Raw genomic sequence first — 144,179 nt, 5'->3', positions numbered from 1 at the left:
TAGGTCGCGCCAGTTCGACCCGACAGGTGCCCAGGTGGGTCACCAACTTCGTAAGTTTGTTGGCTGGGTGTTTTACTAGTTGTCACGGGGTGCCACTTGTCACAATTTTACTGGTGGGCCAAATCTGCCCTCATCAGAACCCCATGGAGACTTCAAATGAAGGATCACCTACAAGGAAAGGTTGCTTAATGTCACACCTTTTGGGAAGCCAATCAAGAATGATTAGTGTATGGGGCTCTCTCATTGGATTCCTAACTATTGAATTTAACATCAATCCACGATCAGTATTCATTCCACCCTTATAGTGGAGCTAAGATTACCATGGGTGGACTAAATGGATAAAACACTTTTTTTTGGTAAATTTCTTAAATTATTCTTATGATTTAATTAATTAACTAACTATACCCCTAATTATTGTCTTACACTACCCCTATTCTTCCGTTACCATGGCCTTTAAATCTAACAGAAGAGAAGGAAATGTTTGTTTTGCCCTTAAGTCATTCTCTCTCCCTTTCTCTTCCTCTTCGCATCCGGTTGAAACGATAACCCTACTGAAGAATTGTTCATATTCTTCGACCCTTCGACACGACAGTTTCCCCCAAAACCATTGATGAAGAGATGACAAAAGCGTTGGTTGCTTATCTGCAAAACCAACAACTTCGAAAGTTGGATTTTCAGCTGATATTAGCTGGTTTGAAAACCTCACTCCTCCAACCATTGACATCTCTCTAAGATGGGCAAGCTTCGGTTACCAGCAAAATAGAGCCCCAAACCTTGAAATAAATAACTAGAATAGAGACAAAAAGATACGAGGAGGAGAAGAAGAAAGTCTTGAAAGTCATAAAAACTTTTTTCTGGAAGTGGCAGGAAGAAGCAGTGGACCAGGAAGGCAGAGACACTCGCGTCCTCCACCATTGAGAAGGCAAAGGGATGGATCCTAGTTCGATGATGGTAGCGATTCGAAGGATGATGACGATTTAGACAATGATGATCCATGCTACTTAGGTAGAAAGCCCTATGGATCTCAAGTTCCTCTCAACAAGTTGCAACCAGAGTTCATCATCTCAGAACGATAACGTTTTGTTGTGCACAAGATCTTTGGTTGAAACCTCATCCCCTTCGTATTACCACCGAAATGATATTTCCCCAAAGTTCCCGCCCAAAGAATCGGTTGTCCTCTCAGATCGACCATCTTTGTAACTAGATGATAGTAAGTTCGGCAATCTGGGAGAGGTATCAATGACCACAACGACGATGATATTTCCCCAAAGTTCCCGCCCAAAGAATTGGTTGTCCTCTCAGATCGACCATCTTTGTAACTAGATGATAGTAAGTTCGGCAATCTGGGAGAGGTATCAATGACCACAACGACGATTTTAGCTACGTCTCCGACGTGCCATCCACCTTACCCGTCGTACTCAAGAGCACGGCTTATTCGGGGAGCAGTAGCAGAAGCGCTGATGAGGCAATGTATCCTAAATTAGAGAAGCGACGGATTTGGTAACAGCCAAAGTTCTCTCTTTGTGTCATCTTTCTTTCCACCAATCTTTTGAATCAATGTCATAGCCATCATCACTAAACAACTTGTTAAGTTTTATTTTGAAAATGTGAAGAATAATAGAGGGTAGAGTTGACCAAAAGGATAATATTAGGTTTTCAAAAAAATTATATTCATAACACATGTCTACAGGTTTTAACGGAACGTTAACAAATGTTAATAACAAGGGTAAAACTAGTCAATTATAAAAAATAGTAAGAGTGACTTAAGAAAATAATTAAACAGTAAAAATGCAGTTTGTCAATTAGCGAAGCAGTAGGAATGGTTTAAAAAATTTACTTTTTTTTTTTTATCTTCTTTGCCCTTTTCTCTTTCTTTTATTTTTATATGTTGTTTTGCCGATTTGTGGGGTCGGGCTACCTCCGTCTGTAGCCCCTTGTGACCCCAATTGTAATGTTAATTAACATTGTAACCCCACATCCAACGATGGTTGTTTAATCGATGATCGTCGAGATAAACTCATAAAAGCCTGCAAAAGCTAAAGTTCTTTCCCCGCAACTGCTGCCTTAGAAAGGAACCCTATTTGCACTCTCGAGATCCCTATTTCGATAGAGAGAAAATGGCGGGACTTGAGTCCTCTAATACTCACCCATACATGCCCAGAGATCTAAATCTCCCGGATTTTGTGCCCGCTTTTCTCCCTCAATCTACCATTATCGGCGTTTATGGCATATCTTCGCTTCTCGTCATCTCTCTGATCTGGATTTTTTCAGGTATCTGTTTCTTCTTCTTCTTCGTCTTCTTCTTCATCAATTGTCGCTTGATGTGTTAATTCAGTTTTCAGCATAAGTTATAAGAATTACTTTTTCATTTTTTTTATTGGATGCACCTCCCCTTTGTTTTCTTAATTAGAAGTATTTTTGGAGGAGAGGCTTGTGTTGTTTAATGATGGACACATCGTGGCTTATTTGTTTGTTTGCTCTCTTCAGCTCCGTTTTGTTTCATCGCAAAATAGGCCAAGTTATCCATCTGTAAAAGTTTCAGTTATATTTTATCTCTTTTTACTCATATAACCTTGTGGCGCATTCAATGAATAAATGGTTCTTCAATGTTTACAGTCTTCTCTGCATCTTAGGATCTGCTTGTGATTTTCATAACATGTTGATGAAGGCCGTTTGATAACTTTTGCTTGTCTTTTATGGCTAACTTCGAGGTTTTAACTGGATAAGTACTCAACTTCTGCCACTCACAACTTCCTTAGTAACTTATTTATATGAGACAAAGCACTAAGTCATTCAGTTCAGCCATTTCAGCCGTTAACAAACTTTCCCAAGTATCACTTTCACCGTTTCACGCAATTCAATACAACATACTGATGGGATGAATATGTGCTTCCCTTTGATGGTTTTATAAGATCACCTACAGTAATCTCCATGGAATGCCCCAGTTTTCAACGCTGCTACTCTTATTCCTAAATTCCGAACCACTGATTACAAGTTGCACTGGTTGAACAATGAAATTTGAATTTTTACTATTACCATCTCTTGCTCAGTGACTTTCAAGTTGTGGCATTAACATTTATTGTTTGATCTAATAATTTTATTAATTTTTTTTCATTTGATTTAATGTGTAGAGTTTTATAAGTAAAAGGGGCAAATTTCTTAAATTACCCATACTGTTTAGTTAATTGACAAACTGTATTCTTACTGATTAACTATTGTTTTAAATCACCCCTACTGTTTCTGACAATTGACTTACTCTATCCCTGCACATGACATAACTGTTAGCGTCCGTTAATGTTCCGTGAAAATCCATATGCACATGACATAGGGTTGCCTGAAATAGGGTTGGTTGCATGACTTAGTGGTCCAAAACACGCCTGAAACCAATGCTTGTCTAAAATAGTGTTCCAACACTTGCCTGAAACTTGCCTAAAATCAGAGCTTGCCTGAAATAGGGTTGGCTGCATGCATCTCAACCAAAATAGAATTATTGTTCGCCAGTGGCGACTTTGACGACACAAACAAATCACACATTCTCTTCACAAAAGCATCTTGGATCGGGCATGGGTAGGGCTTCTTTGGGGAATCTCAAACAGAAGAAGCAGAGATGACGTCCATCCAAACCTTCTCTCTTTCCCCTTCTTCAACCCATAGCGCAGCTCCCCTCTTTTTCCTCCCCTACCATTATTGTTGCATCTACAACAAAACATCATAACCAGGGCTTGCATCATTGGGCAGGGGGGACAGTCGCTACATTTGCGTCATTGGGTGGGGCGACCACTGTAGTTGTGTCATTGGGTTGGGGGATAACAGTCGTCTGCTTGCATGCGAACCATGGGAACATCAGCTGGGTTGCTGATGACGGAAGCTAGTTTGGGCGATTTTAATCCCAACAGAAATGTAGGGGTAAGCAACACAAAAAAAAAAGAAAAGCCGAATCGACTGAAACCAAATAAAAAAATCGGTTAAACGAACTGGTCAGTTTGGTTTCGATTAACCATTTAAAAAAATCGACGATTAACCGAACCGACTGATATATATACAATAATACATATTTATATAATATTATATATATATTATATTATATTTTTTAATTTTCAAAAAAGATCAACAGTCTCAGAGACTTTCAGTTTCAGCCTTTCTCTTTGAACTAATTGAAAGTTTGGCAGCCTGCTAGAGTGCCAGGCTCTAAGACTCAGTCTCTTGACTCTCTTTGAAAATCGAAACATTTCACTTAGTAGAAGTTAGGAAGAAGAAAATCGGTCCTCCCTAGCCGACCCACTTGTATTTATTTCAAATAATAGAGTTACAAGAAAGACCATATTGTCCCTCATGAAAGATGGGACACATAACTTAAACATAAATAAAATAGACCTTTCACTCTCAAACAGATAAACCGGAATGACCAAAATACCCCTAATTCGTGTATTCTAACACTCCCCCTCAAGCTGGAGAGTATATGTCATATGGTCCCAGCTTGTCACAAATATAATCTACTTTGCCCTAAGACAATCCCTTTGTAAAGAGATCTGCCCACTGATTTCCTAAGCTCACATGAGATGTGGTTATCACTCCACTTATCACTTTCTCTCTTACGAAGTGACAATCAACCTCAATATGCTTATTTATCTCATTGAAGATTGGGTTGGAAGAGATGTGAACAGCGGCTTGGTTATCACAATATAGTTTCATGGGTTTATCAACTGAGAACCCCATCTCTTGTAGCAAGTTCTTCAACCATACTAGTTCACATGTGGTATGAGCCATAGCCCTATATTCAACTTCTGCACTACTCCTTGCCACCACTGTTTGTTTCTTGCGCTTCTAAGTTACAAGATTGCCACCAAGGAAGGTACAATACCCTGTAGTTGATCTCCTATCTGATATAGAACCAGCCCAATCAGCATCTGTGTACCCTACTATCTCAAGGGTTCCTCCACTCCAATATAGCAAACCATGACCTGGAGCACCTTTCAGGTACCTAACAATCCTTAGAACTGTTTTCCAATGAGGAATCCGAGGATGTTGCATAAACAGACTCACCATACTCACAACAAATGATATATCTGGTCGGGTAATGGTCAGGTAGTTCCCATGTGTGATTGTGTTGTAGAGTAGAGAGTTCCTCTTCCATGGCTTGTCGCCACTCTGGTGAGGTAAGGGCTTCCTGGACAGTATTGGGAATGGAAATAGATGACAACAATGATATAAAGTTGCGATGAGAAGCAGATAGGTGAGCAGTTGAAACATAGTGTGAAATAGGATGAGAAGTATAAGTGCATTTACCTTTCCGCATGGCAATAGGAAGATCAAGATCCGAGGGAGAAGAAGCAATGGCAGGATCTATCGACGAGGGCTGAATTGGAGGAGGAGCCAATGCTCTTCTGTGGGTATACACTTGTGTGATTGGAGGCCTCTCAGTAGCAACTGGCATGGAAGGGGAATCTGCAACAGGAATGGGAGCCACGGGAAGGGGATCCGCAACCGGGACGGGAAGAGGAACCACAGAGGAAGGAGAAGAAAGCACAACATCTGAGAAGAAGGGAACTGATTCAAAGAAAGAATGTGACATCAAAGCACACAAATGACTTATGGAATTTAGGGTTATAGCACTTATACCCTTTCTGAGTCCTTGAATAGCCAAGAAAGATACACTTAGTAGCTCGTGCATCTAATTTGTCCAAACCAGGCCCCAAGTGTTGAACAAAACAAACACATCCAAAGACTCTTGGGGTGAGAGGAAATGGAGACAATGTGGGAAACAACATCGAGAAGGGGGATTGACTTCCAAGGATGGACATGGGCATCCGATTAATCAGAAAACAGGATGTGAGGACGGCATCACTCCAAAAATGCTTTGGGACATTCATATTGAGCATCAAGGATCGAGCAGTTTCAAGGAGATGTCGATTTTTCCGTTCAGCTACACCGTTCTATTGTGGGGTGTAGGCACAAGAAGTTTGATGAATTATCCCATGGTGCTCTAAGTATTGCTGAAATGATGTTGACCAAAACTTTGTTTTGATGTTCTTCTTTGTTTTTTTCCCTTGTCTTTTGACGACTATCTTATTAAATGACCTTTAATCATATAAGGAAAACTAAAATCTTATAACTCCCCTTAGAAGGCATATAGGTGACCCTGACCCCAAGATATGATTACTTTGAGCCTTGGGTATGCTCCTCCATTAAGTTTCTAAAAGGCAAAGGGAAGGGCTAGGAAATACTGAGGATGTGAGTTTAGGTATTGTAAAATTATTTGACAATTCATTCTTTGACCTTAATGGGGCCCTAGATAGTAGATACTAGAATTGTGAAACTAGATTCTTCTATCCAGTGTGATAAGGCTGATGAGGAAACTGAATATATGTGAATATTGGCCTAGTTTTTTGATTATTGCTCACTTAGTATGGAGTTAGCAGAAAAGTTGGCTATATAAGTATATAATTGTTCTTTATTTTTAGGAGCGGGATGGGTTGTGATTGTCTCAAACAGTTTTGCCAATCATCATTTAGATTGGGTTGTTTTCTTAATTTTTGACACATTGTGGATTTCTGAAGCCTGATCAAATTGTTAATTGGTAATTTTTAGATTGTTACTTAAGGTTTATTTTTTAGGATGAAAATGCATAATTTGGTTTCATAAATCTGTAACTTATTTTGTATTTTCACAACATTTTACCATCCAATTTAATTAACTAGAGTTTTGATGATTAGTTGACAAGTAGAAAAGGTACTATAGTTTGTATGTCTTTTGATTTGTTAAGTTTTTGCTTATGCTAGGTTGGGCACCTAGAATCTCCAAGACTGATAGATTACTCATGTGCTGGTTTGCCTTTACTGGCTTGACACACATTATTCTTGAGGGTTATTTTGCTTTCTCTCCAGAATTCTTCAAAGAGAAGAGTGCCCATTACCTCGCAGAAGTTTGTAAGCTCTTTATCTGCTTTCACGGTTTCACCCGTCATGAGTACTGAGATTTGTCGACAGTCATGTTGCTTCTATTCTATGACCTCTATGATAGATAATGCTTGGAGGAACCCCTTACAGGGAAGGAGTACAGCAAAGGAGATTCAAGATACGCTGCAAGGGATGCTGATGTTGTTGCTGTTGAAGGGATAACTGCAGTTCTAGAGGGTCCAGCAAGTCTTCTAGCTGTGTATGCTTCATACCTAAGTATTAGCAATGATTCTCCAAATAATTTCTATTGCTATTTTTCTGTTAGTCAATTGTCCCGAGCAAGGTTTTAAAAACTGACCCGGAAACGAAACTGTTCAGGCCACCGGTTTTTGCGTCAGTGGTTTGACCGTCCGGGTCAAATGGCTAGAATGGTTTGAACATCTTACCCATTAGATTGGAATATTAGGGTAAGATGCATACTATATAAGAGAAAATAAGGGTTGAAACTTTGAATGAGAGAGATTTGAGACTCTAAGAGAACTGTCGGCTGAACTGAAAGAGTTTAGAAGAGAAGAAGAAGAAGAAAAAGAAGAGGACTTGCAGCGGTGACGACGACAGCAACTTACAGCGGCAACAGTGACGGTGATGGCGAACTACAGCGGCGGCAATGGTGGCAGATCTGAGATTTCTCAGTCTCAGATCTCACTCTCTCACTGTCTTGCGCAGATCTGTCTCACACATCTCAGATCTCTCTCACCTTCTCGCGCGAGAGATACAGATCTGAGATTTCTCAGTTTTTAAAACTTTACAGCAAACCGTTCTCTGGGTCCAACAGTTTAACAGTCAAACTGTCCAGATCAATGGTTTGTTGACTAATTCAACGGTTTTTGACCAAATGCCGGGTTTGGGGTAAAACGGAACCGGTTGCCTGAACAGTTTCCGGTCCGAATGGTCCAACCATCTGGATCAACGATGGTTCGAAAGCATTGGTCCCAAGGTTGCTGCGTGAGGGAAAACTTTGCACACTTTTAGTGTGGGCAGCTGCCTGATGCAGTACCATACCAACATTTTTTTTACCTTTTTTGTGTACTCCTATGATTCTATCTTTCCTTATTTCATTCTTTGTTCTGTTTGAACTACTTTTTCCCTGCTCAGCATTTATTTGGACCATTATATCTAAAGAAACCATATTCAGTCCTTTTTAAATAGTTTTTCCCTTCCACATCCAAGCTGATTCATTTGTTTCTATGACCTGGCAGGTATGCTATAGCAACCAGAAAGCCATATAGCTTTATACTTCAGTTTGCTATCTCTCTGGGGCAGCTGTATGGGACTGCATTGTATTTCTTTACTTCTTACTTGGAAGGAGACAACTTTGCTGCGAGCTCATACTATTACTATGCATACTACGTTGGAGCAAATGCCTCTTGGGTTGTTGTACCTTCCATTATTGTAATCAGGTGCTGGAAGAAGATTGCTGCGGCAACCCAAGTTCAATTCCAGACAAAGAGCAAAACTCTTTGAGGTACAACTTCATAATTTTACATCCCACTGCTTTCTGATTTATGATTTTTGTTGATCCATGTAGAATTAATGCACCTAAGGTGGTAGCATAGCTGCTAAATTTTATTAGTTTTTAATTCCTTCCACTGTTGATTACTTTAAATTAGTCTGATCTTCTAAGTTCCAACTTTGTGGATTATTTTGTTTTTTTTTTTAATTTTTAGCTTTCAAAGGATTTTGACATCAGCAAAAAATTAAAAAAAAAAAAGTGGGCATGTGAATTGCATTTAGCAATAGTGTTTCAAGTGCACTGATTCCTATTTATGAAATTGTTACATGCAATGCGTGTGCATGGAGTATGGATGCATTATTTAAAAATATTTTAATTATTTGTTCAACAATAATTAAACGCCTAAATCATAAACAACTTGGCTATTACTCTCCTGCTAACACAAAAACATGGCTGGCGCATGTCTGGTAATTCAACTTTCATAGTGTTAAAGAGTGATACCGTTTCTGGTATTCGGAGATCCAAAAAATGGCCAAAGTAAGTCAATCCATGGACAATCCGTTCATCAGCTTTTAGAAGCCATTCAAGAATAACAACAGTCAACAGATCCTACAGGCAGCCTCCATTAAATGGAGATTGATTCGATTACAATTTCGAGTCAAGTAAACAGTGTCTAGAGCCTCTGTTAATACTAAAAATTTGATTCGACAGTTTTGAATTCGATTTAGACTAGTTAATTTAGGTAAATACACTAATTCACAAAGATCAATTTCAAATCAAGAAAACAGAGAATAAGATCCTCTATTGTTTTTTTCCCCTCGCAAAGATCAACAATCAAGTGGATGGAACTACGGATATTGCAGTTGTCTAATGGTTGCCGAAGAAAACCGTTTCTATGCCGTTTGGAGCTCATATTCGTGAGAAATAATTTCCATTTAAAAGAAAGAACAAGATTTATTAAAATGATCAGTTTCTGGTATAATTTCTTGTTTGGACAATTGGAGCTCATAGATTTCCCCTCAAATATAAATTCTTTTTTGGACAATTAGATATTGTCCAACTAAGTAGGATTAGACTAGCAACGCTACCTGGCAGGCTGGCAGTCCACCAGAAGTAATTCTTGCATGTGGCAACATGCTTCAAGTATAGAGATCCTATGGGAAGACATGTTAAAAGACGAGATTCATGGGCTCTACGATGTTAACATCACCATTTCTGACCTTTTTTTTTAAACAAAAGACAAAATTCAGTCATAAATGCTCACATTTTATATCGAGAAAACACATACAGCAAGGAAAGTGATAAATATAGAATGGAGATTAATGAATGCCAAAAAGGACACTGACAGCCTACTTCCAATGGAGATCAATCTCAGCAAGCATGAATCCCACGAAGACTGATTCCTACAAAACAAACGGATCAGATTGATTTGGATCCAACAAATTGTTGTCTTTCAGACGTTGAAAATGGAAGAATTGGATAAAAAAAATGTAATCTTCTTTCTATTTTTCTTGATGTCAATGAATTTTATTTTATTTTTTCAGAACAAGATGTTTAGGATACGCTTATAAAAAAGAAAGAAATGTTTGGAAATGAAAAATTGTACCTCAAAAATGAAACAAATAAACATGAATAATTTTATCAATACATGATCCGTATCAGTAGGCAACTCCGTGTCGTCTGATTGCAATTCTGCCACATGCAGGACTCTCAGAATGAGTTTGGATTTAGTACTCACATACCCGCCCTTACATCGTCCTCACAGGCCTGTTTTTTTTATGGCAAGATATTCTTAATACACGGCTGCAAAGAAATGTAAGGAGGGTATTGTAAAAACAAAAAACCAAATCCGATTTTTCTGAAATTGGATGGATTCATAAAATACGCCATATGAAATTGGGATCTCTTCCTCAAACCGACCTCTCAGTTACATCTGATCAATTAGAAAAATCATGAAATGTTTTTGACGTGCGTCCAAGACACTGTGAGGAGCGTTATGTAAGCGCAAACTCACAAGATCTCTTGCCAATAAAATACGTTCAAACAAGTTTTCAACAAAATCTGACACCGTACATTTAGGCCTTCGCCTCACTGAGATTTGCTGTTATACATTTGTTGGAATTTGGAAGGACTTAACGGCTAAACAAATATGTTGGAAAAAGATTGCTGGAAGGAATGAATTTTATCTCAACATGAGACGTAGCTTAGACGGAGCTCCTCACATAGGGCGCCTCACACGCGCCTTACACGCACATTCTACTATGTATTGGGAACATTTTCAGTACTTATACATTATAAGAGATATTTCTAATGTACGGTGGATGTGTATGTGATGCGCCCAATTGTGAGTACAACACATGCTGCTATTGCCATTGCTTGTTTACTGGGAAGGTTAAGTCTCGAGTCAGAGTATGAGTTCTTGTTACTTCGAGTTTCGAGACTTCATTGACGTGACGTGATGAGATGACGATGACGTTCTCTTTTGATTTTGAAGGGGTCAATGGAAATTGTTGATGCGCACTACGCACACCGGGCACGCGTCTTCTTGTTAGTTGTTAAGACGCGGGTGGAAGTATGGAACGGCGTCCAAAGCAAAATTGGATGTTTCCTCCTCAGTCCTCATTTTTTTCCCTTTCATATCTCCGATTTCCAGACATTGAGGTCAGCCGCTAATGGAATCCTGTAACCTCCAACTCAAAGTGGTTTCCTGCAGACATCTGAAGGCCTTCAATTTCTTCCAGAAGCTTTCCGTCTACTCTGTCGTCTCGATCGTCAGCGATGAATCACAGCAAAATCAACCACTTCGGCCGCAGAAGCAGAGAACACCAATCGACAGAAATGGAGACGGAAACCCCGAATGGAATCACGAGATGGAATTCGATCTGAAACATATCTCCTTTCTTGATTGCGATCACGTCTTTATCGATTTTGATTTGCGCTGCGACGGTATCATCTTCGGAGATAAGAGCATCGGAGAGGTTCGTGTCCCGTTCAAACATCTGGTGGATGAGTTTGATGGATCCGTTAGGTTCGCCAGTTATCAGGTCCGGTCTGCCGATGGAAAACCAAATGGAGTTTTGAATTTCTCTTATAAACTGAATGATAAAGGGAAGAAGTATCCGGCAAGCGAGAACGAGAACGGTGGCTTTCCGGTGCCGTCAGTTGAGGCTCACTATCCATCGCCTCACATCAATAACCTCGCACCGGCAATTCATTATCCGTACCCGGACATACATTATGTACCACCGCCGGCAACCGGAATTTATTATCAGGCCCCAGCGGAGGTTTATTATCCGGTCCCAGCACCACCCCCACCACCTCCTCCGGTTGCGCAAGTGGCATATTATCCCCCTCCGCTGCTGACGTCGATGGTATATCCAACGCCACCGGAGTGGAACAGATTGGGATCAGGTTACGGTGGGTACCACTACCAGGTGGCTGTGGGAGGGCAGTCAGGGACGGCCTTTACTGACACGTGGGGAGAGTATTTACGAGACAATGGAGAAAACGCAAGGAAGTTTAGGAATGGTAGGTGAGGAGGTAATTACGCCTGAGCGCTGAGGGACTTGGTTATTGTTATTCCTTCGTAGTTCGTAGCTTTGCTTTGGTTTTATTTTTGTTATTATTATGATTATATACTTTTTTCTTTGTTTCTGATAGATACAGATTTTTTATATGTATGTTAAATTGTTAATGTAGCGATGTTGGGGTTGGAGTTTGGTATAGTTCGTCACAATTCATGTCTTTCATTTGTGTTTGTTGGTTTATTAATGAAATTAAATACACAAACACCTAGAAGGATGGTCAGGTCGAATGGATCGAAGGACAAATTCTTTAACTATATTTTTGGGTTTTAGCTAATTGATTAATTCTATTATTAATGATTATATATTATCTTAGGCTATTTTCAAGGTTTTTAGTAATTGATTAAATTCTCCTTTGTTCAAAGTTCTATAATGAAGGATGTGAAAAAGACTATTTTATCTATTATTCTTATAAAAGTTTTTAAAATTGTTGGGGTCATGGCTGATTTTGCCCAGAGAGACACATGGTCTCATGGTCGCTCAGTCATTGCTCGATTATGTGGGTTTAGGTCGACCATGTTGGCATAGCTCGGCCACATTAGCTCAGCATGGCCACGTCGGCTAAGCTCAGTCACATCAGCATAGTTCAATCAATATATGTTACTATCGTGGTCCCTCACCTTATCCCTACAACCACGCAATGCAGATAAGTTCGACTATGGATAAGGGTGGGAAGACAACTCCGTCGAGGAGTAGGATTTTACCCCAATAACCTCGGCGGAGAGCTCTATCCCAATTATCCCGGAACCCTAATTCGACTAGGAAACAGATCCCTCGACTATAAAAAGGTATTCCATGCTCAAGGTAAGGGATCCCAACTTCTAGCACCCATATTGTTACTTTGCTTGGACCAACACTCTCATTGCTCGGCTCGACCATTCACTGCCCTCTCACTGATTTGAGCGTCGGAGTGTCTACCCGGGGACAATTCCTCGGGCCACTGACTTCTTCTCTTGATCACAGGTTACATAGTGCGGTACCGTCCTTGCAAGCTCGACGCCGCCTAGTCAGCAAGGATTATCTGGTTGCTCTCCTCAATTTGTGCACTACCTCAGATTGAGCTGCATCAGATTGGTGCCGTCTGTGAGAACGCATAAAAAGCATTCCCGAAAACAAAAAAAAAATCCTTTGTCGCACAGCCTAAAAGCCAGTTCGAACAATTAGCAGGTCGTTCCCCAACTTGGGAGAACCAACACCACAACTCCTCTCATCAGAAAGTCCTGCAACCCTCAGTCGTAGTGGACCCAATGCAGTTCTGAGCTATTCTGCACCGCCCAACTAGGTCGTCCCCCCTCACGCCCCGGAAGGACGACCCTCGGACCAAGGACCCTAAAGTGTGTCAATCGGATGTGAGGGGAGTGAGGTCTGAGCGAGAGTGATAGGACACGACCCGAAGGCCCGCCTCTACTGCCCGCTCCTATTAGTAGGATCACCACAGCCAGAAACGCCAGTTAGCTCGGATCCCCACAAAAGAGAGGCTCGGCAAGAGGATGCCTCCCTTCGTGATCTCAGTTGTCGAGTCAAGCTTAGTAAAGGACCACCCTGTGTAACATAAGAAGGAGAAAGCCACCCACACTATGGCCCCAAACGACATAGACGCTGAGATCAAAGACCTCTGACAACGTTTAGAAGAATTGGAACGCACTCAGACCCACAAGAGCGTGATGCCCGTTGTGGACTAGCCGACACGGGCTACCGCGCATATCGCTAAGAAACTGCCCTTCATCTAGGACATCATGGACGAGATGCCCCTTGCTGGATGGCGAGCACCACAGTTTAACAAATACGATGGGAACACAGACCATTTCGACCATGTTGCAGCACTCAAATCTCAAATGATGTTGCACGACGCGTCGGAAGGACTGATGTGCAAAGCCCTTGTAACTACCCTGCAAGGTCCAACTTTGGCATGGTACTCCTCTTTGCCGCCGCACTCCATAATGTCATGAGACCAGCTGGAGACCCAGTTTCTAGCACAGTTTACCGCTAGCCAGAGGCATTGGAAAACTTCGGCTAAACTCATGCAAATCCAATAGAAGAAGGCAGAGTCCCTGAGAGATTACATGGCGAGGTTCAACAAGGAAGCACTCCAAGTCAGGGACTTGAACCAATCAATCGTAGTTATGGCCCTACAGCATGGGCTCCGCCCTTCCTCGTTCAACTTCTCCATCTCCAAAAATCTTCCTCAGATGCTAGTCATGCTAATGAGTCGTATGCAGAAGTATATCAACGCTAAAGAGGCTCAGACGCAGCTCAAAGGTGAAGATGAGAAGCCCGACAAGAAGAGGAGAGATACCGATAAGCGGAAGTCCGAGAGGTTGGAACTACAACGACCAATCGGATACAAGTCCGAGAGGTCAGAACTACAATGACCAATCGGATACAAATTAGATACCAATCAGAATTTCATGCCACTCAATATTCAGCAGTTTGAAATTCCGATACAAATCCGTGACCGTAACTACAATAGGTGGCTCAAGAAGATGAAGACACAAAATAACAAGAGGAATCAAGACAAATACTGTGAGTTCCACAAGGACCAAGACCATGACACGGAAAATTGTTTCAACCTGCGCATCCATATTGAAGATCTGATCAGGTGTGGTTACCTTAACGGCTTCATCGACAGAAGTGAGAAGGTTGACAACCACCACCCCGAGGCCCCCCAACCGGCGTTATCCACGTCATATCAGGAGGAACCGTTGTCGGAGGGGAGAACACCTCAGGTCGGACGAGATATGCTCGACTATGCGAGATCGACGACCGGGGTCACAGGAAGAAGCGCAACACATCTATCACCTTCATCGATGACGACATCCGAGGGGTCTAGACACCGCACGATGACACCTACGTCAGCACGGCCGAAGTAGCTAACTTCAAGTTGCGGCAGATCCTAGTCGACACAGGGAGCTCTGCTGACGTACTGTTCAAAGATTTATTCAAAAAGCTCGGCATCGACAGAATGTGGCTCACGCCGGTCAAATCCCTTGATGGGATTCTCGGGAGAGTCCCTCTTGCCCACTAGGAGAATAAGTCTTCCCTTCTTGATCGGAGACGGCGACATCACTACGGTGGCCATGGTAGACTTCATCGTGGTGCATTGCCCCTCCTCTTACAACGTGATCCTCGACAGGTTGACCCTCAATGCTCTGTATGCCGTAGTCTCGACATACCACATCGCCATGAAATTTCCAACCAAGTACGACATAGGGGTGGCACACAGAGACAAGAAAATACCGTGACACTGCTATCAGCTCTCCTGTCGAGGAACACATCTAACCGCCGGTCCAGTCCCCCATGGAAGACCTCATCCAGTCCCCCTCTCTGAAGAAGATCCCGAAAAGACAATCTAAGTCGGCTTCCTACTAGGCGACCACCTCCACGAAGGACTTGTGCAACTGTTGAGTAACAAGGCCGATGTATTCGCTTGGTTGGCAACGGACATGTCCAGGATCGACCCTAAAGTCATTATACATCGGCTAAACGGGGACCAGAGTTCGATTTATCAAATTACTTTATTCAATATGGGTTACATTATTTATTTCGTTAAGTACAACAAAGACAAATTTATCAAATCTGAGCTTGCATCGTCTCTCCGTGAGGACAATTTTTTTTTTCCAAACCAATAACAATCTGTCACATCATTTTAAAAAAATCACTTTAATTTTGAAAACAGGCTGGTGTGAGTTGTGTGAAATATTGTTATTGGTTTGCGGTAGAAAAATTTCTGTCCCTACTATGCGAACTTGACAAATCTAAATATTGGACAACAATGTTTATACACAGTCTAACAAGGTATAGGTCACAATCTCAACTTATGGAGGAGGTTTAAGTATTTGTCAAAATGAAAGAATAATAAAATATCAAAACGCACATGTTAGAGATTTAAGTAATTGGGCAATACTTGGTAGCCACCACGTTGGAGGACATAACCCCTATACCTTTTTTGTTTTTACATCTAAATGCTAAAATTTTAAATTCTATGACCTGTTCATTTTTTAGGAAGTAACTTATTGGGGTAATGCATTTATCCATTATATAAGACAATAGCAATTTTAGTTTTTTTAGTTATAAAAAGTCATTATTAAAAAGATTAATTTTGTCCCATTAAGTATTGTTAGGTGTAAAAATTATTCATAATAAAAATAAATTTTCTATAAAATTCACATAAATATAAAAAACTAACATGGATATCTTATGTATAAAAGTCAAAATCTCATTAATCAATGACTAACGTAGAGAGCTGTGATCTGCTCCTCACAAATGGGCGCCTCACAAGCACATCCACCATGCATTGGGAACATTTCCCATGAATAATAACTAATAAGTAAGAATTGTTTCCAATACATAGAAAGATGTGCATGTGAAACGCCAGGTGTGAGGAGCAGATCCAGTCTTGGTCTCTACAGTAGAATGTTTTGGGGTGTGGACCTTGTGGTCGGAGTCAAGTAATTTTAATTAATGATCATTCCTATATAATTTTAAGTTTCACCAACTATTCCATTCCGGTGGCGACATTGGTCCACGTCAATGTCATCATTCAGTGAGGAGTCATCCTTTTTATTAATTGTAGACATGTTTTATATATATATATATATATATATATATATATATATATATATATATATATATATATAAGGTAATGCGTAAACCTTTAGATCCATACCCATACGCATGGGCCATGGCGAGGGAAAAAGTATGGTTGTTGCTCCTCTTCTTTAGTGCTTATTGACAGTCTGGACTCTGGACCTCTCGCCCTTCCCATGCGTCAAATCCAGCCTGATTGATCCTTCTCTAACAAACAATTTTAGAACTAAACTATTATATCCTTCTTTGACAGATGTAGGTATAAGCCAGCTCTCAAGTCTCAACTCTATGATTTTATTCATCATATATCACTGTACGTTTCTTAAATTGTATGTGAAGCAACAGAGAGAAAATAAAATCTCCTTCCTCTCTCTCCCTCTCTAGACTGACTCTACGCCTATCCGCAATCCACACAATATATAAGAAATAAAATCGTAGAGAAGAATTAAAGATTGGGGAAGCCCTAGCTGGCTTAACTGGTTAATATTGTATTTCATTTACTGCTTGCTATACGTATACACGTACATCTCATTGCACCAAGAAACAACTAAAGTAATGGGAAATGGATGTGTGTGTGGGAAATGGGTGTGTTTACTGACTTTATTCTTTCTACCTGCAGCTAATAAATAACCATGGTGTTTTCGAATGGAAAAAGTGGGGAGAGGTAGGTGAAGGGGTTTGGACGTGGACCAGAAAAGCCTAAACCATTGCCAAAGCAAAAGTGGATGCAATAAAGTTTAAACAAATTAATAAACAAAAGGAGCGGATTATGACTGAGCATTATGCGGATTAATTAGCTTAATTTGACACCAAAACACTGTCACCCATTAATTTATATTTGCCATTCATTCATAGTTCTAATCAATTGACCACTGTTAAGAATTATGATCATCAGCATCACATGTATATATATATATATATATATATATATATATATATATATATATATATATATATAATACATAACTACAAACAAAATACTTAAATATTGGAAAGGAAAGGACAACTCAAAGTTCCAAACTCTATTTATTACATGTAACAAAAACAAAAGCATACTGCACACCTTAGCTCAGAAGCCTCATCATAGATCATGGTACTAATAATGTAGTTGGGAATCCATAAAAAAACACAAATGCAAGGAAATTAAGAAAGAAGAAGAAGAAGAAAAAAGAAACATATACGATTTGGAAGGAAACTAAGAACTGTTATACTTAGATACAAATATATAAATGAAACATCTTCCCATGTAAAACAATGGAAGATTTAATTTCTTAGATACTGCATCTGATAATAGTTTTTTGATTGATAACGCTGCTGCTGCGGGTGATGACAATTGTCGATCAATGGTCATAATTAATGTCGAGACGTCGACGACGAACATGGCATTAATTAACAGGGTATGGAACTATTGGGTAGTAGTTTCCCGGGCTCCGGTAAGCATCTCCTGATACTGTAACAATTGGGTACGATTTTGCATCCTCAGTTGTTCATAGAACCTTCTGATGAATTCCTCGGCTTCGTCGTCGACTTTCATGTTGCCGCCGTCACCCTCGTTTTCCGACGAGTAATTGGATATTCTAATAGAGAAGGGGGAGAGGAAAGGGCTGAGCTGCTCTCCCGGGGCAAGATCCGAGGATGTATCAAATCGAAAGCTGTAAGGGGATGAGTTGTAGTAGTCGGGGGAGTAGTCTTTCTTGGATAACACAACAACCGCCTTGGCCACCTCATTATTAGCTTCTTGTTGATCATCGTCGGGAACTCGGGGAGGAGTCGGAGGCGGAGGATTAATGCAGGGGAAGTGAGGGAAGAGATGGTTCCTGCGCTTATTGGACACGTGGAAAAAAACAGGATTGGGGCTGTTGCTGCAGGAGAACTCGTATTCGTGTAGACCAAAACCGAAGCCAGCACGCGTCCGCAGGAGATCTTTGGAGTGGTGATGATGGTGGAACTGGAACATGAGATTGAGATTCCCCAATAAGGATTTGCCAAGGAGTTTCCCCCTCTTCATCATTAGGTTCATGTCCATGATCAACTTCCTCTTTGATACAAAGCCCTTTCTCATCATAAAATAAGCGATCCTCAACAAGTTCCATAGCCTCTTGCCCATGGCCGAACTCCTCACATGAGAATGTACCTCCATTTATGTCTTCTCTTCTGCAAATCAAATTCAAATCCAAATATAATTGAACAGAAACTACGTACAACACCCGGCCTCAGACCACGAATTTCTTCTTCTTCTTTTTTTTTCTGATGGATATCCTGTATTCTACAAACAAAACAACATTAGCTGATTAATTAAGCAAAAGCGTGAGCAATATATATGTGTGTATAATGGAAGCAAGATTTAAGAAGCAAATGTGGGTTTTCTTGTTTCTGCGAGGTCATGGAAACCTCGCAGGAGAAAAGAAAACCCTATGAGAGGATGTGGTAGATGAATGGTGGGAAATTTATAGCGAGGAAGGAGACGAGGAGTGAGGTCTGAGGAGAAGAAATTAAAGAGAGAAAGTAAACAAAGTAAGGAAATTCAGATTTCAGCTGAAAGCGCGGAAATTGAAAATGACATGATGGAGAAAAAAAAAAGGAAGGGAAAGGCGGTGGAACCCTCCGACAAGCAGATAGGCGATGGCTCCCCTTTTCAATTTGCAAATGGACCCTACAACCGCTCCTCCGCGTTTCTCACTTTATTTGCCTCAATTGCTCTCGATGAAAAAGAAGTATTGTTTATTTTTTAAACCGTTACGGATCGGGATCAGCTCGTCACACTTGGGCGCTTAACATGTACATCCACCGTGAATTAGAAAATCTCCCATAAATAATAAATTAAAAATATGAGATATTCTCAATGCATGATAAGATATAACGCCCTTTTTGAGAAATAGATCTGGTGTCAACTGGGACCACTTACCAGACCAGAAGCAGGGAAAGTATAATTATTATTTCTTAAAACAGTTATATACATTGAATGAAATAGAACCTTGATCTCCTGCCCATACAAAGTCTGCCCATTTAATCGCAATCACACAGGAAGAATATCTCTTCCCCTACTAGTAGTATGTCGTGGGTAGACGGCTTCCTCCTGTGGGCAGGAGATCCGAGTATTGAAGTTTTGAACTCGAAAAGAGTCTCTTGAAACGTTGGAACAAGTCTCAACTTTCAAACAACTGAATATGGGGATTGGGTATGACATCATCCATAGTGGTAAATGACGCAAACATCATCCAACAGCAAAATATAACTGGTAGCCGATCACCATTTGATTTTTGGCCCTGTTCGTTTTCCGGTGCCGGGCAATTCATGGCAAATGTTGTTCACGTATTTTAAAGGGTAAAATACAATAACCTCTACAAGTTTCTGACAATTATAAAAATCTCTCGTATAGTTTAATTTTAACAAAATTTTCTTTTTCATTTTTAAAAAAATTTACAAAAACCTCCCTTCCGTTAATAATCCAAATGAAAAACGTTAAAAAAAACTTCGATTTGAGGCATAACAACCTTAGTGGAGAAATCCCTCAGACTGGAACTTTTGCAAATCAAGGCCCGACCGCATTCCTCAACAATCCCTCGTGTGGATTTCCTCGACAAATCAACACCATTACCGGTTTTCTGTTGCAACAACGTCAGCACTGGAGGCCGTGTTGGTCTTTGGAAGCCACCGGGAGTTCCATGATCGGATCTCTCGTCGTCAGAGACAACTCGATTCTAGTATTCTCCAACAGCAACTGTAGAATTATTGTAGACAGCTGATGAAATTGTTGTAGCAGTAATAGTCGTCAGAAGAGGAGGGGGAGACAACAAAGCAGCAAAGCCCTCATCTTGCTTCTGCATATTGATGGTCATTTGTGAGAAATGATCCTCTAATCCAACCTTCTAGTCTTGGAACGGAGCCCCACCATCCTCCACATAAACCCGAATTGGAGGCAAATTTAACACAGGAGGAGGAGGACATCGACCCAAAAGACGAATTTGTCTCTAACATCGGTGAATCAGGCATGGATTGAACATCTTGCCCAGGTTTAACCTGTTTGTTACCACCCAATGCTTCTATTTGAGCCTCCATATCAACAAAAGAATCGACATGAGCACCATCCAGACCGAGCAAGCAATTAACCGAAGTAGAATCGGATGAAAGTTCAATCGGAAGAATCCTATCACCATTGAGGGCTTTGATGAACCAGTTCTTTGAATTTGAGTCTATTGGAAAATGGGGTCACTGTAACTTTGGAGAAGAAGCTCTGAGGCACGTCTGAAGACACAGTCTTTAGAACGTTATTTGCCCTCACTCTGTTTCACTGAGTTTGCTGTTGGGTTATAGGCAAATCTGTTCCCAGGATACAATAGAGCCTTGCGCGAGAATATGCAACTAGCAAAGTAAAGAATTTCCGGAGAAACCTTCTATGAGACTGTAACAGACAGGACTGAGAGAGAGAGATAGTGGATTTCGAAAATGTGTGTTTTTGAAGTCTGATTCATGCTTCTTAAATAGTTTATAAAGAGGTATAAAGAAAATGTAGATGTTGTTTTAGAGAAGGCACCTTGAACAGTCATGCGGGTGCGAGTAAAGTACGCCTCTAAAGCACCTCATTGTACTACACACATATACGCGCACATTGTACGGTATCAAGCCCCCATACTCTCATCTACTATTTATAAGGAGTGTAAATCAGTTTCTATTAAAATAATGAAAACAAATCTTATAACTTTCCAATGTTAGACAAGTTCAAAAATGAGTTTTATAAGAGAAAAGTTAATTTTTCAATAAGTGTGTAGGTGCAATTTCTTATGTAATTGACCAATCAAACCAATTTGATTTAATCTCTTATGAAATTAAAATCCAACAGAATCATCGAGAAGGCTTCGTAGGGAAAAGAAACAATGCAGGCGAGAGAGCTTCATGGACGAAGCTGAAGTGTGATCGTACCCTTCGATCATATTCTCGACATTTCATCAGTAGTGATGGAAATGAAGGAGTCGAGATCCTCATTGGGGAGCTGGTACTTGAGGGTGAAGGAGCGGCCATTGAGGAGATTGCGAGGGAGGTGAGCAGAGAGGTCAGCGAGAGAAGAGTGGCGGTCCACGACGGCAATATGGGAATCTCCACCGAGGTAGCAAAGAGACTTGTCGATTTTTTTAAAAAATAGAAGGGGGGATTTTGCTAAGGTTAAACTATAGGAGAGAATTTTATTATTGTTAGGAACTTTAGGAGAGTTTTTTTTTTGTTTTACCCTATTTTAAAAGATAGGGTTCGTAGGGTGATAATTTACACAGGCAATGCATAAGGCTTAGGTTTATTGAGTTTTCGTGGGGGGGTGGTGAATAAGACCTAGTTTGGATAAATTTTTATTAAAGTATTTTTATATTTTTGAAAGTATAAAATTAGCGTAAAGTGTTTGGCTTTGTGGGCATTTATTAAAAAAATGCGAGTGCCATATAGGTGTTGGCGTTCACAATAGATGAAGCAAAATAAAACAACTATTTGGTTTCACTATTTATAAAATAAATGATAAGAAACTGAAATATTTTGATTTTTGTGCATGGAACATTTTGGGGAACGTCAAATTCAGGTTTTCCCCAACGCCTTAGTGTTTTTTGAAATCAAATGTTGATCTCATACACTTTAATGGGTATTAATTTGAAGTGGAAAAAAACATTTAAAGTAAAACTCAACCAAACAAGAAAAATAAAAAAAGTTTAAAGTGATAAATACAAATAAATGACATATCCATAAATGCCCAACCAACCAAACACATACATAGCCTTTGTATTATATACTTTATGTTTTGCTTTAATACTTTTTAAAAGTATAAAAATCCCCAAAAACACAAAGTTGGCTTTTTATACTTCATGCTTTTGGCCAAATAATACAAATGGGTGGTCACGTGTGACCACTTACCAATACAACTCTTGGCCATACCTCCGTTTGTCGCTACTAGAGTTACACCACCATCGCCGGTCTCCACCACCATAAACCGTCACTGGAAATATGGATAAACGTGTTTTAACAAAACTGGAAATAGTTACTCTGATCCAATATTTAATAAGATTCAACCTCATGCCCTTTAGTAAGCTTTTTCTTCCAACTATCAAGATGGCTAAGAAATATGATGACGTGCTTTTGGGTCTTGTTTTAAAAGTCTAGACTTTTTGGTAAGTATCTTAGTCTATCAGCTATTATATGAAAGATTTTAGAAGCAAAAAAAATAAAGAAACTTTATTATTTTTGGCCATTTTAGGTTTCCATGAACATTTTAAGGGTATAGATTTTTCTATTATATCTTTCATTTCCAAAAAAAAAAAAAACTAAATTTCAATCTTCCAAACTTTGAAAAACCCAAAAACCACATAAAAAGAATTGCCAAACACCTCTGAATAAAATTTGATTATTTATTCTCAATCAAAAGATGGTGGTGTTTGGCATTGATGTCGTTGCCTCAAAAAGTCGTTTCACGTCAGTGCTATGACGGGAAAAACAATGCACCAAGAAATACAAGTTTGTTTGGGACCATTGCTCCAGAAAACACAAAGAAAACGACCGTGCTTTAAAATTCAGGAATGCGTGGTCTGAAACAAGTCAAATTTGGTGTTTTCTCGTTTTTGGAACCATTGCTGCCAATAACCAATGTGACATGATTTGAAGCATTGGATAATATAGGCCAATGTTGAAAAACGAAGACGATAATACAGCACAAGTACCAAGTTATTTCCCCGAAAAAACATTGTATGTGGCAGCATGCAATGCAAAAAAAAATAACCGTTTTCCCAAAAAACGGTACGATAGACCCGTCCATACAATACTCAAAAAATGGCTAAAGTAATGGCATCGAAGCCAAAGGCTATGTTATTGTAAACATTCCAAAGACAACGCAGCTTACTATTGAAATTTTGATTAGCTCCGTTATGAAAATTATTCAGATCCAAATCCGACATAATGTTAGATGTACAGTAAAAATAGCACAGAATGGTGGTCAATGGTCATTAACAGGCGTTGTTAATGGAAGGAAAAATTGATGGGCTGGAATATCACCTCTCTTCATCAGTAATTCAATTTAGAGGAACAATCAAAGTGAAGCTATATATATATATATATATATATATATGGAATTTTAAGATTTCGACATCTTTCAATCGAAGCTACACCGACAATTCATGCCCAAACGCCCACAGACACTGCTGCCACGCTACCTAACTGCTGTATATCATATTCCTAGCTGTAACCATTGTTTTTAAAACCGGATTGGACGGGACAAAGACCATTGATTTTGGTCAGTAAATCATTGATCTGGGTGGTTAATTGTTCGAATTATTTAAATGGTTTTGACTGTTTTTTTGTCAGAATGAATTGACCGTTTGGATCAAATGATCAGACTGTTTGACCCAGTAATCGAATCCCTAATCAGTTCGATCTTCAGGTCAGTTTTAAAAACCATGGCTTTAATCACCACAAAACCAAGCCCTATATGAATCTGGATCTCCTGCAAACACAAACTCTGTCCACATTAGCCTATAATACATTGCAGTCACACATGGAGAATTCTTGTAAGTAAATGTGAACAGAATTCTCGTGAACAGGAGATCCAGAGTTGCCCCAAATCCCAATCTTGCCCATACAAACTCTGTTCACTTCTACCCACATTAATCTCCAATCACCTCATCTTTCTACATAATATTATACAGAGAAAGATATTAGCAATTCACGGGAATAGTGTGTTATAGGTAAATGTGGGCAAGAGATCCGGAGTCGCCCTATATATCTTAGCTACGATTAATAATAAAGTACATGTGCACAGCGCTACAAAATAAACCCCTACTCTAATACCTCTTTTCCATGATATACTTTTTTATAGGTTAAAAGTATACTGTCGATTATAATTCTGGAAGAGTAGCAAGTTAGCAATCAATGGACCACCAACCATTTCCTTTCTGGATTATTTGTGGAGCTTTACTTAACTATATTCTTACATTTCAACAAACAACGTACCATTAGCTCTTAATTAATGGCTAATGTGAACCTAAGGGGAGGATATCCGTTCTTTTCATTTTTTTTTTTTTTTGTCTCTCTCTCTATGCAACCCATTCACCGACATTACTAGAATACGTGATTAAGAGGTTAAGTAGGGAGGAAGCATACTCAAGTGTTTTTTTAATCCTAAATGGTCACCTGGAAATTAAGAGGCTGGGCATGTTAAGGTTTGAAATTTAATTAAGTGGTTTAATATTCAAATATGGATTTGACTATGATATCGGAGAAACTTGTAACTAATAAATCCGTATTGCTTTTGTATCATATATTTTTTGCAACATAAATTTACCCTGAAAATAATGAAAAGTAATTAAGCTATCTTCGGACACTTTTTTATCTTAATTTTATTCTCTTGTTATTTTAGTTTATAATTTTGTTATTTGTGGTATTTTTAAGGCAAATTTTGAAGGTGATTATGCTACTCTGATTAATTTCTTGTTGAAAGATTCTAGTTATCCTCTGTGGAGTGTTTTTACCCTCTTTTATAACTGTAAGAATATTTTGAATCACCATCCTGATTTCTCAATAGTGTTTTCATCGAGATTGACAAACAAGGCGGCTCATGCCTTAACTCGTTTTGGTTTGACTCATTCATCTTCTTGTACTTGGTCATCTGTTCCAATATTCTTGAAAAAAAATTGTAAAAGAAGAATCTACTGAATTATCTAATGAATTTACGCTATTTGGCATTTTCATTAAAAAAAAAAAAGATATCATAGTATTTATCAGAAGAGGAAGGGGATTCGATTGATCAAAGTTCTTCTGATATTATATCTAGCATAGGTTTTCCCCTAGCCTTCACTAAGGACTTTTTGGGCAAAAGAAACTAATAATTAAATCAGACAAAAATGGCCATTAATTAGTCGCTTCCAGCTTCCGCCCACCATTTATTTAGATTTTAGGCCCCGTTTATTTTGCGGGAATAGGGGTGTGGAATCGGAATTGGAATGGGCTATTCCGATTCAATTGCTTGGATGAACAGAATGAGCTATTCTGATTCCAATTCCCCTGCTCCTCCGTTGAGAATGAAATTTCATTCCTGTTGATGTTAATTCCTATTCCTATTCCTGCCTCAACCAAATAAATTATAGGAATGGACTATTCCATTTCCAATTCTATAAGATTTTGATTTTGATTCCAATTCCAATTCCAACTAAAACCAAACTGACACTTAGATTGGGAAGTACATGCATGTCCCCAATCGCGTGTAGAGGTATACTCTATATTAATGATTCTGATATGCCATTAAGCCATGAATTTGGTTATGTTAGACGATGGATAAATCATTGAATAAGTGCACTTCTATCTTTTCTAAATGCAATTTCTTTTTTATTATATATATTTCTTGGCTAATAATCCAAAGAATAAGATGTGATAAATTTGTCGAGATCAAGATGTGCAGAACCGATCATCAAGTTCGATTGATTAGATAACAAAAAGTGGTCTCAGGAGTCAAGGACTAATAAATTGCTTAAGACGGGTTATGTTGGCATTTATGCCGATTTCCCAAAATTGGGTGCCATGTAGGAGCCACATGGAATAAAAAAAAAAGATTAGGTGATTTTCAATCTGTTTGATTGATTGATTTTGTGATTTTTGAGAAACTAGCAGAAAAATGATTCCTGAAATCGGTCCATCTTGAGATATCTATTTTTGGTGATTTCCCCATTTTTAGATGATTTCAATTTTTGGAAGATGACATAACACCCGATATATCTTCAAGGAAAGGATAATTTTAAGGAAAAGTAATCACCTTTGAGAATCAGTAGCAAATAAATTGCTTACATAATATAAATGGTATCAAACAACATTTTTTTTTTTTTGTGATTTTTCAAAAATACGAATTCCAGAGTGATTTCTGAATAATCGGCAAGGAGGAATTGTCGCTGCAAACATCACCTTAATTAAAAAGACCATAAACCCTACAAGTTTAAGTCTTGCTAATTAAGCAGTATTTGTTAATTGCTGATGTTGATGGAACCATTGTCTATTTACACAATACCATATAATAAAAACTAGAAAATTTTGATGAAGAAAGCAGGATGCAACTAATTCATCATACGTAGAAAAAAAAAAAAAACTAATTCATCATAGAAGGTATTTATTTAAATTTGATAATGAACCTGAATTTGTCTGTATGCATCTCTTTTGTGTCCTAACTTCTTAAATAATGCAGCTCCCGACTTTAATGCAGGTCACTTTCCCCACCTCACGCTATAGAAGGCAAGGGATGCACACAGATTATATTTTAATTTGCTCAAAGAAAAGAAAATGAATTCCCATTCATTTAGATTTCACCTAACAAAATGCATCTATTAATCACCTGATTAGCTTCCTCTCGTTGTTATTATTATTATTGTTATTATTATTATTATTATTATTATTATTATGCATCAGTGGATTTGACTAATGTGTTAAATTTGGAAAGATGGATTTCAATATATACGTATATGCTGGTTTCCACTTGCAGCCTCCTCGAACCCCGTTCATAGTGAAAGCTAGAACGTGACCAAAGAAGAAAGGAATCCATTTATTAGTGCCTATAGGCTTTACTTACTATTGTCACGAAATTAGGAAGCATGTTTCAATCTCAATGTCTCTAATGATTTTAAGGAATCGGTCTCTTCAGAAATATGTTCTATTCTTTTTTCCAAAGTATATAGGATCAAATTATGAATAAACTAGTTGAATTTGAATGGAGAAAAAAAAAGGAATAAAATAGATGAATGTTAGTGCGAACAGAAATTAGGAAAGTAGATGAGAATGAGATGATACCATCTAACAAGACTCCGGAGGGTAATTTGGCCCCACCCTTTCTCCAAAAATGCAAGCAAACCCCTAATCAGTGAAACAAATTCATGATGTTTCAAAGACAAACAAAAGAACCTTTACTTCTGAAGCTATTATTGTCACTCCTTTTTTTTTCTTTTAATTAGTTAGTGTATACACAATGGTGCAAAGTGCACATCATAAAAGGACAGGCAGCCTCCAATCCAAATAGGCAAGGCATCTATCCAAGTTCCCAGGCCTCTCTAGTCTCTACCCGAGCCCGAGGTGTGGTCAATCCTGACTTTTCAGGTCCAGGCCCACAGACTCGAAAATCCAACACTTGTGGCCATGGTGACATCCTTGATGTAGCTACTTTTTGCTTGAGGAATAAGGATTGTAAGGTACTACTTATTTACCTTTATCATATGGACTATGGAGAGATAAATCTTGCTGGTTAGTTAAGCTTCTAGCATAAATATTTCCGTTTCTGAGATATGGAAAGAAGAGCCCCTCTTTCAAACCACAAATTTCAAAATGCTTCTTCTCATTAAATGAAATGAAATCTTATAGTTTCTTAAAAAAAAAAAAAAAAAATACAAGTGCTTATGCTACTCAGACCACCCATTTACGAAATTGGCCCAAGTTGTGGAAATTGGGATTAGCCCTCTCTCGTATGGGCTCTAATTCAATTTTTTTGAACCTTTTACCTCTTTATAGAAACACTCTTCACCAAAGAATAATTGGATGCATGACCCTCAGGCATTTTACTTAGCTGGAGACCACTAAAATAGAAATATAAAAATAGTTTGCGCTTCTTTTCACGAGAGGCACCCACTAAGAAATGAACACTTTAGAATAGCCAAGGACCAACAACTTCGTGAAAACCTCTGGTCCGTGATTGGTTTGATAAAAGTTAATAGAAAAACAGAATGTCAATGGAAGCTTCCTAATGAAGTTTGTTAAATCCCTTTTCAACTTTCCCTCTAAATTAACTTTCTCTTATTTTTTATGAAACCGACCATCGCCTGGGTAGAGGGAGCTCTTGGCTTCGGTTTCCCTGAGATATAAAGTAGGGGTCATCATTATCCGGGCTGGGTTATAAGAGTTATAACCCGGGTACCCGGGTCCAGGCCCCAACCCAGTCCAGAAATAGGAGTGTCAATGGACCACATTTGGATTAGGCCCCGTTCAAATTGAGATCAAGGTCAATTTGAACAGGTTGGATGGACTAATTGGATTAGTCCAGACTTCATGATCCAAAGTATTTATTGTATTGAATTGGACCTGACCTGGTCCATCTGCAATTGATTTATATTGAACTGTTTTGGGTCGAATCAATATCTGGTCCATTAACAGAGAATAAGATAATGGATATCAATATACCAGGTTTAGGTTGGATCCAATCCAAATTAATATCTATTTGAATAGATTGGACGATGCACATTGAATCAGACCAGCCCATAATAATAAAAAATATTCATCAGATTGGGTTGGTCCTGATCTATCTATAATGGATTTATATTAGATCGGATTGGATCGAACCAATATTTGGTCTATTGATGGCCCTAACCAGAAAGACATTATACTAAAAAGGCTTTGAGAGAATAAATAACACTTCTGCCGAGTGAAAGAATAAATAACGTAGAAAAGGAAATGCAGTTAAATTACACTTCTGCCGTTCTGCGGCAGTTAAATTGCAAGGTACTATCAATCCAGGCCATTCAATCAGCACAAGAACTCACAAACATTGAAAGGAGGGCCTTGCGCATGTGGTTCGAATTTAGTTTCCTCTTAGCTTTTGGGAAAGAACTGGGCCCATATTGGGCCTGTCAATAACGAAACTGGGCCTGAAGCGGATAAACGGAGCCTGGAGTGAGCACCCAACAGAAGTTGAATGTGCGGGTCAATGGTTTTGACTAAGCTGGGGTTAAACAATGCTTTTAACTTTTAACCATAGAGCCTCTCAGCCCTCAGATGGTTTACTCTATACTTGTAATTCCCCCCAGGGCCCAGCACACCAGATAAGAGCTTCGAGTCCAGCGGTTTGACATCAAAGGCTCCTCAATTGTCATAGGTGGGGCACCATGTGCCTTCTATATTAAATATTTAAATTTATGGTTAGAAACTTAGAATGTACCTTACATAATCCTTCAACCTTTAAGACTCTGGACTTTATACAATGAAGTGAACTGCACACATGCTATTACTCTGCTTAAAATGTGTATTTAGGTTTTTCACATAGATATAGGAGAGCAGAGGAGATTGGAATTATTTTATTTTATTAATTGAGCTTTTTGAATTATTTAGGTATCGTTTAGTAAGTATTTTTTAAAAGATTTTTCAGCCAAAAGATTATGTAAATTTTTATATTAAGATCTTAGTAATTTGAAGATTATTTGGCTAATGTATGTCTTTTTTCGCAAAGACATAATGAAAAAAGTTGAAAATTTCTATTTGGAGTTTTATGAAAATAATCCAAAATGATTTTCGCACGTTTTTTGGGAGCAGATGAGAATGCATAAACTAAAATCCTCCAAAAAGCTTGAGAGAAGCGCGTATGGGGAAGAAAATACAACATTTTCTTCTGCCCAACTTAAAGTAAAGATATGTGCGTGATCTCAAGTTTGAAGACCAACCCAAAATAATTCTAGATTCTTTTGAATTCATGAAAAGACCCTGAAACCAAAAGTAGCAGCATCGTCGGATGCGGGTTTCCTTGTGATATGCGGGGAAATTAGTTTAGAGTTATGGTGATCTGGGTTACAAAATTGTGAATACAATCCCTGCAGAAATACTGTCTGGAATATCTTTATCTTTTCTTTTCCCTTTTGTTTTAATATCTTTGTGATTGATACTATAAATGTAAATTCATTATGATCCAGATAATAAAAATGTCACGAGTTTTTTAGACCAGATATGTTTATAGGCTTTGTCCTTGGGCGATATAGTGCTAGATTATGCTAACATATTATGGCTCTTTCTCACGCGCGAAGGGCTTTCCATCTGTATGCGATCTTTCCCCTCGTGGTTTTCAAAACCGGATGATCAGACGGGAAAAACTGGGAAAACTGGTTTGGTGATTGGTTTTGGTTTTCCCTAAAACCATTGATTTTATTCAGTAAATCACTGATCCGGGTGGTTAATCGTTCAAACTGTTTTGACATTTTCTTCTTTTTTTTTTGTCAGAATGGATCGACCGTTCAACCCGATAGCCGGACCCCTGACCGGTTCAGTCTCCAGGTCATTTTTAAAAACCATGTTTTCTCTCCCACCCTTGCGAGATCCGGGTTTTTTTTTACACAATGGAGGTAGCCCATATAGGAATGCGAACGAGGAGCCTAGTGGGTTAGGGGCAGGGCACAAATCCCCATATCCCTCCATTTGTGCTCCGAACAACCATCTAAAAATAATCTAATTGTTGCATATATTATGAATAAGATTATGGGAATTTAAAAGTATTTTATGAATTGAAATTTGACAATCTGGGGTACTTTGCAAAATGGAATTATATGATCCTAACATTTTAAGAATTTGGGGGAAACATAGTCCTAGAGATATTTTAAATATTAATACTGAATCTAGTGATATTTTATTAATAATACCATCAAGTTCGGACACAAGTTCAAAGAATTATATGAAAACCCCATCTCCACCCTATTTCACCATCTACTTATCCCTGTTTAAGATTGGGGAAAACCCGCCCCATTCAAGGCGGGACAGGACGAGGCCCCTATTTTATGGGGAAAGTTGTTATCCCTAAGCCCATACCCCCAACCCTAGTGAACACTGGATTTGATCCCCCGACTCCACTAACACTACAACCAGCCAACAACCTTACCAACTGACTAGTTGGCACCTTGAAATTCCTTCCTTGTTTTTCTTTTTCGTTTTTTTTTTTTTTTTTTTTGTTTCTGATAAGAAATCTAGAGGGTGGCAACAGAGGGGCAAAGGTCCCCACCCTTGTTATTTTACTTACAGTGTATGCTAAGGGCTCGGATTTGCTACTGTTCCCCGTGAGACATTACAGTTGCACTTTTAAAATATCTTCATTTTGTTTGTAAAGAGAATATCTTCCTTGTCTTCATTCACTGGGAGATGTTTCAAATGCACGACAATGTTTATGTGGGCAGGGGGTAAATGTGTTTAATAGTTTTTCTTTCTTGTGTGAGGGGGAGGGTTCAATAGATTGAGCATAGATCTCCTACCCATAATATTTTACAGTTGTGCATTAGGAACATCGTCCATATTTATATATTTACATGTTATCATATATGAGAAGATGTTCTCAATATACAACTATAGTGTCATGTGGGTAGAATTCTTGTGGGTGGACAGGCCATCCGGAGTTAAATCGATCATCTTAAAGGAAGGAAAATAACATTATTTTTACTTAATTAATAACATTTGGAGATTAGGCTTTGGAAAGTCAGAATCATGGACTCGTAGTCGATTGCCGCTTCACAATTCAATGTCTACCAGTATGAAAAGAAAACCCTATCCTGTTCACCTAGAACTTACGAAAATAAATACCATGCCTAGAGTAGCACCATTTGGAGAATATTCATTGTTATATTGGAGAAAATTGTCCTAATGTTGTTTCATGGTCTACCAATTCTCTCATTAAGAATGTAAGATTTTAAATTTTATGCTAATTGAAGAATCAATATTCCTCGCCTGATTCGTCAAAATCGATCTTTGTAGATTTTGGGGCATCTGTTGCAAATTCTTATACAAGACAACGATTAAATATCATGTTGCTCAGCATGAAAATATTAATAAAAGAAAAAACCTATAAATAAAACTTTTGAACATGAAGATATCAATAGAAACTCGAGGCTTAACATCTTTACAAATACATTCAAAACATTGCTTCAAAAGGGTACATAATATTTTTTTTAAGAGAAAGAAAGGGTAAAGCTTTCGAAGTACAAACGAGAAAAGTTGAATACAAGAAATCAAAGCATACAAGTTCGTTGCAGGTTTTGTCATAGATTTCTACACAAATTTGTAGTTTTCATTGCTCTTTAATGCAAAGTCTTCTTGTAGCACAAGAAATACGTCAAATATACAAAGCATGATTCTTGACACCCCCCCCCCCCACCCCACCACACACACACACAAAAAAAAAAAAAAATTAAAACCATAAGATATAAAGCATAAATTAAACTAGTTTTCTCGATGAGAAATAGAATGTCATTTCCCAAGGAACTAATCTAATTTTCTCAAGCAATATGAGATTTGGATATAAGAACGTATCACGCATTATTATCACTACATGGTTACGATAAAAGGTCCTAATCAAGGTTTAAAATTTTGATACGATACGCCATATCGTATCTTTTAAAAACCAATACAGGATACGTATGGGAATTGGATGTTTCGTCTTTTTTCATGTGTATCAGGAGCGTATTGGGAGTGTATTGGGGCGTATCGGGGGCATATCGGGTGTGTATCGGGGCGTATCGAAAAAAAAAGATATCCAAAAACTTAAACAAATTAAAGGGGGAAAGCAAGCTTATTTTCCCCAAAATAAGCCTTCTTTCACCCCCAAATGACTCTAAAACTCAAAACTTCATTCCTAAAGTATTAAATTTGCAATTTTTTGCAAGAAACAAGTGTGAATCGTTAATTTTTTTTAAGATTTTTCAAAATTTGAAAAATATGAAAAAAATAGGTAAAATTTTTCAATCTTTTATAATATCTTGTGATTTCTTTTTTTTTCTTTAATGTTTAAATTTATGTTGATCTACATTTCTTGCATTCAAAATTTCATGGAGATATTTGAGGAAAATATAAATTAACAAAAAAATGAAATGTAAGTTTTTTCTTTGCCTTAAAGACTAAATATGTTTTAGATCTATGGATTTATCTATCATATTCACAGAGCAATTGAAATTTTTTCTTTAATGTTTTTTTTAATATTTTATATTTTATCATTTAATCATAACAATTGAAGATATTATAATTCTACGGATGATCTATCATATTCACAGAGCAATTGAAATTTCTTCTTTAATGTCTTTTTTTTATTTTTTATATTTTATCATAACAATTGAATATATTATAATTCTACGGATGATCTATCATATCCATAGACCAATTGAAATTTCTTAATTTAATAATTATTTTTTATTTTTTTATAATTAAATAATTAATAATATTTTATCATTTGATCATGATGATTGAATATATTATAATTCTATAGATGATTTATAATATTCACAATTGGAATTTCTTCTTTAATAATTATTTTTTAATATATTATATAATGTTTATTTATTTTTTATAATTTCTGCAAATGAATAATAAATAATTATTATTTAAATAATAAATAATTATTGATTATGTTTTCACATAGAAGTTGTGCCAATGCATGTTTTATGGTTGGATAGGAGAGTTGGGTTTTTCTCATCCCATAAAACATTAAAACTTATGAATTATAGTTAAACATAGGATTTTTAATGAAATTATAATTAGCTATAATATATTTATTCATAAAACCATTAAAATATATTAATTTAATGTATATATACCTCATTGAGGTCTTATATTTAGTGTTCATTATGTATATTTTTTATTTATTAAAGTATTTATAGTGCTTACAAACGTATCTATGCGTATCTTAGTTTTTCTCAATACACATGCATATCCCGATACATATCTTCAAATTGCTTTTTCAATGCACTTGGCGTTTTCAATACTTTGAACCTTTGTCCTAAACTTGCACCTATGGATCAATACAAGGGGTAGCCCTTCCTCCAACTCATGACACCCCCCATCTTGGTGTAGGCGGGATTTGATCACATGCCTCTATTACAACCAGCAAGAGATCTTACCAATAAACCAGTTGGAATCTTGCTTCAATATGTGATATGCGAATTTTGCACCACCAAACTTTATTAATTCCCAATAATCTATAATTTACACAGGTAAAGAATAAATATCATATCAGAAGTTAAATTTGTTCTAAACGATAAAGATAAACCAAAGACCAAGAGATTTTAACATATTAATAAGTCCATCGATGAACTAATGATAGCTTTTGCTCCATACGGTCCTTCCTAACTCCTATGTTCTCATTTCTGAAACCATAATCAGTTAATCTTGAAGCTTTTGGATTATGGTAATGATTTTGGTAAGCAATGCAACAATTAATGACCAAACATGGTTATTTAGAAGAAGAGAAGTGCTTTGCATTTAATCACATTCAAGACTTTTAACTCTCCTTGTTAATTCACCATTAACTCTATTTTCTCTTTTATATTAATTATTTTAGGGCCCATTTGGCAAGTCTTTTTGATTTCTTGGCTTGTAAACAATTGAAAGACCATGCTAAAAGACACACCAAATGGGCCCTTAGTTATATATCTTCCTTAATTATGCCCTTAACTCTCTCTTTCAATAACACATGCTACTAATTCTCTATCCTATTCATTACTCCATTAATTAAATTCACTATAACTGATTAACTTTATATACATCTCTATTCATTTCAACTAATTATAATTTATATACATTAGACATATTTACATTAAATTATAATTATTAACATAGACTAATTATGTTGAAATGAAGATATTCAATTATATATTATTAGGCTAAATATGGTCCCTCCTAACTTTCCGGACAATTTCAATTATATATTGTTGGACTAACTTCCATTGTTTTAAGAAGAGTTTTTTTTTTAACCTCGAAATAACATGAAAATAATAACAACCCAATAAAAATTAATAAAAAATTAGTATTAATTAATATACAAGGGAAATTGGCCACCATTACTAGAGTGCAACTTAAATTATGTTGGGATAAACTAGACATATCCCAAAAACAATATTTGAATTGGGCTTAAGCTATGTTTGGTGATTAAGTTGTTTAAGATGATTATTTTTACAACCACTTAATGTTGTTTGATGACCCATTTGCTAAATCACTTATTGGGGTGGGGAAGTTTGGTGAATTACTTTCTCCACAAATGCTTAATTTAGCATAAATGACAGTCTTAGCGTCTAGTTCACTCACACATATAAATAATGGTTTTCACATATTATATTATACATTTAAAAGAAACTCACCACATCACCACATCATGACACATAAGGATCCATGTGGGCCCACACATTGAGTACCACATGGACCCACAAATATGCAATGAGAACTTAAAAAAATGATAACATTTATTATTCATATCAATAATAAAAAAATTAATAAAAGTTTGGATTAATCACAAAAATGGAAAAAATCACAAACATGCAACGAGAAATTAAAAAAAGTAGGATAATAACTCTTATTCATATTAACAATAAAATATGAAAATTTGGATTAATAAAAAAAAGGAAAAGAATCACAAATATACAGTGAGAACTTAAAAAAACAATAGGATAACATTTATTACTCATATAAATAATAAAAGCAATTAATGAAAATTTGGATTAATAAAAAAAATAAAAAAACATCGCAAATATGCAATGAGAACTTAAAAAAGTAAAAAATAAATTGGGATTACATTTATTATTCATTTGAATTAATTACACAAAATGGAAAAAATCATGAATATGCGATGAGAAATTTAAAAAAAGTACGATAATAAGTTTTATTCAATGAGAAGTTATAAAAAATTATCACATTTATGCAATTATTCCTTAATTCGGATTAAGCAAAATGTAATCACATAATCAATTATTCATATTAAAAAATCAAGAAAAAAAATTCAGCAACCGCATATTTCAACATATTATTAACATAATCTATGACCAATAATAAAAATGAGAATGGTCATTCTCGTTTTCATCAAATACCCTGATTTTGTTACCAATTTTACCCTTTAAGTGCGAAGTTATATCCGGTATATAAACACTGAAAGAGTGTGCATATAAAATCTATGACCATTAATAAAAATGATAATGGTCATTCTTGTTTTCGTCAAATATCCTGATTTTTTTACCAAATTTACCCTTTAAGTGCGAAGTTATATCGAGTATATAGACAGTGAAAGAGTGTGCATATAAAAATGAAAAAAAATAAAATAATGCATGGTTTGGACACTTGTCACAATCCACTGCATGTTTTGGACATTTGTGATAAATCAAATGTTAAGTGTTCTCCGATTTTTTTTAGATGAAAATCAGAGGCTTATCAACAAAAATTATGGCAATTTAACATGGGATACATGCCCTGATACTCAAAACATTTTCAACGTTGTCAATTTCTTAGGTTTGAGCCTAATAGAGCTCGGCTCATGAAAAGCTCAAGTTAACGATCCATTTTGTTCGATTTACTAATTTTATTCTTTGGTTCTTTTTGTTTTCAGTAATTGCCAGAATTAAGTGATTATTTAACCAATTAATAAAAGTGGTAAGTCTGTTCTATAAATCAATTCCCTTTCTGTTATAATTTTTTTAAAATAATTTTCATTGTAGCCACCTAAAGTCTTTATACTAAGTTGAGGATATGCTCATAATCCTTTGATGTATGCACTTTTTTTTTTAAATTACATTTTTGTATTTGTAAAGTTATATATCCAATTTATGATTTATAATTTTCTTTGAGTGATTTTCAGAGATTTGGCAATGAGGATTGTGGGGGCTGAGATGGATTTGACGATGGTGAAAGATTAAGGTTTCCTCGTGAACCAGTTGCGGCTAAGTGGATTTTCTTTTAGGCAAAGGCTTCTCACCGTTATTGTGATATACATACTGGGTTTGGAAGTAGCTTGAAGCAAAATATGTTTAGAGAGTTTTGGATGTCAAAAGGCTAGGTCATTTGGAATTCTTAAGTCTCCCTTCTTTTAATTTCATTGCTTGTCTCAAACTTTAAAATTACATTTATTTATTTATTTTTTGTTTAAAACAATTATTCTTGAGTTATGGCATTAAAACATTATAAGGGATGTTTTATTGTTCTTTTTTCTTTTGTTTTTTTGGTTGAATATTAGTATTTTGGAGATTATTTGTATAAATTGCAAGTATGTGTGCTTATTTGCTCTCTCTCTCTCTCACACACACACACCATGTGGAGTCCAATAACAACCAAATCAAATTATTCTGCATGTAAAGTTACATACTCCACTAATTAAAAAAAGAGAGCAATTGTCAAATACTTTATTTTAAAAATAATTATAAATTTTAATATTAGTTATTCCTTTTACCCAATGTAATTATTTATCATTAATTATTCTTTTTATCCCATGCATCGCACGGGCTTTTTACTAGTCTTCAATAAAAATGATAGAAAAATAAACCTCCAAAACCATAACTAAGAACAAAAAAATGTCAAAAGGTTTACAAGCGTTAAAACCATCTCAAAACCAGGTGAAAATCGAGAGTATAAATGGTAAAAAAGGTTAAAAAAATGAAAAACTAACCTAATCGTCGATTGGTTTCTTGGTCATGTTAGTGATCGTTTGTTGCCAATGATCTTGGTGCACTGCTAGGGGTGGCAATGAGCCGAGATTTTCACAACGTGCTTGAGTTCGGCTCATGAAGCTCACGAGCCAAGCTCGAATATATATATATACATAATAAAATTATTATAATTCTTATTTTTTAAAATATAAAATAAAAACTATTTTTATATATAATTTTGTATTTTTATAAAATATATTTCCTGAAATTGAACTCGAATTGAGCTAAGCTCAAGCTTATGAGTTATTGACTCGAGCCGAGCTCGATCTCAACATTCTAGCTTGAATCGAGCTTGAGCTCGAGCCCTATACAACATTGGTGAGCCGAGCTCGAGCCTCGTATTATTCGGCTTGGCTCGGCTCGAATCCACCCCTATGCACCGCACTTGTGTTGCCTTTCTATTTGAATGAAAGGAGGATGAGGGATTTCTCCTCATGGGGTATTATTGGAATTAATTAAAATAGGAAGGGACTAGGTTATCCCAAACAAATGGAACAAGTACTTCATGAAGTGCTTAAGTGGTTATTTTTTTTTGTTAAGTGCTTCTTTTTAGACAAAAAACTTATTATTGACTTTTTACCAAACAGTAATAAGTGCTTATTTATCACTTAATGTGTGATCCCAACACTTATTTTAATTATTTATAGAAATAAACATTTAATTGAAAATGTCATATAGCTATATTTCAATTTTGCTTATAAATAAAAAGTACAAGGCTTCTCACTAGTGAATAAAGAAAGATTGAATATGTTTATTATCAAGAATAGTATTCGAAAATATACAAGGGCTTTAAGGTTTTTGCTTTTATCTTTTTTTTAGGGTAAATTACAAACACCCCCTTGTACTATGGGGTAAGTGACAAAGTCCCAGTATATGTATTTTTTGTAACAAAGACTCCTTACACTTTAGCGTTAGACAAAGAATTTTCATCCAGTTGTTTAAATGTCCAAACTCCCATTTTTTATATTACTCACTGTATTCTTCATTGAAGTTAGGAGTCCGACTTCAGTCCAAGTAGCTTCAGTTAGGGCACTGTTCGCACATCATAATAATGCACCACGTGTTATTAAAATGTGCGTGTGTTTGAAACGTGCAAAGTGTAAAAGATGAAATACTAAATCATAAAACATTTGAAGAAAAATAAAGACCTTTCACTCACCATGGCGTGAAAACAAGCTCCGTAATCATGTGAAGCGACGAAGACATGATCGCTTCAATTCCATAACGGCATTTCAAAAGAAATGAGCTGCACCGCTGAAGATAGAAGAGGCCGCGGGTGACCGATCGACGGGAGTCCATTAATGGTACTGAAGTTACAAGACACATAAAGCGGAAGGAAGGAAAACAATAGGTTTTAAGAGAAAAATGATAAAAAAAAAGAAAATAGAAAATATTTAATGAGATATTTTGGTGATTTAACGCAAGGCTAAAGTTTAAGGGGACTTTGTCACTAACCCCATAATACAAGAGCGGTTTTTGTAATTTACCCTCTTTATTTTAAATATTCAAGGGAAAGTTTGGATCGATATGACATGGCATCTCTAACTACTTGGACCAATGACAACAGGGTCGTTTTTTTGGGTACATTGTCTTTCGTCAAAACAATCATCAAATGAGTGAAAATTGTCACTTTCTATATGGGAGCGAAAAGAAACTTAAAAAGGGTAAATCACTGAAACATCCCCTTAACTTTTTGATATAATTGCAAATATATCCCCTCAGCATAATTTTCTATAAAAATGACATGAAAATATCCGAAATACCCTTGAATTATTTTTAACAAAAAAAATTATTTTTTAAATATGGTCTTCATATGAATCACTACTCCAAATCTTTCTTTTGAAATTGATTTATTTTTTAAATTTATCCTTTATATCAATCACTTAAATGTAAAATTACAACTTAAATTCTCTTTATATCAATCACTCCATAGTCCAAACCCTTCTTTAGGACATTTTTATGCCTTATTTTAGAATATTATATAGAGGGGGTCCACTTCAAACTGTATCTAGGCAATAGTTAATAACGTCAGGGAGGTTTCAGCAATATACCAAAAAACAACCGGCTCGCGTCGCAGCCACGTAGATGACTAAAGAAACGCCACGTGTGTTTTTGGCGGGAAAATTTCCCGCCAAAATGACCGTCCTTCGTCGATGTAGAGAACTAAACGAACCACCCTGCTCTAGTCACTTTTCCCGCCATTAGGTAAGAGGGCGAAAAAACCTTGAAAATCCGAGGAACTCCACCGTTGAGAGGAATCAACGGTTATTTCCGGTTTTCTATTTCCACCGCCGGCTGCCTCTTAGTCCAACGTCAACGGCATGAACGGCTACTTCTGACGGGAAAGGAGGATAAACCGCCGCATAAACTGGTTTTGGGAACCAACGGTAGCGTTAGATCCCATGAGATCTCATTATATGACTGCCAATGGTTTGATATATAAACTGAATCTAGTTTGCTTTGTGTTTTCAGGTGTTGTTTTCGTTTGGTCTACTATCCCGTCAGTTCTCGCATCATCTTCGAAATTTCATTTCAATGGTGTGGCCAGATCTCATGACATCTACTTCTACTGCCTCAGAAATTACATCATCTGATTCAATATATATGCATTTTTTTTATATGTTTCCAGGCATCAGATCTCGACAGAGGCCAGATTGGACTTGTTATCACCCGATCTACATAGACGCTGTGATATTTCATCAAGCGTGCTTCTATCTGTTAACCACTGCAACTTGGAAGGTAAATAACCTCCGGCACTTGCAAATATTGTTGTCCACATTTATGCTTGTCTCTACCTTTCTTCTAGCAGTGAATGAAAATTTTCTAGCTTCCGATTAGCAATAGAATGTCTATTAGGGGGTATTATTATTCGTGTGGTTGCTTTCTTTGTTTTAATCCTTCCCCCATTTTCTCTGTTTTAGTGAAGAAGCAATGTGATCAAATGAATAATTAGAAGAAAACTTTCAACCAAATTTAATTAGCATATGGCACATGAATATTTTGTAATATTACTTAATTAATATTAGAGTAATCAGGAGCAAAATGTTGAAATGAGTATTTATTAAGAAAAATGAGTAATGAGAAGAAGTTTGCCAGACGAGTAATCAGAAGTAATATGCCAAATGAGTACTTATTAAGGCATATTTGCTAATTCTCATGCAAATTAGAGGATTAAATAGGGATGGTTATATTTGGTGTCTGCCCTTCCAAGGTAGACCTTAGGGGTTTATGCATGTGAGATGGATGAGCTGTAATTGTCTGATTTTTATCTCCTTATCACAAGGAGTCTTCATTGTATGCACTTTTCCTTTCTATTTCTTGTTTAATAAAAGTTTCATATGTATTAACAATAGAATGAATCAATGGACTAAGTTTCACAATCTTGGTATGGTTTTGAATAGACACAATCTCCATAGTATTGAAGTGGGTATCAAATTATTAGTCTCATTTCTTTTACAAGATTTTTTTGAGTTGTTATGTAATATCCCTTTAAAATCTGGTAAACAAACTATTGTATATGATCCTCTTTCTTCAGTTAGGAAATGTTTTTTTCCTTGTTCTGTCATTATCTTAGGTGCCACATTAGTTCTGCTGATAGTAAGTTGACTTTTAATTTGGTATAAGGTAACTAGATAATGAAACTGGTTTTGCTACACTTCCTTTTCAGTACAAGGTAATTGGATGTCATGCTTATTAAGTAGGTTGTGAACTTGTAAACGGCTGAGACTGAAGCCAGGTTTGATTACTAAGGTGTCCTCTGTTTTTCATATTGATTAAGTAGGTTTTGACTTCTTAAAGGCTGAGACTGAAACTGTGTTAACAATAAGAACACCTTCATAAAATAGGTTCAGCCTGAAGAAGATTCAAATCCACCACTGAATGGTTGAATTTGTGGTGGTTGAACTCATTTTATTGAGTTTCCGATTGATAGACAGCTAAAATTGTGATAGTGGGGTATGATGCTTCAGACGGTTTGATATTGGACTCCAAAATATGGTTATATATGGGACTTCAAATGGTACTGGGGACTGTGCCCTGTAGTTGTAACATTATAATTCAAACAAACAAATGCCAGCAAACTTGTATTTGTTAGTTTGCTCTCTTCCAACCAAACAGCAATGGCGCAAATGGCTATTCCAACTAACCTAAACTTTGCATTTACCTGAACCGTACATATTTGCATTTGCACTCTGCATATTTGTGTTTACACTCGTGCCAAATGCAGCCTTAAGAGACACCAAACTCACCAAGAAGAGAAAGAGAAGAGAAGAGACACAAAAGAAGGAAGGGACCCTCCTCTCAAATGGTAACGTTGGCACCATATTTCCATTAATTCTATAATAATGTATTAATTCTCTGATCTTTATCTGGCCTAATTCCAACAACTGGTTCTTTGATTTTGGCAGGATGATTCCGAGAACCAACCATCGACACCAGGCTCACCCACCTCTGCGGGGTTCAGCACAGATCGATTACCTCCGAACACCAGCCGGACCTCTGATACCTACTCTGACGATGATGAGGCTGCTGTTGATCCTGAGATCATTAGGGATGAACCTGATGATGGGGATGCAGAAGAAGAAGAAGGAGAAGACCTTTACAATGACAACTACTTGGAGTAAGAAAATAGATTCTTTCTCTTTTCAATAGTTACTATTTTGATTTTTAATCTGATTTTTTTTCCTTTGTGGAATTTTAGCGACTACCGTCGGATGGATGAGCATGACCAGTATGAATCAATCGGTATCGATGACTCATTGGAGGATGAGAGGGACTTGGATCAAATCATGGAAGACCGCAGAGCGGCAGAAGTCGAGCTAGATGCCAGGGGTGGTCAAAAGAGTAATCGGAAACTCCCCCGGCTTCTGCATGACCAAGGTAATGAGATCAACATAATCTCAAGACCCTATACTGTCATTCTGCTCCTTTCTTTTAGGATATCTGACAGTTGAACCCTTTCAGCTAATGTATTCCTATTTCCTAAAAGCCTTAGTTATGATCTAGTAGTCCGATTTATTCAAAAAATGGAAAAAAATAAACATTCCCTTGACTTACCATCAAACAGGAAAACCTATACTCTACACGTTTACAATGTCAGTGATTTTGGTCTTAGTGTTGAATATAATAATGTTTACAATCAATACTATACGAATAAAGGGCGAGTCCTACACTAAATCAGTCAAAGTCAGAATCCTCTGTGGTTTGTGAATTTGTATTGTGCTTCTTCAAAACAAAAAAAAAATGTGTCAGATAAGAGATGAATATGTTTGTTTTTTGTCTTAATGTTATGTTCAAAAGAGCGTTGTAACAAGATTGAGCTAAACTGGGAGAATGATAGCTCCAGTCCTAGGTCGTGGTTGTAATCAAAGATGGTGATCAGCTGTTTAATGGGTTTGTCATAAAGAATTACATATGCAAAAATTCACCATGATTTAACCAGTTTCTACATCTGGTTTGTGGTCCTGAGTTGTAAAGGATTGCTTTTTCCACCATATGGCTGAATACATTAAACTTGTTATCTGCAATCCTTTATTAGGGTAGCCTTTCCAGCTAGGTAACCTATGGCATACCTGGATGGTGAATTTATCTTCCTTGTAAATTGGATTGATTCATGGATCAGTTTTTGTGCTAAAAAAATAGCTTGTGCTTTGCAACGCTACTCCATCCAAAACAGAATTAAGAACACAGGTTTAAAAATTCCTTCTGTCATGGAACATCAGGAGATTCTCTTCTTAAGGTCTATATGTCCTAGTGACCGCCCAACTGTGACCAAAAGAACTGCCATTAACCATAATAAGTGAATTGTATGTGGATATTTTATTATATGATGTTTCTCGTAACCCTCATCTTGTGCAATGAACTAGGTATCATCTTTAGGCTGCCAACATCATATGCTACTCATAAAAAAAAAAACATCATATGCTACTCATACAAGCATTAAGGTAACTTAGATAACTAGAATTCAGATATCTTTAAAGCCTTATTTGAAAATGGTTTCTGAAGCAATTAACTGGGTCACTTTAGTCTCTTACCCAAGGTATTTGCACACTGCAATACATGCGTATCAATGTAAGCCCAGTTTACATGAATGGTTTCAAACTTAGAAGACCTGATTAGAGGTAAATGTAAGCTCAAACTTTTTTTATTGGAAAACTCTGCATTGTATTGATTTAAAAGAATTATAAAACACAATGAGAGAAAGGCACCACATCCCTGCGGGTAGTGCCAACTAATATGCCCTGTTACACCCTTCTAATCAACCATATTAGAAAATCAGTTGAATTCTGTTTACCCCTTGTTTGTCTAGAAAGTCAGTCAAACCGTTTGCTTCCCTTTTTATCCATTGGAATTGAACTTGTAATTTCTGTGCCAATTTCCTCACTTCTATCAGTACATGACTCTATTGCCAATTTAACAAGCTGTTCACTAAACCTCTTACTAAGATGTGGGAATCTCCTACTTTAATATTTCTCATACGTAGCAGCTTTCCCAGTTTAAATCCTTGGTGCACGACAGGTAGTTCGAGCTGTAATGAGTCTCCTTGTTGTACTGATCCTAAATAAAAATCCACAAGTTGATACTTCATTCCTGTGATAGTTTAACTTGAAAAGGTTTTTAATAAGCATGGAAATCTTCAACCCAAGGTTTTGGTTTCAGACACCGATGAGGATGTAAACTACAGGCCTCCAAAAAGGTCAAGAGCTGATTTCAGGCCTCCAAGAGGACCAAGAAGCTATGATGATACTGATGCAATGCAAAGTTCACCAGGAAGGTCACAACGAGGGAACTCAAGAGACGATGTTCCAATCACTGATCAGACAGATGATGGCCACTATGAGGTGTTAAATTATCTTAAGCTCAAAATTATACCTTTGTTACAAATGAATTTTATTTTGGGTTTTGTTTGGTGTCCTTATAATAACTGTTTTGGAACATATTTGGCAGGATGAAGATGATGACGAAGGTGAGTTTGAAATGTACCGTGTCCAAGGAACATTAAGGGAGTGGGTTACTAGAGATGAGGTGCGTAGATTCATCGCCAAGAAGTTCAAGGAGTTCTTGCTAACATATGTGAACCAAAAGAATGAACAAGGGGATTTTGAATATGTACGGCTAATAAATGAGATGGTTTCAGGTGAAATTTCTCTCATGCTATTCAAATCTCTTTAACATTTAAACCAAACTTAAACTGTGAATAATTCATTATTGCTGTATATATACACAATCATGAAATATTTTGTTCTTTCCTTACCTCAATATGCTGGATATTCTGTCTGCAGCTAATAGATGTAGCTTGGAGATTGATTACAAGCAATTCATTTACATTCATCCCAACATTGCCATTTGGCTAGCTGATGCACCTCAATCAGTCCTTGAAGTTATGGAAGAAGTTGCCAAGAATGTTGTATTTGATTTACACCCTAATTACAAGAACATCCATCAAAAGATATATGTTCGGATTTCAAACTTACCAGTTTATGACCAAATTCGCAACATAAGGTGATTCAAATAGGCCCCTAGTAGGTTATAAGTGTTTTTTTCTCTGTTTCCATCCTCACTCCTGTTTGCAATCTGTGTTGTGATGCACACCAGGCAAATCCATTTAAACACTATGATTCGTATCGGTGGAGTTGTGACTAGACGGTCTGGGGTTTTTCCCCAATTGCAGCAGGTGAAGTATGATTGCAACAAATGTGGGATGGTTCTTGGTCCATTCTTCCAAAATTCGTATTCAGAAGTGAAAGTGGGATCTTGTCCTGAATGTCAGTCGAAAGGACCATTTACTGTCAATATCGAGCAGGTTAGTTTTCTATGAACCATCTACATGGTTGACAACAAGTAAAGGTCAGATAACTAACATTTTTTTTTAAATGTTACCATGCGTTTTTATAGACAATCTACAGGAACTATCAAAAGCTCACCCTTCAGGAGAGTCCCGGAATTGTGCCTGCAGGTCGACTACCGAGATACAAGGAAGTGATACTCTTGAATGACCTGATAGACTGTGCCCGTCCAGGGGAAGAAATTGTATATCTCTGTCTCAGAATTATATGTCATGTTGTTACTTTGAGCCCATGAGTACCATTTTAATGGATGTCTCATGTTATCGTGCAGGAAGTGACAGGCATATACACAAACAATTTTGACTTATCTTTAAATACAAAAAATGGTTTCCCTGTGTTTGCTACAGTGGTTGAAGCAAACTATGTCACCAAAAAGCAAGATCTCTTTTCAGCTTACAAACTCACTGAGGAAGACAAGGACGAAATTCGGAAATTGGCTAAGGATCCCAGGATTGGTGAAAGGGTTTGTTATTAAGAATATTATTCCCTTTAACATTCCCTTTGTATTTTTGGTAACTGCTGATTTTCTAAAGCTATATAACTTAAATCAGATAATCAAGTCCATAGCACCATCTATCTATGGCCATGAGGATATAAAAACTGCAATAGCTCTTGCAATGTTTGGTGGCCAGGAGAAAAATGTTGAAGGGAAACATCGGCTGCGTGGTGATATAAATGTACTTCTTCTAGGAGATCCAGGCACAGCTAAATCACAATTCCTCAAGTAAGCATCGCCAGACTTAATTATTTCATACTTATAACCAGATTGTCTAATCATCCAATGTTACTTGTAGGTATGTTGAGAAAACTGGGCAGAGGGCTGTATATACAACTGGAAAAGGAGCTTCTGCTGTTGGGCTTACAGCAGCAGTCCACAAGGATCCTGTCACTCGGGAGTGGACCCTTGAAGGAGGAGCACTTGTCCTAGCTGATAGAGGGATCTGCCTTATTGATGAATTTGACAAGATGAATGATCAGGACAGGTAATAAATTTACATAAAATCATTTTGATTCACCTGTAGAAGTATGGGTATAAAATTTCTTTTTTGCTTGGTCAGAGTGAGTATCCATGAAGCAATGGAGCAGCAGAGTATTAGTATATCAAAGGCAGGCATTGTCACGTCTCTCCAGGCTCGTTGCTCTGTCATTGCAGCTGCAAATCCAATTGGAGGAAGGTGAGAAGGTTGATAGGGTTCATTCAACTAATACATAGACTTATAGTTGCATGTGGTTTACCTACTCATTGGATAAAGTTGATGGTGCATGTATTCTTAAATCAATTTTAGATTCAACCATACAATTATTCTCCCTTTTTCATTTTTCCTGGTTTCACTAAGAGGTGACCAGCCCCCATTGGATCATCCCCAAATATTTTCATGTTTGCAACTTGTGAGCGGGGAAGCAATCTTACTGCTCAAAATGGAGCCATGCTTGATTATAGATTTTCTGCCATTTCCTATAATCACTAACATTTCAGAATCAATTGTTTGCAGATATGATTCTTCGAAGACTTTTACGCAAAATGTTGAACTGACAGATCCAATCATTTCTCGTTTTGATGTCCTCTGCGTTGTTAAGGTCATTGGTTGTTTTCTCTGCTAAGATCTTGTTAACTTAAAACTTCTAAGTGCTGTCTTTGATGGAGAAGACAATTGATTACTTGCAGGATGTGGTTGACCCAGTCACAGATGAAATGCTTGCCAAATTTGTTGTTGACAGCCATTTCAAATCACAACCCAAAGGTGCTAACTTGGATGACAAATCCATAAGCCAATCCCAAGAAGATCCTCCAGCCTCTGCCAGGCCTGTGGACCCTGAGGTTTTGGACCTGATTCTTATCTAATATCTTCCTGTGAATTTACTTCATTTTCTATTCAATTTATGTCTTCTGTCTAATCAGATACTCTCTCAAGATATGCTAAAAAAGTACATAACCTATGCCAAGTTGAATATATTCCCAAGATTGCATGATGCTGATTTGAACAAACTCACGCATGTGTATGCTGAACTGCGAAGGGAGTCTTCGGTGAGATTAAATGGACTTTGGCTTTTTTTTTTTTCCTTCTCACTTCACCACTTTGATTTCTTCATGATATACGACTTCTTGTCATTCTTGGCATGATAAATCTAGCATGGACAAGGAGTACCCATAGCAGTGAGGCACATAGAATCAATGATACGGATGTCTGAAGCACATGCGAGAATGCACCTTAGAGAACATGTAACTCAGGAAGATGTGGACATGGCAATACGTGTCCTACTTGATTCATTCATTTCAACACAAAAGTTTGGGGTGCAAAAAGCTCTACAAAAGGTTCAGTTTTCAACTTTTATCCTAGCATAGTTCTTTGAATTTGTCTACACATACTAGCATCAATAATGTCATTGTCAAATAGGGGCTTCAGTTTTTGTGCAGACACTTTTATATCATCATCATCATCATCATCGTGCAAGCCTTATCCCAACTATATGAGATCTGCTACATGAATCCTGTTTCACCATCTGTTCTATTTAAAGCCATATAATCTGCAAATATTATATGATACACTCTAATTAGCATAAATTTTCTATGGAAATTGAAGAATCAAGAAAGCAAAATTGTAGTGTTGGATGCCATGATTGTTAATACTAATCATTCAACATGGGATAAAAGGCATTATTTCTTCTCAAAAAACAGTAATCATCTATAACCGTTCAGGCTGCTTACCAAGAAAAACAAGAGAAAGGGAAAAAGGCGATAACAGCAAATTCTAGTCTAGCAACTGATTTGGCTTGTCTGGCAAGTATTCAGATGTTTAGGTTAATTAATCATGTGCTGATGGTAATACAGACTGGTTTTTATTGGTATTCAATCTCAAGAGCTATCTCCATGATCACATCTTCATCATTACTAATGTATAGCTTGTAGTGTTTTCCTTGAAAAATTGAGTCAGTTTGACTTGCCTTACAGAATTAAGCAATTCTATCATCACTTTAGTTAAATGACTTTTATTATTCTAGCTTCTACGTGAACCTCATAAAATAACTTGCCTCTGACATTCTCTTAGAAGGAATTAATTAAAGGGCATTCTTAATATTGTTGCAGAGCTTCAAAAAATACATGACATTCAAGAAGGATTATAATGAGCTGCTCCTCTATCTACTCCGGGGGCTGGTGAAGGACGCCATCAACTTTGAAGAACTTGTATCTGGGTCGACGGCAGGGCTTACCCACGTTGAAGTGAAGGTGGAAGAGCTGCTTAACAAGGTATTGAGACGTAAACTTGTGCTTTCCTTGTTTAGACATGCTTTCACAATCTGAGACCTTATGTTTTTTGCTTGTTGGTTGATGCGTCTTTGGTGTAGGCACAGGATTATGAAATTTATGATCTGAAACCCTTCTTCACAAGCACCCGATTCTCTAAAGCCAATTTCGAGTTAGATGAAGAGCGAGGAGTGATAAAACATCCCCTTGCGAGATAAGAAAAGGAGATGACTTGGGAGGTACACTTGTTTAAATGTTGGACTAGAACCTTAAATTGATGCTTGAAGAGAAATGGAGCATGATGCAGAACATATGGATTTTGATGGAATATGGTGAAGGGAATCCGGAGGAAGCAGCCTGGATATTATCTTCACATCCAAAGTCACGGTTCATTGTCATGTTTTAATGTCATTCATATTGATCGTTTTAAGGGTTTTAGTTCTTGAATATCATTTCAATCTCAACTGTAGAATATATGATAGGGTTATATATTTTTTCTGGCGAGGCCAGCTTTTTTGTTTATAATACAGTGGTAAGGGCCATTTTTGTATGTGAGGGAAACAGAGGCTGATATTTTTTCCCATTTTGGATCCCCATGTTTCAACAGAGAAGGCCAAGGGTGGGTGGGATACACGGTTTCTTTAGGAGCTAAATTTTTTTGGTAGCAAAAGGTGTCATCGTCTCGTCGTTTTCTAAAATTTTACAATCGTCATTGCTTGGCACTTCGGTAGCTTCCCCAGTAACCAAGCGGCCAAACCCAGCGCGGATCGAATTTCGGTTAGCTGGATCTGAATGCTATGGTTTGCGGAACCGGTTCCACGCCACGCCAGTAATAGATTCATGGGCCTAGGTGTGTTCACCGTGGGGCAATTTTCTGGATCGAACCGATTTGTTTGGTTTATACATTCAATCGAACTGATGCAACCGGTTAATTGGTTGGCTGGTTAACTGGTGGATCGGTTAATTGTGGTTTGGATTTTTTTATGCCCTCAAAATAAAAAAAAAGGGGAAATTGGAGACAAGAAGAGCGGGTGTTCGAGAGAGTGGGAGTGGGAGAAACACAGAGAGCTCAGAGACGAGAGAGAGTTCAAAGATTGGGTAAGAATGAAGAAAATTGATTTCTGGGAGCGTGAAAGGCTGTCGCCCTTTGGTCCGTTGATTTTTGGGAGTGCTGAAGGCGTCTATGAAACTATTGCAGTTCATTTTGGGAGCAAAGGTTTTACTTTTAGGCTGAAAAGTCTGGCTGCCCAGACTGGCGAACACTCTGGAGCCTAGACTGCCGAACTGAAATGTTTGAGTTCAGCATTTATTAGATTTTCAAAAAATAATATATAATATTATGTATATATTGGTCGGTTTGGTTAATTGCTGTTTTTTTAAATTGTTAATTGAAACTTTTGGTTTTTTAAAAACGTCAAATTGAAATCGAACGAATCGGTTTGGTTAATTGATTTTTCGGTTTAGTTTGGCTTTTCAGTTTTTTTGCTCACCCCTAGGTCTAGGGTCCTATTGTCATAGTGTGGGGCCTATATATTTTGGTGTTCAACCAAACCTTGCTCGCCCAAATCTACTCATAAAAGCGCACCTCACACTGACCTCAGTGTAATGGGAGCATCTCCAGTATTGTGGTTTCTGTCATGGTTGGAGTGTCCATTTAGAAACTGGATCTGCTCCTCACACCTGGTGTCTCACAAGCGCTTCACATGCACATCTTATCATGCATTGGGGATATCTCCTGTATTTTTTAGTTATTATTCATGGGAGATATTCTCAATGCACGGTGGATGTGCCTATGAGGTGCCCATTTGTGAGGAGCAGATCCCGTCACATCCATTTAGATTTTGGATTTGATTGCACCTCACACCCATCTCACAAATTCAGATTTGCTCCTCAGAGCGCAATTCACACCAACCTCAGTGCATTGCAGCTGTGCATTGTTACCTTTGCGCAGCTGCATATGAGAATTTACATCTGCGCCTCACAGAATATGCCCCACATACCAAATGTGTATTGAAAACATTTCCCCCCAATGACAACTTTGAGAGAGATTTTCAATGCAGGCTGAGATGTACATGTGATGCGCCCATGGGGCACTCTCCTTAGGGTGCTGATGTGAATTCTGTATAATACTACATGTGCAAGGGAACACCTATCTTACCACACACCGAGTACATGTGAACAATTGATACACTCAGTCCCAACAAGTGCAGCAGAGTGGATTAGAAAAGCACAAGTTTGCCAACTCAGGTGTGGCTTAGTTGGTATGTTAACTGGTACTGGGATTCATCATAAAAATGGGACCTGCCATGTAGGAGATGTGTAGTGTGAGATCATATTGATAAAGGGCTGGAAAGTATTTTATAGTAGGTGATACGAACTCCAGCATAGCATAAACTCTAATTTGTTTTCCACAACCATCAACTTTTAGAGTTTACATTGATACCCCACAGGCACCCCACATGTACATCTCATCATCATGTACTATTCCATTCCCGTCATTCGGAGAAAAATAAAAAAGAACAAGCTGACAAGCCTGATATTGAGTTTGACGTTTTCTATCCTAACTTAGAAAAAAATATGTAAAATTAAGATCCTTAAATCCTTTTAAACTTTTTTGTAGATAAACCAAGGACTAGAGATTGAGAATGTTACCAATAAAGACGTGGAGCCCATTTGTGTCAATTGAAAAAAGCCGACCTGATAATGTTACCAGAAGACTGGGTTGAAGATCAAGTCAAAAAGTATGAACCTTATGTAACTTTGGGTTGGGCTAAAATCTAAATTGGATTTAATTTCATATTTACATGTGTAAACAGTATATAAATATAAATTTATACATTGAAATATAAATAATATTATATATATATATATATATATATATTATCTTTATTTTACCTTTTAAAGGTATTTTGTTCTAAAATAGAATAGTTATGTTATTTTATACATAATAATGTTAATATTGAATAAGTGTAAACACTTAAAATTCAATAAACAGTACATTTGTCAAAATCGGCGAAAGGATTGGGGCCAGGGAGTTAAGCAACTCAAGTTAAGTTAGGGTTGACCTCAAGATAACTAAACCCAGTTCGACTTGAACCGCTGGTTAGCTCCATTCCACAATCCCCATTGCAGGAAGGAGTTTAGCTTCAGTCAGGGCATTACCCTTTTGAACAGCCTTTATAGCCTTACATCAGCCTTGCATTGAGAATATCTGCATACTTGTGTAATTTACTTCATAGAGAGATATTCTTGATTCAAGGATGCGAAAGGCCATTGGGACGGTGTGAGCACAGACTTGCCCTGACCGAAGCCGATCTTGGCAAGGTGGCGTTCGAACGGCGGGAGACTAAAAAGAATTCCACCACTAAAAAATCCCTTCGAGCCTTCAATTGCAATTTATCCTCCACATGACATTATCTGCCTACGGAGGACAAGGGATTTGAGAAGTTCAACGAATCAGACAGAAACACATTGTTCCTGTAGTTGGTCATATAATTATGTATTCCAATCCTCTTAACCCAACGACGAAGTACTAATTTAAGGAAGATAGAAATAAAAAAAGAAGGGGAATGCATGGATAAGGTGAAATTTCATTGTATTTGGATATCAGGATATGTAAAGGAGGCCTACAAGAAGTTCAGACTTGGCTCTTCGACACCAAAAAATAACTATTGAAATCTATAAATTTGGCACCAAATAACAGTTCCCCCCTCCTCACTGTAACTTCGTCTAATCACTCTCTGAAAGAGTTAGATCAGCACCATTCTTTACACACAAAAATTAAATCTACTCCCCCGTCAGAGAGCAGATTTAAAAACCAACACAAAGCTCTATTGGGTTCTTCTGAGTTAGGTTCACGCCTTCTTCGGTGACTTGGTCTTGGTCTCTCCTGCAGCACTTCCAGATTTTTCGGTCCTCTTGGGCAACAGAACTTGATGAATGTTGGGCAGGACACCACCATGAACAATCGTCACACCAGCCAATAATTTCCCAAGCTCCTCGTCGTTCCTTACTGCCAGCAGAACATGCCTTGGAATAATACGGATCTTCTTGTTGTCCCGAGCTGCGTTTCCGGCGAGTTCAAGCGCCTAAAATAGGAAGAAGAAAGAAGAAAGGAAGAAAATATTAAAACCACACAAAATAAAATCCTACCCCACAATAGAATAAGAGAAGAAAACTCAAAACCACAAAGCGAAGTAACCCAACTCAGAGGGGAAAAAGATAAATACCTCAGCAGCCAAATACTCAAGAACGGCAGCCAAGTAAATAGGAGCACCATTGCCAAGCCTCTCAGCATATCTACCTTTCTTCAAAAACCTCGCTACCCTTCCTACGGGAAATTGAAGCCCAGCCCTCACGGACTAAGAAATTGGTTTTCGCTTCGCCGACCCTTTTCTCCCTCCGGCAGCTTTCACCGTCTTTCCAGGTTCCATTTCTTTCTCAGCAGTCTGCTCTATCAGACGAAAGGTTTGAATGTTTGATGAAATTATGAAACTACTTTGGCGGTACATTTGAATCTCAAGGCCCCCTTTTTATATAGAAAATAGTGATCCGTGTACTACTAGATCTCAACCGTTGATATGTGGAAGAATGTAATCAAAATTGAAAGAATTTTGATAAATAACACTTATTCCAGTTTGACCGCTTATTGCAGTTTGTTGCTCAGTTGATTGCAATCACCTCCTTAAATATTTGCAAGTAGATTTTTTTTTTTGTTAAAATCCTTTAAAAAGAGGCATGAATGAATGAATCATTAGCCCTAAATATTTATTTTTTCCAATTTTCTCATTGAATGAATCATTAGCCCAAACTTTTTCAATATCTTTCCTAAAGTTGATTTACTTCCCAAATTGCCCTTCATATCGATGGCTCAAAGGTAAGATGTATACTTCCAATTTTGTGAAATTAGGGTATTTTGGACATTTTTGTGTCTCTTATTAATAGATTCTAATAAAAGAGGTATACTTACAATTATATTTGAAAATTCAGGGGAGGTGAATGCAATTACCAAACTTCAAGGAAAATTTCAGCAACAATCAGAATATCCAAGAGAAGTTTTAGCAATTTACCCTAAAAAACAATTTGAATTATCCGAACATGATCACTTTGTAGTTGGCCATGGCCATGAGCATGGAGCCAATGATAACATCCACACCAGCCATAGATGTCAAGTGAGTGGTTGTGGGTAGTATGAAGGAGGCCCAACACGTTTGAACATAATTTGTGTCCACACATCACATACATGATGGGTTCTAGTTTCACAATAAGATATGTGGACATGAGTTTGAATTACCTGCCAATAAAATGTGTTCCAACACAATATGATACTATGCATCTCATACATTATATGTCCCACTTTTATGGTGGATCCCAGTCTCATTATAAGATGTGCGGGGTGAGATTACATTGATAGGGGTTGGAAGGTATTTTGTTGGCAGGAGATCCCAATTATGTGGAAATAGATCATGATTGGAATGTGATATGGGACAATTTTTGTTGTTAATAGATCCAATTGTTGTATGAATATCCATGCTTATGGTAAATATATGACCTCCCTCTTTTTTTCTTTTAAATGGTAAATTGAAGACCATGTATTTTGGCTTTTAAATGTGTCACTCTACTACATAAAGTTATGAACTTTTAGAAGATAATACCTGCCCATACACACGCAAAACAATTTTGATAGTGGTTTCAAAATTTTAAATTAACCATTGTTAGAGCACCTGGAAAGTTGATTCATTCATCGCCCTAGGCTAACCCACTATGTGGCTAATTGTGCAGAGTAACATATTATACCATTCCTTCCAAAATTATGTAATTTCTCATACAATTAATCAACTTCCTACTTGCTCAAAATTCCAAATAAATGACTATAATACTACTAAAAATAATAAATCAAAGTAGGAGCTAACACCCCTTAGCAGTATTCTATAAATTAGAATCACTACATTCCTACAATTTAAATACAAAAGTGGATCAACTAATTTGAGAAATAACCCATTGTTTTGATAATATAAATTAAAGGATTATATTTTGGGATTCAATGTACAAAATAATATGGTAGAAGGTTCCAATACAATATTGACATCTTTAATATCAAATCATTATAAGCAAAATGATACTCAATAACGATTTTAATAAGTGTAAGGGAGTAAATAGACTTGATGTGCCATCTTTCAAGAAGCCCCACATGTTACAATGGTAGTTAAATTGTAAAAACTAACTTTTTCTCTTTAATCATTCACTTTAGTACTTAAAATATTGCTATCTCTTGAGTTTATAAGCCAAAATGCATTAGATGCTTAAAGTGATTCAATTATTGTGGCTTTGTTTGTAAACAAAAAACCCCCAAAGCCCAAGTTTTCCTGAAAAAAAGAAAGAAAGAAAGAAACGTGAGAATAAGCCAATAAAAACTATGAAGAAGACATAAATAAAATTTACCAAACAAGGATATTAACATAGTTGAAAATATACCCATGTAAATTTGTCATTCATAAAATCTATGATGCAGAAAAGATATGATATAGAAAGAGTTTTGACCAATTAAAATTCATCCATGAATTTTGATAAATAACACCTTATTTGCTCCCACGTTTGTGATTTCAGTTTATTGGTCAATCATTTTTCCCATATCATATCTTTTCCATATCATAGTCGAACCCCATTTTTTTATCTTGTTCTGAATTATAATGGCACATGGGTATCTATTGGTATGGCTGTGTGGTTACATAGGTTTGGTCCCATTTGTTTAAGTCATGACTAGAGAGTGATAAAAAAAGCTTGATAAGTCTGGGCTCATTCAAACTTTTGAAGGAGAAAACTCCAAATAGTAGACAAGTGGTCCAAATGTTTGGTGGTAAAAAAGCTTGAAAAGCAGTGAAAACAAAACATTCCAAAATGAAGAGTTAGAGAGTAGTTCGATGAAATCAATACGAAACCCCTAAGTGATATAAAATATTAACTTAAAAAATAGAACATTTTTTTTAGAGAGCAGAAAATATTTTTCATTAAAAGACTCACCTGTAGTAGCTTCAATGAGAACAATACGATGGTAGTTGTGAATGTTGGGAATAATTGGATCACAAGTTGGGAAGATAAGGTTCAAAAAAGTGATTAGGGTTTTAAATTTTTAAACGGTGAACATTGTTTAGAAGTAAAGAGAGAGAAGTTCAAAGACGCAGAGAGAGAATGAGGAGATGGCGATTAAGATTTTATAGTTGAACAGTATTTGGAGACAAAGATGGGGTTCAAGGAGAAAGAAGAGATAAAACTTTTTTTCTGAAATTGGGTTTGAAAATTTTTTGGGAACTAACGGTGGGGCTTATTAACACCCATCTATTAGTTCCCCACACATGCTAAAGTATTTTGCGTGCATATGGACTGGTGTAATCTTCTCATGCGGTGGTTGGTTATGTGGTCATACAAGCATGATCAACAGATCCGGACTCCTTCCAGAAATAATCATTTAGGTCTAATTTCATTAAGCTACTCTTATAGCTGGGGTGAGGGGTAAAATTATGAAAATGGCCATGTTCTATGTCCTAGTCCTCCTTTTTCATTGTTCATCTTCTTCTATTTTCAAACATTGGATGCAAACCAGCAGCGGCATTATCATAATTTACTACTAACGTTCACTTGAATTGAGCCTTTATCAACTCAACTCTGGTTTACATTCAAAGGTAGAATAAGATGAATAGTAAAAGGTAATCCAAATATGGACACATTCATAATTTTACCACTCACTGTAATGCTAACTTTAAGGAGTTGGGCTTTAATGTATATTTCTGAAAGTTCAATTACTAATTTAACTTTTTATGACTGGTACAGAATCCAAATCAAGTATTCCCTTCATATAGTATGGATATCGATATACACATTAGTATAAGGGCATATGTTGTGTGTGTACAAATAAATAAGAAAGAGTAAAAGCTTAGAAAAAAGAAAAAGACATAGGATTTTGCTACTGCATCTATTTGAATGTCATTAACTTATTGATTGAACTTAAGAATTGAAATATTTGGACAGTTGCTATCTGTAGGCATTAACTCTCGGGTAATACAAGTATACATCAGGCTTGAGTTACTAAGTTAGGGTTTAAAATACTCAACCCAAGTCGATCCAAATTGCATTCCTATGTTGATATGGTGCTAGTATTAACTATGATTATAGTTTTAATGGATGCATCTAAACAATAAGATTCGTTCCGCCTTATTTCTGGTTTTGTGACTTGGTTCTACCCGAGTCCCGACATTTGGTTCAAAGTTTGGTTCCACTGGTTCTAGTTCTTTATTTTGTGTTTCAATTATATCAAATTAGGACAAATTTTAATTATCCTGAACAGATTTAGGTGGTGTTCAATAAATCTGAAATCCTAAAGTCTAAAAAGCAACAACCAAAAAAAAAAAAACCTCCGAAAAGGCTCTAATGACGTGTGATTTGAACGCTTCCTATTGGAGGACTGTTCGAACATTGGGAGTGATGTCGCCTGGTCGAGCTGCAAAACAAAGTAGTCAGAGTGTTCCGATGTGCTTTACCCAGTGTGGGCACTCCAATGCTTAAGTTAGTGATGGAGATTTGAGAGAGTTGTGAGCTTAATAACAATGGAATTTGAGAGCTAAATTGCACGTACCTTGTGAACCTAGAGGCAAGGTCTTTATATAGTCAAGATGTTGTGGGCTTCACAATACATGTTCGAGATCATCGGCTCGTCTAGTTTGAAGTTGGTTTTGCGCTCGAAGATGAAATTCGAGTAAGCTGATAAGGCTTATCCAAGTCTATCCGATTCGAGTGGCGAGAAGAAAAAACCAGTTGGCGTATACCATGATACCAAGGAGATAGGAGACAACTAGCTACGTGGCACCGCGGTAGGTCAGTGGATGTAGCAAGTTGCTCGAGCCTTGTTCTAGCTGGGTGACCCGAGGTGGCTTGGATCGTTGAGGTGTCACCACATCATCTTGTTGCTCCATGTATCGTCACATCATTAGATGAGCCAAATTATCCTTGATCAGGTTCTAAAAGCAATCGGCAAAAAAATGCTTTTATGCTTTTATAGATAATTGAATATAGTGAAGTTCAACAATCTAAATGCTCTTACATCTGAAAAATGTACATTTTACAAACTTACTCCTATTTGTATATCTTAAAATAACCTCTTTTCAACTCACTTAATATCAATAGTTGATTACCTTATTTGCCCTCATTTTTTATCAATAAGTTTAAATATAAAGAATAAATTTTGTGCTTAGAAAATTTCAGAAATATTTTTGATACCCTTTATGCTTTTTTACGTAGTATAGATTATTGCTTGCCTTAATAATTGCCTATCATTAGTCATTTGAATTTTTAACCATTAGATGCTTAGGCAAGTTCTAAAATTTCACTCATGGATTTGCTTTGAAATCCAATGTCTACTTGAAAGATTCCAAAGCTTCTTTATAAATTTGCATCATTTGAAAATTGTTTTTTTTTAAATAAATTTTAGTTGGATAAATTACAAAGACCCCCACTATAGGGTTAGTGACAAATACCTCCTATACTTCCATTTGCAACAAGATCCCCTTAAACTTTTATGTTTCAATAAAGAACCCATCCATTAACAAGATTCTTATTTATCTGTTTAAAGTTCTTTTTTTTGTTAAATTTCAAAATTGCCCTTTTATTTTTAGATGAAACGATGGCGATACATTTAAAATAATTGGTGTGGCATATGTGTCCACAGGTTATTTTTCTTTGGAGATGGTGATAAAAAAATATATATTTTTTTGACCATGGAGATTGACTTTTTGGTAACATTAGATATTTTATTGTATTTGTAGAGCAAGGTTTAACCGAACTAGCTGTTCAGTGGCCTATGGAACCAATGAGGAGGTTCCATGCCAATATTAAATACATGGGGCGGGTCCGTATCTTTTATAATAGGGCCCATGAATTTATTACTAATATGGAACCTTATCATTGGTTCTACAACCCGCTGAACAGCATTCTATTTAACTAATCCAAATTCATATTTATATCGAACAATTCTTCTATGGTGAAATGTTAACTAAAACAAAGGTTTTTAAAACAGGATCGAACAGTGAACAGTTCTAAGGAATGGTTTTAGCTAGTTTGAATAGACACTTCGTTCTACCTTACAAAATAAAAAAAAAAAAAAAAAAATCATTGTCTACATCAACGATTCAATTGCTCGGGTCAATAAATCACCGAACAGTGAAAGGGAACCGATTACCTAACCGGCTCGCAAGTAGTCATTCGGTCCTGTACGGTTTTAAAAACCATGACTACAACTTTTGAGAGCAATGTAAATTTTTTGTCAAATGTTTATTTGATATCATGTTTGTGTAGGGTAGAGTTTAGATGTTTGTGTAGGGTAGAGGAAAGGGGGAATGAATGGCTTGGCCCATTTTCATCATTTTAAAAACTTCATTTTATGTTTATGTTACTGGAAGAGGGCATTTTGATTATTTAGTGACTTCCGTCAGCATAATTAACGGTCAAGGGATATTTATTGCAACTTCAAAGTTCAGCGAGTCTTTATCGCAAATTAAAGCGAGGGGTACTTGTTACGGATACAGGGCGAATTTGTAATTTGCCATTTTTCCTTTTTACCCTTCCAAATCGTATCAAATGTTGCTCCAGCCAACAAAATTGTACGGAAAGAGCACGTGGCGACATATAATTGGATAAGTTCACGTGGCTTGTAATATCATTGGTCGAAACAACTCGAAACCCGTCTTTTTATTGTGGCAAGGTAGGTCCTTTCCCTCGGCTATTGATTCTTGTTACTAGATCAGATCCATCATCCACGATCCGTTGCGCTATCGAAACTCGCAAGAGGGCGACTCCTTTACGATTACAACATCGCAGCTCTGACGCCGATTTCTGACTCAAGGTAACATACCGTTTAAGTCATTCCCCTAGCCATCGGATCTCCTTTTTGTATCTGCTCTCAGTCTGTCTAGAATTTTCCTCGTCCGATATCTATTTCTTCGGTAGCTCACGGTTATATTGGGAAGGCTTTTTAGTCTAGACTTCTGCGATTTTGGGAACTTGGGAGACTTGATAGATAAGGCTTGAGCTAGTTAAGTTTTTCTTCTTCTTCTTCTTCTTCTTATTATTATTATTATTTCTTTAATCATCGGCTGGTGCTCTCTTATAGGGTTATGAAATCGTTCTGATGGAAACTACACAAATCTCTCTGCAATTTATCTTCCTATTGATCGCATGCACTACTGTCCGCCTCGGCGCGTCCGATGCGGTAAGGGAAAAAATATATCTGATAGAATCTTGGTTTTCCTTTTGCCCTCGTTGGAGAACTTTGTGGTGTCTAATTATGAATATATGTTGTTTCCTCAGCTGTTTTATGAGTCGTTCGACGAATCATTCGAGGGACGATGGATCGTTTCAGAGAAGGGGGACTACAATGGTATTATTTCCAGTTGCTAATCTAGTACTCTCGTCCGTTGTTTTTTTTGTCATTTGTTTTTCTTACCGAAGAATTTGCAAGCTGATACCTTTGTCATATTTTATTATTGCCAAGGACATATAATTAATTATTAACTATATATGACTGAATTTATAAAGTTGCAAGTTTATCAAGTTCTAAGCGTGGATCGGAGCAAAGGAGTACCACGAATTAATATTTGTTCATCTTGCTCTCCCTTTGCGTTATGTTCCTTTCTTCTTTAATAATAATAATTTTCCTCTTAAACATTGCATTGTCTAAACCCAGTTAGATTTCTCTGTGACATTATTAGTAATTGTAAATTTTAAGTGGTAATCTCGATTTAAATTAATAGAAGAAATACCATTCATTAATTTCCATGCTTCTCCAATGGTTTGGGTAATCAATAAATCCTGTCCGTTTTCTGTGGCTTTCCAGAACCATTGATTGCAATCAAGTGTCTCTGGCTTGCCATTTTTACTTGTTCATTATGTGTAAGAAAGAACTTAAGAGGAAATGTGTAGGGATGACAAACGAGTGGGTTGTGTGCGGGTTGAGTACCAACCCACCCATATGACTCGCTAAAATTCAAAAAACTAAAAGGTGAGCAATTGCAGAAAAACAATGAAAATGATAAAAGTTTAAAAAAATTATATATATTTCAAACCAAAAATGGAAATTGTAACACAAAAAGCGATACAATTTTTTAAAGAAAATTATATATTATAGCCAAAATGATAAATTAAAAAAATACTAAATAGAAGAAATTACGAAAAGTGATATTCATTTTCCTTTTTTTTTTGGGAAAAAATCAATCTCAGTTTCAGATCCTTAAACTGATTTTGAGTTTCAGGAACCAAAAGGAAAAAAAAAAAAAAAAAACTCGAACACTCTGATTCTATGTTTCAGTTATGCGTTTCTGAAAATGTTGAAAAGCAAAGTCCTAGCAATATAATGGCGGTTTCTAAAGGCTATAATTTGAACTAACACCACCAAAAATTCTGTTGGGTCACAGAAAAACGATCCAGATGTACGGATATTCAGGTTCATTTGTAAAAAGTACAGAGACAAAAAATTAAAATTTTATTTCCGTGAGTTGTAAAGTAAGAAAGTCAGGTGATTCAGATTGAATTCTGAGAGTGGAATAGAGAATCTGATTTGAACGAAAACATTGTATGGCATCAGAGAAAAATCTGTCAAGAAAAATGAGAAACTTGATATGGTGCTAAAATAATTGAAAGGTAAAGAGGTGATTAGATAGAACAGATCTAAGGGAGATGCAGAGAAGTGGAGCGTATAGTTCCAGTTGATGTTGTGTGGAGTGTGTTCTAGCTCCGGTTTACAGGGAGGTGAGATGAGGTTGGGTTGTAGTGGGAGAAAGAAAGGCCTCCCACCTCTCTCTCTGTTTCTCTCAACTTTCCCTCTATCTCTGTGCATGTCTCCTGTTCGAATTTTGAAGACCACTCTTTTTCCATTTCTCTTAACCCTCTCTACCTCTGCATCTGCGTCTCCTGTTCAAACTTTGAAGACATCTCTGTTGATTTCTCTCAACTTTCTCTTTCTCCACCTCTGTGTCTCCCGTTTTTACTTGGAAGAGCAGGAAAGGAACCCTTTTTCCATTTCTCTTAACCCTCTCTACCTCTGCATCTGCGTCTCCTGTTCAAACTTTGAAGACATCTCTGTTGATTTCTCTCAACTTTCTCTTTCTCCACCTCTGTGTCTCCCGTTTTTACTTGGAAGAGCAGGAAAGGAACCCTTTTCCCAATTTCCCCTCAACCTTAACAAATTGACCCTATGAGTACCATTGAACCAACCCACCGTGACCCTTGCTTTTTGACCCTAATGGGTATATCTACCCGCTGATGGAATGGGTGTGTCAACTGGGTTGGGGTCAAAATTGCCAGTCCTAGAAACATGCATTACTACTCAGACATTTGATGTTATTGTCCCATTGATCCATCATAGTGGTTAGGACGTTTTCTCCAATTCTTAAGTAATAACATTTTGTTTGACCACTCAACATATGCTGATGGAATTATGCATCTTTCATTCTTGAATCACATGTGCACATGTCTGCATTCTTGACGACGTTGGCTTGCTTCTTTCATTGAAAAAAATACCACCTATAGGAATGGAAATTGCATTGATTTTGTAGCCCATGCTTGTGTTTCTTACAATTTGACTTGATTGCATTGTTATCCTTTCTGTGGGTCATGGGCATATGAAGACAAAACATATGGTGCTCTATGGCACTTGCTACAACATAACTCAAATCTGAATGCACCAATGATAAAGCAACACCTCATAGTGTCATATTTGATGTTGTTAAAATCTTTAATGGTAAGTACACCTTGTGGAACGTGAAATTACGCCTTTTGTAATGTGAATCGATGAAAAGTAAAGACCATGTGATGTCTTTAATGTGACTAGTTGTAACATGCATCAAATAATTGAAATGCACTGTAATTGGACTCTTAGATTTATTTATTTGCCTTCATCAATTCATTTATTCATTTACCAGACCAGCATGAATTTCCGTTGAGGTGTTGCACTAGTACTTGCTCCACCTATAATAATCTGAGTTGATGTGGATATTTCCATGATTGCATTCTTTGTTTTTCTCATTACATAATTTTTGTTCATTTCATTCCTTCAATGATGCAAGGTGTATGTATGACCCTTGGGTAGGGCTGCAAAGGGATTGAACTAAACTGGATATGGGTAAATCCTAATTTAATTCATTTATATTTGGATTCAAATTGAATCTTATCTACCAGATTTATATTGGTTTTGAGTTGAATTTGGATTGCAATTGGATATTGAATAATGGTGTATCCATATCTGATTCGATCTAATTATAAACAGATCAAATTCTGTTCACCGTTAATTGGATCAGAGATGAATTTGAGCTCCGAGAAATGAATACCTTTTGCTGCCCTGCCCTTAGGCCAAATAGAGAATAAATGATGCATTAGTGGATAGGTGCATTGCTTTTATGAGGGCATTTGTGTACTAGGCTGATTTTCTATAGAAGATGAAACATGTTTACCTGGTCTTTTTTCCCGATTTCTTTCTTATTCATGGATTCTATCCACAAACACGGGCCCCTATCATTTGTCAATGGTTTTCCAATTGCACTTTGTGCTGATCTCTCTGTGTATTTGGTACCAGGTGTATGGAAGCATGCAAAGAGTGACGGTCATGACGATTATGGGCTTCTTGTGAATGAGAAAGCAAGGAAATATGCCATAGTGAATGAGCTTGACAGACCTGTGGACCTCAAAGATGGTACAGTTGTCCTACAATTCGAGGTTCGTCTTCAGAATGGGCTAGAATGTGGAGGAGCATACCTGAAATATCTGCGACCTCAGGAGGCTGGTTGGAAACCCAAGGAGTTTGACAACGAGTCTCCTTACTCCATCATGTTTGGACCTGACAAGTGTGGATCCACAGATAAGGTGCATTTCATTCTTAAGCACAAGAACCCCAAGAGTGGCAACTTCATTGAACACCACCTCAAGTACCCTCCATCTGTTCCCTCTGATAAACTATCCCACGTTTACACTGCCATTCTGAAACCTGATAATGAATTGAGAATTTTAATTGATGGGGAAGAGAAGAAGAAGGCAAATTTCTTGTCAGATGAAGATTTTGAACCAGCACTTATCCCTCCCAAAACCATTCCTGACCCAGATGATAAGAAACCAGAGGACTGGGATGAGAGAGCAAAAATTCCCGACCCAGATGCAGTTAAGCCAGATGACTGGGATGAGGATGCTCCCATGGAAATCGTAGATGAGGAAGCTGTGAAGCCAGAAGGATGGTTGGATGATGAACCTGAGGAAATTGACGATCCTGATGCATCGAAGCCAGAAGATTGGGATGACGAGGAGGATGGTGAATGGGAGGCACCAAAGATTGAGAACCCCAAATGTTCTTTAGCACCTGGTTGTGGTGAATGGAAGAAACCTATGAAGAGAAACCCTGCTTACAAGGGAAAATGGCACGCCCCTCTCATTGACAATCCAAACTACAAGGGTATTTGGAAGCCCCAGGAGATCCCGAACCCAGATTATTTTGAGCTTGAAAAGCCCGATTTTGAGCCTGTAGCGGCCATTGGCATTGAGATTTGGACAATGCAGGATGGTATCTTGTTTGACAACATCTTGATAGCAAGTGGTGAGAAGGTTGCAGAATCATACAGGGAGACTGCATGGAAGGCAAAATATGAGGTTGAGAAAGAGAAGCAGAAGGCTGAGGAAGCGACGCCAGGTCTTTCAGATGGGCTTTCAGGCATTAAGGTGATGTTCTGGTCTTCCTTTCTTTTCATCTTGCTGAGATTATTTATTTTATTTGTTGATAGATGCTAATGAATTTTAAAACTATCGGATTCAATCTTGCAGAAGAAGGTATTTGACCTCCTGTACAAGGTGGCAGATATTCCTTTCTTAGATGCATACAAGCCGAAAATCTTGGTGAGTCATGAAGCTGAGGCCGCAGTCTTTTCTTACCATTGAATATTTGTTTTGTGCAGCTTCATAAATTTCATTATTGAACATTGATTAAAATCTTGTTGGAAGTTTATTAGTTACTGTACGTCTCTTGCAGGATCTAATTGAGAAGGCAGAGACACAACCGAACCTCACCATAGGCATTCTTGTCTCCATTGTGATAGTTATCTTGACAGTCTTCTTTAGGATTCTCTTTGGTGGGAAGAAAGCATCTGTGAGTTTTCATTTGGCGATGCCCTTTGCCCTTTATCTCTTGAACTTAATGATCTGCTGTATACGTCCATCGATAGCTTTGGTTCTGAGGTTGTTTGTGTTTCTATGCACGCAGACTAAGGTCACTAAGGAGACAAGTAGTACTGTAGCTGCAGAGGCTACCAATAATCAGGAAAGCAGTGGAGAGAAGGAAGGAGAGAACGAAAAGGAAGATGCTGTTCCTCGTCGGAGGTCTACCAGACGGGATAATTAGAGAATTGACTAATAGTTTTTAGTTGGAAAATTTTGAGCAGAGTGGTAACCGTGGCTAAATTCTCTTGGTTAAAGGCCGTTATTACTAAATTTTTGTGCTTTGTGTTGTGTAGTGTAAATGAGAATATCTGTGGTTCCGATCATCAATTCCATCCCCATCTTTGGGTTAAGAAGTCACTTACGTAAAATTCCCGTACATTGATAAATTGTTATTGCTATCCAAGCCAAGGTTTTCTCGGTCATAATTCTTTTTCATGTGGTGACATAATGTATTGCTATCCCGTGGATGTCATTTCTTGTTGTTTAAAATGGGATTTTTACTTGTGTATTTTTGGCTTCATGGGCCTACACAACAGGGGTAGCCCATCCCCCTGGTGGCAGCGGGAGTTGATGCTAGGTCTCTGCTACAAGCCTACAATTGATCCACCATTAGATGCTGTTGATCTTTCATTTGCTTTTGTTTCATTGTCCTACTTTCGAACCGCGAACTTTAAACTCTCGGAACATGGGTATTGGCCTATTGGGTATTCACCTACTATTAAGGCTTCGATCCACGCTAATTATTAAAGCTCAATGACGATCAAGTTTCAAAGTGTTGGCTTTACCTTGTACGATTACCAAAAGAAACTCGAGGAAATGAAATGGATGTGGCTAAGAAACTTACAAATTTTAGAAATTCTAAAGTTTATACGTTGTAAATACATATATATTTTATTCTATTGCAATTTTGCAATTAACAAGTAATTTATTATTGTGAAATGTACATGAACCCATTATAACTTGTATAAAATGCTTATACCCGTGAATGCGAAATGCATTTGAATTGGTTATTATAAATTAATAGTAATGCACCCAAACTTAAATAAAGATATTATATTATACAATATCGTGGTGTAAAAGACAATGTAAGTTCCTAGATGTCACTTGTCATTGGGCCCTGTAAATTTGACATTGTTAGTTAACCGTTGATGAATCCACGGTCAGTATTCATCCTCTTTGTACGGTTGGGATTAAGAATGAGTGGTCAGCTCAGTTCAGAATTCTTAGCCCCACCATATTGGGGATGAATCATGATCATGGATTGATGTCAAATTCATGAGCAAGATACCGTTTATAAGGGGCTGTAATTTCGTAATTCTGCATTATGCCGCACTGTATTTCTCCTCAATGTAATTGACTGATTAATGACTACAATGACTTTGTGCAAAGCTGAACCACACCACCTCACCACCCTTTTCTTCTGTTTGGTTTATCCACCTCACCAACTAGCGGTATGTTCCCAATTGGGCCCAACCAGTGCAAGTCGAATCTAGGCATTATTTTATTTGTGCTCCTTCCTTCTTACACACTTGCACAAAATCATGGTTTTTAAAATCAGACCGGACCGGAAAAACCGGTGACCAGTTCCATTTTCCCCTAAACCCGTTTTTTCCCCAAAATCATTGATTTTGGTCAGCAAATCGCTGAACCGGCTGGTTAATCGTACAAACGGTTTTGACCATTTTCTAATTTTTTAATTTAATTTTTTTTTGTCAGAACGGGCCGGTCATTCAGGTCGAACGGTTGGACCATTCGAACTCGTAATCGAACCCCTGACCGGTTCAGGCGCTGGTTCATTTTTTAAAACCATTCACAAAATAATTCTTTGTGCTCTGCTACTACCTCGCTGTTAAGGGCCTAGGAGTGCAAGTCGGACTGGGTTAGGTCGGGTTGATGTCAACCCTTACCCAATCCAAATTGTTGAACCTCCATCCTTAACCCTAACCCAACCCTAAAACTTCAGGTTGGGTTAGGATCGGATGAGTTTCAGGTCAGGTTTGGGTTGGTCTTCTATGGACATTTTTATTAAAATAAACAGATGACTTCTAAAGTCTAAATTGGCCAGACCATGCATCATTTGAATGACTTCCAAGAATAGAATTCACCTAACGCATAGACGAGCAAGCGCCCAAATATGGGATATCATTGACAAACAAGAGGTGGTTAAGTTTAGGACCACCCCTTAAAAGTCTACAAGTCAAATTTGTGATGCAACTTCTCTCAAAAAAAAAAAAAAAGTTTATGACGCAACGACTGCTAGTTGCATATAATAAAGAGAAAAGGCGAGAGGGGGCACCCTTCCCAAACGTTTAATGCTAGGATATTGAAATTTGCAACCATGGGTATTATTTGTGTAAAGCAGTGAAAACACTAACAAAAGGATAGGTTAAAGACTCATTTGGAGAGGAGGTTTGAATAGGTGGCAAATTTGAATGCTTCCTTACAATGTGGCAAATTGGCCCGCCTATGGCCTACATCATGCTTCCTCACAACAAAACTATAACAGGTTGTGCACGAAAACAACCTAGATTCAACTAAGAATGGCAACGGGGCGGGGTGGGGCTGGGTTTTGCCTTCCCTGTACCCAATCCTGAATCCAAATTTCCCTCCCTGTTTCCGCCTCAAACCTCGGTGGGGCTAAAAGCCCTAACTCGATCATCATTCCCCACAGAGAATGGGGATTCCTGACTTTGCCTCACCTCGCCCCGTTTATTCTTACTTGTATATTTATTAATTTATTTTTTGAAACCTATCTAAAACTATTTTATACTATATAATATAGTATATATAATATTATAATACAATAATATATATATATATATATATATATATATATATAATCAGGGCAGGATGGATAAATACCATCCCGACCTTAGAGTTTCGGGTTTTCCCAATCTGCTCCGAAACCCGATTAATAGTCAAAAAAACCCATCCCAGTCCGTACAGGGTAAGGCAGGGCCCATCGAAACGGATGAAATTGCCATCTCTAAATCCAACAAGCGAGCTTTTTTTCTATAGTTTGAATCAAGTAGGGGGGTTCCCTACATGAATTCACCTCTTTCTACCATATGGAGGGATGTAGTGGCCAGTTCAATTCAAGACTAGGGAACCCACTGGATTGGCCACAGTCTTAATACGATTGTCTATCAGCCATATAACCCACCTTCTACCATATGGAGGGATATAGTGGCCAGTCCAATTCAAGACCATTCATCAGGTAGGGAACCCACTGGATTGGCCACAGTCTTAATACGATTGTCTATCAGCCATATAACCCACCTTGTACTGTTGGAAGGGTTGGACGGGGGGGGGGGTATTATACATAAATAGTATTACTTAGCAGACGTGGTAAATTGTCTTTGGCCATAACTTTTACTCCTTTTGAGCTTCATAAGACTTGAGTAGTTGACTGGAAGATTCCTGTTTGTGGGTGTGTTGGATACAAATCCATCTCATAGCAGACATGTAGGAACCCCAAGTGTTGATCTTGAAAGGCATCTTTTATATATTAGTTAAAAAGGTAAAAAGGAAACTCGTACGATTGCTGTAAAAGTAGGCTAAACTCCAATAAATGGCCGGTCGAGAAGGTCTCTTTGTTCAGTTTGGTAGGAAAAAAGATTACTCTATGTCTATGTGGTTTATTTTTCCAACGAGCGAAGAACAGCTCTGTGTTATTAATTAATTGTGGATACCGCAATTAGATATTAAAATTATCCACGATCCGTCTAAGCAAACAACAGACAAACTAGTCCTGTGTAAAAGTAAAACTATATAAACCATCACTCAAGTATGGATATGCTTAGTACAGTTTATGATCTTCCTTCCCGCATCACTTCCTGAAAACGTCTTTGTTAAATTGAAATTGATGCCCGAAGAGAAAATAAAGGTTGAATGTTGCCTTCTGTCCATTGTGTTTTCAGGGAAAGAAGATCCAGTGCCATTGCGTCAAGGCTCAAGATGGAAGATAGAAATCTTTCACGGTTGCATCCACCAGCCTTGAAGAGAAGTTAATTAAAGACAACCCTGTGTACACTGATCGATCAAGTGCTTCAGCAGCTCCAAAATTACATCCATTTTGTTGTATATCTTTTACTTCCAAATCTGGTAGCGTTTCCCCACTATTCGATTCACACCCAGGACCTTTAGGTTAAATGGTTCTTTGAGATGGTATTAAAGCTACTTTGATCAAGTGGTCTAGTGTTTGGTTTTCATTACCTCCATTATAATTAATTAAGTTTCAGCAGAAGGTATGGGTGAGTCTATGTTTATTCACATTTCAAATTCAATAAGCCCTTATGTGAGGGGGATGTTAGAGAATATCAACCTATTCAAGGACCTTATCTAATAGTTTAAGCCTTTAAATTGAATGATTCTTTGAGACTCCACCTCCCCAAACCCATACCAAATTGGATTCTCAGAATCTAAATTCTACTCTAGGGCGGATTGGGTTCAGAAGGACCAAAACCTACTTCCAATTTTCTATACATTAATTTCTATTAAATATAAATGATAAACACACAAAATAACATATGAAGCAACATCAAAATTTCTAACTATTTGATTGAAGTATAGAGGAAAACATATAAGTTATCAATTATCTTTTACATGGTTGGGTTTGAGCCATAACTGTATCCTACCTTTAGCCTACATATTATAGATTATAAAAAAATTCCAGAACCCTTCCACACCCTCAAAATTAACAGGCTCCATTGAAACGGATAACCAAAAGGTAGAGTGGAGATTGCCAATCTCTATGCCTCCACTCGTGTATCAAAACATTTGCCATTCTCCGCTGATTTCCATTGCATGGCTGCAAATTACAATACCAGATCGTGAACTTGTGAGTTGTGACACGGAATATTGAGCCCACTACCCAGTGAGAAAGGCTACTACGTTCACTGGACTTAATCACCACTCTTTTGGAATCTTTTCCAACAGTGTAAAGGCACAATGCTTTTAATTTAGCGCACTGTGGGGGTATTGGATTGGGTTCACCTTCTCCACCGTGTCGGGACGTCTAAACTAAAACAAATAGTATGTAAGGGTGATCATTGTTACAATCTCACCCCCAATAATTTTCCAATCTCCGTGACAATGCAATGGCCAATGAGATTCAAGATCAAGGAAAATGGATGGTGGGGACAAAGGGGAATGGGGGAATAGAGAGTGTAGGATAGTTCCCGTCATACCCGGCGTATGTTAGGTTTCTTCTGAACAGTCTTTTGCGATTTGAAAGGTTGACGTCGTTTTGATCACTAATTTGTCCTTTTTCTTTTCGGGACATGAGACCGGAATGCCAGCTCCTACCGGTTTGTGTCGAAGACTGAGTCCTGACAACAACCAAACAGAGCCCACCAGCTTTGACTAGGGTCAACACTGTGCCTGTGTGTGTGTGTGTGAGACCGTCAGCCGAGCCCGAAGCCGCAGCCGCAATGTAGTGGCACAAGGCACAACCAAAAGCATCTCTCTCTCTCTGCGACTCGGCTCAACTCTAAGTTTTTACTTTTAACAGCCAAATCCCAAAAACAACCCCCCATTTCAATTCGTAGTTCTTGATCAGACACCACACCGCCAAACCAATTGATCATAACTTTCTTGCTGGATCACATCATCATTAATTCTTCCTACGAATCGTTCTAATTCAAAATCGAGATGAAATCTAAATGTGTTCGAACGACTTGTAGTTTTACGGAGAGAGAGAGAGAGAGAGTCATAGAGCTTGTATATGTGAAATGAATCTATTGATGATCAGTATTCAAGAGAATCTGAATTATATGTATCTGTATCAAATAAATTAGAACAATTTTTTACAAAAATGTAAAGATTCAAATTAAGAATGCTCCACAATTTTCACAAGCTTTTCTTTCCCTTGATTTTAAACCTTGTTTTTGGTTTTGAAGGAGGTTTTGTGGAAGTAACGTGAAGGTGTTCTGGTCTCTGAATCTGATGGGTCCCTTTCGACTGATGGGCTGTCTTCCTTCTCTTCATGCTGAAGGACGAAAGCTTCCTCCTTTCGGACTCTCGTATCGGCTCAAGCTTTGGTTTCCATTGCCGAGATCGAGACCCAACAAGCTGCGTATAATCCTTCTGCAACTGAGGCGTTGTGCAGACTCTATTTTTGGATTTGCTGTGATTGTCATCCTCTCCTTGATCGCCTTTTATCTTCCCCTCTATCATCAATTTCGAAATGAACTCATCCGATACTCGAATCTGAAGGGATCCGGATGGAGTTTTTTGAAAATCGAAAGGTTGACAATTTGCAGCCTTCTTGACAAACTCGTGCTTAGAGATATTACTCGATGAAGAGGATTGAGACGGGAAGGAAGCGAAAGAAGCAATGGTGACGAAGGATAGGACGGACTGAAAGAAATGCTTTGGAAGGAGAAAGTACTTGTGGCCAAGCTTGAGTTCGTCGTTCTCGGAGAGAGCCGGAATCTTCTGACCTATGTAGAAGGAATCGGAGTGGCAGACGAGATGTTTTGGGAACTCAAGCATGAGCTCGGAAACGTTGATGGGTCGGTGGTAGATCTTGACAAGGCCGTCTGATTTGATGAGTTTGATGGTCTCGACCGGTGTTTCAGACGGGAGCTGCACGCAGGAGACGTAATTCCCCATCAAATGAAAGCACCACGGGATCATATGGAAGTTGAACAACTTAATGCCCATGATCTCATAAGCCTCGAAGGCCAGAAGCCTGGAGGAGGAGGAGGAGAAAAGAAGAAAGTAGAACCGTAGAAGCCCAAACCAAGACCAACAAAGGAAGTGTCTTTCTCCTTTGGGGGTTGGGGTTGAAGAAGAAAAAGCAGAGGGATGGAGTCTAGTATTTGGGGGCCGGGGTAATGTTTTTGATCAAGGCCGCGGTATTGGTATGTATATATATGAGAGTGCGCGTTTGTGCATATACACGTGTGGTTTGAGAGAGAGAGAGAAGAAAAATCGAGATGGGTCAACAAAGAAGCCAGATGGGATCAGAAAAAGCAAAAGGAAGAGAGGCAGCAGCAGCAGGGCCAGGCCAGATGGGAAACAGCGAGGTCAGAATTGTGGTCGTCGCCTCGTCGGTGGTACCCCTTTTTCTTTTTTCTTTTTTTTTTCCTTTAAATTTTACCGCGCTTAGGCCTTAGGGTTCGTGTTATGGTATGGATGATTGAATTGAATCACATGTTGATGAACACTACAGTCTACAGAGATGAGAGACCAGACAGATGAATAGGAATATATAGGAAGAGGAGAGAGAGAGAGAGAGAGAGAGGTGGCAAGTAACTTACTAACTTCATTAGAAAGAGAATCCCTGGCTAGATTTGTTCCAAAGCTAGATTGGACTGAAAGTTAATTAGGATCTGCGAAAGCTAAACAGCCAATAAAAGGAGATATCATACTAAAAATAGTGGTAAACCGGTAACCAATCAACCAGCATTCATCAAAATTCACGGGAGTTCTGAATTCTGATTGGTCAAAGCTTGCTTTGTTAAAAACGTGAAGTTTTTGACAATTATAAAAACCTCTCTTACAGTTTTATTTCAGTAAAAACGTCTTCTTTATTCTTTAGAAATTCAACAAATACCTCCTTTCCGTTCAAAATTAAGGCGGAAAACGTTGAAGAGATAATCATTTTTTTGAAATACTTATTTTATCCTTTTACAAATTAATGTGCATATGTTTTTACTAAAATATCCCAATCTCAGCAACTGCTCGAATACTGTTCATTTTCTTCCTCAGTTCTTTCCAGTTTTTACTAAAACAACCCTCTCTCCTTTCTCAGTCCTTTGCTGCTTCTTTTGGGGGTAGCCGGGGCTCCGGCAAGCTGTCCGTATTATGACCCGGTTTCACGATCGAGCAGGGCCGTTGAACAGGTTCCTCTGTAGCTGAAGGTTTGTGATGGGAAATGAGAAGAGATTGCCCAGGCTTTCAGGTCCAGGTAGTTCAACCGGTTGAGCCGTGACAGTAACCGGTCGACCGGTCCTGTGAGATGGATGTACGACATTGCTAGGTACTAGAGCTACCGAGGCAGAGACGGAGATGAGAGAATGTCGGAGAGGTCGTTGTGCTTGAGGTCAAGGCAGGTTAGGGCTTGTGATAAGAATGGAGGGACTGAACTAGACAGATGGTTGTGGTAGAGAATAACATTGGATAACGACGGGAGAGTTTCGATTGTTTGGGGAATCTGGCCTCTCAGTTGATTGTAGCTGAGATTGAGCATTTGAAGGCTCCGAAGCTCCGCAAGATTTGCCGGAATCTCCTCGGATATGAAGTTACGGCTAATGGCAAGAAATCAGAGGTTTTCAACTGTTATAGTGTTTGAGGGCAAGTACCAATAATTCTACCGGAACAATGGAGAGCTCGGCTAACGCTGAAAGTTTACCAATTGTAGGATCGAGACGACCGGTTAGGCCAGGAGAACAAGCACTAGGATCACCTAGGTTCAAAGCAATGACCTTGTTGGCTTCACAGTACACACCGGCGAAGTTGCACGAGTCAGAGGTGAAGTCATAGGAGGAGAAGAAATTCGAGCCTGGCATGTCGTTTAGGGCTTTCCAAATTGACTACAGGGCCAATAAATTGATAGAGAGCAGAGACTGCAGGTCCCCCGAAGCTCTTCATCATCTCCATCTATGAAAAGAAACAGAGAGAGAAGAGATAAGAGAAACCAGGGAGGCAGGAAACTTTGGTTTGTCGACAAGGGTCTGTAAGGGTTTTAAAGAGGAAGGGATGACCTTTTCTGCTACTTTTCCATGAGAAGAACCTACAGTTTTTCGCTGAAGAAGATAAACAGTGTTCGAGCAGTTGCTGAGATAAGACTATTTTAGTAAAAACATATGCACAGGTAAAACAAGTATTTTAAAAAATGATAATCTCTTTAACGTTTTTCGTCTTCATCATTAATGGAACGGAGGTATTTATTGAATTTTTCAAAAATAAGAGGGGTTTTTGCTAAAATGAAACTATGAGAGAGATTTTTATAATTGTTAGAAACTTCAGGGGATTTTGTATTTTACCCTAAATAAAAAGAGGTAGACAATAGCGTGTGATTTCCTTCTCTATAAAGAAGTTCAACTTAAGATCATTACGGTTTCTTTTCTTTTCTTATTTTTTGTTTCCATTTATACCTCTTTTTCTACCATACGGCCAATCACTGTAATTTAGCTTTTAGTTCCTAAAGCACATACCTCTTATATTTTTGAACACCAATTAAATTCTATTGTCTGATATTGATTTCTTTTTCAATTTTTTTTCTTGGTTAATTATATAGATATATTATAGATATAGATTCTACTATAAAGATGAATTAACTTGGTATTTCAGCTTTTTTTTAATGAAGAGAAGCGTGAGACCGGGTAAAGCTTTTCAGTATTCAGAACTGAGAAGCGTCCTCTTCGCTCTGGTGCTGCTATAAAATACCTTTTGACGCATGTATGTTTGACTGAAACTCTTGTTTAGTTGTTATTCTTTGTATCACTCACACACACAAACAAACAGAAGGTAGGCAGTCCAAGGTAGTAGGTAGGTAATGTTGGGAGACGGAGAGGGGGCAAGGGCAGCCCACAGCCGATGCTGAGGAGGCACTAGGCAGTCCACCTGACTCTGTAGTTTCTACGACGCCAACGGCCAACCAAATAAGGCCGAGAATCATTCAAAACAGATCCCGCCTTTTGCGAGGTTGAATCTTCTGCACCTGCACATCACCGCATATCAAATGGGCAAATCAAAGTTTTATTTAAACTTTAACCCCTCCCGGCCCCCTCTTTTCCGGGACAAGCTCCATTAGCTTAATTAATATTATAAACAATAAGCCAATCACCCCCTTTTTTCCTTATTTATAATTTTTGGGGATGGCCAGCCACAGACCGAGTGACAGAAGAATGTGCACACACGTTGCTGTAGGGCCCAGTAATTAAAGGACGGGCTTTAGCTACTGAGTTTGGATTAATATCAACATATTTAGCAACTACTCGGGAGTCGGGACCTGTCCTTTCGTAATATAATCCAAGTTGTATAATATAATCCACCATATATTTCCGAGTTTCGATGCATGCATGTCACAAAATAAAACACACTTTCCACAGATAAAATATTGGAAAGCCATATGGATAACGGATCCAGTGAGTGGTTAATTATTAATCATACGGTTGGTCAGCTTAGAGGACAGACCATCTTGATTCCCAATTTTGCTATGTTTGACGGAAACAATAATCTTAATTCTCCAAATCTACCGCACGTAAGTTTTTTTCCCCAATACCATTGTTTCGCTTTCTTGTAATGAATAATAAGTATTTTCATAGTGGTTAAATATTACATAAAAGGGATAAGTGCAATAAATATATTCAATTTTGGAAGTTAAGTATGTGTGTTTGTTCTGTGTGTGTTTATTTGTATTTTTTCATTTTTAAACGTTTATTTATATTTTTTTATTTTAAATATTTTTTTCTCTCTCTTATTTTAAGATTGTATTTAGATGTGATGTAAATCAAGAATTGATGGTGCGCAATCTGATCGGTCTTAGCTGTCAACGACCTTGCCTCCGACTAGAGCAACAGGGAGCCTGAAACGGAGAAGATGAGGAATCTCCAGGGAGGAACCCGGTGAGATTGCTCCGAAGCTCAAGTTAGTATTCTCTTGAAGGCAAGATAAAACCAGATGGCGCAAAGTTCACATTGCCTTGTTCTTGGGGGGCAGGGGGCCTTTTATAACCAGCTCGCACACTCACTCCTAAACTTCTGTCAGGTCGGGTATGATTATCTCTGCGCTCCTGCCAATTCGGTTGTCATCACCTCTGCTGGCACAGAACCGCCACTGCTCTCTTTGTCGGAGCCGTCTCTACAACTGGAGATGGTAGTAGCAGGTGGCAGTGGCAGGTGGCCCTTGGAGTGCGGCTGTCAAGCGTCAGATCCCAAGTCAGTCAGGTGCGCCGCCCTTGGGTACGGACTTCCTCGGTGTCAAGCGAGGTATAGTTGTTCAGTTTGGCGTCCTGGAGGCGAAGTGCTGGAGTAGTGAGCGAGGTGAAGTCTTGAGTTCGGATAGGGGAATGTCCCGAACTGTCATGGGGCGGGCCAGTTTGGATCGTTGCCTTGTGTGAGGCTCGGGGCCTAAGGGAGAGTTCGGGCTACTGGTAAGGAGTTCGGACTGCTGGTTCCTCCCTTCGGTGATCGCGCCTTGGGCACACTATTGTGCCGAGCTATTGCCTTTGCCACGTGTTGAGTGATTACGAGGTCGGGCCAAATCTTCTTTCATCAATTGCCCCCCACTCCTCGTGCTAAGGGTCTTGCCCTAGCGTGGGGAGTTCGCGAGGTGGCAGTTGGATTTGTCCCGTACTTCAAATTTCGGTTGACTGATAGCGCGAGGTGGGTTGTGAGGGTTCTTTGGGTTTCTCGAGCGCCCAAAAGATGGGAAATGCGCCGACCTGCCTACAAATGCTGACATATGTGACAGCGCGTGCCTTATTTCAAAATTTCAAAAAGTGCGCCGCTAAGAGACGTGACAACACGCGTTTTATTTCAAAAAGCGCGCTGGGGGGGGGACGGGACAACAGGCGTCTTTTCAAATTTGAAAACGTGTCGCTGTCGCCTTTAATGTAAGGAGACGTGTACTTTCAGTTTCGAGAGTCGTGTGGCCAGTCACGTCTCGGTCTCAGGAGATGTGCGGTCAGTGCGACTGCGGGTCGTCGGATTGGCTTTGATCTGAGTCGTTGATTCTTGGTTACTGTGGGTATAAATAGTGGGGGACCCCAGTTGCTTTGTCACTTCTACGCTTTGCTTCTAGAGCTCATGTCTAGGATTTTAGTTCGCACTCAAGATTTTAGCTCGTGTTTCAAGCTTTCGCAGTCCGTTCAAGCCTTTTTTCGGGTGAGTACTTTCCTGGAATCCTTCTCCTCCCGATGTCTAGCTCGGATAGCTCAGACAGTTCTTCAAGGGGGTCTAATGCAGGTTCTAAAAACGGAGTTGCATCCCCCGACGGTCTTAGCGAACCTGTGGTAGAACTTGAGGAAGAGTTCGAGCCCGTAGGCCGAGTCGCCTTGGGCAGTTTGGCGTCCACCTCTCGTCGAGGTCGGATGCTAGACAAGTTTGGGACCTCGACCATGACGCCCGAGGGGTTTCAATCCCTTATTACCCAGTTTAACTTGCCTGGGGAGTACGCCTACTTCATACCTTCGGGCAGTTTCCCTTGGGAGCACAATCCTGATGAGATCGTGATATTCCGGGAGCAGCTCGCTGCGGGGTTGCGCCTACCTTTCCACCCTCTCCTTGTCGAGGTCATGAACCAGTTCGGCATTACTGTCGGCCAGCTTCACCCGAACTCCATTCGTAACTTGGTCGGGACAATCTCCCTATTTTGCAAACAGGGCTTTCCTTTAGACTTGGAGATCTTCTCTTCCATTTTGATGCTTAAGAAGCAAGCGGGTCCCCATCCCGGGCATAGGTGGGCGTGTTACCTGTCTCCTCGCTCGGGTTTTAAGCTTTTACATGAACTTCCCAATAAGGTCCCAGCGTGGAAGTGGGACTACATCGGGGTGCGAAGTGTATTGGGGTGGTCGTTTCAGACCTGGTGGAGAATGGCCGCCCTGACTCCGGTGTTACGCTTGATAAAAAGACGGTGAAGGGCCTCCGGCAACGTTTGCTAGTAACGAAGTGTGCGGTGAAGACCCGCACAAACTGGGTCTAGCTTTTTTTTGACCCGGGGTCTAGGTTCCTGTACTAGGTGCGGGCCACCCCCTAAAGGTGGTGGTGAAGGCCACGCAGATGCATGATTCACTGGCCCTAGCGAGGTGCATTTGGGACTGGAAAGCATCAACGTGGTCGTTGGGTTCAAAGGACCCATCATACTTGTCCAAAGGTGGGAGCTTGAAGTCTCTGGGCATGGGGACTGCCAGGAGTTCTGATGCGAGGGGGGAAGGAACTGAGAGAATTGAGGCAGCTTTTACCTCCTCCAAGCTCGTCTCTTCCTTACCTATGAGCTCGGGCAGGACACGGGTGGCAGTTCGGCGACTTCGCCGGTGCCTTTGTTGTTGAGTGGGCCTAGTATTGGCGCTGCTGGCTTCTATGTTGCCGAGCTCGATGGGCCAGAATGTTGGTAGTCTGCTGCTAGGGCATTGAATCGATTCTTTGTGAGCGGGAACTCAGGCTTGGAGTGCCAAGGTGCTGACTTTGCGGGCGAGGTTCCCGACCCGCCTGCGAGTTGCTAGGCTGGGGGGATTTTCCTTTCCCTTCGGCCTGGGATGAGGCCTGACTGTTAGGGGGATTCTGGAGTTGGGAGGCTTCTCCTTGGTAAGGGCGTCCACCCTAAGGGGAGGCCTTAACCAACTTCGGAGCAGGGTGCCGAGGTGGAAGCAGTGACTGGTTTAGGAGTAGTCGGGGGAACTGCTGCTGATAGTGATGTTGAGAGAGGTGGTGTAAGACTTGGTGCTGTTGGAGTTGATGCTGCTGGAATTGTTGCATTTGGGCTTGCATTGCCCGCATGCATTGCATCAGGTCATCAAACTGGTTCTCGCGAGTCACCATGGGGACAACAGTTGGTTCAGCAAAAGTTGTTTCGATAGGGAGTGGAAGAGGGACGTTCATGGCAGGAAGGTTTACAGGCGCCACTGTTTGTGGAATATTCAAGCTGGGGATCCCATCCACCGGAAGGGGGATGGTGAACTGTCGGACGCACACCACGGTGACTTGGAGTTGTTCCCCGGTGGTGTTCGTCTTTGTGCCACGTCCGGCATTGCTGGAAGAAGCCATGAGTGTTGGGGTTTTTGGAAGAAGAGGATGTTATGAGAGTTTTAGAGGGAAGCTTTTAGAAACGTTTCCCACAGACGACGCTAATTGATGGTGCGCAATCCGACTGGTCTTAGCTGTTAACAACCTTGCCTCTGACTGGAGCAACAGGGAGCCTGAAATGGAGAAGATGAGGAATCTCCGGGGAGGAACCCAGTAAGATTGCTCCGAAGCTCAAGTTAGTATTCTCTTGAAGGCAAGATAAAACCAGATGGCGCAAAGTTCACATACCTTGTTCTTGGGGGGCAAGGAGCCTTTTATGACCACCTCGCGCACTCACTCCTAAGCTTCTGTCAGGTCATGTATGATTATCTCTGCGCTCCTGCTAGTTCAGGTGTTGATGAAGGAAGATTTGGCCCGACCTCATAATTATGCAACGCGTGGCAAAGGAAACAACTCGGCACAACAACGCGCCTAAGGTGAGAGCACCAAAGGGAGGAACCTGCGGTCCGAACTCCCTACTAGGAGCCTGAACTCTCCCTTAGGCCCCGAGTCACTCAAAGGACAGTAACCCGAACTGGCTGCCCTATGGCAGTTCGACACACTCCTCTCCGAACCGGCCTGCCCTATGGCAGTTCGGGACACACATCTGAACTCAAGACTTCACCTCGCTTTCCACTCCCGCACTTCGCCTCCAGGACGCCAAACTGACAACCGTACCATGCCTAACACTGAGGGGCGGCGCACCTGACTGACTTGGGATCTGATGCTTGACAGCCGCACTCCAAACGGCCACCTGCCACCATCATCTCCAGTTATAGAGACGGCTCCGACAAGAAGCAGTGGCGGTTCTGTCCTAGCAGAAGGGATGACACCCGAACTGGCAGAAACAGAGGTAATCATACCCGACCTGACAGAAGCCTCGGAGTGAGTGCGCGAAGTGGTTATAAAAGGCCCCCTACCCCCAACAGCAAGGTATAAAAAACTTTGCGCCATCTGGTTTTATCTTGCCTTTGAGAGAATACTAACTTGAGCTTCAGAGCAATCTCACCGGGTTCCCCCGGAGTTCCCTCATCTTCTCCGTTTCAAGCTTCCCGTTGCTCTGGTCAGAGGCAAGGTCATTGATAGCTAGGACGGTCAGATTGTGCACCATCAATTGGCGTCGTCTGTGGGAACCGCTTCTAAAAGCCTCCCTCTAAAACTCTCTTACTCTCTTACCTCATCTTCTTCCAAAAACTCCAACACCCTTGGCTTCCTCCAACAATGTCGGACGTGGCACAGAAACGACCACCACCGGGGAACAACTCCAAGTTCCCGTGGTGTGCATCGGGCAGTTCATCATCCCTCTTTTAGTAGATGGGATCCCCAGCTTGAATACGCCACAAGCAGTGGTGCCCCTGAACCTTCCTGCCTTGAACGTCCCTCTTCCACTCCCTATCGAAGCAACTTTCGCTGAACCAACTGCTGTCCCACCGGCGACCCGCCAGAACCAGCTGGACGACCTAATGCAATGCATGCGGGCAATGCAAGCCCAAATGCAACAACTCCATCAGCATCAACTCCAGCACCACTAGGTACTACACCACCTCTCCCAACACCATTATCAGCAGCAGTTCCCACAGCTACCCCTGAACCAGTCACTGCTTCCACCTCGGCACCCTATTTCAAAGCCGGTAAAGGCCTCCCCTCAAGGTAGACGCCCTCACCGCGGATAAGGTTCCCAACTCCAGAACCCCCCTAATAGTCAGGCCTTATCCCTAGGCCGAAAGGAAAGAAAAATTTCCCCCGCCTCGCAGATCGCAGGTGGGTCGGGAACCTCGCCCACAAAGTCAGTACCCCGGTGCTCCAAGCCTGAGTTCCCGCTCACGGAGAACCGGTTCAGCACCCTAGCAGCAGACCAACATTCCGGGCCCATCGAGCTCGGCAACACGAAGGCCAGCAGTGCCAGTACCAGGCCCGCTCAACGAAGAAGACAACGAAGTCGCTGAACTGCCACCCGTGTCCTGCCCGAACTCAGAGGAAAGGAAGAGACGAGCTCGAACGAGGTAAAAGCTGCTCCAATTCTCTCAGTTCCTTCCCCCCTCGCATCAAAACTCTTGGCAGTCCCCATGCCCAGAGACTTCAAGCTCCCACCCTTAGACAAGTATGATGGGTCCTTTGACCCCAACGACCACGTCGAAGCTTTCCAGTCCCAAATGCACCTCACTAGGGCCAGCGAATCATGCATGTGTGTGGCCTTCACCACCACCTTCAGGGGGTGGCCCGCACCTGGTACCGGAACCTAGCCCCCGGGTCAATAAGAAGTTGGGCCCAGTTCGTGCAGATCTTCACCGCACACTTTGTTACCAGCAAGCGGTGCCCCAGATCCAAGGAAAGTATCTTCGGGGTAGTCCAGAGGGAAGGAGAATCCATCCGGAGCTACATCAAGCATTTTAATGAAGCATGCTTGCAGATACCGCGATTAGACCCGCGGTACAGCTCGCGGCGGCCAAAAGAGGGGTAACGCACAAGGAGTTCAAATGGCACATGGTGGCTAGCTAGCCAGCGACTGTGGCCAATTTCCTCAAGCTTGCGGAAAAGTTCATGAGAATAGAGGAAGAAATCAACCAAAGAAATGAAGGCGGGGTCGAGAAAAGAAAAAGGGAAGGTGAGCTCTCCAACCCAGGCGACAGAAGAAGGTAGACTCGAGAGGCAAACTGAGATCTTGATGACGATCAAGGACGCCCCTACGTAAAGTGGCCACCTCGCTTAAAGAGTAATCCGAACGAGAGAAATAAAAATCTATACTATAGTTTTCATAGAGATCTCGATCATAGTACCGAACAATGTAATAATCTCCGGGATGAGATAGAGAGACTCAACCATCGCGGATACTTGAGAAATTTTGAACAACATAATGATAATAACAATAAGGCAGGTCGGCAAGGGGAACACGGAAAGGATGCCCCCGAGTCCAGCAGCAGACCGACCGAAGCCTTGCAGTGACCTCCTCCGCCTCTAGAAGAGAGGCCAGTTCGGGGAACCATCCATGTAATAGTAGGAGGTTTGGTGGTAGCAGGGTGCACTTCGGCAGCAGCATGGATGTCAGTTTGTGAGGTAGCCCGAGAAGAACAGAACCCTCCTAAGAGACCGAAGACAGAAGAACCGATCTTTTTCACGGAAGACGACGCGCGAGCTATCCACTATCCCCACGATGACGCGCCCGCCATAAAACTAAGGATCAACGACTTCGAAATCTTGCGCATACTTGTGGACTCAGGCAGTTTGGCGGACATCCTCTTCAAGTTAGTGTTTGACCAACTACAGTTGCAGAGAAGCGAATTGAAGCCCGCTTCTTCTTCCTCATCAAAAGGCACTTCAACGACACCCGAAGGTCCTGCCTTGCCCTCGGAATCAAGCTCACCATCGACAGCGTTGGCCATCTCCTGAGTTATGCGTGAAGTGGATATGGCACTGATATCGAGCTTGGGGTATGTGTTCCGGATCATCCACCGGCTCAGATTAAATCTCCTCCTGTACGATTCCACCATCAGGTCATCAAAGCGCGACAATGCGATTTTTCCTTCAACGACCTTCTTCTTAGCATCTTCGATGCCTTGGGAAAAGATCTGCGTTTTCTCCCTTATGTCCTCCTGAAGGTATTCGACCTGATGTTGCAGGTCCAGCCTCAGGTCCGCCATATGCTTCACAACCACCCCCATGGCATCCCTCTGAGACCTCGCCTGCCTGGCCATAGCAGCGCGAGCAGCTTCCTCGGCAGCATGAGCAGCCGCCTCAGCAGCTCGGGTAGTCGCCTCAGCGGCACAAAAAGCCTCTTCGGAAGCCCGCGCCTGCCTCGAGCTCCTCTCCACTTGGGCCGCTAAGGCATGAATGGAAGAGTTCACCTACCAAAACAAACAAGTGATTAAGAGAAACGACAGCAAGAGGGATAAAAACAAAGAAGCCCGACAAGAAATTTGACTCACCACCATAGCATGAGTAGTGGCACGATAGGCAATCTGGTTCAAGGGAAGATCAGTCCACGCTGTGATCTCCTTGGGGAAGGTGGCCTCCCTACTCTTCTGAAGAGCATAGTTCGGCGACAACACGCTCCTAAATTCTCCTTGAGCTCCCGAGCCCGAGAGACCAGTTCGCGTACGAGTGGACCCGGAGTAAGCGGTAGCACTAGAGTAAGCGGGGGCACCCATATGAGTAGTCTCGGCATAAGGGGCCCCTGCCGCTTCTTGCATTGAAGGAGCCACCTTGGGCTTCCTGGGTGGATCCTCCAACGTATAGTTTGGTACCTGAGGCTCCGCATCCTGGGGCAGCTCAGCACGAGTTCGCTTGGCGACCCGCTTCCTCCTCTTCATACCTTGGAACAGGTGCCCACCGCGAGTCCTCTCCGAGTCCATCACACCTGCAAAAAAGAGTTCGACATAAGAAAAAATGAAAAAACAAAGCAAAACAAAACCTCTTGAGCAAGGAACCTACCCGAACTCAATCCGGCCGCAATGAGCTTTGCCTCCGTTAGGTACTGATGGAATTTTAGCCCTAGCCATGCCCATTGCTGAAGGCCCTTCACCGTCTCTTTATCAAGAATGACACTGGAGTCAGGGGCAGTCATCCCCCACCCGGTTTGAAAATGCAACCCTTGTGCACTTCGCACCCCGAAGTAGTCCAGCTTTCACGCCGGGACCTTGTTGGGAAGTTCGTGTAAGATCTTAAAACCCGGGCGAGGAGACAAGTAATACGCCCGCCTACTCCTGGGAAGAGGACCCGCTTGTTTCTTGAGCATTAAAATAGAGGAGAATATCTCCAAGTCTAAAGGAAAGCCCTGCTCGCATAAAAGGGAGATTGTCCCCACCAAGTTTCGAATGGAGTTCGGGTGAAGCTGGCAGTCGCAGCCCCGCAACGAGCTACTCCCGAAATATCACGATCTTGTCAGGACCGTGTTCCCAAGGAAAGCTACCTAAAGGAATGAAATAGGCGTACTCCCCAGGCAAATTGTAAGAGGTAATAAGGGATTGGAGCCCCTCGGGTGTCATGGTCGAAGGACCAAACCTGTCTAGCATCCGACCTCGATGAGAGGTAGATGCCATACTACCGAAAGCGGCTCGACCTACGGGTTCAGACTCGTCCTCAAGTTCTACTTGAGGTTCGCTAAGGCCACCGGAGGATGGAACTCGGTTCGCAGAACCTACATCTGACCCACTTGAAGAACCGTCTGAGCTACCAAAGCTAGACATCAAGGAGAAAGGGTGGATTCCAGGAAAGTACTCACCCGAAAAAAGGTTTGAACAGACTCCGAAAACTGGAACAAGCGAAAAACCTTGAAGGCAAATTAAAAAGCTTGGACGCGAGCTAAAACTTGGACGCGAGCTCAAGAAGCAAGACGCAGAAGTGACAAAGCGACTGGGGTCCCCTACTATTTATACCCACAGTAACCGAGAACCAATAGTGCAGATCAGAGCCAATCCGACGGCCTGCATTCGCACTGACCGCACGTCCCCTAAGACCGAGACGTGATTGGCGTACGCCTTTCTGAAATTGACGAAACATCGGTGCACGTCTTTCTGAAACTGACAAAATGCCACGCACGTCTTTCTGAAACTGACAGAGCGACCAACGCACGTCTCCTCGCCTTTCGAATGGCAACGACGCATTTTTTCAAAATCGAAAAGATCTGCGGTCACGTCTCCCAGCGGCGCTCTTTTTTGAAATTTGAAATAAGCGCGCACCACCACGTCTGTCAACATTTGTAATCGGGTAGGCGCGTCTCCTGCCTTTTGGGCGCTCGAGAAAACCAAAGAACCCTGACAACGCACCTCGCGCTATCAAGATTCGAAGTACGAGACAAATCCACCTACTACCTCGCGAAACTCCTCGCGCCAGGGCAGGACCCTTAGCACGAGGAGTGGGGGGCAATTGATGAAGGAAGATTTGGCCCGACCTTGTAATTACGCAACACGTGGCAAAGGCAATCGCTCAGCACAACAGCATGCCTAAGGTGAGAGCACCAAAGCGAGGAACCAGCGGTCCGAACTCCCTACTAGGAGCCCAAACTCTCCCTTAGGCCCCGAGCCACTCAAAGGACAGTAACCCGAACTGGCCTACCCTATGGCAGTTCGGGACACTCCACTCCGAACCGGCCTGCCCTATGGCAGTTCGGGACACACCTCCGAACTCAAGGCTTCACCTCGCTCACCACTCCAGCACTTCGCCTCGAGGACGCCAAACTGACAACCGCACTTGACTGACTTGGGATCTGATGCTTGACAGCCGCACTCCAAACAACCACCTGCCACCGCCACCTGACACCTCCATCTCCAGTTACAGAGACGGTTCCGACAAGGAGAAGTGGCGGTTCTGTCCTAGCAGAAGAGATGAAACCCGAACTGGCAGAAACACAGAGGTAATCATACCCGACCTGACAGAAGCCTCGGAGTGAGTGCACGAAGTGGTTATAAAAGGCCCCCTACCCCCAACAACAAGGTATAAAAAACTTTGCGCCATCTGGTTTTATCTTGCATTTGAGAGAATACTAACTTGAGCTTCAGAGCAATCTCACTGGGTTCCCCCCGGAGTTCCCTCATCTTCTCTGTTTCAGGCTTCCCGTTGCTCCAGTCAGAGGCAAGGTCATTGACAGCTAGGACCAGTCGGATTGCGCACCATCAGGTGTCTTCACCTTTGCTGGGACAGAACCGCCATTGCTCTCTTTGTCGGAGCCGTCTCTACAATTGGAGATGGTGGTAGCAGGTGGCGGTGGCAAGTGGTCGTTGGAGTGCGGCTGTCAAGCGTCAGATCCCAAGTCAGTTAGGTGCGCTGCCCTTGGGTACAGATTTCCTCGATGTCAGGCGAGGTACGGTTGTTCAATTTGGCATCCTAGAGGCGAAGTGCTGGAGTGGTGAGCGAGGTGAAGTCTTGAGTTCGGATAGGGGAGTGTCCCAAACTGTCATGGGGCGGGCCAGTTCGGGTTGTTGCCTTGTGTGAGGCTCGGGGCCTAAGGGAGAGTTCGAGCTCCTAGTAAGGAATTCGGACTGCTGGTAGGGAGTTCGGACCACCGGTTCCTCCCTTCGGTGCTCGCGCCTTGGGTGCGATGTTGTGTCGATCTGTTGCCTTTGCCACGTGTTGAGTGATTACGAGGTCGGGCCAAATCTTCCTTCATTTTGGTTGTATGTGTTTATGGATAGGGTGTTTATTTGTATTTTTTCATTTTAAACATTTATTTATACTTTTTTACTTTAAATGTTTTTTTCTCTCTCTCTCTCTCCCTCTTATTTTAAGATTGTATTTGGATGTGATGTAAATTTTACATTGGCTCAGTTTTATATGCGTTTTGAAAGAGGATGTATTTATTATCAACGTAAAACTATACTCCGGTTAAGTTTTGCGTATGTTTGGATGGAGTGTAGTTTTACGTCAATAATCAATGTAAACCTCATCGACTCTAATGTTTACATTGATAATCGATGTAAAACTCTACACTCTTCCACCCATCACTATTTTAGAAAAAGCAATTGTCACTTTCTGGTTTAGTGTAAAACATCATTAGTGTATTTTTACATTGATGATGTTTTACATTGATTCCAAACGCAACCTAAATGTTTTTTGTTTTTGTTGTTTGGTTGAATTTCACTTTAAACGTTTTTTACTCTCCACCTCAGATTAATACCCATTAAAGTGTGCCACATCAGCATTTGGTTTCAAAAAACACTGGGGCGTTGGGGGAAACAAAATCAAAGTGTTTTAATTTTCTATACTTTATTTGATAAACGGTGAAACCAAGCAATTGTTTCATTTTCCTTCATCTCCAATAAATGCCAACGTTTATGTGGTGCTGATGTGGTGGCGTTTTTTCAATAAATGCCGACGGAACCAAACATCCCCTAAGTTAATATCGTGTAAGTCCATATAAGATGAAATATGTTAAGAAGGTACCAATTATAATTAGTTTATTTTTATTAAATGTTTTTTCATATTAATTAACTTAATTAATTATTTATTATTAGTTTCAAAAACTTATGTTTTATCATTTTGTTAGTTTTTTATTATTATTTATTAACAACTTAATTACTTAATTTTTGTTAATAATATCATAATAAATAACCTTGATAAAGTTTAATTTTTAACTTATGAATTACTGCTTTTTTATTAATCATTATTAGTAGATAAATTTGATTTATTTTTTATTTTTATCATTTTCAATGTAATTGAAATTAATAAAATTAAATTGTAAAACTACTAAATTTATATTATTTGTCTCATTTAATCTTTTTTTTTTCTATTTTTATTTTCGTTAGAAATTTTTTTTATTAATTGGTTATAAATTAGTTAAAATTATAAATATTATAGTTAATGAATTTTATTAATAGGGTGGAGTTAATTAATTTATTAAATTAATAAATTAAGTAGCATAATTAGTTTAAGTTAATTAAGTAATTAATTGTGGCAAATAATTAACTAACTAATCATCTTACTATGTTATTAAGTTGTTAAATTAAATAAAATAAATTTCAGTTTTTAATATATGTACTAAGTTGACTTCATTAGGTAAAGTTAAGTAGATTAGTTACTTAATGAAGCTAAAGTTAGACAATTATTTAACTTACATTAATTTATTACACTAATAAACTGATTATTTTAGGTAACATAATTTTAACATAAAAATATGAAATTGCAATAAACATGTAGTGCATAGAGAGAAATTTTGAATTAGATGGTAATAAATTAGTATCTTATGGTTAGATTGAATTACTTGTCTTTGGTAACAAACAATGCCGTCTATGCAATAAAAAGAATCTATTTATCAAAAAAAAAATCTACATAAAAATTACTAGGTATAGAGGAGAGCAAAAAAACCTGAAAAACCGAACCAACAGAAAAAATAAACCAAAATCGAACAAAAAAACCGGTTAATCGAATCAGTCAATTCGGTGTTTGTAAAAAATCGAAGGTACCGGTTCAGTTTTGGTTACTCAATACAGGAAACCGACGGTTAACCGAACCGACCGGTATACATATATTCCTATATATTATATATATTAATTTATATACTATAAATTAATAAATATGCATTATATATAAGTATATATATTTATAATATATAGTATATTATATTTATTTAAAATATAATATTTTATATATATTTAATTTTTTATTATATATTTTTATAATATATATTGTAAAAAATAAAAAACCAAAAAATTAACAAACCAAATCGACGATTAACCGCTCAACCAGTTAACCAATAGGTTTCAGTTCGATTTCGTTTACAGGTTTTTCAAAAACCGAAGTGAGCACCCCTAAGTAGGAAAAATGGAAAAACTGATAACCAATCAACTGGTATGATAAAATGATGTAGAAATCCGACCAGCTATTAACATGGGTAATTATGACTCAAAGTTTATTAAGTTATTTTATTATGTTTATTTACTAAATATAATAGATTATGTTAACGTTTTACTAAGTCATTTGATTTAATTAATAAGTTAATTATGTAAGGTAATTTAGTTGTTTAAATTAATTAGGATTCTTTTATAGCGTCAATCCTTATACAAGGTAAACAAAATGAATGAATGAATGAAACAGACGTTGAGAGGACACCGATCGACGTGTTCCAGGGGATGGAAACGACAATGACATAGCATTATGTGGGTAATCTTGCATAAATAAATAAATAAATAAATAAATCTATTGATTAGGATGTGTTAATTAAATGATTCAACAAAATAAGGTTGGGATTCTACGATCTGAGTTTAGACAAGGACAACTGTCCTGTCCCACACAAGTAAGACAGAGGGGGTTCATACTTGATAGACAACCATCCCAATATCCGATTGGAATAACTTCACCAATCACCATAGTTAAATTGTCGTATGCGGTTAATTCGAGATGGTTTCATGGAATGTCTGTACCGATTTTTGATTGATAGAAGTAATTATTTACCATCAATCTTATGCCAAAGCCGAAGAGAGTGTGGATTGACCTGATAACTCCACATTCTTTTTAACCAGAGAGCAATATTGAGCTAATCCAAATGCGATGCACTCACCATTGGACATGTAAAGATGAAAGATCTGCACTCCATTAAACTGAAAGGCATAGGCATGCAGTTACTTTATTATGAATCCAGATATTCCAATCCACAACCATTTTACCCACATCTATCATCTATCCACGGGATACTATAATTAATTATAGTTGTATATTGAAACCCATAGCGTGAAGATCGTTTCCGACCAACACTTGCGAGATTTGCCAGTCTGCTTTGTTCACGGTGTAGAGTATCTGGATTATTTTATTATTGCAATATAGAAGAAATGACAGGATTCTAGAGACTAGACTTTCTGTTCTCATTTCCGTGTTAAGAGTTTCTGTCCTAACTCGTAATATACACACCTAGTATTAGTGCCTATTTAGGGGGATTTTCATACACTACTTTTTGCCGTTTGAGAGGGCTCTCACATAGCGGTTTCTGGTTTTGTATTAGTCAAGAAAATCTAAAAATCAATAAATCTTGTTTGGTAAAAGTCTGAAAAGCTTAAAAACCATCGTAGGTACCTTCTCAGAAGCAGTTCAGTGAATGCAGCTTAATCACAACATAAGCCCTTCCAAATGGGTTATACGTAACTTTTTCAAAGCAGCTCAATCAAAATTAAAGCCCTTCCAAATGGGTCCTAAACTTTATTTCTAAAAAAAAAACACGAATTTCACTCAAAGTTAAATTAAAAATTTAACAAAAATAAGAAAATTCAAATAAGCTATCAAAAATAACTAAGGCCCTGTTTAGTTCACAGGAATAGGGGTCTTGAATCAGAATTGGAATGGGCTCCCATTCCAACTGTTTGGCTGGGCGGAATTGGAATCCTATCTCCGTTCCTGTTGAGATGGCATTCCCCTATTTGAGGAAATGACCATTCCCTGCCCCTCATTGGAAATGAAATCCCATTCCTACTGATCCAATTCCTATTCCCTTTCCTGTCTGAACCAAACAGACTATAAGAATAGGCCATTCTAATTTTAATTATGATTCAGATTCCGACTATGAACCAAACGGATCTTAAGAAATTATGGATGGAGAATTGAGAGAGAGATGAAATGAATATGCCAACACTGTTGTTTTTGAAAGTCCAAAGGCTGATTCCATTTTTTCAATAAAAAAATTACATATCAGAAGAGATAAATGAAGCTAGTGAATCTGAAAAACGAGAAATGGTCATTCATCAGCCTTGCCTAACAGAAAATAGCTCTTAAATAGTTTTGCTTTTCTTTTTGACAAATTAAGGACATGTTTGGCAGGACTTAAAATAAGTGCTTCTAACGCTTATTGCGTTTTAGAAGCCAAAAACATCCCTAAAAGGCGTCTGGTGAAAAAGCAGTAAACGGGCTTGATGGAAAAAGCCCATTAGAAGGGTAGTTGATGGGCAGCTTCTTTTAATCCATCCCTGTTTTTGCCCCCATTAGAAAGAGCAGTTGATGGTCTGCTTCTTTTAATTCATCCCTGTTTTTGCCCATTTAAACTTTTCTTAAATGGTCTGTAAACGGACCTGTTTTCCATTTTCACTTCTCACCACTTGCAGTGGTGATAAGCTACAAACAGGTTTGAATAATTGTGGATTGGGGTCAATTACACCATGTGGAGATGGAGGGAGAGGAGAACGTCTATGGACTTGGCAATTTATTAGTGACAAAGAAAATGACAATTAATGGGCATACAATGGTGTTTATACATGTTTTTTTCATATATATACATGATCAAAGGTAATATTATCTTATATCGACAAAAGCTCAATTTGAACTAAGCAATCTTGTCAAATAAGTGCTTACAACTTATAAAATGGATTTCAAATGCTTTTTTAAAAGCACTTATTGAAACCAAGGTTCAAAATATTGATATGCCCCTACTGATGCAATCGGGCTGGTTTAGGGTTCCTCTACCCCCCTAAAACAGTCAGACCACCGATACATCCACTGTAGGAGCATATCGGAGGGGTCCTGGAACGTATCGGCTGATATACGTGCCGATACTTTGAACCTTGATTAAAACAGACAGTACTTCTAAACAAAGTCTGGTTTAGAGACAAAAAACCCCACCAAATACAGAGAAGGGATAAATTAAACATTTCGTGTGAAGCATTTATCAAAATGTTATCATATCATTATTAAATCAATATTTTTCCCATTATGTTCATTCTTATATGTTGATATTCACAAAACTAGGTTTTAATTTATATACACACTAATTGCGTTGAGACTCAAGTGTTGTCAATATACAGTTTACCAAATGAATGGCAATGTTCAGAGAATTAAATGTTTTTGGTTGAAGTTCCATCACGGACTCACGGAGCAAGAAAAAAATGAAGCTTTTGCGAAAAAGTAACTTATAAGTAAACTGTAAACGTTAATTATTTAAACCAAAATTTGCATGTTGCAATGACAATCTGAAGAATGGACGAATGAGCTTGCAGTATATAATCCGCCACGGTCTCATGGTTTGGCCAAACCATTTGTCGAGGGGGAGGGGGGGCTAGGCTTTAGCACTTTAATACAAGTAACAACCTTGTTCTGCAAGTCACCTGCCAACAAAATACGTTCAAACACTGCACCATCTCACTTTCAAGTGGGTATGGAGGAGTTGGAAAAAGAGATCCCAACTGGAATTGAAGGGCATCATATCAACTTGTTTAACAATATGCCACCGCATAAAAAGAGATAACTTCAGATGGCATAACAAATATCTCAATGCATGAGAATTTTAGGGAAGTGTGCTTTTCGGAATTGATGATCAAAACGTCAGAAAAACAGAATTTCTCATTTACACTACAAAACACTTGAGTTTCTTCAGAACAGAGCTAAAAAATTTAGTAAAAATGGGCCTTTAAATCAAGAGTTCAGCGATATAGTTGCCACTGATCAAAATTTTGCAGAAGTCTACAAACTAAACTAATACTTAATTCTCTAATTATCTCGTCTGGTAGACCTCCGACGAGGAACAGCATCTTCATCCTCCTCTTCTTCCTTCTCTCCACTGCCTTCCTGATTATTGTTAGCCTCTGCAGCTACAGTACTACTTGGCTCCTTGGTGACCTTAGTCTGCATGCATAGAAAAACAACCTCAGAACCAATGCTTATCGATGGACGTATCCGGCAAATCATTAAGTTTAAGAGATAAAGAGCAATATCGCCTATTGAAAACTCACAGATGCTTTCTTTCCACCAAAGAGAATCCTAAAGAAGATTGTCAAGATAACTATCACAATGGAGACAAGAATGCCTATGGTGAGGTTCGGTTGTGTCTCTGCCTTCTCAATGAGATCCTGCAAGAGACATACAGTAACTAATATGAACTTCCAACAAGATTTTAATCAATGTTCAATAATGAAAATTACTAAGCTGCACAAAACACATTCTATGATAAGAAAAAATTACGGTCTCAGCCTCGTGACTCACCAAGATTTTCAGCTTGTATGCATCCAAGAAAGGAATATCTGCCACCTTGTATAGGAGGTCAAATACTTTCTTCTGCAATATTGAATCCCATAGTTTTAAATTTCATTAGAATATATAATAAATACAATAAATTATCTGAGCAAGTTGAAAAAAAAGGAAGGCTAGAACATCACCTTAATGCCTGAAAGCCCATCGGAAAGACCTGCCGTCGGTTCCTCAGCCTTCTGCTTCTCTTTCTCAACCTCATATTTTGGCTTCCACGCAGTCTCCCTGTATGACTCTGCAACCTTCTCATCACTTGCTATCAAGATGTTGTCAAACAAGATACCATCCTGCATTGTCCAAATCTCAATGCCAATGGCTGCTACAAGCTCAAAATCAGGCTTTTCAAGCTCAAAATAGTCTGGGTTTGGGATCTCCCGGGGCTTCCAAATACCCTTGTAGTTCGGGTTGTCAATAAGAGAGGCGTGCCATTTTCCCTTGTAAGCAGGGTTCCTCTTCATAGGCCTCTTCCATTCACCACAACCAGGTGCTGTCTCACATTTGGGATTATCAATCTTTGGTGCCTCCCACTCACCATCCTCCTCCTCATCCCAATCTTCTGGCTTCGATGCATCAGGATCATCAATTTCCTCAGGCTCATCTTCCAACCACCCTTCTGGCTTCACAGCTTCCTCATCTACGATTTCCATGGGAGCATCCTCATCCCAGTCATCTGGCTTAACTGCATCTGGGTCGGGAATTTTTGCTCTCTCATCCCAGTCCTCTGGTTTCTTATCATCTGGGTCAGGAATGGTTTTAGGAGGGATAAGTGCTGGTTCAAAATCTTCAGCTGACAAGAAATTTGCCTTCTTCTTCTCTTCCCCATCAATCAAAATTCTCAATTCATTATCAGGTTTCAGAATGGCAGTGTAAACGTGGGATAGTTTATCAGAGGGAACAGATGGAGGGTACTTGAGGTGGTGTTCAATGAAGTTGCCACTCTTGGGGTTCTTGTGCTTAAGAATGAAATGCACCTTATCTGTGGATCCACACTTGTCAGGTCCAAACATGATGGAGTAAGGAGACTCGTTGTCAAACTCCTTGGGTTTCCAACCAGCCTCCTGAGGTCGCAGATATTTCAGGTATGCTCCTCCACATTCTAGCCCATTCTGAAGACGAACCTCGAATTGTAGGACAACTGTACCATCTTTGAGGTCCACAGGTCTGTCAAGCTCATTCACTATGGCATATTTCCTTGCTTTCTCATTCACAAGAAGCCCATAATCGTCATGACCGTCACTCTTTGCATGCTTCCATACACCTGGTACCAAATACACAGAGAGATCAGCACAAAGTGCAATTGGAAAACCATTGACAAATGATAGGGGCCCGTGTTTGTGGATAGAATCCATGAATAAGAAAGAAATCGGGAAAAAAGACCAGGTAAACATGTTTCATCTTCTTTGGAAAATCAGCCTAGTACACACAAATGGATACAATTCGACTTGAATCTGAAAATAAATGAATCAAATTTGGATGTACCTATATCCAATTTATTTCAATCCATTAGCAGCCCTACCCAAGTGTCATACATACACCATGCATCACTAATGGAATGAACATAAATTAAATAATGAGAAACACTGAGAATGCAAATCACGGAAATGTCCATCAACTTTGGTGGAGCAAATACCAGTTCAACACATCGATGGTGAAATTCATGTTGGTCTGCTAAATGAATAAATTGAGGGTACTTGAGGTGGTGTTGCAAATGATTCATCTAGTGTTTGTCCATGACCCACAAAAGGTTAACAACGCAATGAAGTCAAATTATAAGAAACATAAGCATGAACTACAAAATCAATGTATCTTCCATTGCTATAGATGATTTTTTTCCAGTGAAAGAAGCAAGTCATAGACTTCAATAATGCGTACAAATACACGTGTGTCAAGAACGGAAAAGCATAATTCCATCAGCACATGTTGAGTGGTCAAACAAAATGTCATCACTTATGAATTGGAAAAAAAAAAAAAACGTCCTAACCAGGAAGATATGGCAATGGAGGAAAGACCGACAAGACGAGAGTCAAATGTCCGAGTAGTAATACAAGTTTCCTCTTTGTTCTTTCTTACACTTAATGAGCAAGTGAAAGAAATGGCAGACCAGAGCCACTAAATTGAAATCAATGATTCTGGAAAATCACATAAAACGCACGGAATTTATTGATTACCCAAACTATAGGAGAGACCGACAAGACGAGAGTCAAATGTCCGAGTAGTAATACAAGTTTCCTCTTTGTTCTTTCTTACACTTAATGAGCAAGTGAAACAAATGGCAGACCAGAGCCACTAAATTGAAATCAATGATTCTGGAAAACCACATAAAACGCACGGAATTTATTGATTACCCAAACTATAGGAGAGACCGACAAGACGAGAGTCAAATGTCCGAGTAGTAATACAAGTTTCCTCTTTGTTCTTTCTTACACTTAATGAGCAAGTGAAACAAATGGCAGACCAGACCCACTAAATTGAAATCAATGATTCTGGAAAACCACATAAAACGCACGGAATTTATTGATTACCCAAACTATAGGAGAATGCATGAAATGAATCGGCTGTATTTGGCATTCCTTATTTTAAGGATTTATCTCCTTTTCGCTGTTAAAAACTCAGTGTTCATAAGGGCATTTTAACTGCAAAAAGGAGATAAGTCCTTAAAATAAGGAATGCCAAATGCAGCCTTTTTTCCTTCTATTAACTTGAATCAAGAATAACACATAAGATTTGCATTTACGTATGATATCACAGATAGATCCAACTAGGTTTAGACAATGCAATGTTAGAAGGGAAACACAGAAGAAAGAAACAAAACGCGAACGGAGAGGGACGAACTAATATTTATTCGTTATACTCCTATGCACCGATCCACTCTAAGAATTTGACAAGTTTTCTACCTTATAAATTTCATTCGTCATATAATTAGCCACTAATAACATGTCCTTGGCAATAGTAAAACATGCAAAAGATATCGGCGTGCAAATTTTACGGTGAAAACAAAGGACGAGAGTACTAAATTATCAACCGGGGCCCGGAAGTAATACCTTTGTAGTCCTCCTTAACAGAAACGGTCCATCGCCCCTCGAATGGTTCGTCAAACGACTCATAAAATAGCTAAAAAAACAACATAATTTCATAATTAGACACTACAAAGTTCTCCAACGAGGGCAAAAACAAAATCAATATTCTATCAGATAAATTTTTTTCCCTTACCGCATCGGACGCGCCGAGCCGGACAGTAGCACATGCGATCAAAAGGAAGATAAGTTGCAGAGATATTTTTGTAGCTTCCATCAGAACGTTTTCATAACCCTATAAGAAATCACCAGTGGAAGATTAAAGAAGTAATAATAGTAAGAATAAGAAGACCTTCACTAGCTGAAGCCCTAACTAAAGTGTCCGAGTTCCCAAAATCCTAGACTAGAAATTCCGGATCCGTAACTGTGAGCTACTGAAGAAATAGATCTGGGATGAGGAAAATTCTATACGGATTGAGAACAAATACAAAAGAGATCCGATGACTAGGGGAATGCCTTGGAGCGATATCTTACCGAGGGTCAGAAATCGACGTCAGTGCTGCGATGTTCTAAAGGAGTCGCCCCTCTTCCGATGGCGCAACGGATCGTGGATCTGATAACAAGGGGCTGGAAAGGACCTTGGTAGAATAAAAAGACGGTTTTTTGAGTTGTTTCGACCAATGGTATCACAAGCCACGTGAAATTAGCCAATTATGTGTCGCCACGTTATCTCCCCTTACCATTGTGTTGGCTGGAGAAACAATTGATACGGTTTGAACTTTGAAAAAAAAAAAATGGAAGGTTATTATCTAAAAGCCCCCTTGACTTTTCTTTATTGCTTTAACCTACTCACACTTTTAAAACCCTCCAAGCCCCTATTAATTTGTCGTGATTTTTTTTTTAATTCATCGGGCACAACCGGGATAGCCCGTTACCAATTTACCATACCCCTCCCGGCCTCCCCTGGCTGGTGGCATGGAAAAATTGTGGCATAATAAAATTTAAAGTTTCTTGTTGAAACTTTCAAATTCAGATTAATTGAATGGGATGACTGTTCATAGGTTATACATGAGACGAATGATGAAGTTCCACGTCATTAATAAATTCATAGGCACTAATAGAAAAGACAAGGGTCCGTGGAACCTTATAATTGGTTTATCGTCATTGAACAATAGGGGTGGCAACAAGTCGAGCTTTTCCCAAGTTGTTCGAGCTCAATTCATGAAAAACTCAGTTTGGATCGGTTTCAATTGAGCTTTGAGCCGAGTTTGAGTCTAATTTATTGGCTCGATTGTGAAATGACTCGAGCTCGAGCTTAATAGAGCTCGGCTCGTGAGTCGAATCGAATATATATAATAAAATTATAGAAAATAATATATATATATAATAAAAATATTATAATTATTAATTATTATAATTCTTACTTTTTTAAAATATCAAATAAAAAATATTTTTATATATAATTTTTTATTTTTATAAAATAGTTTTTTCTCAAAATAGAGCTTAAGCTAAACCGATCTCGAGCTCAAGGTTCTGGCTCGAACCGAGGCCGAGCTCAAGCCTCATACTATTCGGCTTGGCTTGGCTCAAATCCACCCCTATTGAATAGCCATTAGGTTCAGCCAAACATTGCTTGAAACTTTTCTTGAAGTTTGGTAATTGTAATCACTTGGCATGAGCTTTTTGACACATTTGCAATTACACATCTAAACATTTATAACAAGAGGCATTAAAATGCCCAAAATACCCATATAGTTACTATTGAGGCTGGTTCTATACTAACTTTATGTACAAAAAAAAAAAAAGAGTTTAAATGTACATCTTTATAGTTGAGCAATTGATATGAAAGGCAATTTTGGAAAATAAATCAATTTCAAAAAATAGATTGAAAAGGCTTGGGGTAGTGATTGTTATAAGATAAACGTTTTAGTCAAAAATAACTACATAGGTAATTTGGACTTTTTTGTGCCCCTTATTAAAAGACTGTAACATAGGGGTCTACTTAGAGACGTGTCAAAAAGTTTTGAGGAGGTGATTGCATTTATTAAGTTTAGGAGATATTTCAATAATGACAGAAACTTTATGGGAGCTTTCAACAATTTACCCTAAAAATTATTATATCACACCTTCATTTGAAAGTAGAGAAGAACTCCGTACCAAGGAAGGGGCAAATATACCTGTATTTCCTTTTGTTTTTTTATCTTTTTAATTTTGGTAATATCATTTTATTTGATATTCACTTTTTAAGCATTTACACTACAAAGATTAATATAGTTCCTATATCCTTTAGTTGATACTTTTTTTTAGATGGCCATTAGATATATATATGTAGAGTTAGTTTGGAGTGAAAACTGGTTTTTGCAAATAGCCATGTTTCTAGAGTTAGCATTTTTTCCTCCAAGTGAAGTTAAGTATTCACTTTTTTTTTTTTTAAGAGTGGATGCATTCATTTCTCAAGAATAAAGTTTATATTTGAAAGTGGAATTAATCACTTTTGAAATGCTCTTTCTTGAAAAAGTAAGATACCAATTGTTAAAAGAAAAACTCTATGATGAGGGTTTTGTTCTAATATATATAATAGAGAATGACTCCATATTAATTAGGAGATTAGAATTTTGATAAATTTTGTTTAACATCGACATTTTTTGGTTATTTAATTTAATATATTAAATCAAGTTTTATTTTAAATAATAACCCACTCTGTGGATCCTATATTATTTGAAACGAGTTTTCGTTTTAGTTAAGTACCATAAACAATTATCACAAAGCTTTTGTTTTAGAGTATGAATAACCACTTTTTTATATATTATTTCTTAAGAAAAGAACATGTAATACATACATACAAAGTTAGCAGTAAGAACACATGGCTTTGATATGCAAAATTGAAATAGTATGAACCCTATAGCGTTTCAAATTTACTTGAGCTAATTAGAGTCTAACCCAATCATTATTTTTTGGTGATTTATCTATCCATGGTGACATGCATTAATTAATTTTAAAATTACAATAATAATTTTACTAATTTTAACAATTTAAAATCAATGTAATTATTTTAATTAAGTACCACTTGTTTAATTATACTTTCATCTTTATTAATGAATTATAATGTTTTTATTCTTATTAATTAATTTTTATTTTGTCTAGTGATTTTTAGAATGAAAATTGAAATTATTAATATGATAATTTTATTTTTTAATCAATTAAGTTAAACTTTAACTAATTTTTAAAACTTATAATATATTTATTAATTAATTTTAATAAAAAGTCATTTTAAATTTTAGATTATTTAAATGCATTATTATAATATAATAATGGTAATGAAATGTTTATTTAAAATGTATAAAGAATATAATCAATCTTAATACAATAGACTAAGTTGTTGTTGCCTGGGGTATTTAACTTTTAGGGAAATTTTCTTAAAGTACCCCTAAGGCTTAGCTAATTGACTAACTCTACCCCTATAGTTTGACTATTATCTTAAAGTACCTCTACTGTTTCTAATCAGAATGTTAACTTAGGCATCGGAGAGTCCCTGCCGGGAAAATACCCCCAGGTCCTCTGATTCAGTTCTCGCAGGTCCCTCAACTTCCGCCGCCGACAAAGGAGAGGAAATCACCTCATGTAGAGGGTAGTCGGGTTGCGCTACACCAGGGAGCTCCACCATCCTCTGAGTTGCAGGCCGCATAGGAGTAGGTCAAATGGCGAGTCCACCAGGCAGTTCGCCACCAAGGAGTTCGCCACCAAATAGCTCTCCACTAGGGAGCTCGCCTTTAGGCAGTTCGCCACCAGGGAGCTCACCACCAAGGAGCTCGCCACCAGGGAGTTCGCCACCAAACGATTCGTCACCAAGTAGCTCTCCACCGGGAGCTCGCTACCAGGCAGTCCTCCACCAAGTAGCTCATCACCCATGCATGTCACCACTGGGTCAAATAACGAGGTACTTAGCCAAAAAATTTATACATCACAAAAAAATGGTACGTAACCAAAAACGGTTACATCAATAACTGTTAGTATGCAGCGATCGAGAGAGTTGGAATCCAGTGACATTTGAAAGCTTGGCACAATTTTTGTCATTGACATCTTCATCTCCGGTGTGTGGATTAATGTTCACCCTTTAATTAGGTTGTTAGCAGGTTAGTTATGGGTTGAAACAAGATAGAACTGGTCCTGGAACCAGTAAAAGAACTTGTGGGCTTGGAACTGATCCATACCCTATAGGGTTTGTAATTGTGGACCCAGAACCAGACCAATTGGTTCTTGGGACAATCGGGTCCAACTTGATGGACTCGATTTTGATATGTATGTTAATAATACCTTTGCTAAAAAATGTAATAAAAACCCTATAAAAACCTAAAATGCAAGGAAAATCCTACTAAAAACAATAAAAAACATGCTAAAAAGGAATATGATAAAAAACAATAATAATTGTATTATATATATAGGGGTCGGGTCCAAATCGGTTCAGGACAAGGTGGACCCGGTTCCAACAAGATAATAATCGGGATTTTTTTTTCAGAACCAGAATCAACCCATCCAAATAATTTCTAGAACTAGAACCACCCTAGCCGACCCGGTTCGATCGGGTTTAACCCGACAAATTGACAACCCAACCTTTAATTCCTGGACCAGAGTTCTCTCAAGAATGCTTCTCGAGCATTCTCCTAAGCGTGGAGGACAGAGTTCTCTCGAGAAGATCCCTCTCTATTGTTTCTAGGCACTTCAAGGCCATGTATAAATTATTGCCAAATAGATGTTTACTTTGGAGCAGAGTTTAATTAGTCGAATACAAGTCTGATAAGAGTCGAGAGCAGGATTGTTATTGTGGCTTATGTTCCTGGCCTCGACGAAGGCATCAAGAGAGTTGAGAAGCGGACCAGCGACAGACTGTAGCAACTCGTTGGAGTGGGAGAGCGCAAGATTTGAGTGAATCGGTGTCGAAAAGCATAGATCTAAGATCATCAACGACCATGATGAAGTCTTGGTAATGGGCCTTACATACCTCTTTGATCTCTGATTCCTTTGATCCGGCGAAGTGGCGTAGGTGGTGGAGGAGAGTTTCAGGTTTTCCAGAGACGAATGCTTTGCATACGAAGGGACCTAAATCTTCAGCATTGTAGATGGCAGAGGAGACGAGGAGTTGATCAAGCTTATTGGAATTGCCATCGTTGGTGAGGGGTGACTTTCTATCTTATCTTTGATGATGAATGCATGGTAGTTTTGGTGTTATTGCCTGTTGATGCGAAGACTGAAGAGTTAGAGTAGCACCTAGGTTAACTAGAATTTGGGACAATTTGCGACAGGACAGGCATTGTTGTCGAGACGGAGAGAAGAGGAACTAATGATTAAGCAACGAGAAGCGAACAAAGCATGCTCAATTTGAGGGACTATGTATATGCATTAGAAGAGGAAGATGAAGGTGATGGAGGTGTTAGAGTTGGCGACAAAGTAACCCTAAGAGACCGAATCTCGTCTCCTGGTCAGCAGCTTTGATCAACCGGAGATGCCATGTAAAGAAACAAGATATAATTGATGTAGTGACGGCGGTTGCGGGCAATGGATATCAACGGCGGTGGCGGTGGTGGTGATATTTTTTCAGTAATTGAGTTTTATTTTGAAAACTTGAATAATAATGAAGGATAAATTCAACATTTTATTTTTTATTTTAATTTAATGATCGCGACCATTGTCATAAATAGTAAGGATACTTTAAGTGAAACAGTAAAAATATAATTAATTAATTTCCTAAATCTTAGAGAATGTACGTACGACATCCCCTTTGGTTTGAATCGCTTATTTGTTTCGTTTGTTGGTGAAAAATGTGCCCGTTCAAAATTTTCAATTTTCGCATACCATCATTCAATTATGGTCTCTCTCTTTTTCATGGGAGGTAACACATGCTTTATTTTGTCTGCGGGATAAAGTACATCTTTCTATCTTTCCATGATTCAAGAAACATGTTAAAAGGTGTTTATTTTTTTCTATTTCTTTTTTTGGAAATAATTAGGGTATGTTTGGTTCACGATCGAAATTGGAATTAGAACCGGAATCAGAATCCCTTGGAATTGGAAATAGAATTGTCTATTTTCGATGCATGTTTGGTTCAAATGGAAATTATAATCAGATTCCAATTATTGTTGTTTGGTTCATTTGGAGTTGGAATTAGAACCAATAGAAAAATTTCAATTATGTATTAGTTTATTTATATTTTATTATTATTATTTTATTAGCACTGTATGATGAATATTTTATTACACATTTACTAATAATTTATTAGTATTTAATATTTAATGCCTTAGTATTTAGTATTAATTTGTGAATATTAATTCATATTTTATTAGTTTTTATTACATTAATAATATTTTATTACTATTTTCTTATATTAGTTTATTAATATTTCATAATTTTTGCTTTATCATTTTAATGTTATTTAATAATTAATAATTTATTATTTTATTATTACTTTTGGAACATTTTGATTCCAATTCTAGACACCTATTACAAGAAACCAAACGGACCATCAATTTTTCCTCTAGTTCTATTTTTAGTATTTAACATTTTCTTCTTGGTTTTGTGATGAAAAGATTAAAGTCTTCAATGGATTTGGTTCCATAGGCACTTCCCTACTACTGGTGGACACTACAGCTGCACTAAGAAATATTTCCCTTATCATCTATGGAGAGATAGATATTCCCAGTACACGACAGTAGTGCCTTTGGCTGTTGGGGGCCAACAGCCTGTGCTGTTGCTGTTGAGAGAGTTTTTTGGGCTGGACACGTTTATGGCGGTTGACCTACATGCTTTGTCAAAATAAATTAAGGAGTAATTACTAATGGTTACGTGGCATTTGCAAAGGCCCCTAACGTCCAATCTAAAAGAAGTTGGGCCCAGGTTGAACGTCCCGATTACCTCAACAAGGGACCGTTTGAAGCAGCCGGATTTGGGGCCAAGAAAGGCCCAACACTATTTTCTTCATGGTCCAAGGGTTATAGGCCGGCCCAAAGGCTCTCTCAGGGGCAAGTTGGCTTCAAAATCTGTTGCAAGCGTTTTTTCTGCTGAAGACGTGATCGTTATCTTTGAGAAGATCTAGTCGGATCTTAGCGTTAATCTAGTTTGGCAGAAGGATGGCGCTTTCCCAATAAAATAAAAATGTGAAGGTTTGGCTGAATAGCGAGTAAAATACAGAACCCAGAGAACAGGCCCCGCACCCAATGATAAGGTGTTGTCGGGGGTTACCACTTTGGTTGGTGGTAGTCGAGCCAGAGGCCCAGAGGTTTCAGCAACAGACTAGGGCTCCTGGGAGAAGCAAGTAGAAGATATTTTTATGAATTTTTGGAAATTGGTTGGACGTTTCATTTCCTCTAATACAAATTAATTTTCATGGGAATTGTACAAATTAATAATATAAAATATGAGACTCAGTTTGTAAAGAGTATACATACAAACTTTTACAGTAATGGTATAAGGTTTAAAATACAAAAAATAAAGTTTTAACACTGTATTCTTTGTATATTCTTCCCAAACTGAGCCTTGATTTTTTGGGTCTCGGGGGATGGGGTGTGTGCAGCGCAGGCTTTCTTTCGTGTTTTTGGGTCTTGAATCTTATTGGAGTTCTAAAACTTTTGGTGGGTTTTGGTTCGCTTTGCATTTTTTGGTTGGTTGCAGTGCAATTTTATTTGCATATGCAAATGAAAAAAAATGCACATTTTTGTTTAATTTTATTTTGAGTTTTATTTTATTCCGCTTTATATCTTAATTTACTTTATTTATACTGCAATCAAACAAAATAATCTAAAATTTGAAATAGTATTAAGTTAAAATTTATACTCAAACACAGCATAAAGATTTTGTTTTCCTTCATGCTTTGTCTGGTCCATATTTTACTTTCTCCAAAACAAAGCGACTCCAAAATCCATTTGGCCCATCACTTGGTAAAAGTTTGGAAAGAGCTCTCTTGTGTATGTGTAGTACGAGTGTGCGACTAAAACATCATTACACTACTCTTTGTTTGACCTAGTGTTAAAACCTTTTTATGGAGAGTCTGCAGACTGCAATGAAATCTAGTTCATAGTTCATAGAAAAAATCTTTGTCCTTCATATTTTATATCATGAGCAAAGCATATTAAAACTAAAACTTGAACCAATCACGCTCTACAATAAAACACACAACGTTGGAACAAACTTTACTAATAGATAGACTATATAAATTTTCAAGTATATATGTATTTCTTTTGAAAGAGCCCGAAGGCAAATTTAATTCATCATAGATAATCATCTTAAACATGGTTTTCGAACCATTTGCCCTGGAAACTGGTTTCATTTCACCTTTGAAACTGTTTCTTTGCCGAAAATAGTTGACTTAGTCAGCAAAATTTATTGACCTGGGGCCCAGTCAAACTCTCAATATCTTTGATTTAAACAATGGTTTTTGGTTATTTTTATTTTAATTATTTTTTAAATTACAGTGAACCATCTAGGACTGTTCACCAAACCAATGAAACTAATCAATCCAACCTGTGTTGATTGGTTTTTTAATTATTTTGGTGGGTTTTGGTTAAACTTTTATGCTAATTCGAGAGGTTAGGTCGGTTTTGGTTTGGATATTTGTAAATAGACCAAAACCAATTTTACCTGACTATAGATACATATTAATATTTTATATTTTAAATTATATTTTTTATAAGGGAAAGTGGGAAAATTCCAACCATATTTCCTAGTTTAAAATATTTTATATTATAAATTTAATTTATTTTAATTTGATTTATTAATAATACCACTACAATTCATAAATTTAAATATTATTTTTAAATTTATATCTTTTGAACCGACTAACGAAATTGAAAATTGTTGCTGCACGGATTGGCTGAGGGGAACGAGGTAAATTCACTCTCCAGGTTTCGAACATTGGTCGAAGACTTTGAGGCCTCGGAAGAGGTGAGTCGAAGCCGATAACCGTAGGCCGAGGCGAGGTATTCGTTTTGAGGACCATGGTAGCCGAAGACTGTAGGCCGAGGCGAAGTCCCTGGTGACTAGACTTGTTCATGGGCTGGGCCGGGCCGAGATTTTACTATTCATTAATAGAAATATGTTAGGCCCGAGCCCGGCCCGACCAACGGGCCTACAACTTGGGCCCAAGCTCGGCCCTAATAAAAAGCCCGAGCCCGAAGCCTGACCTAATAAAAAAATTAGAAAATTTCCCTATTCAATAATCAATATAAATCAAAATTTATTTACATTAAAAAATATATAAATTCAAAATTTATTTATATTAAAAAAAAAAATATATATATATATATATATATATATATAAAGAAGGGAAAGAGGATGTGAAGAAGAAGAATTTGGTTAGAAAACGAAGGGAAAGAGGTGAAAAAAAGAGGGGTATTCAACTAGGTTTTCTAGGTTTATTTATAGGTCGGGCCGACCCGGGCTTGGGGCGAGTTATTTTGGCAAATCTTGAGCCCGGCTCGAATTTATTATGGGCTGGGCTTTTTGGCCCGAGGTTAAGCCCGCGGGCCTATATACCTATTCAAGCCCGTCCAGGGACCGGGCCAGGCCGCCCCGTCGGGCCACCCGGCCCATGAACAGGTCTACTGGTGACTAGAGAAACTGCAAGGCAGGGAATGTCAGAGGTCTCGTGCGGTTACCCAAGGCAGAGGCTCTGACGCTCAAGTTAGTACGGGGCCTAATGTAGGAGAGGGTGTAGGCCAGGTCTTGGAGATAGTCCTCAGATGCACCAGATCTCCCAAAGTAAATTCTAAGGTGGCAAAGTAGGTGCAAGGAGTAAATGAGTAAGCAATGTTAGGATTTTTTGTTCCGGATCTTCTTTAAGGGGGAGTTACCTCTTATTTATACTTGAACGTGCTGGAGGTAGGTGAAGATGAACGCCCCGGATGAGAGCCGCACTTGGTCAGGCGATAGGCCTTGGTAGGTATGTTTGATCGTCATGCGGTTGGTTCGTACAAAGGCAGCAGGGCCCCCTCTTGCTGTGGCTAACGCTACCAGAAATTAGTGGGTTGGGCCTCCCAGCCCGTGGTGGTCTAGGCCAAGCTAACACACATCATTTGCCCCCCACTCCCGTGGTTGAGACAAGGCCTTGGCTTCGGTTGGCAACGAGGGTAGTAGTTAAGGTAAGGCATCGGCTTCGGTCATTAGTAGTGGTCGCTATACCTTTGGATTCGTCAATCAAGGGGTGCTCTGCAGTGGCGTCATTTTCGTCTTGTGTGTTGTTCCTCTTTGGTTCGAAAACACGTGTGGTGTGGACGCCTCAGTTTGGTGGAAGTGTTCCGTATCATGCTTGAGCAGGTCGCGTTAGGGGGCTACCGCGGGGGATGGTTATTCTAGTGGTTGTGCATTTGTCGGGTTGAGCGTTCTGCCTGGTGGTTCACGATGGGCGGGCCCTGCGGTTTGCTCAACGGGCTGCCGCGGGCAATTTTCGCGATCCACCCAACATCGTTTTGCCTTCCGAGGGCATGTGCTAGGAGGTGCGGTGGAATTGGTTTGCAGAAATGGAGGGATCCCACATCCGTTGGATATGCGTCGATCTGAATCGTTGCTTTGGGTGTCGTTTCATCTTTCGAGGCCGAGCACCAGGTGGCGCATAACAGTTTGACGGTGGGAGCAGATTCGTCTCAGCCGTCGGATTCGGAGAGATCCAGGCTGCCTATTTTCTTTTAAATAGGGACCCTGGCAGTGACTTTCTCCTTCATTTGAGCTTTGACGCCCTTGCTCTCGAGTGAATGCAGCTCCCCAACTCTCAATTCTCCAAGACTTTCCTATTTCTTCCTCTCTTTGGAACATTTCACCCTCTTTTAGGTAATTGAATATGTCATTTTCAGATTCTGGCCCCGAATGCCATGAACTCCCGTACATCTTGGGAGGGAGCTCTCTTGCAACCCCCTCTCCCCTGTCTTCCCTAGGTTCCTTAGTCGTAGTGCCCCTTTGTCGGGAGGTGGCCGTCTTCAGGGAAAGGTTAACCTCAGGGGGTGTCGAGGGCAGTCACCGGGGGAGTGACTCTCCCCATGAAAGTGCCGCCTCGGCATTGCCGAGGGGTCTCCTCTCTCCGAGGATGATGTTGTGGAACTCATCGCCATACTAGTGGGAGGGAGTCCTGCCCGAAGGGTGGCTGACGCTGGTGTCCCACATTCAGAGCTTGGTATCTCCGTGGATGTGTGCCAGGTCAAATCCCTGGTGAGGAGTTCCACATACCCCAGTCTTATGACCTAAGGGTCTTCGATGTGGGCTATCGGTCATAGACCCTTGAGGAGGGGGAAATTTGTGTCTACCAACATTTTTTGGAGTCCGACCTTAGGTTTCCCCTCCCTTCATCTCCGAGTTGCTGGAGTGGTACGACATCACTATCAGCTAGTTTGTACCCAACGCCCTTAGGACCATCATGGCGATGATGGTGTCGGCTCGGCTCAGGGCCGTGGAGTTGATGTTGATGCTGTTTCGTGCCATGTTCGTGTCGAGGAAGCATGCTTCCAAGGCCAACATGTATTACTTCCACCCGAGAAGGGGGAAACCTATGCATAACCCCCCATCCGTCCACGTGTGGAAGGATAAGTTCTTCTACATCTCCTGTCCTGAGGGCTGGTAGTTCAGGTCCGACTAGGGGGAGGCCTGTTTCGTCGTCGAGAGATGTCCTCCACCGCTCCGAGATGAAGAGGCTACAGCTATAGCTCACCTGCTTGTGATGGGGACATTCCAGGCGAAGTCATTAGTGGAGGAGGAGGTCCCCCTAGTATTTGCCGGGATTAGCTCAGCCCCCCTCGGTAGGAGAGGTTCTGTGGTTAGTGTGTCTTCTACGTTCTTTTCTTTTTCACTTTAATGTAGTAACTATTTTCCTTTGTTGTTTTGCAAAAGTGTCAATGGATGCCAAGCAACGTTTGTTGGAGAAGGCCTAGGCAAAGCAAGCCGGGAAGAAATTTTGAGGGCAAACGACGAAGAGGCCCGGCGATGAAGCTGCCCCCTACCCCAGCGAAGGGGGAAAGTCCACAGGTCCCTGCCAAGGGGAAGCAGCCGGTGGTGGCACCCCAAGAAGTCACTGGTGGGATGAAGAGGCCCTCAAAGGGGGCCAAAAAACTTGCGGAGGTGCCGAAGAAGCCCACCACCGGGACCGAGGCACCAAAAAAGCCCACAAATGGGCCCAGGGTGGGTAAGAAGAGGCATGCAGTAGACACACCGAGGGAGGAAGTGCCGCGGAAGGTGGCCAACATTGACAGGCAAGCCAAGAAGATGGTGTGGTGGTCCATGCTTGGGGAGCACCAATCTGGGCTTTCATCAGCCCCTCTATCAGTACAGGGGCTCCCCAAGAGAGTCGGGAAGATCTTCTGCCCACAATGGTAGCTCTGAGAGGGGGACTCCATTCAAGACGAGGGGGTCAGCCAGGAGCTGGTGAGCGGGGCCATCCTGCTGAGGGATCATTACCGTCTACTGCAAAGCGACCCCAAGGCGATTTACGATGAAGGCCTGTATCACTTGGTTTAGGTAAAAAGTTCTTCGGCTTCATGTTTTCTTCTCTCCCTACCCTTTTGTTTGCTAACTAGGGTTGTTGCATGTCTGTTTGCACTTCGTCTGTTTGGGGGACCGAACAAGACTGGCCATGTCTTACATTGACAAGGTAGAGAAGGAGAAGAAGTCCACTGAGGAGAAGCTCCAGAAGGCAGCTACCTCCGTCGAGGACAAATACTAGAAATTTTGAAAGCTGCTCTTGGATGAGCAATCAGTTTGGGAGTGCCTCGAGGCTCAATGGAAGGAGGCACAACAAGGGCTTTGCAAAGAGCAAATGGAGCGGGTTTGGTAGAAAAGCATCATTACGGAAGAGGAGAGACGAGCAGCTGAGGCTGAGAAGAAGGCTACCGAGGCAGAGGCAAAAGCTGTTGAAGCCCTAGCCTCAACAGAACAGTCAAAGACAACACCGACTGAGGTGGTGGAGGTGTACAAGAAGTCCTCCGACTACCTGGATGCACAGGCAGAGTATGCTTCGTCATCTTACCTCGACGGTATTGAAGATACCAAGAAGGCACTCCAACTGGTGCTGCCAGATTTTGACGTTGAGAGGCTGCAAGTGATCCCCGATGCACCTGCCGAGGCACAACCGGTTGAAGACTCCGTTCCCTCTCTTGCCAATGACGAGGTGCAGGCGTATATTTCCCTTTTTTTTCAATTCTTGTAATACATTGTTGTTTGTTTTTCTTCTTTTTCGTTTTGTGAAGGAAATACAAAACTTTTGTAAAGGCTATATAAGACCATAACGAGTAATGAATGAAGCCATTTTTTGTATCTACTGTGCTCTATGCATGCTGTCTCTTCCCTTTTCTCTCTTCTCTATTTTTTTTTTGTGAGAGGTCCTTGCCCCTCCGAACAATCAAGACCATGATACACAAGCCACACATGATTCATTCATATTACTTGTTTATTTGCATGCTCGCCTCAAGTAATTGGGACATTGGGAGCCGAGGCGGAGTCACACGACTGAAGTGGGGCTCACCTGGCTCCCAAATTCCTTGTGTTATCTTAGGCAAGGCTGAAAGGACCTGGCGCCATAGCCGAGGTCCAGGGCCGAGGTATGCCACCGAGGCTCTTGGGTGGACGAAAAGCCAAGGTGGAGCAGCACCAATGTGGTGCAGTTCCCCTAACTCGTTCTTACCAAGTGTTTTCTCGAGGGAGGCCAAGGCATCCCACCGGTGAAGCCGAGGGCTCTATCTCGCTATTTTCTTTGCGCTAAGTGCGGATAGTCAAGGGGGTCACCACGCTCCGAGGTGACGAGGCATAACATGCCTTTTGCCCTGGTGTGTATGTCATGGGTGAGGTGCTATTTTCCACAATGGCCCGTGTCGAGGGTTCGTCCTTCAGGGGAGGGCTTCCCATGTTGGCAGGTCTCGAGGTTGTGGGTATTTTTGGACTTAGGATTCATTCATTCGATCATCCGAGGTGAAAAGGAACTTTGCTTCATTCATTCATTACTTGGTCAAAAAATTACATTCATTTGTTGTACATCTGGAGGTTCTCTGAGTTCTACGTCCGAGGGATGGGTCTTCCATCCAGATTTTCCAACTGAAATGTGTTGGGGATGAGAGTTTGTTTAATCAGGTAGGGGCCCAACTTTCACACTCCAGGTTCGGGGACCATGACCTACTCGAGGACAAGGTCTCCCTCTATGTAGTGCCTTTCTTTCACCCTAGAGTTATAGTAGCGGGCCACTTGCTGCTGATAGGCGGTCATTCTAATCTGTGCTTGTTCTTGGGCTTCTTTCAGTAGGTCTAAGTTCGTTCTAAGCACCTCGTCATTCTTGACCTTAGTATACCCTTCGATCCGAAGCATTGGTTGGTTGATTTCTGTTGGGATCACTGCTTCCGTACCATAGGTCAAGCCGAAAGGAGTTCTCCCATGGCAGTTTGTGGTGTGGATCGATACTCTTAGAGGACACTGTGTAGTTTGTTGGCCCACAGGCCTTTAGCTCTATCCAACCTAGTCTTTAGTCCGTCTAGGATGGTTTTGTTCGTAACCTTAGCCAGGCCGTTCGTCTAGGGGTAGCCCACCGAGGTGTACTGTTGTCTAATTCCGAGTGAGGTGCACCATTCTCGGAATTTAGCATCATCAAACTGTTTTCTATTGTCTATGACCAGCATTTGGGGGAGGCCGAAGCGGCAAATAATGTTCTTCTAAAAAAAGTTCTGAATTTCCCATGGTGTGATAGTGGCTAGGGGTTCGGCCTCCACCCACTAGGTGAAGTAATCCATTGCAACGACGAGGTACTTCCTGCCCCATGTTGCTTGAGGGAAGGGGCTGAGGAGGTTCATATCCCACCTGGCGAAGAGCCTAGGGTTGTTGAGGGCCGAAAGGATGGTGGCTGGTTGACGACAAAGGTTAGCAATTCTTTGGCATTGGTTGCATCTCCGCATCCTTGTGAAGGGTTGGCTTGAAGTACCCTTGCCTTAATTTTTTCTGGGTTGCGGTTCAGCCGCCTAGGTGGTTGCCGCATATGCCTTTGTGAATTTCCTGGAGCATGTACTCGCCCTCCTCCTGGCGGAGGCATTAGAGGTAAGGCACGATGAATGATCTCCTATACAATTTACCTTCCAGTAGGGTGTAGTGTACTGCCTAACATCGGAGTCTTCTGGCTTCGTTCCTGTTGTCGGGTAGCCTCCCCTTCAGTAGGAAGTCGATGATAGGGTCTATTCAAGACGGTTCGGCCTCTATGATGAGGATTTGGATGTCCTCTATGGAGGGCTTGCCAATTTGAAGAGGGCATCGAAACGGGTGTTCTCGACTCGCGGGACTTGCTGCAAGGAGAAATGTTGGAAGTGGCAGGCTAACTCTTTAACCTTGGAAAGGTACTTAGCCATGCTTTGTTCTCTGGCCTCGTACTCACCGTTGACTTGATTCACCACCAGCTATGAGTCATTGAGGACTTGGATGTGCTTAGAGCCGAGATCTCTAGCAAGTTGTAACCCTGCCAAGAGGGCTTCGTACTCGACTTCTTTGTTGCATGCAAGGAACTCGAATCTCAGCGCATACTCTGTGACGACACCGTCGGGGGTGAGGAGGATGAGGCCCACTCCACTCCTTTTGGCGTTGGATGAACCATTGACAAGAACTCTCCATGTGGGGGGGGGGGGCTCCTCAACCGGGTATGCTTCTTCTCATTCGTATTCGGGAGGCTAGCTGAGGGGCCTGATGAAGGTGAATTCTCCTACAAAGTCAGATAAGGCTTGCGCTTTGATCATGGGCCCCGATTGGTATTGGATGTCAAAATCTGACTATTCGATTGCCCACTTAATCAGGCATCCCGAAGTCTTTGGCTTGGTGAGGACCACGATGGTATGGGATTGGAAATACGGCCTGAGCTTTTTAGCCGAGGTAACAAGGGTGTAGGCGAGCGTTTCCACTTCGAAGTACCTGGTTTCGGCGTCACAGAGGACCTTGTTGACATAGTATACAGGTCTCTGGACTCTGTCATCTTTCAATTGGACCAAGCTGACGGCCTCTTCTCCAGCTGACAAGTACAAATATAGAGTTTCCCCTAGTGTTGGACGAGCAAGGAGCGGGGGTGAGGCAAGGTGTAACTTGAGCTCGTCGAAAGCACGTTGACACTTCTCCATCCACTGAAATTTTTTTAGCTTCTTAATGGCATGGAAGAAGGGAAGGCAGTGGCATGCCAACTTTGACATGAAACGGTCTGCTAACTGCTATCCTACCGGTGAGTCTCTAGGTCTTGTTTACTGATCGAGGGGGTACCATGTCTAGTATGGCATGTACCTTGTCTAGGTCGGCTTTAATGCCTCTTTGAGTGACGACGAAGCCTAAGAATTTTTCAGAGGTAACTCCGAAGGCACACTTGCTCGGGTTGAGCTTCGGCCGTCAGGCTCTTCACCACCATGTCATCCACGTAGGCTTTGATGTTCCTCCCCATCTGATTCTTGAAAACCTTATTGACAAGGCACTGGTAGGTGTCCCTGCATTCTTAAGGCCGAACGACATTACCTTGTAGCAGTATGTGCCATGCTTAGTGATGAACGAGGTCATCTCCTCGTCGTCGGGGTGCTTCCGGATCTGGTTGTACCAAGAGAAGGTATCCATGAAGCTAAGTAGTACATACCCTGCAGTGGCATTGACGAGGTGGTTTATCCTCGGCATAGGAAAACTGTCATTCGGGCAAGCTTGGTTAAGGTATGTGAAGTCAATACAGATCTACCATTTCCCATTAGATTTCCTTACTAAAACCACGTTAGACAATCAGTTGGGGTAATGTACTCCATGGATGAAGCCGATGTCGAGTAGCTTATCAACTTCCTCTCCTATGGCCTTCCATCGTTAAGGTGTAAAGCTCTTCTTCTTTTCCCGAACTCCTAGAGCTCGGGTCCATGCTCAACCTGTGAGTAATGACCGATGGGTCAATTCCAGGCATGTTCGTGGTGGACCAAGCAAATACGTTGGCATTAGTTCTAAGGAAACTTACCAGTTCAGATAGGTGTTCAGGGGGAAGGTTGGACCCAACATGGACTACCTTTTCTAGGGTTGACTCATCCAGGAGAACCGAGACGAGGTCCTTGGCTAGCTGGCCTCGGCTCGTTGGCTCTTCCCAGAGGTCAAGGCCTTTTAGTAATAGGGTCTCCTTATTCTTTCCTTTTAGCACCGCCACATAGAATTGGTAGGCGATCTGCTGGTTCCCACGAACAGCTCCGACGCCGTGCTCGATGGGAAACTTGAGGGCTAGGTAATAAGTGGACAGGGCTGCCCCTAGTGCATGAAGGGTTGGTCTCCCCATTATTGCGTTGTAGGGTGAGACAACCTTCACCACTAGGAACTCATGCATCCAGGTCACCTGGTGTGGTGCTGTCCCTATCGTGATGGGTAGAGTAATTTTTCCTTCCAGCCTGATGACGCTGTCGGAGAAGCCAACAAGGGGAACGTCGACGGGCTGGAGCCGCTCTGGCGGGTTTTTCATTATCTCATAGGTGTCGTAAAAAAGGATATAAGATAACGAGCCACTACCCACCAAGATCTTCTTCACCATAAAATTGGAGATGATGGCGGTGACCATGAGGGCATCGTCGTAGGGGACTGCGACCCTTTCTAAGTCCTCATTGGTGAAGATGAGGTCATGTGGATAGCTCGGCCTTTACGGAGCGTCCAGGTACTTGTGCTTCTTCAGGGTAGCTCTTGGATGCTAAGCTGCCTGGCGTAGGCTTTTCGAGCTGAGACCAAGGCTCCACCCGATGCTATGCCCCCATCGATGACACCTACCACTTGCTAATACTGCTACTATTGGAAGGACGAGGCGCCAACCTCTCCTCTGACGAACTGCTTGGGGTGCCCGCGGCGGATAAGGGACTCTATTTCATTCTTTAGATCGTAGCAATCCTCAATGTCATACTCAGTGCCGCGGTGGTATTTGCAGTACTTCGTAGGGTTCCCCTCTTGGGGTTCCACTTTAGCTTCGTTGGCCACTTCACAAACTTCTCTTCCCCGATCTGCATCAGTATCCGAGTGCTGGTGGAGTTGAGTGGCGTGTAGTCCTTGTAAGACAAGGCTGGAGCTGGCTTCTTGTTGTTTTTGCCACCATGGTTGCAGGGGTGGCGCTGGTTCCTGCCTTTCCTCTTCTTCTCTGGGGGCCCGTCTTGTCGGTCGACTGCCCTTTCTTGGTTATCCCCGACTGAAGCCTCTTTAGTCACGATTATATTTTTGGGCCTTCTTGAGGAATTCGAAATTAGTCTTTAGTGAGGTCTTAGCAACCGAAAAATTGAGGGCTGAGTCGGGCGGAGTCCGTTGATGGCTGCTTGCATGGAGACCATAGGGTCGAGGTCTCAAACTTCAAGCTCTTCCTTCTTAAAGCGGTCAATATAGGACCACAGGCTTTTCACCTGGCTCCTGTTTGAGCGACACCAGAGAGACTATGCTCTTCTAGCATTGTCTACCACTAATGAAGCAAGCGAGGAACAAGGTTGTAAATTTCTCCTACGAGCTGATTGATCAAGGAGGGAGGATGGAGAACCAATGTCGAGCGGCCCCCCTAAAGGTGGCCTGGAAGGTCCGGCATGTCAAGGCGTTGGAATACACGTACAATATCATGAGCGCCCTAAAACCCTACAAGTGGTCATCGGGGTCGGTGCTCCTGTCGTACATTTCCAGTGTGAGAGCCTTGATGTGTGGGGGAAGAGGCTCCTAAATGATTTCCGTGGTGAATGCGTTCATGCGGCCAACGGAGTTGCCGTGACTGGTTGAGGCGTCGGCTTGACTCTCCTTAACCTGGCGGAGCTCGTCCTTGACGGCCCCAATCTCGGCTCACAACTCGGCAAGCCCCGGGTCAGCACGAGCATGGGCCCCACTTCTGTCCTCGTGAACCCAGTCCGTGTCGGCTCGGACTCCCAAATACTCTGAGACAGGATCGCACGCTCCTCTGTGGGCGTGACGATCATTCAAAACATCCTAGAGATCCGAGATGGGAGAGGGTGGTGTGCAATCGGTTCTTGCCTCGGGAGCGAACTCCAGGGTGGCAGAGATGCCCATTGTCGTCCCGGGGGACCTCCCTCCAGTGGCGGTGGTGTTTCTCTAAAGGTTGATGACTATCTTCATATTGAACGGGCATGCTTTCCCTTCGGCTAGGAGGACAGATGTTCCTTCGTGGTGAATCCAGGGGACGATTGTTGCCCGATTCTGATGGATCGGCTAGAGAGTTACTGAGGCTGAGGGCTGGTGGCTCGACCTGCTAATGTCGGCCCTGATCCTCTAACACCCCAGTGGGGCGGTCGCCTGGAGAGGGGCCTCCTGCTCGGGGGCAAACTTCTTCTACGCGTTGAGTAAGGTAGTTTAGATGAGGATAGCCTGTAACTATTCAAAGGTGACAAGGTTCTGATTGTTCCAGGTTCTCCGCACCATGGCTTTAAAGCTTAAGAGGGCTTGGATTTAGAGTATGTTGTTTCTTTTCTTTTTTATCCTAAAGTGAGGGTCGTCTTAGCAACGCTTCCCATAGACGACGCCAATTGTTGCCGCACGGATTGGCCGACGGCAATGAGGTAAATTCACTCTACAGGTTATGAATGTTGGTTGACAACTTCGAGGCCTCGGAAGAGGTGCTCTGAAGCCAAGGACTGTAGGCCGAGGCGAGGTATTCCTTCCAAGGACCGTGGTAGCCGAAGACTGTAGGCCGAGGTGAAGTCCCTTGTGACCAAAGATACTGCAAGACAATTAATGTCAAAGGCCTCGAGCAGGTACTCGAGGTAGAGGCTTCGACACTCAAGTTAGTATGGGGCCTAAAGTAGGAGAGGGTGCAAGCCAGGTCTTGGAGATAGTCCTCGGATGCTCTAGATCTCCACCAGAGTAAATGCTAAGGAGGCAAGGTAGGTGCAAGGTGTAAATGAGTAAGCAGTGTTAGGATTTTTCTATTTCGGATCCCCTTTAAGGGTGAGTTACCTCTTATTTATACTTGAGCTATTGGAGGTAGGTGAAGATGAATGCCTCGGATGAGAGTCGTATGAGGTCAGACGGTAGGCCCTGGTAAGTACATTTGACCATCATGCGGTTGGTTCCGTACGATGGCAGCAGAGCTCCCTCCTGCTGTGGCTGACACTGTCAGACGTTATGGGCTGGGCTGGGCCAAGATAACCCACATCAAAAAGCAATTCAAACTGATACAACTTGAGATAGCTGGTTTTCACCCTTGGTCAGTCGGTCTCAAGCCACTAACTCCCCAACCCAACTAGATTTATTCATTTGACTAAATAGCCTGAAACTGAACGAAACCAACCCATGAATACCCCACCCCTAAGTCCATCCTTTTGAATTGAACTATCAAACTGTTGACCTAAAAATTAGTGGTGAAAGTGGATCTTACTTTGGGTCAGTTTTCAAAACATTGATCTTACAGCTTATTAAATGGGAAATGAAAGAGCTAAAGAGGAAAATATAGATAAGTATGAATTACATTATGGAGGTGTTATTTTTCTGGATTTTGATAGGGGGGAAAGTTGGTCAATGGGATTTTGATTCCCAATGACAAAAAATCCCATGTTCTTTCCACCTTGAAGGGAAGTTGCCAACATTTGAAAGGGACAAAAATGCTCTTTGTAATAATGGTTTTATATGGATAAAATGGTTATTACCTTATTTACATAAAAAATAAAAGAACTTGGGTAAATACAATTACCTGGATAAATATTTTTTTAAAAATAAATATTTTCTTAAAAATAATTACCTGATAAGTGTATTTACCTGGATAAATAACTCTGTAATTGCAAACGTGATATGATAATATTAGTTCTATTTAAGTTTATATAATCATATATCTTCAAGCCGAATGCCGAATGGAATTATATTTTACGGGTGCGGTGAATTCTTGCAATTATAAATGAATCCAATTCAGATCACCATTATTGGAAACGAATCCACCAAATTTGGATAAACGAGCGGCATTTACAGCTGGCCCAAGCTAGCAGAATACAGAAACCGAACACGCTCCATTGCCCCAATTGATTTATATCAATAATTTTATTTACAATTTCCAAACTATATATACAGGTAGATTACTAGGAGAAATAAGAAGAGAGGGAGAGAGAGCACTAACAGGTGAAATGGCTAAACTGATGAAGAACTTATTATTTTATCTTTTAGTAGTAAAATATAAGGAGGTTGAGAGTTGTGAGGTGTTTCCATTATTCAAAGATCAAATTTTTGTCTACTGGTTGGTGTTATTATATTGAACTTGAAGGAAAGGAAGGCGTGGGGTGAAAATGACTTGCAATGGCGTAATTCGGGGCATGGTCAAACCGGAACCCTCGGTCATGTCGACAGGTGCTTGGGAGGGTGTCCCCAGCTCAAACTCATGAATTAAGCGGGCAAGCGTCATGTGTATGGTGTGAAGAGCAAATGAAATCCCTGGGCAAATTCTTCTGCCCGACCCAAACGGAATCAACTCGAAGTGTTGACCACGGACATCAACGTTGATGTGGGTGGTGCTGCCGGCCCCGGTGACGGTGAGAAATCTTTCTGGACGAAACTGGGAAGGGTCGGACGACAGCGTAGGATCGCGTTGTATCTTCCAAAGGTTAACCAAAACACGCGTCCCTGCTGGGACCTTGAAGCCGTGTACGCAGCAGTCTTCGATAGCCTCATGTGGTACGGAGAGTGGACCCGGAGGATACAAGCGAAGTGTTTCCTTCACAACTGCTTGCAGGTACACCAGGTTCTTTATATCATCCGCCTTCACTTCTCCATCCTTCCCAACACATTTCTCCAATTCATCCCGGACTTTTGTCAACACGTGCCGGTTGTTCAGCAGCAAGGAGAGCGCCCATGATAAGGTGATTGCCGTAGTTTCACTGGCAGCCAAGATCAGAGCCTGCTTGTCCAATCACATTCCATCAAGTTGCATCCACGTATATTAAAAATATATATTTGAGTTAATTAATTAAACTATTGTAGAATTGTCTGTTGTATTACTTATTGTAGCCAAGAATTAATGGAGGATTATTATTTATTAGCAGTTCAATCAATCTTTTTTTTTTTTTCCACGGTCTCATCGCAACTTAATTTTATATTGTAAATATAATTAAGAAAGAGAAATAAATGAATAAAGTGCGTAGACAGGGAAAATTAAGGAATTATATATGGATCGAGCTAGGCTTCAGGTCTTGCAGTAAAATTAACAAAATTTTATGGAATAATAAGAATGAAGTTAGTAAGCTTAATTAATTTGTGGATTCTCTTGTAAGTTATAACAAATTAACGATAATGAAATATTAACTTAGCTATATCGTAATTCTAACTAGATATAATTAGGTATAATAATCGGCACGAATAGGGTACATATAAGAGTGTTAATGGACCGGTTTTGTCCGTCCAATTTAAAAACAATTTGGACGAATCAATAAGACATATTGAATTGAACCAATTCTTTCTAAAATATTTATTAGATTGGATTGGATCTGGTCTGTCTATAACAAATTTATATTAAATTGGGTTGAATTAAGCCACTATCTGCTCTAATTCAATGGACCGGGTTTGGATTAAACTAATCTACATCAAAATAAATTTGAATAGATTGGGCACGGAGGCATTGAATTGGAGCAGTCAAAATTGGTCCAAAACATTTATTGAATTGGACCTGGTCCCAGTATAATTGACACCCGAGAGAGAGAGAGAGGTACGTACGAGGGCGGTGGCCTTGACAACGGTATCGCGATCGTAGGTGGAGAGGTGAGTATCCTCCTCTAGTATTGAAAGCAGAACATCCATGAAGTCGTCGTCCTGTTGCTGATCATCTCTGTTTCTGTTTCCGCGCCTGCGGTCGCGGTGCTCGTCCAGCCAGCCAACGGCGATGGAGTCCATTTCCTTGGACGCCTTCTTCATGGCACTCTTGTGCCCTTGTAAATCCATCCATTCCAGAAATGGGATGGCGTCCGATGCCACTGAGACCCCTGCCAGTTTAGAGAACTCGATGATTGCCCTTCGAAATTGACGGGCCTCCTTGTCCTCGTCCGATGGGTCGGTGGTGTTGAAATATCGCTTTCCGATAACCATTTTAACGATAACATTCATGGTCAGGTCCCCGAACCACTGGTTCATTTCCACCGTGAAGGGACGCCTTTGCTTCCTCATCCACAGCTCGTACAGCTCTCTGATGCATGTCCCTACCTCTGCGAACTGAATGTGTTTCAGCGATTCTATCCGACGGTTAGAGAGGAGTTCCAGTGTGGCAATCTTGCGTATCTCTCGCCAGTAGGCACCGTATGGAGCAAACCCGATGATAGCACCACCGTAGGACAGGTATTTCCCGGCGACACTAGTTGGACGACTGGCCAGAGCCCTGTCGTTGGTGGTGAAACACTCTCTTGCCACATCCCAACGGCTCACGACCAGGGTAGGGTACATACCGAACCGGAGCATGAACACCGGACCGTTTCTGTCGGCCATGTCACCCAAGGTACGGAACAGTGGTTTGGGCCCACCTAGCTGAGCAAGATGGCCGAATATGGGCCATGCACCGGGGGGCTCGGGTGGACGTGGGCGTGCTTGATCCCTCTTCTTCTTGTAGTTGCCGACGACGCCGTTGTTCCATCCGATCCAATAAAGCCCATAAAAGACAACCACAACCAGGGTCGTGGTTACAACAGTCGTTGTCGCACTAGAATACAAGAGAGGAAGTGATGAAAAATCCATACCATACTATATTTAGTTAGTAGTAGTACTATTCTGTTTCTCTACTCAGTACTCCGGCAAGGATCCATCGTCAGTCGTAACTCGTTGGATCGATCGATGCAATAAGGGAGGAGCGGAGGAGCTCGAGCTATTGCACGCGCCACCCGCGCTATTCCCTTCCTTTTGTTTTTGTAAGCAGTAGCACTGAGCGAGGGAGCTCGAGCTCGACTGTGGTACATCTCCTGTTTCTTGCCCCATATTTATAACAGTACTACCGCAGCAAGCAGTGGCTAGTGGATTGACAATTAATTAGATATTTATTATTATTATTATAGGGTTTTGTAAAAGTCATCTTAATTAAGGCCTCTTCGTCAATGTTTTGTATTTATCATAATAAATTAAAGAGAGAACCATCGTTCAGCATTGACATTTCACATTTATTTGGTCGCCCTCTCACTTCACTTTGAAAATACCATTCCCCTCACCCACCCAACCAGGTCAGCCTTATGTATTTGAATTAATTATTTTTCAATTATATTATTAATGAGAAATAATGCAATTAATACTTGCAGGTTTCTTAGCTAGGAAAAATGTTTTCCATGTCTAATGTGTAATGTTATCGGGCATCGGCTGACTAAAAATTCTCTTCCGCCTACACGTAAACACTCCTCTACAGAAACGTTAATGCACCGGAAAAAAGAGCCATTCTCGATCTTCTTTCCTATGATGCTACATGCATCACCCAAACTTCAAATAAATAAACGGAAACTTAGTTACCCGACAAATGTTTGGACATCATTATAGAATCAATTTTGCATTCCCTCCTAAATATCTAGCTTTTTTATTACCCTAAAAAAACAGATTTTTCATTCTATAAAAACTAATTTCGATTTCAAATATTATACCAGTTTCAGCTGAATTAAAAGATGAATAAAAAAAAAAGCCAAATGACAAGTAATCGATGAATGAATTGTTCCCACTCTCAGTACAAGGAAATAATCAATGAATGAAAATCCATAGTTTTCATCAAATGTTTCCTATAAGGTACCAAATGCAGACAAACTACTCAATTAAGGCTGTGCATTGTGATAAAAAAAAAAAAAAGTGATAATGCAAAATTGGTATGGTTTTGCATTGATAAATTTATTTTTATGTTTAGTTGTGATAGGTATAAACAAGGGTAGAATATGAAGAGTATAAAATACATTTTTGTTTATATTGAACAATTTTGAGTAATAAAGTTTGCTTACATCTTAGGCATCATTTGTTTAGAACTCAATTTGCAACTTATTAAAATAAAATTGCTACTTACCAGAGTAAGTGCGATTACTCAGATAAGTAAGTAAATAAAATTATATTTTTACTTATAAAAAGTTAATATTAAAATGGTTAAAGCTACTTATCCATTCGGGAGATGAATAAAATTTTACTTAAGAAAATAGAGTTGCTTTTTTACTTTGAGACTTATTCATAATGCAATATATATATATAATAAAATTGATCAATAGTAAAAAGATATCCACCGACCAACTTTACCTCCTTATTCACTGCTAAACGAATAGGGCCTTAAATGCAAACATCAAACAAGAGTTTTTTATGAGAAAATAGAAGCATGGTCCCATGTTGTTTCTTAATTGCTATAAATAAAAATTATGTTTTTTCAAAAAACAAAATGACAAAAGAGGTTAAATAATAAAAATATGTAATAACTTTTTCCGGTAATCGAGTAAAACAATTTAGGTGACATCGCATTTTTTGAATTGCGGGTCGAAATAACCATTATTAATTGCACTCGCATTGTTTTTTTTTTCTCAAATTATTATTTCTTCACAATCTCAACGCTTTACGTTCACACTGTCTACTTTTTATCTTTCCATTAATTGAACGTCTACCTGGGGGGCGAGGGGGATTTCAAAGAATTCAAAGTTTATACAATACAATATCAGGGATGTGTTCTCTAGGGTCTTTTGACAAGTTATCATATTACTGAGTGTAAAAAGTTTGACTGTCGTGCTGACAGCATGCGCTCTACAGGGATTTCCCAGGTCCTTACACGACACGTTGGTCTGTATGATAACTTTACACAATTCAATCCGCGTTCTAACACCTTTGAGGCTTTGACTATATATATAGTAAGTTTAGTAAGGCTGAATTGAGTTTGAATATTTTTATAATATTAACATATAAATGTTGAAAGACAATATCTAATTTGTTTTGAGTCTTTTGACAAACATTAGTTTAGGTGACGCATATGAACGTCTAATCCTTACTCTGATGCAGGGTGTGCGTCAGCGATTGCTAATTTTCTATTTCTCCACGGTTTGTGCTTTAAGGCAAGACCAGTTTGTGCTGGGTCTGGGATAACAAATAGAGGGTGAGTGATTAATTGTGTTAAAGTTATGGGAACAAGTGAACAACACCAAAATTAATTGGTTTAAATACACTAATACTTTTAATAGGGTAAAAGAATTAAACATACCCTTAGTTTAAATATATGACCCTAAGGTTTTAAAATAGAATTAAGTATACCTTTTGAGTTGAACTCACATGACTTAAACATACTTTCCATCAATAAGACCTCACATGTTTTTACTCTTGGGGCAACTCAATTAATTTTCACTCTTTTGGTTTAGCAAGCAAAATTGAGTATGGAACTCATGAGATTGTCTTTTTGATTGATTTTTTTTTTTTTTTGAAATTTTGAAAAAAAATGAAGGGCAAAAGGGGTATAAGGTATGTTTAGCCCTCTTGAAAAACCTAGGACATATTTAAGTTAATTAATGAAAATTCAAGATACATTTAAGTTTTGGGGGTTTTTATTGCTTATTCCATTGCATAAATTTTTATGATTTTATACAATTAAGAAAAATGACAAATGGAAAAGGAATGGTATAATAAAAGTGGGGTTTGGAACAATAATACATTTAGAAAATCAATAAACATTTATGAGAAAGAAAAGATCATAATAAATTTCCAAAAAAAAAGTCTTTCTCTCTTTTATCCAACTAGATATATATTGGTCAGAGATATAAAACATCCAGAAAAAAGACCGAAGTCATCCAAATGGGAGAAGGAATTGGTGATCATACTTCATTATATATATACTTCAGTTCAAATTTCAAAGTCTTACGTCGGCTTCCTACTTCCGAAAAATCTATTTATTTAAACTGTGATGTTTGTTATTAAATTGAATACTATTTTGTGACCAAATAAGTCAATTAACGCGCGGAACTTGTCATGCCATGTATGACTTTGGGTTTTTTCTTAATCTTTTCGTTTTCCTGCCCAGAACACTGGCGGATAGAATTAATCAAAATTTTAATTGCTATATGAAACAACATGAAACGGACATAACTATTTTGTTTGTTTGGCCACCTTCAATCGTCAATAATATGAATATTGACTTTGGTAATTTAATATTGCACCTCCGCTTCAAGAGGTTCTATATTTATATTTGATGGTAATATAAATTTTGAAGGTGTTTTAACTGTATTATTTGTTTGGTGTTTATATTTAAACAAGGTTTCTTAGTTAAACGTTAAATGCCGAAGCAAAGCACAAGTCTAAAAGTGTTTTAAACAAATTTTTAAACTGGTGTTTATATTTAAACAAGGTTTCTTAGTTAAACGTTAAACAAAGGTTTCTTTGTAAAAAGCCCTACTTAAAATATATGGACGTTGAGGTGGCATGGTCCAAAATGTTTGACCTATTCGGTTAAACTGGTGACCTATGACCTAGAGGCAAAAACGGTTCAGTTTTTGGTCGAAATCACTTGTGAAACATCCCCTAAAGTTATTCACCGTTGTTGAAATCTCTCCTCAAATTTGATAATAGTAATCACCTCCCCATGTAATTGCAAGTAGATCCCTTTTGTTAGAATTTTCTATGAAGAAGCATTAAAATGTCCAAAATACCCATATAATTATTATTGACACTGGTTTCTATAGAAAAAGATAATACAAACTTTGTAAATAAAAGAATATATAAAATTTAAAATTGCAACTTTCCCTTTGAACAATTGATATGAAGGGCAATTTTAAAATTGCAGCTTTTACGTGAAATTTACACGACCCAATTGCTACAATGACCAAGCCGTATTTGGCATGGCCCATATCGTGCTTCACAACTCTGTCCCCCATGGAATCAATCCCTTGTGTTGTAAGTAGAAATGTTAGCAAGGTGGGTTTGGCGCAAGGCACCCCTCTTTGTGTGGGAATGGGGAATTCTCGAATTTTTTTCCACCCAAGGCAATTACTTAAAATTAAATTAATTTTGTAAGTGTTTTAGAAATGAGGCTATGGATATTCTAGAAATTAGATTATAAATGTAGGGGTGTTTTAGAAATATGATTATTAGATTCAAGAAATTTGAGAAATTTTAGAGAAATTCAAGGATATTTCTTTTGGTTTCTAAAGGAAGAGAGTAGTAGCAGGACTAGGGGGTAGTGAAACCCCAAATGTCTTGGAACTTAATTCTACAAGTTTCCTGGTCGTGAGAGATGTTCTCCAGGTCCAAAAGCAAAGTGACCTCGGTTGACTAATCAATCCACAAGCTGGTTTGCCTCACGGAACATGTGAACCAATTGAATGAGCTTTCCACTTTCCTCTCGTTTTCTTTGATGATATGTTCATGGGGATTTACTTTGCTGTAATAGTGTCAATAATTAGGTGTCAGTTTCCCTCAATTATAACCCCTTCACATTTAATACGGCTTCCAAGGCTGTCCGCGCTTTAACAATTGAAATTGAATACATGCCAATCTTCTTACAATGGAGATTAATGACGTTGCCCTATATCTCTCTTTCAATCAAACAATTGCAGCTTGACCATCTCTTTGACATCAAGTATCAAAATCGAATTTTAAAAATTAAGGACATTTTAAAATTTAATATTAAATAGAAAAATTTTATTAATTTACCACAATTTCAAGGAAAATTGAGGAAATCAGATGCAAACCCCATTCCATATTCGTGACAAAAATATTTTCTCCATCTCCACTCCCACTTTATAAGGAGGTGCCTTGATTTTAAAAATATTGAGTCGGTACTTTCAATTTATTATTTTTTTAAATACCAAACCGATCGGTTTGATTAACCGAATTTTTTTTTTCGACTTGTCTTGTTCACCCTAATTCCTTGACCCTGGACCTGGACCCATACACCGCTGCACTCTACTAATCCGAACTTTCATCATATCTGGCAACAAACGTTGCGACAAATACACCGGAGGTTTGTTTTGAAAACTAGGAAGATGGCATTCATCATCACGGAGAAGAACAAATTTATTTCATAAAGATTTGTTTTGAAAATTTAATGAATTCAAAATTCCTGACCAACTTAATGGAAACATTATCAAAGAGAAAATGGCATTCATTGTATGTTATCTGATGCAGCGCGATCCGGCCGGTTTTAGTTGTCCGCTGCCTTGCTTCCGAACGGGGTAGCAGGGAACCTGAAACAGAGGAGATGGGGAAGCTCCGGGGGGAACCCGGTGTAGAGGCTCTGAAGCTCAAGTTAGAATCCTTCAAAAGCAAGGTAATACCAGATAGCGCAAAGTTTGCATACCTCCGTTGTCGGGGGGCAGGAGGCTCTTATAGTCACTTCGTGTACTCGTCCCGAGGCCCTTGTCAGGTCGGGCATGATTACCCTTGTGCTTATCAACTCGACCGTCGTCCTTTCTGCTGAGACAGAACCGTCACTGCCTAACCGTCTAACTGGAGATGGCGGTGGTAGGTGGGCGTTTAGAGTGCTGCCGCCAAACGTCAGATCCCAAGTCAGTCAGGCGTGGCGCCCTCGGGCACGGACTTCCCTAGTGTCAGGCAAGGTACGACTTGTTTGGTTTTGGTGCCCAAAAGGTGATGCGAAGTGCTGAGCGAGGCGGTCTTGAGCTCGGAGGTATCTATAGGGTAGGTCAGTTCGGCGAGGTGTATCCCGAACTGTTACAAGGTGGGTCAGTTCGGCGAAGTGTATCCCGAGCTGTTACAAGGTGGGTCAGTTCGGCGAAGTGTATCCCGAGCTGTTACAAAGTCGGTCAGTTCGGTGAAGTGTATCCCGAGCGGTTACAAAGTGAGTCAGTTCGGCGAAGTGTATCCCGAGCTGTTACAAGGTGGGTCAGTTCGGCGAAGTGTATCCCGAGCTGTTAAAAACTGGGTCAGTTCGGCGAAGTGTATCCCGAGCTGTTACAAGGTGGGTCAGTTCGGCGAAGTGTATCCCGAGCTGTTACAAAGTGGGTCAGTTCGGCGAAGTGTATCCCGAGCTGTTACAAAGTGGGTCAGTTCGGCGAAGTGTATCTCGAGCTGTTACAAAGTGGGTCAGTTCGGCGAAGTGTATCCCGAGCTGTTACAAGGTTGGTCAGTTCGGCGAAGTGTATCCCGAGCTGTTACAAGGTGGGTCAGTTCGGCGAAGTGTATCCCGAGCTGTTACAAAGTGGGTCAGTTCGGCGAAGTGTATCCCGAGCTGTTACAAGGTGGGTCAGTTCGGTGAAGTGTATCCCGAGCTGTTACAAGGTGGGTCAGTTCGGCGAAGTGTACCCGAGCTGTTACAAGGGTCAATTCGGCGGTGTGTCCCCTTGTTCCCGCCTAGGCTTGGCCCCTTTTGTCGAGCTGTTGTTTCTGCCACGTGTCACATAATAGAGAGGTCGGGCCAAATCTTCCTTCATCAATTGCCCCCCACTCCTTGCACCGGGGGTCTTGCCATGGTGCGGGAAGTTTTCGCGAGGTAGCAGGTGGATTTGTCCTGTCCTTCGAACCTTCACTGCACGAGACGCTTTTGCTAGGGTTCTTTCGGTTTTCGAGAAGGCTGGAAACGTGCTTACTCAAAAACACTGGGGGTTTTGACCGCGCGTTTTAAATTTCAAACCAATTCGTGCCGCTGGGACGTGACAACGGGTCATTTCAAAAAGGCGCGCCACTGCTGTACGTGCGCGGGCGACTGTCAGGGAGACGTGCGGCGCGTCAGTTTCGGAAAGACACGTGTCGAAGCGACGTCGGTTTCAAAAAGACGTGCGCTGACGTTTCGCTTTTTTCAGAAAGACGTGCGTTGACGTTTCGCTTTTTTCGGAAAGACGTGTGCCAATCACGTCTCGACCTTAAGGGTTGTGCGATCGGTAAGAACGTGGGCTGTCGGATCATCTTCGGTCTGCACGATCGATTCTTGGTTACTGTAGCTATAAATAGTGGGGGACCCCGGTTGTTTTGTCACTTCTGCGGTTTGTTTACTGAGTTCGCGTCCAACCTTTCAGCTCACGTCCAAGTCTTTTCCAGCTCGCGTCAAGGCTGGTTATACAGTCATCACGGTTCTTTGGTTTTTCTTCAAACTTTCCGGTGAGTAATTTCTTGAATTCGTCTTTTCCCCAATGTCTAGCTTTGATAGCTTAGACGATTCTTCGAGTAGGGCCGATGTAGGTTCCACCAACCGAGCCGTGTCCCCAGACTGCCTCAGTGATCCAGAGGTGGAGTTTGAAGACTACGAACCAGTAGGTCGAGTCGCTTCGGGCAATTTGGCGTCTACCTCCCGCCAAGGTCGGATGCTAGACTGGTTTAGCCCTTCGACCATGACGCCTGAGGGGCTTCAATCCATACTTCTGTCTTACAATCTTCTTGGGGAGTACACATATTTTATTCCTTCGGGTAGCTTTCCTTGGGAACACGGTCCTGACGAGATCGTGATTTTTCGAGAGCAGCTCGCTGCAAGGTTGCGACTTCCTTTCCATCCCCTTCTTGTCGAAGTCATAAACCACTTCGGTGTCACCATTGGCCAGCTTCATCCGAACTCTATTCGAAACCTGGTGGGGACAGTTTCCCTTTTTTGCGAGCAGAACTTCCCCTTAGACTTAAAGATATTCTCCTCTATCTTGATGCTCAAGAGACAGGCGGGTTCTCTTCCTGGGGGGAGACGGGCGTATTACCTTTCTCCTCGCCAGGGTTTTAAGCTTCTGCACGACCTTCCTAATAAGGTCCCGGCTTGGAAGCGGGACTACTTCGGTGTGTGAAGTGCACAAGGATGGCTCTTTCAGACCGGGTGGGGTGAGGCCGCTCCCGATTTGGGTGTAACTCTTGATAAAGAGATGGTGAAGGGTCTCCGGCAATGGGCACGGCAAGGCTTAAAGTGCCACCACTACTTAATGGAGGCCAAGCTTATTGCAGCCGGCCTGAGTTCGGGTAGGTTTCTAGCTATGCGGTTTCTTGCTTGCTTTGTTCTTTCATTTTTTCTGATGTCGAATTCGTTTCTGTAGGTGTGATGGACGCGGAGAGAACTCGTGGGGGGCGTTTGTTCCAAGGTATGAAGAGGAGGAAGCGGGTCGCCAAGCGAACTCGTACCGAGCTTCCCCTGGATGAGGAGTCCCAAGCCCCAGACCATACGCCAGAGGATCTACCCAGGGAGCCCGAAGTGACTCCACCGGTGCACGAGACTGCCGGGGCGCCTTACGCTGAAACCACTCATACGGGCGCTCCTGCCTACTCAAGTGCTCCTGCTCACTCCGGGTCTGCTCATACGCGGGTTGGGCCCTCAGGCTCGGGAGCTCTAGGGGAGTTTAGGAGCGTGTTGACGCCGAACTACGCTCTTCAGAAGAGTAGGGACGCTACATTCCCTGAGGAGGTCGCGGCGTGGACCGATCTTCCCTTGAATCAGGTCGCTTGCCGCGCCGTAACACATGCCATGGTGGTAAGTTAGATTCTGTCTTCCTTTTTTATTATGTTGCTTCTGCTGTCATTTGCTCACTTGTTTCTTTTGGTAGGTGAATTCTTCAATTCATGCCTTGGCGTCCCAAGTGGAGAGGAGCTCGCGACAGGCGCGAGCTGCTAAGGCTGCCGCTCATGCTGCTGAAGAAGCCTTCCGTGCTGCAGAGGCAAATACCCGGGCTGCTGAGGCGGCTGCTTATGCTGCTGAAGAGGCTGCTCGCGTCGCGATGGCCAGACAGGCGAGGTCTCAGCATGATGTCGAGGCCATGGGGGCAGTTGTCAAGCATATGGTGGAGTTGAAGTTGGATTTGCAGCATCAAGTCGAATATCTTCAGGAGGACATCAGGGAGAGAACACATATTTTTTCCCAAGGCATTGAAGACGCCAAGAAGAAGGCAGTTGAAGACTACATTGCCTCTCCGTGTTTTGACGATCTGATGGTGGACTCTTACAGGAGGGGGTTCAAGTTGAGCCGGTGGATGATCCGGAATATGTACCCCGACCTCGATGTAAGTGCCATAACCACTTCGCGTATAACTCAGGATATGGTACTATTTCTTGCAATGGAGTGTCTTTTTCCCCTTGCTCATCTTCCCCGAGCTTTTTCTTTGCCGGGTTTTTAAATTTTCGCGGTCTTTTATGCCGCGAACTGATTTTTTGCCGAGCTGATAATGTGCTGTCTACGCCGAAGTTCCTCGGCTTGCCTTGTGGCACATAGGGCCTGATTTCGTCCACTTCGCTAGGTGGTTTATAGGTAGTATCGCCTTAAGTTCACGATGTTCCACGTTCGAGGTACTCGTTTGCCTTCCAAGGTTCGAGTTCGTATGCGCCCCCGAGCGCTGTTTTTACTTTATACGGCCCTTCCCAATTAGGTCCAAGCTTGCCGATGCCGGGTTCGGGCACCATAATCTTACGGAGGACCAGGTCGCTGACTCGGAAGCTTCATTGCTTTACTCTGCTATTGTAGTAGCGAGCAACCTGCTGCTGGTATGCCGCTGTTCGGATGTGCGCGAGGTCCCTTACCTCGTCCAGTAGGTCGAGGTTGGTGCGTAACTCGTCTCCGTTCAGGTCGGTATAGTCGACGCACATGCGCCACTTGCCGCTTGCCTTTTTTACCAACACCGGGTTGGCCACCCAACTCGGGTAATGGACTTCCCTTATGAAGTTTGCTACGAGGAGCTTCTCGACCTCCTCGTCGACAGCTCTCCAGCGTTCTGGGGCTAAGTTGCATTTCTTCTGTCTAACGGGTCTAACTACAGGGTCAGTATTAAGTTTGTGAGTTACCAGTCCGGGGCTAATGCCGGGCATGTCGGCCGCGGATCAGGCAAAAATATCTAAATTTTGAAGTAAAAAACTCACCAGTTCGGCTCGTAGGGGGTCTTTGATGGAAGCTCCGATGCTTAGTGTGCGAGTTGGGTCCATAGCTGAAGTCGGGATTGCGACTGTTTCCTCCATGGGCGAAGCTCGCTCCTCACCTTGCTCCGTAGGCCGCTCCAGTTTGAGGTCGTCGGCCGCCTTGGTTTTTCCCTTCAGGGCGGCAACGTAGCACTTGCGGGACTCGAGCTAGTCGCCCCGCGCTACCCCTATACCGAAGTCCGTAGGGAACTTCATGGCCAAATAGTAGGTGGAGACCGCCGCCCGTAGGATATGCGTGATCGGCCGCCCTATTATGGCATTGTATGGGGAGGGGGTCACGACTACTAGGAAATCATGGTTGAGTCTGACCGCACAAGGCTATGTGCCGACTTCCACAGGGACAGTTACTTTTCCGAGGGGCCTGACTTCCTCTCCGCTGAAACCTACCAGGGGAGTGTTCGCGGGCTTCAGCTCGCTCCTCTGTAACCAGCTGGTCAAATGCTGATTTGAAGAGGATGTCCGCTGAGCTGCCCGAATCTATGAGTACACGCCTGACCTCGAAGTTGCTGATCCTTAGCTTAATGACAAGCGCATCATCATGGGGGTAGTGGACTCCTCGCGCGTCGTCCTCCGTGAAAAAGATTGGTTCTTCGGTCTTTGGTCTCTTTGGGGGGTTCCGTTCTTCGAGGATCGCTTCGCGAACTGAAGTCTGGGCTGCTGCCGAGGTACACCCCGCTACCACCGAACCTCCCACTATTACATTGATGGTTCCCCGAACTGGCCTCTATTCCGGAGGCTGCTTCTGCAACGGTTCGGCAGGTCTGTTGCTTGACTCGGGGGCATCCTTTTCGTGCTCCCCTTGCCGACCTGCTTTATTGTTATTGTTGTGCTGTACAAAGTTTCTCAAGTATCCGCGACGGATGAGTCCCTCTATCTCATCCCGGAGGTTATTACACTGTTCGGTGCTATGACCATGGTCTCTATGGAAACTACAATACAAATTCTTGTTTCTCTCGTTCGGATTTCCCTTTAGGCGAGGTGGCCACTTAACGTACGGAGCGTCTTTGATCGTCATTAAGATCTCTGTCCGCCTCGTGTTTAACGGCGTGTAGTCCGTCCGAACTGCTAGGGGGGCCCGGAAGGACTGGTTCGGCTTCGGCTCCCGGGTCAGGTTTTTTCTATTCACCGGGTTGGAGAGCTCACCTTCTCTCTTTCTTTTCTCGTTCCCGCTTTCGGTTCGTTGGTTGATTTCTTCCTCTATCCTCATGAACTTATCCGCGAGTTTGAGGAATTCGGCCACGGTCACGGGCTGGTTGGCCACCATGTGCCATTTGAATTCTTTGTGCGTCAACCCTCTTTTGGCCGCCGCGAGCTGCACTGCGGGGTCCAACCGCGGTATTTGCAGGAATGCTTCGTTGAATCGCTTGATGTAGCCCTGAATGGATTCTCCTTCTCTTTGGACTACTCCGAAGATGCTTTCCTCTGTTCTAGGGCATCGTTGGTTGGTGACGAAGTGTGCGGTGAAGACATGCACGAACTGGGCCCAGCGCTTTATCGACCCGGGGGCCAGGTTCCTGTACCAAGTGCGGGCTACCCCCTGAGGGTGGTGGTAAAGGCCACGCACATGCACGATTCGCTGGCCCTAGCGAGGTGCATTTGGGACTGAAAGGCGTCAACGTGGTCATTGGGGTCGAAAGACCCGTCGTACTTGTCCAGAGGTGGGAGTTTGAAGTCTCTGGGTAAGGGGACCGCCAGGAGTTCCGATGCGAGGGGGGAAGGAACCGAGAGAACCGGGGCAGCCCCTACCTCGTCCGAGCTCGTGTCTCTACCTCTGAATTTCGACAAGGCGCGGGTGGCGGTTCGGCGACTTCGCCGGCGCCTTCGTCATTGAGCGGGCCTTTTGCTGGCGCTGCTGGCCTCCGTGTTACCGAGCTCGATGGGCCTGGAATGCTGGTAGTCTTCCGCTGGGGCGTTGAATCGGTTTTCGGTGAGCGGGAGCTCGGGCTTGGAGCGCCGGAGTGCTGACCTCGCGGGCGAGGTTCCTGACCCGCCTGCGGGTTGCGAGGCGGGGATGACACTTCTCTCTCTTCGGCCTGGGGACGAGGCCTGGCTATTGGGGTGGTTCTGGGGCCGGGAGGCCTTCGCCTGGCGGGGGCACCCATCCTGCAGGGAGGCCTTGACCGGCCTCGGAGCGGGGTGGCAAGGCGGAAGTAGTGGTTGGTTCAGTGGTAGTTGGGGGAACTGCTGTTGATAGTGATACTGGGAGATGTTGTGCAGCACTTGGTGCTGGTGAAGCTGGCGTTGCTGGAACTGTTGCATTTGGGCTTGCATTACCCGCATGCACTGCATCAGGTCCTCCAACCGGTTTTGGCTAGCTGCCAGGGGGACGGCAGTTGGTTCAGTGAAGGTTGTCTCAATGTTGGGAGGAAAGGGGATGCTTGTGGTAGGAAGGTTTACGGGTGCCACTGCTTGTGGCGCGTTCAAGATGGGGATCCCATCCGCCGAAAGGGGGATGGTGAACTGTCCAACGCACACTACGGGGACCTGAAGTTGCTCCCCGGTGGCGTTTGTCTCCGTGCCACGTCCGGTGTTGCTGGAGGAGGCCATGAGTGTTGGGTTTTTTGAAGAAAAAGGTGTTATCGAAGTTTGGAGGGAGGCTTTTTGAAGCGTTTCCCATAGACGACGCCAATTGATGGAGCGCGATTCGGCCGGTCTTAGCTGTCTGCTGCCTTGCTTCCGAACGGGGTAGCAGGGAACCTGAAACAGAGGAGATGGGGAAGCTCCGGGGGGAACCCGGTGTAGAGGCTCCGAAGCTCAAGTTAGAATCCTTCAAAAGCAAGGTAATACCAGATAGCGCAAAGTTTGCATACCTCCGTTGTCGGGGGGCAGGGGGCTGTTATAGTCACTTCGTGTACTCGTCCCGAGGCCCTTGTCAGGTCGGGCATGATTACCCTTGTGCTTATCAACTCGACCGTCGTCCTTTCTGCTGAGACAGAACCGTCACTGCCTAACCGTCTAACTGGAGATGGCGGTGTCAGTGGCGGTGGTAGGTGGCCGTTTAGAGTGCTGCCGCCAAACGTCAAATCCCAAGTCAGTCAGGCATGGCGCCCTCGGGCACGGACTTCCCTAGTGTCAGGCATGGTACGACTTGTTTGGTTTTGGTGCCCAGAAGGTGATGCGAAGTGCTGAGCGAGGCGGCCTTGAGCTCGGAGGTATCTATAGGGCAGGTCAGTTCGGCGAGGTGTATCCCGAACTGTTACAAGGTGGGTCAGTTCGGCGAAGTGTATCCCGAGCTGTTACAAGGTGGGTCAGTTCGGCGAAGTGTATCCTGAGCTGTTACAAAGTGGGTCAGTTCGGCGAAGTGTATCCCGAGCTGTTACAAAGTGGGTCAGTTCAGCAAAGTGTATCCCGAGCTGTTACAAGGTGGGTCAGTTCGGCGAAGTGTATCCCGAGCTGTTACAAGGTGGGTCAGTTCGGCGAAGTGTATCCCGAGCTGTTACAAGGTGGGTCAGTTCGGCGAAGTGTATCCCGAGCTGTTACAAAGTGGGTCAGTTCGGCGAAGTGTATCCCGAGCTGTTACAAAGTGGGTCAGTTGGGAAAAGTGTATCCCGAGTTGTTACAAGGTGGGTCAGTTTGGCGAAGTGTATCCCGAGCTGTTACAAGGTGGGTCAGTTCGGCGAAGTGTATCCCGAGTTGTTACAAGGTGGGTCAGTTCGGCGAAGTGTATCCCGAGCTGTTACAAGGTGGGTCAGTTCGGCGAAGTGTATCCCGAGCTGTTACAAAGTGGGTCAATTCGGTGAAGTGTATCCCGAGCTGTTACAAAGTGGGTCAGTTCGGTGAAGTGTATCCCGAGCTATTACAAGGTGGGTCAGTTCGGCGAAGTGTATCCCGAGCTATTACAAGGTGGGTCAGTTCGGCGAAGTGTATCCCGAGCTGTTACAAGGTGGGTCAGGTCGGGCCAAATCTTCCTTCATCATTATCCATGAGTTTTTTCCACATACATACCCACAGTGCACCGTTACTGTGTATCGGAAACATGTTCCCATAAATGACAAGTCCACATCAGTGCCCTACAACGTCTCAGTGCACATCATGGAAGATATTCCCAATATAAGGTTGGAATGTGCTATGGGGCATTGTGGGGCGCTCCCTTTTGGGATGTTGATGTGAACTCATGAATGACAAGGGAGTTATTTCCAAAACATCATTGGGAGATATTCCTACTAGAGGTAGAGGCGAAGGTGGCATGGTTGGGCAGGGAAGTGACCACCAGTGCCGCCGCCGCCCACCTCCAACAACATTGTTAGAGGTGGCATTGCCGGTGGCACTGATAAATGGATTGCAAGAGGAAGAAGGTGAATAGTTTTTTTTTTTGCCCTAAATTGATATTATTTTTAAAAACTGAATTTATTTTTAAATTATTTTAAAAACATTACTTTCATTGATATTAAGGTGCAAAAGTTGTCCTTATATGCTAGCACTTCATAGGGGATGTTCCCATTACACGGATGGATGTGGCTGTGAGTAGCTTGTGTGAGGAATATATCACAACACTGTTGACTGATTATAAGTTTTTCGAGTATTATGTCTTTCCAGTATCATGGTTGGTTTTTATTTTATTTATTACTATAATATAAAAAAAGGAAACGAATGATCTGCAAAAAGATTGGGATCATTGATTTAACTTAGGTAGTTAGGTGAAGCTCAGCTTCCATTTCATTGGCACCTCACGGCCTCATCTATTTGTCAGGTCTTATAAGTAGGAATGTCAGTTTTCCTCTATAATTTATAAAATCAAGGCATCTCCCTGCAATGCGGGGGTGGGGAGGGAGAAAATATTTTTGTCACGAATATGGAATAGAGTTTGCATCTAATTCTCTGAATTTGTCTTGAAACATGTGAGGTGTGGGGAGCATTTTCCGTGAGGAATAGACGTCGAATTCCTTCCCTCCTTTTAGTATCATGTCTTTTTATTAGTGTCATAAATTACCCACGAGTTGTTTTAACATCTTTACCCGTCGAGAATTACAGTCATGCATCAAATCTCTCTCTTGTTAATCATGAATTCACATCAGCACCCCATAAGGGGCGCCCCACAGCACATCTTGACCTTGTATTGGAAACATCTCCCAATGATGTGCTGTGGAGTGTTGTGGGGCATTGATGTAAAACTAGTCCTTTATGGGGAAATATTCTTAATACACACTGGTGGTGTTCTATGGGTAGGTATGCGAAAAAATTCGTGGATAGCATTTAGCATATCCGTCTTAACCAGACCTAAATTATAAAAAAAAACCATTGTTTTATTTGTCTTTCATAAAAACCCCATATTAGACCCAAAACCTCCTACCATATTTCTCTCCAAGCTCTATTTCATTTTTTCGTTTTTGCAAAAATATATATATATATATATATATATATATATATATATATATATATATATAAGTCAATTACATTGAGAATTAAGTAATAATTATAAAGGATTTGGGAGCTTCCACAAAGCCTATAACCAATAGATATACTTAACATTTTTTTTTCATTAAATTTTCAAACAAAAAAAAATAAACTTTTATGAAATGAATTTGTTCTTCTCTGTGACGACGAATGCCATCTTCCTAGTTTTCAAAACAAACCTCCGGTTTTATTTGCTAGAACGTTTATCGGTGCCAGAGATGATGAAAGTTTGGATCGGTAGAATGCAGGGTTGCATGGGTCCAAGTCCAGAGAATTAGGGGTGAGCAAGAAAATCGAATCTGAACTGAATCAAATAAAAAAACTGATCGAAATTAAGCAAAAAATTTGGTTGATCAAAGCGGTTGGTTTGATATTTTTAAAAATGAAAGGTACCGATTCGGTTTCAGTTAAATAATATATAAAACCGGTGATTAATAGAACCAACCGATATATATATATATATTTATATATATTTATTTATTTATATATATATATATATATAATATATAAATAAATATGCATTTATGTATAAATATATATTTATAATATATAATATATTATTTATTATTTAAAATATACTATTATATATTTAGTTTTTTATAATATATTTATATATTTTTTATAATATATATAGTGTAAAAAACCAAAAAACAACAAATTAAAGACTGAACCATCGATTAACCGATCGGCTTGATTCGATTTCCATTACCAGTTTTTGATAAACCGGTAGTACGGTTCGGTTTCAAAACTATACCCACAGTTCGGTCCCCTAATAAGCGAGGATAAGATTTTGTTTGGACTTTGGAGTTAGCTCCCTACGCGCTGAGGGGATTTGCGTGTGGAAGGACACTTGACGGCCTTTCATTGTGTGAAACGTTTTTTTGGCGTCAGGCCGTTGGCGCAGATTTTAAGTTTTTAACTCTTGTACGGCTGAAATGTGCTGTGAAAACGGTGTGAGCACAATTTTGTAAGCACCGGCTCACCGCATCCGATTTTTGTTTTAGATGAGCCGATTCGCAACTCACTCCTCTTCTCCCATCCTCTCCCACTCTAGAGACACTCTGTCCGACAAAAACCAGATTTGGGGTGGGGGGAGGGATGATTATGGTGGATTAGGACTTGTGGAGGAACGAAGCAATAACCCAATCCCCTAATCCGTTCCTGTGTCTTCGTTGTTGAAGCAAAATGGGAATGATGGGCCGATTATCGACGGTTGCTATTGTGGTGGCGATTTTTGGGATCCTGAGAGCCGTCAGCAAGCAGTACGGATGGGATAAAGATGCGGCTCTGCAAGTGTTTCGACATTTATCAGACCAATTGGGATTCTGGGTCATCCCTCTCTACGTTCTCCTTCACACTCTTACCCTCGCCCTCTGCTTGCCCTCTGCCATTTTCTTCGAAGCCGGTGCTTCGCTTCTTTTCGGCTTTTTCCCTGGTGTTCTCTGCGTCTTCTCTGCCAAGGTTCTCGGGGCTTCTCTCTCCTTCTGGATCGGCAGGTGATTTCTTTTCGTTTTCTTTATATTGTTGTATAGAATTTTTCTTTCTGGGGGATTTTGTTCTTAATAGTCTTTCTTTTGGTGATTTGTCAATGTTTTCGACGAAACTTGTTTGCAAGAATGGTATTTTTTTCTTAATTTTTCTTTCGTGGATGTTAAGATTGTTATAATCTCCTGCATTTAGTTATTGGCATGCTATTGATTGACTTGGTCAAATTTGAGACTTTTGGGATTCATGGTAGGCGATTACAAATGAACTTAGGTTTTCGAAGAATTCTATAGCTGGTCTACTAGTTTGTCTACAGGATAGATGCATAGGTTGGTTTGGTGGAAGTTATAGTTTACTTCTTTCCTTTTGATATGTATTTTAAATTCACTTAGGTCAAGTGTTTTTTTTTTTTTTGTGAAAGGAAATAATCACCTGTCAACTTCTTTGTATTTACAAGAATGACTAAAGGAAACCGGCACTTCATAGGGAGGTCAACATCTCCTTCCAATGGATTCCAAGGCCAGCTAACTCTTGGGCTGATAGCTTGGCCATGGGAGGGATTGGGAGAATAGATTTCTTCTACTGGGGATTTTCTTATATAATTTTCATTATGAACATGAAAAATAATAAGAATAATGAATACAATGTAACAAATTTTTGTTGCAGAATATCCAGAAACATGTTTGTTCTGCTAGTGCATGCCCAAGTGTGTATGTGACTGAAGCAAATGCACTACCTGTCTAAACTTCAACCCGTTCAGTATTATGGGTTCAGAGTTGCTCATCTGAAAGTGGGAAAAAAGCATAGGTGGATGCTTCAATAACCAGCTGCCGTGGGCCCATGGCAGCATTCAAATAGGGTTTGGGTCAGTCAGGGTTCAGAAATTCCAACTAGCCTCAAGCCGTTCATTGTTTGTTTAAATATGCCTAGTCAAATAGAGGAAAAAGTATAATTAATTTGCTGCCAGGGAGGTTTGCCACCTTTATGAGAAATTGAGGTTTCTTTGTTTTTATTAAATCAACAAGTAAATAGAGACGGGGAGATATGAGAAAAATCACTCAACATCTGTTGCTCATACTGTCTTGTATTGTGTTCTATGTAACCAATCACAAGTGAATACACCAGTGCTCCATACACATGGGGCCCACATGTCACTGTACAAAACACTGGTGTTCACTTGTGATTGGTTAAGTAGCCCAAAATACATGGTGGTGCAAGCAGCAGGTCTGGGTTCGAGAAAAATATACAAGGGTAATAAAGATAAACAATATTGTAGAGTTCAAAAGAATTACTTGGTGTTGGTCTATTTTGACGTAAGTATCTTTTATACCACTACATTCAAGGTCAAATTTTCTACATTTTATCTTTTCATAACTGACATTTAGTTGATTGCTTTTGTTTCTTTTACTACCAAACAAGCAAACAGCTAAACCACCAAGCGACCACTTTTTACTGTGTACAGCAAAAACCCAATACAACATGCCCCCCGCCAGGGGGGATTCCCAAAGCATAGTGATGCTTTGAAGACTATTCTCACCACATCTATACACACTTTTTACTTCTGACCAACATAATTTTTAGAATAAAGCTGGATTTGGGTTATTATGACCCCCATCCCCCAAATGGTTGTTCATCTTTCTCCAAATGTGAAGAAGAGTGTTGCCTCTTGTAGGAAAATGTTAACTTGTTCCTAACTGCATTCTCTTTTTTATGAAAGGTAGGTAAGTTATATTAATTGTGGGCATTCAAATTGTAAATTATAGTACTATTACATGACTTTTAGTCAGCTGCTTCATGCATTATATTATTGAGATTTCTAACAGTTGTCATAGAACTTGTTTTCACCATTGAAATTTATTGTATTTTAAGCTGATATCTTGTCTGATTGATCTCCTAATGAGACACATTAAAGTGTGGGCTCTCATTATCTGGATTATTGACAAATAGGAAGTTATGGGGCTCAGACTAGTTTACATGTCTTGTCATCCAAGACTTAAACTGTTACCACTGGTAAATTCTTGCCCCCTTTTTGTGTGGGTAGGTGTTCTTGAGTGAGTTTATTGTTGAACTTGGGCTTCTGAGTTGTGGCTGGCTATATGGCATAGGATTGGAATGGGAAAGTCCTACAATCTGCATGTAGTGGAAGAGAATACTTGTAAGGTGGTTTTCAGATATGAAAAGAGGGTCAAATGCAGCCAGAGAAGGAAGAAGAAAAGAGGATATCCAGATCTGGATTTCGGATCACTAAAAAACTGGATTGGCACTAGAGAAGAAGAGAGAGGGGGGTCAATACTCAAATGTTAATTCATTCATCAAAACTGAAAATTGATTAAAGGGACTGAAGTACCATCTAGTGGAATGGGATTGTGTTTGTAGGGATAAAAAGGAGGGAGGTTTGGGAATTAGAAGAGTGAGGTTATTTAATATGGTGCTTTTGGAGAAGTGGTTATGGAGATTTGGACTTGAAAGGGATGCTTTGTGGAGAAGGGTGGGACACCAAAGAAGTGAAGTCTTCTTTTGGAGTATGTGTTTGGGAAGTAATAATGAGCTTTTGATTAGCTTTTCTTGATTTTGTTCCTTCAAGGTTGGGGATGGTTCAACCATAAAATTTTGGGAAGATGATTCAATGGGAATTGGAAAATTTTGTGATTTTTGCCCACATTTGTATAGGTTAAGTAGAAAGAGCACTTTATTGCATAGTCTTGAAGCAATTCAAGGAAGAGTTGTTTGGTGTTCAAAATTCAGAAGATCCTCTTGTATGGGGAGTTGGGGAATTTGTGGATTTACTCTCAAAATTACAATTGATTGAGGTGCAAGTTGATAGGAGAGATCTTAGGTGGTGGGAAGAATCCAATAATGACGTATTCTCTACTAAATCCTTTTACAAGGCTTTACTAAGGAATTGAGTGGAGAAATTGGAATTGAAGGACTTTGGGGGAAATCCTATTCCACTTAGGGTGGAAGTGTTTGCTTGGCTAGTTGCTTTGGACAGTACTCTAAGCTGGATTGCATTCAAACAGGGGCCATCCAATTGGCTGGAAGGTGTTACTTACTTGAAGCTGCTGAGGAGAATGTGCTGCATCTTTGCTTTGGTTGTCCTTCCTCGAACTTCATTTGGGGATATTTCTTTGGTCTCTTCAAAGCTAATATAGTGGAACCAAGGTCTCTGGGTGATATTTTTGCTTGTTGGCCTACAATGAGAGGAAATATCAGGGCAAAGATTGCGTGGAGTTGTATACTTTTTGTCATATGTTGAGATGTATGGAAAGAAAGAAACAAAAGGATTTTGAAGACAAGGCTAGGAGAAGAGATCGAATCACTTTATTATGCGGGAAAAGGAAGATATTGGATTGGGTTCTTATACTTCCAGAATTTGAAGGGGTGTCAAAGGAAGATCTTGTTGCTCGTTTTTTGTCTTCTTGATGTGGAATCAAGCAGCTAGTTTATGTTTTGCTCTTTATTTTTGGATGTATTTTCTTTTTGAAATTGTATGTGGAAATGAATTTATGGTGGTTTCTCATCACACTAGCTGATCCTTTTTATTTATTACCCAAAAAATCCCAACAGGTAGGGTTTACTGGTCCAAAACTCCAAATTCAAACATGGCTCAAGAAAAAAGAGGAAACTTTTCTGGTAATTATTGAAATTTACAGAATTACCCTTCCAGGACCTATGTGTGAAAAGCCTGGTTTTCCTGGGTATGGTTCAAAACATTCTGCAATCACAAGAAGGCCTCTTCTTCACCCGCATTACTATAGCTTGCTCTACATGCATTATTATAGCTAGCTATCTTATAATAAAGTGTAATATATTGGTCTTTTAAGAGAGGAAAAGATCTGGGGTATTATTATTATTATTATTATTATTATTATTATTATTATTATTATTATTATTATTATTATTATTATTGTTGTTGTTGTTGTTATTATTATAGATAGCTGTCACCTCTCTTAACAAGTACATTATATATGGAGGAGGGATCAAAACAGATCTAACTGTGTACACTTTTGATTTTACATTTAATACTATGTACATTACCTTTTTCAAAAAAGCAAAAAAAAAAAAAAAAAAGATATTTGGTTATATAATGCTGCTTTGCAGCGCACTGATATATCTTAATAGCTCATAAGATATTGGACCTAGCGAACTCATGATGAAGAGACTCATCACTCATGAGGTTATAAAGTGAGCGTCCTTTTAATTCTTTGGACGATATAGTGCGGTCACATACACATACACGGGGGTGAGCAAATGAGTTGGTTGTACCAATTGGAACCGACCTTGAACCATCAGTTTTTGGGTAGGGTCTGGTTCCAAATTCTTGGAACTGGACCCCACCCAGGCCTGTTCCAGGGTCTAGGGGTTTACCCTACCCAAAGCAACACAGAGAACCAGTCTTAATTGACCTTGGTGGAACTGGCCTCGGTGTAATTAGAAATTTGCACTTGGCATATGGGTTATGTGTGTGAAGTTGGGGTATAGATTAGTAATGATGATGTATATAGGTTTATAGATATGTTTTATTTTCACTGAGATTGAATGACTATATGGACTTGAAATGTGGAATGTCGATTTTGTTTAGAAGAATTGTTTAGAAGAAAAATAAGATGTAATCTCAGGAAATAAAAAATCACTGAGACAAGAAAAACCAAAGGAATGCCATCACCTGTTCTCTTTTTGTTTCCTATTTGCCATTATTGCATTTAACTTCAAGAAAATAATATCTTTCATCTGTGTTTTTTCCTTATTGCTGCCAAAGACCTTTTTGTAACTGGTTTTCCTTTTGTTTATTTAGGCTTCTTTTTAGGAATTCAAGCTCAGCAATGGAGTGGGCCCAGAGAAGCCAGTACTTTCACCTTCTATCTAGAGGAGTTGAACGAGATGGCTGGAAATTTGTTCTCCTAGCTCGTTTTTCACCTATCCCCTCATATGTTATCAACTATGCTCTAGCTGCTACAAAAGTGGGATTTCTTGTCGATTTTCTGCTCCCTACAGTACTCGGCTGCCTGCCAATGATTTTACAGAATACGTCCATTGTTAGTCTTGCTGGTGCTGCTGTAGCTTCAGCCTCTGGCTCAGATAAATCTCAGCTATTATCATATCTCTTTCCCTTACTTGGGATTGTATCAAGCATTCTCATCTCATTGAGGATCAAAAAGTACACTTCAGATATCTCAGTGGCTGAACCATCTTCTGGTGAGAGTACAAATGACTGTAATAATGTTGTTGATCAGTCTCAAACTTCTATCAATAAGAAAAGTGGTAGCAAGCTGACAAGGAAGCAAGAATAGATTCATCTTTGGTATTCACGTTTCCTCCTGTCTATTTTCTATAGAAATGAAACATGAATTAGCAATTGGGATTGGAAACTTTATCTGTTTTTTTTTTTTTTTTTTCTAGAGCTGTGTTCGCTACTATCAAATTGTTGGCTTGTTGCCACTTTGAAAGGGCAAAGGAATGAATACAAGGAGCGGACCACTTGAGACTTGAATCATTGAGTGTTGGCTTCAATTGCCCCAGAACATGGCAATCCGGATTCGGAGATCCCTCCTGATCCTAACAAATCGGATGGGATCGGAAAATCTGATCCGTTAATTATAAAATATTATATATTATTTACATATTATATTTGTATATTCTATATATTATTTATATTACTTTATCTAGTTTTTTTATTATAATTCTAATCAAATCGGATATCCCATAACATATTCGAATTCAATCCAATGGATTCTTATCAGATTTGGATTAGTCGGATTTTCTTAACGGATTGGATCGGTTATGCCCTTACTGAACCGATTCGATCTGGTTGCAGCCCTAGGTATTGAAATTCATAAAATGCAAAAAAAATTAAAAAAAAAAAAGAAAAAAGAAAAGCAAAAACTCTGCGCACATCGCATCCAGCCCGTAAGCTTTATTCAAGGTGTATGGATTTCCTGCATTCGGCGTCCTGCAAAACTTCTTTGGCAATTTATTTAGTATTTATCTCAAACATAGGGCATGAGTGTAAAGCCCCATGTCTCCTCTTTCTTGCAAGCAATGCACTCGTATAACATAATCCATATCAAAACCGGTAGTGAACTCCAAGTTTGAAAGAGCTCTCTCTCTCTCTCTCTCTCTCTATTTAAACAACGGAGCCAGTATGAAATAGGTAGTTATAGGAGAAGCAAAAACCGAGATGGAATCATCCGTCCTCCGTTTCATTCTTGTCCTTGTTTGCGTCTGCACCTCCATTTTGACTTGCCTGGCAGACAGTAGTAGTCCCCTTCAAGATGTTTGTCCATCAGCCTCATTGAGACAGCAGCAGACCATCTTCATGAATGGCTTGCCCTGCAAGAATCCCATCACCATTATGGCTTCAGATTTTAAGAACTCAAATCTGAACCATCCGGGAGACACTGACAACTTCCTCCGCTCGTCTATGAACATCATCACGGCTGCCGATTTCCCTGGGCTGAATACTCTTGGCCTCTCGATTGCCAGAACCGACCTGGACGTTGATGGCATGGTATTGCCTCATTATCACCCAAGGGCCTCGGAGATGTTGTTTGTTATGGAGGGAGTTGTTGTTGCCGGATTCATCGACACTGGAAACCAGTTATTCCAGAAGATTCTTTCGAAAGGAGATGTATTTGTGATCCCACGTGGCTTGCTTCACTTCAGCCTGAATGCGGGATATGAGACTGCTGCCATTGTCTCCGTGCTCAACAGCCAAAACCCAGGTGTGGTGAGCATTACCGAAGCCATGTTTGGATTATCTGATTCTCCTGATTTGGATGGTCTTCAGAAGAGATTTCTCAGTTTTTCTAGTGGAGAGGTTGATCTTTTGATCGGAGGAAATGCGACGAGGGGTTTGAAGCTACACCATCACCATGTTGATAATGATAATTAGCTCGGATGCATGTGTAGAGGAGAAGATAAATGTATTTGAGGAAGCTTAACGTTTAGTCATCTTTTATCTTTACCAAAAACAAAACAAAAGAAAGTTTAATCATATTTATTTAATCCAGACTGGCAGATCATATATAAGTTAAACCCAAATACCATATACTAAAATTGTTTTAGTTAAATTACTTAAATATAGCATGAAGTATGTGATAAATACTCAAATATAACACCCTACCCCACCCGGTGCCGGTGGTTTACTTTTATGCAATTAGTTAAATATACTATATATTGTTAAAGCCGTTTGTACATGACATGATCACTTGCCTCTTACTTTTGTATTAAAATCCTAATTTTACTCCTCTGGTCTTGTTTTCTGATCATTGCCGGCCTCCACTTTCTCAGTTAAACCCGTTGCCAGATAGCTGGTGTATGTATAAAATCTCTTCCAATTCCCTCTCAGTTAAACCCGTTTGTACATGCATGACGTAGCACATTCCTGCTGATGAACATGATGGATGATTTTGTGTAGTTTACTTTCTGTCTAGACAGAGCTCCAAATCTTGTAGGATTTGGGCCAAGGATCGGACTTGTGCAGGATCAGCCTTACAAAACAATACGACATCATCTGCAAATAGTAGATATGTAATTTCTAGCCCATTTTGAATCATTTTCCCCCCCTTGTATAATCCCTTCGATGGCGGCTTTCTCCAGCAGTTGGGTAAGAGTTTTCATTCCAATAATGAAGAGGTAGGGGGAGGCACCGTAACCCTCTACTTAGCTAAAAATGGTGATGTGTTGGAGTAGAGATACACTGATGTATTAAGTTACACCACCTTGAGGGAAAGTTCATTTTCTTTAAACTTCCCCCAAGATATTGCCAGTCCATTCGGTTAAAAGCCTTGGACATATCCAACTTTATGGCAATGTGACCCTTCCCCTTCTTTTGAATTCTTAGCTTGTCTTGGCTACAAGTATATTATCTGAGATTTGTCTTTCTTTCAAAAACCCCGACTGAGTTGAAGAGATTTGTTCTTGCAAGATGGGCTGAAGCTTCTAAACCATCCATTTGGAAATGATTTTATAAAGTACATTGTAGTGGCTGATGGGTCTGTAACTGGAAGTGCCCACTAGGGGATTATTTCTGGGAATGAAAACCAAATTGGTTTTATTTCTCTCTTGTGGAAGCTGTTCTGTGTGAAAGAAATCAATCACCATGTCAGAGATCTCAGTGCCAAAAATATTCCAGTATTGCTAATAGAAGTAAACTGTGAATCCGTCTGGACCTAGTGCTTTGTGCGGATTCATCTGCTTGACTACTCTGTGAATCTCCTCAGGAGTTGGGGGTAACATTAGGGATTCCACATGATATTGTTAATGCTCTCGGAACTTGATGTGCTGAAGTGAGTT

At 40.2% G+C, this 144,179-nt stretch overlaps 8 protein-coding genes, 1 long non-coding RNA gene and 2 pseudogenes across 11 annotated transcripts; 7 read left to right on the top strand and 4 right to left on the bottom strand.

Moving 5' to 3' along the window:
- The first annotated feature begins 483 nt into the window (after positions 1–483).
- LOC148853311 (putative 3-beta-hydroxysteroid-Delta(8),Delta(7)-isomerase) lies at positions 484–8,693 on the top strand. The gene is made up of 4 exons (XM_088983308.1): positions 484–2,271; positions 6,780–6,926; positions 7,047–7,155; positions 8,156–8,693. Exons 1-4 carry the CDS (start codon positions 2,118–2,120, stop codon positions 8,418–8,420), a joined length of 675 nt encoding a protein of 224 aa, XP_088839434.1. The 5' UTR covers positions 484–2,117; the 3' UTR covers positions 8,421–8,693.
- A 1,630-nt stretch (positions 8,694–10,323) lies between these two features.
- On the top strand, positions 10,324–12,145 carry LOC148853310 (protein SRC2 homolog). Its single transcript, XM_088983307.1, has one exon. It carries the CDS (start codon positions 11,082–11,084, stop codon positions 11,943–11,945), a length of 864 nt encoding a protein of 287 aa, XP_088839433.1. The 5' UTR covers positions 10,324–11,081; the 3' UTR covers positions 11,946–12,145.
- Positions 12,146–39,928: 27,783 nt separating this feature from the next.
- MCM2 (minichromosome maintenance (MCM2/3/5) family protein) lies at positions 39,929–49,439 on the top strand. Its single transcript, XM_088986658.1, has 21 exons — positions 39,929–40,155; positions 40,241–40,306; positions 40,398–40,507; positions 41,994–42,074; positions 42,175–42,386; positions 42,468–42,646; positions 44,426–44,607; positions 44,714–44,903; positions 45,049–45,268; positions 45,362–45,569; positions 45,662–45,796; positions 45,884–46,075; positions 46,164–46,336; positions 46,407–46,595; positions 46,671–46,787; positions 47,106–47,190; positions 47,279–47,431; positions 47,513–47,638; positions 47,744–47,926; positions 48,698–48,859; positions 48,958–49,439. Exons 4-21 carry the CDS (start codon positions 42,072–42,074, stop codon positions 49,072–49,074), a joined length of 2,826 nt encoding a protein of 941 aa, XP_088842784.1. The 5' UTR covers positions 39,929–40,155; positions 40,241–40,306; positions 40,398–40,507; positions 41,994–42,071; the 3' UTR covers positions 49,075–49,439.
- Positions 49,440–52,434: 2,995 nt separating this feature from the next.
- On the bottom strand, positions 52,435–53,374 carry LOC148853308 (histone H2A.1-like; annotated as a pseudogene). The gene is made up of 2 exons (XR_016112373.1): positions 53,086–53,374; positions 52,435–52,944 (listed from the first exon to the last, which is right to left on the bottom strand). The product of XR_016112373.1 is annotated as a histone H2A.1-like (transcript).
- Positions 53,375–59,587: 6,213 nt separating this feature from the next.
- Positions 59,588–65,517, top strand: LOC148853307 (calnexin homolog). Of its 2 annotated transcripts, none has more exons than XM_088983774.1 (7): positions 59,588–59,747; positions 60,015–60,113; positions 60,212–60,281; positions 63,471–64,600; positions 64,703–64,774; positions 64,908–65,024; positions 65,139–65,517. In XM_088983774.1, exons 2-7 carry the CDS (start codon positions 60,033–60,035, stop codon positions 65,274–65,276), a joined length of 1,608 nt encoding a protein of 535 aa, XP_088839900.1. In that variant the 5' UTR covers positions 59,588–59,747; positions 60,015–60,032; the 3' UTR covers positions 65,277–65,517. The 2 variants fall into 2 exon arrangements, with proteins under 2 accessions (XP_088839900.1, XP_088839901.1); XM_088983775.1 differs by having other exon boundaries at positions 59,623–59,936.
- Positions 65,518–72,793: 7,276 nt separating this feature from the next.
- On the bottom strand, positions 72,794–83,389 carry LOC148853306 (uncharacterized; annotated as a pseudogene).
- An 8,128-nt stretch (positions 83,390–91,517) lies between these two features.
- Positions 91,518–95,894, bottom strand: LOC148853305 (calnexin homolog). Its single transcript, XM_088983773.1, has 7 exons — positions 95,808–95,894; positions 95,470–95,568; positions 95,301–95,370; positions 92,388–93,517; positions 92,215–92,286; positions 91,965–92,081; positions 91,518–91,857 (listed from the first exon to the last, which is right to left on the bottom strand). Exons 2-7 carry the CDS (start codon positions 95,548–95,550, stop codon positions 91,723–91,725), a joined length of 1,605 nt encoding a protein of 534 aa, XP_088839899.1. The 5' UTR covers positions 95,551–95,568; positions 95,808–95,894; the 3' UTR covers positions 91,518–91,722.
- Positions 95,895–99,940: 4,046 nt separating this feature from the next.
- On the top strand, positions 99,941–101,034 carry LOC148853304 (uncharacterized). Its single transcript, XR_016112777.1, has 2 exons — positions 99,941–100,441; positions 100,579–101,034. It is a non-coding gene; the product is annotated as an uncharacterized LOC148853304 (long non-coding RNA).
- Positions 101,035–116,211: 15,177 nt separating this feature from the next.
- On the bottom strand, positions 116,212–119,145 carry LOC148853303 (cytochrome P450 CYP82D47-like). The gene is made up of 2 exons (XM_088982716.1): positions 117,924–119,145; positions 116,212–117,111 (listed from the first exon to the last, which is right to left on the bottom strand). The coding sequence occupies exons 1-2, from the start codon at positions 118,929–118,931 to the stop codon at positions 116,449–116,451; spliced, it is 1,671 nt and encodes a 556-aa protein (XP_088838842.1). The 5' UTR covers positions 118,932–119,145; the 3' UTR covers positions 116,212–116,448.
- A 16,056-nt stretch (positions 119,146–135,201) lies between these two features.
- Positions 135,202–141,375, top strand: LOC148853302 (SNARE associated Golgi protein family). The gene is made up of 2 exons (XM_088985590.1): positions 135,202–135,895; positions 140,680–141,375. Exons 1-2 carry the CDS (start codon positions 135,585–135,587, stop codon positions 141,173–141,175), a joined length of 807 nt encoding a protein of 268 aa, XP_088841716.1. The 5' UTR covers positions 135,202–135,584; the 3' UTR covers positions 141,176–141,375.
- A 463-nt stretch (positions 141,376–141,838) lies between these two features.
- On the top strand, positions 141,839–142,889 carry LOC148853301 (RmlC-like cupins superfamily protein). Its single transcript, XM_088985591.1, has one exon. The coding sequence runs from the start codon at positions 142,063–142,065 to the stop codon at positions 142,774–142,776; it is 714 nt and encodes a 237-aa protein (XP_088841717.1). The 5' UTR covers positions 141,839–142,062; the 3' UTR covers positions 142,777–142,889.
- The last annotated feature ends 1,290 nt before the right edge of the window (positions 142,890–144,179 follow it).

The sequence above is a fragment of the Nelumbo lutea genome, chromosome 4 (genome assembly GCF_056320005.1).
Source record: "Nelumbo lutea isolate HS-2025 chromosome 4, American lotus-T2T, whole genome shotgun sequence".
In the NCBI taxonomy this organism is placed as follows: Eukaryota; Viridiplantae; Streptophyta; class Magnoliopsida; order Proteales; family Nelumbonaceae; genus Nelumbo; species Nelumbo lutea.
The sequence above is the reverse complement of the archived record's forward strand: the minus strand, read 5'-3'. Positions and strand labels throughout refer to the sequence as shown.

Coding starts and splice junctions, on each gene's coding strand:
- LOC148853302 (XM_088985590.1), top strand. CDS start 135,585: ATGGGAATGATGGGCCGATTATCGACGGTTGCTATTGTGGTGGCGATT. Junction 135,896..140,679: donor CTCTCCTTCTGGATCGGCAG/GTGATTTCTTTT, acceptor TTGTTTATTTAG/GCTTCTTTTTAGGAATTCAA.
- LOC148853311 (XM_088983308.1), top strand. CDS start 2,118: ATGGCGGGACTTGAGTCCTCTAATACTCACCCATACATGCCCAGAGAT. Junction 2,272..6,779: donor TCTGATCTGGATTTTTTCAG/GTATCTGTTTCT, acceptor TGCTTATGCTAG/GTTGGGCACCTAGAATCTCC. Junction 7,156..8,155: donor CCAGCAAGTCTTCTAGCTGT/GTATGCTTCATA, acceptor ATGACCTGGCAG/GTATGCTATAGCAACCAGAA.
- LOC148853301 (XM_088985591.1), top strand. CDS start 142,063: ATGGAATCATCCGTCCTCCGTTTCATTCTTGTCCTTGTTTGCGTCTGC.
- MCM2 (XM_088986658.1), top strand. Junction 45,269..45,361: donor GACCAAATTCGCAACATAAG/GTGATTCAAATA, acceptor GATGCACACCAG/GCAAATCCATTTAAACACTA. Junction 46,076..46,163: donor ATCCCAGGATTGGTGAAAGG/GTTTGTTATTAA, acceptor AACTTAAATCAG/ATAATCAAGTCCATAGCACC.
- LOC148853303 (XM_088982716.1), bottom strand. CDS start 118,931: ATGGATTTTTCATCACTTCCTCTCTTGTATTCTAGTGCGACAACGACT. Junction 117,112..117,923: donor TTGTCAAGGCCACCGCCCTC/GTACGTACCTCT, acceptor TTGGACAAGCAG/GCTCTGATCTTGGCTGCCAG.
- LOC148853305 (XM_088983773.1), bottom strand. CDS start 95,550: ATGGAAGCTACAAAAATATCTCTGCAACTTATCTTCCTTTTGATCGCA. Junction 95,371..95,469: donor GGCTCGGCGCGTCCGATGCG/GTAAGGGAAAAA, acceptor TTGTTTTTTTAG/CTATTTTATGAGTCGTTTGA. Junction 92,287..92,387: donor ATGGGCTTTCAGGCATTAAG/GTGATGTTCTAG, acceptor TCAATATTGCAG/AAGAAAGTATTTGACCTCCT.
- LOC148853310 (XM_088983307.1), top strand. CDS start 11,082: ATGGAATCCTGTAACCTCCAACTCAAAGTGGTTTCCTGCAGACATCTG.
- LOC148853307 (XM_088983774.1), top strand. CDS start 60,033: ATGGAAACTACACAAATCTCTCTGCAATTTATCTTCCTATTGATCGCA. Junction 60,114..60,211: donor GCCTCGGCGCGTCCGATGCG/GTAAGGGAAAAA, acceptor TTGTTTCCTCAG/CTGTTTTATGAGTCGTTCGA. Junction 64,775..64,907: donor CATACAAGCCGAAAATCTTG/GTGAGTCATGAA, acceptor CGTCTCTTGCAG/GATCTAATTGAGAAGGCAGA.